Below are 144,179 nucleotides of genomic sequence, written 5' to 3' on the forward strand. Positions count from 1 at the left end.
CCCATGAGACAAAAAGAAAAGCGATCGCACGTAAGATATAACGCAAACTATTGTCAAAACGAAAGATTTTAGAAACCTGCACAGAGAGGATAGCGGATATCTGAATCAAAATTGTGTTTTATTGCGTAATTAGACAACAGATTTTAATCATGCAGCATGTTTATAGTGCTTTTTTCCTTTAATGAATTATCGAAATTGATAAGTAAACATTGTTTTAGAAAATAGAAAAGAATTGTAATAAGAATTGCACACAAGTAGTTTCGGGAAAACAATTTTCGAAACAAAAAGTTACACCACAGACGAGAAAATACGCATCCAAAGGAACATCTTTTATCTCTTAGTTTTCTTTTCTCTTTTCAAATCAAATTTACGCAAAAATAATCAAATTCGGGTTAAATCAAATTCACGCGCATAACCATACAAGGGTTAAATTATATTTAAGAATTTGTTTATGTTTACTATGTCTGCCTACCTAAGCCGTCAGTGTTGCCTCGATTTATAAAATTGGGGGGGGGGGATTTAGAAATTGTTTAACGGTTTTTTCTGAAAGGAATCATGCAATAGATTTCGGCTTTGAGTTCTATTTTGTCTTGTTTGTTTTTGTTAATTGCTAATTTGCTATTTAAGCTGTATGCTGTTCATTTTCGTTGTTTTTACCGGATGTATTCCATCCGGATCCATCAAAAGTTCACAACTTTGAATTGAAAAAGAGAAGCCCCCGAAACACGTGTATTCAGTTATCTGTTTATTTGCGTTAAACAACATTGGATATTCTTTGCTATTTTTCTGCACAAAGGTATTTATTTATTTCTCAAATGAATCGATGTTTTATCTATGTTACTTTTTAAGCGGTATGTGAAAATCTAATTGCCTCCGTTTAGAATTCCGTTTTATGTTCCATAAAAATGGAGAGGAAAAAAAATCTAAAAATTGACGGAAAGATAATCTGAAAATGACTTGAGAAGTCTTGCATTGCGCTATTTGCTTTGATAATTAGGGGTGGCTCGCACTGAACTTTTTGGTGAGGACGGAATTTTCAATTTTCCGAGCGGTAAAACACGATCATGCTCACTCATACCAAAATAACATTTCTAAATCCAACCAAACTTGTTTTTGGGCGGTCTTTTTTTTATTTTTATTTTTATTTTTATTTTTTTGTGCGGTATATGAAAATTTCAATCAGATTGGGGTTTAATTGACGAATTTATTTTTAAAACGAGTTCGATGTAGTATCTTCAAGTGACGACATTGGCAACCCAATTTTAAGTCACTGTTGACCTCCCAAAAACTTCCTTATTCATAAAATTTTGTCCGGCTACTCGGCAAAATTATCATCACTTGGTTTACTTTGATTTGTTTTAAAGATAGGCAGTTCCTAAGTTATTTTGTAAGTTATTGGATTTTCTACGTGAGACTTTTTTTATGCGGTCCCTATCTACCGCACATTTTTTTTTTTCTTAACTGTGTTCCGAAAACAACTTTGGGCACAGGTTTGGGTGTATTAGACATCATAAAAAAAAAAAAGAAAAGAAGTGCAATGTTGCAGTTCTGTCTCCAAATTTGCCGAATCGTCACACATAAGTTGCCGTATAAGGAAGCGTTTTGGGATATCACAGTGACCTCTCATCAAGGCATCCCTGAAGATAATAAAAGTGTATTTCGTCTTTTTTCGGTGATTGTTGAAATCTCTGGCAGAAGCTGAAATGTTTAGTCAAATATTTTTTTTAAAAAAGAAAAAAAAACAGAAGTTTTGAAATGAAAATGTAATTGTAATGTGCATGAGATTGAAAATGGCTTTTTTTTTTCCGTTACATATTCTAGTAACGTAAGACTCGGCTTATTTTTATGCACTTCTGTATTTGCTTCCAAGATTGTTTTCATCGGGAATCGATATCGCAGGTGGGGTTGGGTGAAAAAATAGTAATCGGTGGGGAATTATACTAACTTTTTAGTCGTTATTTTTTTTTATTCAGTCTGCTAGAGGCATATGCTAATCTTGATAAGCAATAAATTATACTTGTTGGTGTCCTATTTCTTCTGCAATATTTGTAGATTTATTGAATGGTAAGAACATAATATATATAATGCGTTTCTTTTTTTTTTTTTCAAATATAAGCAAATAGATGCAGTCAACATGTTACCGACACTTAGCATTTCCTTGGAGTTAAATTGTTAATATGTGACCGGTTTGAAAGCGAACTGTTCTGACATAATTGATCAAGTTCGGGGAAGGGGAGTGAGGATAAGTCACACTTATAATACGAATTTTTTAGGAGAGTACTCAAATCCATCTTTCCAAAGTTTTCATTGCTGATAAATTGCTTAAAAACTTTTCATAAATAGTGATGAATTCTGTGTGACGTTTTCCCAAATTTGTATATCTATTATTAAATTACCTAATTTTGCGCTTTTTGCCTCTTATCTGAAATTATTAGCTTAATCTTCTTCTCAAACTTATGTTTCAATCCTTTTCGTATGTAGTTCAGGGCCGCCGAGACTAATGCATATTTTTAGAGAAAGGTGTATTTGAGTTAATGCGTCAAAAAATGTGTATTACAAGCCAATAAATCCTTTTGAATAACTAAATTAAGTTGTGTGTTCTTAGGTCTGTGTCCGTACATCGGCTGTAAAATCGTCTAGGAAAATTTGAGTTTGTAAACGAAGAAGAAAAGATGCTTTTAGAGTTTAAGCACCAAGCTTTTTGTGATAGCCATTGATGAGTTCTTCAGAATAAGTTTTTTCAGTTACATATTCATATGTAAGTGAGCACAATTGATGTCTGCGACGTAATTACACAATACTTTTCGGTAGTCGTTTCGTTTAACTTACAGGGGTGCCTCGATGTAAAATTTTTAGGAGGGACGAAAATTCTCAAATTGACGAATGAAATTCCAGTTTTACCAAATTTTAAACAATTTTAAGGATGAAAAAAAAAATATCATAGTTGCAATATTATCTCCAAATTTTCCGAAACGTTCGCAAAATTCGCAGAACAAGGAAATTTTTGGGACGACCCCGTGACCTCCCATTGGGGCTCTCCTGCTTTTACATGAAGATGTATGAAATATATTTGTATCTCCAAGAATAACCCTAATGGATCGGATTGAAAGTCAAAGAGATAGATGGAGTCACTAAAACAAATGGCCGAATTTCGACCACATGCAAAACCTACATTCATTCTTATAATAATTATAGTAATTAAAAAAATATATATATTTAAGAATAAGTGCACACATCAGGGTCGCATTGCGTGGAATTGTAGAGATATCCCCCCTTCTTTCAGATCCCTTGGTTTTTAACACATTTTGCCAATTCCAATATGTGTTAAGATAAATAAATACCTTTGTGCTAAACAGTAAAGCAAGAAAAACAACGTCAAAAAGCACTAATTGCAGATTACTACAGACACGTGTTTCGTCATTACAGGGAACTCCTTTTTCAATGCAAAAAGTAATGAGCTTATGGATGAAAAGACATCCGACCACGTGTCTGCAGTAATCTGCAATTTGTGCTTTTTTAGCGTTGTTTTTTCTTTCTTTACTATTCCAATGTGTTAGTTACACAGATAAGGTCTGGTACGACCCTCTCTTAAGATCAAGAGTGGGAAATTTTTCTAGTCGCCAGTGGCACGGAAAAGCAAATTTATTAGTCGCTCTTATTAGTAGTGTTTTCTAGTCACCCCTTCTTGTTTTTGTAAAATCTTAAAAGGTAACTGGAACAGCAAATTAACTTTTAAATTGTTACTAAAGCATAAAACTTATCAGTTAAAATAAAGATTAATGTAACTAATTCATGGCATTGACGTTAATCGATATCGCAGGTGGGGTTGGGTGAAAAAATAGTAACCGGTGGGGAATTATACTAAATTTTTAGTCGTTATTTTTTTTTTATTCAGCCTGCTAGAGGCATATGCTAATCTTGATACCCCCCCCCCATATACACCCAGAAGTTAACTATTGTATCTGCTGTAGGAGCGTACAAATCGATGTAAATTTAGTGATATCCTTTTTTTATTCCCCACTGAAATTTAGAAGAGGTTTAAAATTAACATTCTTAATATGTTCTTAATTTCCATAATTTTCATTCACAAATTATTCGCACGATTTCGAGTTGCAGTGTTGAATTCGTAATGCTCAATGCGTTTATTCTTAAGTCGATTCTCAAAATAGTAGTGATTTAATCACAGAGCAGTTAACATCTCAAAAATAAGTAATATCACTTAGCTTTTCGTGTGTCAGTGCACGTATATTTTATCAGATTACATGTAATTATTTGTTGCGTGGTTCAAGTTATTCATGATGTGCCAACCGTTGTTAGTAATTGCATTCATCTAAGACAGTTTTATGACAGAGCGTAATTAATCGCTGACTGCCTCGCCTACAGAATTGCTTCTTAGCATTACATAAACATTGCTGCTGTCAAGTTCAACGTTGTGCTCTGTTGTGTTGTGATCGTCAGAAGAAATCTGACTTTCCAGAAAAAAATTAAGGTTTACAATAAATCCAACGAAATTTTTAATAATCATAACGATAATAAACAAATCGATTTAATAATAAAAATTAATAAAATTAGATTTTTTAACAGCAATGGTGTTTTTAAAAAGATAACGCTTTTTTAAAACTTTTTTTATTGGTTTTCTTCTTGATTCCGATATTTTTTTCCTCATTAAATATTTTTTTCTCCGCACAATTGAAGCGAAAGGAAGGGGTTGAACTCGGCATTTTGTAAGTTTCGTGGCAAATCAGCATTCCTAGCGTAATTTTGCAATGAATAAGGAAATTATTTATTTTTTTTAAGTTCAACATTTTTAAAAAATGTTTTAACATTTTTTGACTAACCTATGCATTACAAGGGAAACATGAAACGAAATTTATTGTGATTTATGGAAAAATCAATAACAAAATTCTGAAGTTTCAAATTAATTATACATTGACTAGATCAAACTTTTAACAATTAGTTATGAAAACTATTTTTCCAATTTAAAATGAAGTTTAACAACAAATTAATTTTCTGATATTTTAAAGATTGGAAAAATATTTTAAGATGTAATTTGTGCGGTGATTTTTATAGTGAACCCGTGTTTTGCACCAAATATTTTTCAGCTCCTGATTTTCCATTTGAGAAAAATGGTTTATTGCAAAAAAAAAAAAGGTGGGGGGGGGGGGGTGATTTAGTGAAAAAGAAAAAAAAGAAGAAATAGAAGAAAAAAAGAATTTGAAGCTGAATGCTACGAAATCTTGAAACGTAAACGCTCTTTTAGATCAAGATTATATTGTTCACTGATAAAGTTACCTAAAGAACTATACTTTCTTGTAGTAGTATGGAAAAAAAAGGGTATTTGTTGACCAAATTACCTCCCATGTCTCAGTCAATACAAATATAATCAACTGTGATTTATAAGAAAACAGCTATTCCTGCCCACATACCTCACAAAATAAATTTTTGCCTATATACTCCTAAAAATACAATGCAAAGGGCCACGCTTTGAGGCTTAAAAAATGCAGGGTTCAAGAACTCACTCAATAACAAATGCAAGGGTGCATGGAAAAAAACGTAACTATGGCAACAAAGAGCATCTAACAGTGCAGGGGAGTTCCTCAACGAAAGGAACAATGGAAGTTATGAACATCAGCTGGAGAAGGTTTTATCCACTCATAATAAAGGCCAGAGGGGCATTGGAGATCTCTTTTGAAAAGATGCGGAGGATGATGCAATCTATTGTTCGAATAGGGGAGGGAGAAGAAAGATTCTGACACATTTATCTCTTTTTGATGAAATAAAAAAAGAATCTGACTGATTTATCTGGCTGGAAAGTAATGCAGTTGATACATTACTTTTGTGTTTATCTGGAGCTAGGGGTAGCTTAATATGCCCCGAGCCAAATTTTGAGAAAAAATTAGGTTTAAAGGTTTTCATAACTAGTATTGCATACTGTGGCATTGGTTCCTAGCAGCCTTTCTGGAGGTAATATTAATTTTATTCGTTTGATAACTAATTATAATTGCAGAAATTCCTTATAACCAATTGGTAAGGGCAAACTCGAGCAGGTATGGTGTTAAATATGAGTTAACAACGATAAGGTACCATTTGATTTTTTGTTTATGTGCTTACCCCTTGAAAAAAAATTGATGAATTATGCAATATATTGATCGAATGGAGTAAGAGAAGAAAGACACATTTAACTCTTTTTGATAAAATATTTAAAAAATAAATAAATAACCGATGTACTCGTATCTGGCTGAAAAGTTATGCAGTTAATGACTTTCTTTTGTGCTTATCTGGCACTCGGCGCAAAGCTTTCAGAAAAAATTAGGGTCAAAGATTTTCATAACTTGTATTACATACTGTAGAATTGGTCCCTGACTCTCTTGCAATGTTTGCTTTTTTTTTTCTTCTTTTTTGGAAGCACAACCGCTGCTTATAGGCCTTCACTGCCTCAACAACGCGTCGTTCCTGCGACACTTCGCCAGTTGACTCCTTGAACCTATTTCTCATGAAGTCCGAATTAGCTTTCAGGCTTTCACTAAACAGTTGCGCGGATCTTCTGTTAGGCGATTTAATCAGAAAGGATCATCATTGACAAAGAAATAACTTTCAGTGACGCAATTTCTTACCAAGGAGACGCATGTGTCATTTATAAATAATGTGTTTATTATGTCATTCAAAAAGTTTTTAAGTCATTAAAGGTAACTTTGATCTACTATTCCTCTATTTTTGACTGTTCCTCACAACCTTACATATTTGGAACCACATCAGAAAACGGGAACACACTCCTAAAGTATCGTATAGTTACCCATTCTTTTTCCTAATGGGGCAGCCATGAGGTTACCTTTTGCAGACCTAGTGAGATCTCCTGATTTTGTTAACCTTTCTTTAATGTAGCATCACTATCAGCGAATGCAATTAGCACACGAATTTTGATGCACAGTTTCCCCACCAGATGGAGGCCTCTGAGCTCTATTCCATGCGGAACTACTTTATGAATTTAATTTTACTAAGAGCACTCTAAGCCAAACGAGTACATGAGGGATCTTCAACACGCTGCATAATCATACCACATGGACGCTGTCGATTTTCTGCATCTTGATAATCTACCGACTGGATCCAGGCTCGAACCAGCGCCTTTGAGCGCAAGAGACTAGCGTCTAACCACTAAACGATTTTGTCGGCACATTTAATCTGTCTCATTTGTTCTTGTAATTGTCAGCAAGAAACTGAAAAACACTCTCTAAAGAATTGTAGTTACTCAGAAATTAAGAAATAATAATTAAAGCCTATTTAAAACAAATTATTTGTCTGGTTCAAGGTTTATGTTACTTTGAGCCACGTCAAAAATGGGGTGCTAAATAAATTATTTGAATAAAAGTATTTTAACTTTAAAGCAGAAAAATAGGATTTCTCCAATAATTGCGATTTTTAAAGTGAGATCACTTAAAAATCCTATTTTTAAAAAAATTGAAAAGAATTAAATTGCTCCCCTTTAATGTTTAAGAAATATATGCTGATCAAATCCTGTGCTTTCAATTTTTTTAAGCTGTGACTTGAGGGAGAAAAAACAAAGTTTTTTGCTAAGTCAAAAAACATTTCTTGAGAGGGTTTCCCATCTGGCGGGTGACACCTCAACTTAATTTCAGAGTCTATAAAAATTGAAATATGTACTTTATTTCTGAAAAATTTCACCAACAATAAATCTTAAATTTCATCTTTAAAATGTCAACGAAAATACTGCACTGATTGCGGGGGAGAGTTCGAGTGTATGTACATTGGAGCAAATTTTATTCCAGCAAAATGCGGCGATACACAGCTTTTGTACGATTAGCTTTTACTATACCCTTCATTTGTTGGTCAATTTTTAATTTTAATTTTATTGACAGCTTTAGAATAACCTTAATATGAAGATTTTATGATTAACTACAGTTATTGAGTGTTGTAGTTGTAACCAATAAATCATGTACTGATTTTATTTTGTACTTTTTAGTGATAACTAAGCTTTCGAAGATAAAGTCTTTAGATGAAAAAAACATTCATATTTTATCGGATCTTTTGGAAATTCGTTTCCGTACCAACACTTATTTGAATTTACCAAGCACTCTCAGAAGTTTCCCGATTTGCTCAAGCGATATATACAATCCTTTTACTATTTTATAACTGAGATCGAGGGAAAAAAATTATTATTTTATTTGAAAGTGATTACTTAGAAAATGTTTGGCTACAAAACAGTTTGATGTCAGTTGTTATTAGTTAAATAAAATTAAAAATAAGCAAATTAAAGACGGCGTAGGTAGCTGTTACAGAAAGTTCAATAAACAATCAAGGCAGCTGTTTGCCACAATGACAGTTATTTGCTCATTAGTAGGCTTTTATGCATGTAACCAAATTAATTGGTAGTCAGTTTTTTAAAAATTCAAGGAAAGTCAATGAAAGTTAAAGAAAAAAAAGAAACCCGGATTTGGAGTCGGCATGTTTTCAAACGACTCCGACTCCAACTCCTTTACCCCAGAATCAGTCTAACTCTTAGACTCCGACTCCACAGCCCTGGTTGAAACTTCCTGGGGTGCTGGAGAGGGATGTGACACACACGTTGAACCCCCCCCCCCCCCATCCAATCTCTCACGACGATTTCCCGACCAACGTCCGGAGGTACAACCGTCCATGAGTACAACAGCCTCCCCTATTACAGAAATTATGCAACATAAAAAGAGCAGAAACAATTAAAAATGTTTTTACTTCTGTAGTAATTTAAAGAAGGCAAGCTCTTTCGTCATGCATTTTTAGGTCTTACTTTTTTAAGTGCAGCACTTTGATAAAATGTGACAACAAAATTCTCATTACTTGTTAAAAAAAAATGTCTGCAAACATTTTTTTTAAGTTAAAGGAGTATAAAAATACTTATTTTTCTTCCATAGAATTTCATAGAAGTTCAATTTTTTACCATGTATAATGACTTTTTATTTCGTTTAATGCAGTATTTTGATAAAACTTTACCACAAATTCTCATTTCATGTAAAAAATATAAAAACGAATGAAACTTCAGGATTGAAAACGCTGTTCAAAACACGGGGGAGAAAATAAAAAGGTGGTACAGAAACTATGCAACAAACTTCAAAGCAATATGAAAGGCGCCAAAGTATTCTGCAGAAGTATTCGGATTAAGTTGGCCCTGTCCTGTGACGTATGCGGAATGTGGCGGGAAACCTAAAATTGAATCGAACGCCGATCCCCAATTCTTTTTCATTACTGTTCTGCTTGCCAGATATGGGTGGAATGTTCGCCTGCTATTGGATTCGATTAAAAAGAACCCCGGCCGATCTTTATATCAATCTGCTGTTACTTCATGTTGCGCATGGCTTGTCGCAGCTTTCGAAGGAAACTATTTCTTGCGTAAGGATATATTGCGACAGTTTTTTCGAGTTGAAAGATATCTACACAATCTTTTGTTGTATTTTTTTACACTCGGAGTATAATATGCAAGTGCAGTTCCTTTTTTTTTCTGTCGTAGAGATGTTTTTTAATGTAATATTTGAGTTAAGATTTGATGCAACGCTATAAATTACGAATAACGGATACAAATGATTCATATAAAAAACATTGACACGGTAAGAAGAAATTCTCGAAAACTTATGAAAAAGAGAATTATCATCCAGTTGCCAGTGGCTTACAGCAGAATCTTATTTTACTGTAATGAAAAAAATTCAGATAAACAACAAGAACACTCACTGGCTGGCAGCGTTGAATAAACGGATCAAGATGCAAGCCGTAGAAGTTCAAACCGGTTTTTCTCCGTTTATTTCTAATGTAATATATAAACTTTATCCGATATAATTTGCTGCTAAACTTTCTCCGTACTGTGAACATCCTATTTAACATTATTAATTAGCCTAAAGTTTTCGTGCGTTTTTGACAGTGAATTAAAAAATTGTACTAATAAATAAATGCAAAGTTGATTCAAAATTTTTAACACTAACCACACACTCAAGATGTGACAGTATTGCAAGTAAACTGCCCGTCATTAAAATTTATTACAAAAGGGCTTTTTGATTATGCAATCAGCTAGAATTTGAAATATTTTATAATTGTGATCTTTCTTTTTAGAGTAATTTTTGCGTTCAAAAAAAAAGACCCCCCCCCCTCCTCCTAATTCCTCCTAATAAAGTGTTTTGTATTTAGAGTGGGCCGAGTTGATACCCTCTTTTGTTGTTGAAAATATACAATAAAAGAATTAAGAAATATTTTTTTTTAATTTAAAGTTTACGTATTTTGTTTAAATTTTATTTACTGAAGGCTTCACATGGGCTTTCATAATTTTGGGAAGCAAAAAAAATGCTGTTTATTCATAGTTATGCCTGTGCCCATAAATGTTGTCTCTTGGCGAAAAATAATCTTTTTTTTTTTTCCTTGCGTTTTCTCTGCAGACATAGAAGCCGTTATCTTAAAACATAGGAAAAAACATAAAAAAACAATGGTGAGAAGGAAAGATAAACAATGTATAAAATGTGCAACAAAAGACGTTTTTGCAATTTTTTGCAAATTTGTGAATTTTATTTGTTGGTTCATACTTTAAGTAGCTAAAACTTTCTTTGAACTGTAATCGTTTAGAAGCGGTAACATATGCTTCTTTGAGAGAGCTTCGCCTTCTTAGAAGGATCAAAATGTCCTTCCTGTATTTCAGAAAGGGCTACTTCTACCTGTGTCCTCTTTTTGCCACCTAATTAGTCGTACTTTTCATACCTACACAATAAAATTTTAATTTCAGTGTTATTTAAAATTTAAAACGTCTCAAAAATATGGTAAAATTAAGCAAAAACAAATGCATGCGTAGAACCCGACATCTACTGTGAAAAAGAACAAGATTTTACCTCCAGATGGAAAAGCAATGCTTTAAGGTAAATAATAAATAAATTTTAAAAAAGGAAACAAAGTTTGTATTATAAAATTCGCTTCGAAGTATTTTGTAGTATTATATAATAACTGCTGAAATTATACAAGGGGATCATCCCGAGCTGAAGGAACCTACTTTCCTGCATATCAGTTCTGATTTTCTAATATCAGCAAAATCGCTTCCTCATTTGACTAAGGCTTTCAAATTGTAGGAGTTATATTTTAGTTAATTTTAACGATTCCGTAATTCGCAAATAATAAGATAATGAGTAAGAAAGAAAAAAAGAGCAATTTTTTTCGCAGAATAATATTTTCGACGCAAAACTATTCTCTAGGAAAGCAGTCGTGCAGGTCTTCCTGGGGTGAAATAAGCCGAAACAGCAGCTTCCAAAAGTAAAGGGAGTTTTTTTAGAGGTAGAGAGTTTTAGGTTCAAATAAAACACAGTTAAATGTTGTTAATTGTCATGAACGTTGCTTTATTCGAAAGATGATTCTTTGCCATTTTTATTTAAATACTAGCCGCCTTCGGCGACCAGCTGGTTCGCCTTCTTACGCCAGTCACATTTATATGCAAGCAGCCACCTACGGCGGCTGTTTGGTTAACTTGTCATTTACCTTTGTACTTGAAGTTTGCCGCCTTCGGCGGCTGTTTAAACAAATTTGGCTGCAGTATTAATCAATCCATCGCTATCTTTTTTTTGTGCCATTCACATTTTTACGCCAAGATTGCCGCCTTCGGCGGCTATCTACCTTTACGATCAATCTCTAAATTTTCTTTTACATCTCTATATGTTTTAACCTCCCCGCTCATTTCCTAATAAAAACAAAGATCACTCAAAAAACCGCTTTTTTTTTCTTTAAGTAGAACAAACAAAAAAGTTATCTCCAAAACTTCCCGTAGTGTGCAAAAAGTAACAAAGTAAAGTAAGTGACAAAGAAAAAAAATCTCGCTGTTTTTATTGAATTAAATGCGACCAACTATGAAATGTAACGCAATATCGAAACAGCATAACGTCCAGCTTGGGGGGGGGGGGGGCGGGGGAGGAGAGATGGAAAATAAAAAAAATGCATTCCCTAAATTAAACGAAAAAAAAAAAAAGAAGGAAAGAAAAAAAGCTGCCGGAAAAACACGTGGTCATCACGTCATAAAATGTAGAAGTAAGCTATATAGTAAAAAAAAAAAAAAAGATTAACATTGTTTGCGATTAAGATTCCGTCGTAAATATCGAATCGAAATCCAAGTAGTGACGTCAGAGGCATAGAAGATTGAAGAATGCGTTTTTCGACCGATGCGTAGAAAGATATGATGTGTTCAGCATTAAAAAAATTGTAAAAAAAAACTATTGCGTATTTTTAAGAACGTTTTTCTTCTGAAGAGGGCAAAATGTTTTTACTATTACCAACTTAAATTTTAGAAATGAGGCTTTGATACTTCTCGCAGGATGATATTAGAAAAATGTAAAACCCAGGAAAAAATGCAAATTGAAGGTTTTTTCAAAAATTCATAAAAAATACAAAAATTGCTGTATCTTCAAAAATTTTTCATTCATCATATTTAAAATTAAATTTCCAACACTATAGTACAAAAATATTTGTGTGGTGCGATTGGTTCGGGGTCTGTGAGGTAAAAAGTACTAAAAAGTGCAAAAAAACACATAAAACATAAAATAACTTTTTTTCTAATTAAAATATCAAAAATCGAAGCCCGAGGTGCACTTCTTCGGCAGAAACTGTACCTGTATACCAAATTTCATCTTTCTAGGCCTTACCGTTTTCCCGGGAAGCGCGCCACACACATACACACAAACATCTTATTTTATTACTAGCCGCCTGCGGCGACCAGCTGGTCCGCCTTTTTACGCCATTCGCCTTTTTGCGCCAGAGTTGCCGCCTTCGGCGGCTGCTTAGACAATTTAGCGACGGTATTAATCAACGTTTTTCTCTCTTTTCTCAATATTATCATTCGCCTTTTTACACCGATGTTGCCGCCTTCGGCGGCTGCTTAAACAAATTTCGTGGCGGTATCAATCAATCTATATCTATGTATATCATTAGTAGTTTGAATAAAATATTTTCTAGATCTATCTCCAGTTCCGTCGTTTGGAATATTTTTAAAGGAGGGGGTACGACGAATTCTTCATGCAAATTTTGTCGAAAAATAACAAAAAGCACTTCCACTTTTATGTGAAAGCATTGTTTTTTCTAAGTCATGGTGTGTGTGGGGAGGGGGGCACTGACACCCCGTTGAAATTCCTTAAATGACGGACATGCCTCTTTCTTGCTGTCCATCTGCTATATCGAACTCTATATTTGTCTATCTATCAATCTATACGATCTGCGCATATCTACCTCCTGACAGTACAATCTTTTTTTATTTATATAAGTATTAATTCGAAAACAAAAACATTTTTTGTCCACTCAACCTCTATCTATCTCTGTATCTACCTAACCTAACCGCCAATTCGTAACAGAAACGGAGATCATGCAAAAAATCGCGGACTTAATTTATTTAATCAAAATAGCCCTCAAAAATAAAAGCTCTTTGTTCCCCGTAGTGTTCAAAAAGTAGCGCTTGCAAAAAAAAGAAAGGTGAAGAGAAGGCAAACGATTTCAGTTGGATCACGTGATGAGGTAAACTCGGAACTCAGCCGGCAAACGAACAGCGCGCGTTGTGTTTTGCCATTAAAAAAATTGTAAAAAAAAAAACTATTGCGTATTTTTCAAAACTTTTTTCTTCTGAAGAGGGCGGAATGTTTTTACTATTACCAACTAAAATTTTAGAATTGAGGGTTCAATACTTGTCGCAGGATGGGTTTCGAAAGAAACTAAACCCAGAAAAAAATGTAAAATAAAGATTTTTTCAAAAATCAATAAAAAATACAAAAATTGCTCTATCTTCAAAATTTTTTCAATCATCATATTTAAAACTAAATTTCCTACATTATAGTACAAAAAATATTTGTGTGGTGCGATTGGTTCGGGGTCTGTGAGGTAAAAAGTACTAAAAAGTGCAAAAAAAAAAACGCATAAAACATTAAATAACTTTTTTTTTAATAAAAATATCAAAAATCGAAGCCCGAGGTGCACTTTTTCAGCAAAAACGGCACCTGTATACCAAATTTCATCTTTCTAGGCCTTACCGTTTTCCTGGGATGCGCGCCACAAACACACACACACACACACACACACACAAACATCTTATTTTATTATATTTATATAGAAGATATGTATAGATGATTTCTGGCATATGGCCATCTCGGCTGGCTAGGAGAAAGTCCAATTTTCTCACTTTTTGCAGCAATAGAGGCCGTATGTCAGTAATAAAGTGGCGAATGTTCTCTTCCAAGGCATCAATAGGGAAGTTGCAACCTATTAAATGTTCATATTTTGGCTATTGGATATTGTTAATTGACCCTCAAAACTAAAAAATTCACCATCGCTGAATTTTAAAACACCGTGATTGATTTTTATTGAATTTTTAAAAATCCACGCGCAAAAGTGCGCTCTTCTGAAATGTCACGAGTTTACGTCACAGGGCACTAATGGGCAGCCTTCCGCCTAAGATCCCTCCTTGTTTTCGCTCGGGACATTTTGGGCGGGCAAAAATTTGTATTTTTTAGATATTCAATAATCCTTTTGAACACACTATGGAGGCCGGATTCGTTAAAACACAATCTAAATAATCTTCCTCATGTAACATCAATGATGATATTGGAATATTTCCGAGAGGATGAGAGGTTTAATGCTCCAGTTAAATGCGAGGAGATAAGCCTTTTACGTTTCCTCTTCGAAGTCGAATGCACGTCCTTCGGTTTCTCCCCTATCGGAAGAGCGCATGACGTCACTTCCTATGCCATTTGACATCACGAGCACTTGAACTTTAAAAATTAATTTAAAAAAAACTACTTATCGTATCGTAAAAATTTTTTGACCTATGATGTTCATACATGTTACTCTATCATATAAAAATAAAATTGAAAAATCGAAAACTTCCCTATTGTTTGTGGCTTATCGGTGCAGACCAGAGACTCCACATAGCCTCACAAAAAGTAGTCCAGTGGTGTTAAATCGCATGATCTTGCAGGCCAATTCACGGGTCCCTTAGGCAAAATTATTCGTTCACCGAATGTTTCTTTCCATAAATCAATTATGACACGCGCTGTATGGCATGTTTCACCGCCTTGTTGTCTATTCATGATGAAATGGCAAACCGAACTGAACATAAAACAAGTGACAGCTATCAAAGTGACACTCGTATATATAGCCAGGTCTTGAATATCGTAATCGCTTATAAAATCACTTTTGTCTGACTTACTTTGGTTGATTTCAACGCCATACAGATTTAATTCAAAGAAATTTCCGTTGTACACGACCTTTTATCCGTGAAAAGTTATTTGTTTTACTTTACTGCAGTATTAACAGCAGAGAATGTATTAGAAGGTGAAAATAAAGACAGTGGTACTGAAATGTTGATGCAAGAATCAACACCTACTATATACATAGACATTTTTAAAAAATAATATGAGAGAACTAAATTTGTTTTTTCAAAAAATATTAAACTTACAAAACATTGAACAAAAATTAGTAAAACTGCGGCAGCCCAATATTATGTATAATTTTGAGTAAGTTAAGTTGTGCATCAGTACTTCGCCCGAGCATACCTATTTCGAATTAAAACTAAAAAAAAAGAAAAGTATTTATTGATTTCATTTACTTTAATTCATTCAACTTCTTTTACAGTTAAATTTAACTGATAATTTTGAAAGTATTTAATTTTATAGAGAATTATGCTATTTATACACTACACATTGCTAGCGCAGTCGCAAATACCCTCTGGAGCGGATTTTTTGATGAAAAATACATTCTGGAGCGGCTTTTTTGATCACAATTACCCTTGATATACATGCTAATCATGGGAGTCGTTAGAAGTCTTTCCCAAAAAGCTTCAAGAACGCTCGTCACAAACCTGAAATCAACCAGTTTCCCTCTTATTATGATCCACTTAAATGTAGCAAGCAAAAACAGCTTACAAAACCGCATCCACACGTTTAAGCGAAGACTATGGTAATCCCCAACTGAAGTTACAAAGGAAAGAATCTCAACATTCGTAACTTCGGTTTAACAAAATTTTAAGATCTCGAACTTATTTTGCTGGTCCCTTTGGAATTAGTTGAAACGGAAGTTAACTGTAACTGTAGTTTTTTCAGCCTTTAAAAAGATGTTGCCCGAGTATTTGCGAATGGTTCAGATTAGGTAAAAACTACTAGGTTTGCCGACACCTATAGTGATTATGTGCTGGCAAATCTAGCTTCACAAGAAGGATTCAAAATACAGTGTTAGCTTGGCAAGATTGGATCGATTTAGCTTAATTTCAATAGAATTCATGATAATATTTCTTTTTCAATCTCTGTAAAACTGTTTTCCCTGCCTATGCTCTATGTACCGCAGGTATCATACTTCTGAAAACTTTGGGAAATACAATGGTGGATAGAATTATGGAGAGTTGAAAATTGCACAGAAAGTTTTTTTACCGAAACAATTGAAGGAAAAGTACACATAAAATGTTTTATTTATTTATTTATTTATTTTTTAATTCCTAGAAATTATTGCAAGTTGCAGAACAATTGAAAATGCAAAATATGAATATTTTGCCACAATTAATTTTGAAAAAAAAAAAAAAAACGACCCGACTAAACTATAAGGACAATAAATATTTTGGCCTGAAGCACTCCAATAATTAGTAATTTCACTCTTCTGCTTTTGGCTCATTGACCGTCATGCAATTTGACAGTCGTTTCATTACGTTCTTCGAAATTTTTATCTAGTCTTTTTCGATGGGGAACATGCTTTCTCCCTTGTTTTGATATTGAATGCTATTTTTGCATACTTAATGTGCCTGAATACCACATAGATTTTCCATTGGGTTGGTTAAAAAATTAAAATAGATGACGAATTTTATTTATGCGTAAATTTGTAATTATTGCGCTGCTCTTATCACGATTTGTATTGATTTACGTTAATTTAACTAAATGTTAATACGTTTTGCTTATTACTACAAGTTTAGTGGTTTCACTTCAAGTGGAACGTTTCAGCTGATGTAGTGGGGCGAATTGTTTTACTGTTATGGGTATAAGTCATAGTTTTCGGTTCAGAAAGATTGTATGCTGCATATAAACTTACATTAAGAGAGGAAGGAAGGCAGAGGTACTTTCTTTTATTTTTCGTTAACATGTATTTTTAATTTTTTTTTAAAGTTTCTGCTTAGATGGGGCGTGAACTGTCCGACTTACTCTATATTAGCGCGAAACTACTAAATGTTATACTTTCAGACCATTAAAACTCAGCATTCAGCTTTTCGTCAAATTCTCTATGATTTCAAATTTTGGGAAGAACGGTTAAAGTGTTCACTAGCTTACAATAATTACAAGTATTTATTAGTAAGAATTAATAAAGCTTTGTTAAAAGGGCTCCCATTTCATGGATGGCAGGGATTAAGTAGCCTCAAAACGGCAAATCTTGAGAAAAAATTCGGATGTTTGTTTCTTTTGTGTGAATGCAATACCTCTAAGAAAGTAAAAAGTCAATATCAACATTGAAGGTTTTAGTTGGCACTTTTTGCATACAATGTAGAGTATATGTGAGTTCTCATAATTAAATTCACCTAATTCTACCTTTCAATTGACTCTGTCCTCCTTTATCTTATAGCGTAACGTCTTAAGATTTTCAACCTTTAGCTGAAATCTTAACTGCAGTGCCACCTGGTGTCGATTACTTTAGAACTTGCGTTTATATGTTCGGTTGTTATTTTTTACCTAATCGTCAAACATCAGTCAATCTTTTAATCATAGGTATTTTTTGTGTGAAAAAAAACGCATCTTTTACTTTATTTCTTCCTTAGAAAATTGGGTTGATAAATAAGGAATTACTTTGACGCTTTGAACATGCAACATTTTCTACTGAAAGTAAACTAATGTTTTAAAATCAGCGCAAAATTTTGTACCCAAACTTAACATTTAACTTGTTTGCTGTGGTTCTTACGTATAATCGAATTCTAAATTTTCCTATTCACTAGAACAGAATAAAGAGAGAGAATTGAAAATCACTTTTAAAATCTTGCTTCCATTAGTAACAAGCATTTTATTTCTACACAAATTGAAGATGGCAACAGATAAAAATTTGACATCATTGAGACTGAGATTTTTCCAATCGTCTTCATAAAACTTAGCATTTCATATAAAATTGCTTGAAAAAGTTTATAAATCGATTTCTATATAATTTGAAAGCTCCAAATTATGTTCATCATGCATAGAAAAAAAAATCATTTTCCATTGGCACCTTTCTTTTTAAAGTGCGAGAATGTTTTCACTAGCAAATTTTCAGAAGACGCTAATTTTCGCGATTTTTAATTAATATCTTCCGTAAGTAAGTTGAGTAATTGAGGTATAATAATTTTTTTATCAATCTGAAATTACAATGTAATTGAGAAGTAATTCGAGTAATGGGGGGAAGGGAACTTTATGTTACTTTAGTCCTTAGATAGTTGTCATTCCTTCAATATCAAAATATTTCAATTTAAATTAAATAGTATTTTCCCAATTGTAGCAAAATAATATCACACGTTTCATAACAATGCACCAAACAATTTCTCATTTTGCAGTTAAACACATTACGACACCCAAAAAAAACGAGACTTTTCCTATAAAAATTATGTTAATAAATGCTTGCCCGTCAATAATGTATTTAAACATAAACATCAGAAAGGTCACACATTTAAAGTAGCCAATTTTTATCAGATAATTCGAAGCTAATCAGATACGAAAACTCTAGTATCAAAATCAGAAATAATTAGAAAAAATTCACGAAATTTCACTTCAAATAAACGCTATCAATACAATTAAAAATTATTATAAAATGCTTCAGTCTATTTTGCTTTCTTCCATTACATCAAAATTTATTCTTAGACCGTTAGTTAGCATGAATTATTATAATTTCTCACTTTGCTATAAATTGTTTTTAAAACAGATTATTCAGCTGCATTATGCTCATCAACATTTTTAGAAATAGTTTAAGCTGCTATATTTTGCTAAAACAAGAAGTTATGGTGCACTTACAAGCGCACCTTGTAATTTGTTTCTGGAAAAACACATTTTTTTTTTTTTTGAAAATTTCAGGAAATGCCTTTCAAATATTAGACTAATAGAATTGCTATGAATAACCTAACTAATAGAATTGCTATGAATATCAAATAAAACAATGAGTAATAATTTTTATAATGCACGACGACTTGTATAAATATTGAAAAATAAAATAAATAGTTTCTGTTGTATAATGAATAGGTTAAAATACTTACTTAGAATTACTTTTGAAATAATGTAAATATTTTAATTTGTTGAATATATATGTATATGTATATATATATATATATATATATATATATATATATATATATATATATATATATATATATACTGGTGTAAGAAATTAAGAGAATTTTCAAATATGATCAATTATCTCCAGAACTACCGGGCCGATTTTAAGGAAATTTAGTATATACATACATTGAAACAGTGCAAAACAAATAACTCTCCAAGACATAAAATACACACGCATGATCATAAATAACACTCGTAATATATATATGTATATATATATATATATATATATATATATATATATATATATATATATATATGTATGTGTGTGTGTGTGTGTGTGTGTGTGTGTGTGTGTGTGTAATTATTCCTTGTTCTGTATATACGACTGCTTGTTATCACCAGCCACATAATGTTATTTTAAAGTATTATTCCTCAAATGTGTGTTAATTTTGAGTTTGATAAAATCTCATATTTTTTAAATCAAAAACGTGCACTATCGTGACTTCGATAATGAATGATAAGTCCAATGTATCATTACTTTGTCTAAAATTTGATAATGAGTATTAAATAACCATTGAACATTATTAATATATTCATTATATTCAACATTGTGACATTAACAATATTAACACATTCATGAATAACAAACTAAAATCCACTTCCCCTTTGTTTCCTACCACTTAACATTTGATGATCTGCAATAAAATAACTATAAAACTGCGTAAACTTTAGCACATTTATGTAATAACAAACTAAACTAACTAAAATTAATTTCATGTTCCTTTCTGTCCTCTAAAAATTCGTCATCAATTCATACATCTATTCAATAACTATTCACATCAAATTCTATATATTTCAACCGCGTAGTTTTTATAAGTACTGACTAATTAATAATCAATTTCCTGTTTCTTTCTTTCCTTTTAATTAATTGTCATCAATGCATAGATCCGTTCAACAATTATTCTCAAAAAATTCTTTACTTTAATGTCATAGTTTTTACTAGTCATATTTTATCCTTTTTGCGTACTCTTTTTATGACTTAAAATGCATGGATTAATGCATACTCCAATCGATAGTTAATCATCATCAATGCATAAATCCATTCACTAATATAGCGCAGAAAATTCTTAAATACTTATAGTTTTAAGACCCTATTTAATACTTTCTGCGCATTCTTTTCCTGCAAAAAAATACTATCTCAATCCTCACATTATTTCCAGCGAATCGTCTCTTTTAGGAACTAAATTCTCTATACACCATACATGGAACAAAGTATTTGTTAATCGTCATCCATATAATGATTAATCACAGAAAATTCAAATGCTTATCACTTTTAGAAATCAATCAACCGTTTTCGCATAATGCATTCATCAATCGATTGTTAATCGACATCCGTTCATAAATCCATTAAATAATTTAGCACAAAAAATAGTTAAATGTTTATGGTTTTTAAGAATCATACTTAATCCTTTTTGCACATTCTTTTTCTGCCTGGAAATTACAATCGAAATCCTCACATTTTTTACAGCGATTTCTTTCTTTCAGCAAATTAATTCTTCTCTGCTCACCATGCATGAAATAATACGTTCTTCAATCGATTATTAATCGTCATCCATTCATCAATTCATTCAATAATTAATTACAGAAAATACCTAAATGCTTATAGGTTTTAAAAATCATACTTAATCCTTTTTGCACATTCTTTTCCTTCCCGAAAATTACAATCGCAATCCTCACGTCTTTTACAGCGGTTTGTCTCTTTAAGCAAATTAATTCTCTTTTATGCAAAATGCATGGAATATGCTTTTATTAATCGATTGTTAATCGTTATCCATTCGTAAATAAATTCTCTTATTAATCACAGAAAATACTTAAATGCTTATAGTTTTTAAAAATCATGCATAATCCTTTTTGCACATTCTTTTCCTGCCTGGAAATTACAATCGCAATCCTCACATTTTTTTACAACGCAAAATGCATGGAACGATGAATTAAAATCGGTCGTTAATCGTCATCCATTCATAAATAAATTCTCTGATTAATCACAGAAAATACTTAAATGCTTATGGTTTTAAAATCATACTTAATCCTTCTTGTACATTCTTTTTCTGCCCGAAAAATACAATCGCAATCCTTCCATTTTTTACAGCGATTTGTCTCTTTCAACAAATTAATTCTCCCTGGACGCACCATGCATGGAATAATGCATCCCTTCAAATTTATGATCACGTTATCCTCGCCACGGCTGAGCTGACGAGAAATAAGTCTGTCTGCAACTTGTCGCAACCAGCCACAACATGACGTTTAATAAACGATCCTCGCGGGACATTTGACATTACGAGCCCATTCCAAATGAGCTACGATATTGCAGCCACTAAGAAATCGTCTACATCTTCCTATTGTGTCCAGGAGCACCGCGGGCAGGTGTCCCATTGGGCAAAAAGCCTACCTGAGACCACCCAATAGGTGTGCACAGGTACAATGAAGCTTAAATTTATGTTTTCCTAAGGGACATAAATAATTAGGAAAGCATTAGGAATTCGCATTTGGCTTCCAATCACGTGCAAGATGTGGAAGGATGCGAATCACGAAATATGCTGCAATAAAATGGCTTAAAACTGCCTATCTTCTCTGTTTAGAATTACTATGTTTGAAAAACTTGTTGAAAAACTGAACGACTCCTACGCTTAAAAAAATTATTAACGATTTCGTCAAAAAAAAAAAAAAAAGTTGGAATTTATCAGAGCATGACAATAATTTCACGCTATTTGAGCGGAAAAATTAACATGAATAGATGATAACATATTAATTGTTATTATATGTGAAATAGTATAATGTATACTAATATTATAAAGAGAGAGAGAGAGAGAGAGAAATTTGAATGTTAATATGTCATGGGTAATCTCCGGAAGCACTGCATCTATTTGAAAAATTCCTTTGCTATTTGAAAGCTATATAATTACAGGGTGATCTATCTTTCAAAATTTTTTTTTAAATATTGCTTTAAAATCCAGTTCTATGCTTGTACTTAAATAAAATAAAACGAAACTTAAAGTACTTTTTCTTACTTGTTCAACCAATTACATACGCACTAAAATTTTATTTAAAAAATCCTGTTTTAGGAACCACAAAGAACATAATTTATTTAAATAAAATTAAACTTCAGAGCAGTTATTATTATGCTTAAAAATTCAATCCATGCATGTTTTCCAAATTCATTTAAATATTGCAGCTGCTTTCTTTTGTGTTATAATAAAATTAGAAACTTTTAATTGTAATAAAAAATTTAATACTCCAAGTAATGAATAAATACTATAGGTAGAAAATAAGTTGCCTGAAGTGAATTGTTATCATATTAATGTACTTGAATCAGTTCTTGAATTAAGCATATAAGTATTGGAGATTAAAAAAAAAAAAGTTGTCAAGCCAATGCACTTACATTAGTTCCTACTATCAGTTATTTTATATTAAGTTCTTAAATATTATAATTAATATTTAATTGATAAGCGGAAAATAAGTTTAATAAAATAATAGTTTAAAAAACTAAAAAAACACGCTTTCGTAGCAAAGTGAACTAAAAAGTGAAAAATAATCTTTGGATGATAGTAGTTGACCAATCACTTCATTTTAATGTAATACAAAAAAGCGTGGGGTGCTGTCGATTTACATTTTTACTTGGACAACAAATGGAAGAAATTCAAGACAACTCATAAGAAGCCCCCCACGCTTTTTTGTATTACATTAAAATGAAGTGATTGGTCAACTACTATCATCCAAAGATTATTTTTCACTTTTTAGTTCATTTTGCTACGAAAGCGTGTTTTTTTAGTTTTTTAAACTATTATTTTATTTTTCTGTTTTTTAGTCTTATGTTGGAGAATTATCAGGCAAAGTTTTTTTTTTTTTTTTTTTTTGTGCGGTATATGAAAATTTGAATCAGATTGGGATTTAATTGACGAAATTATTTAGAAAACGAGTGCGAGGTAATATCTTGAAGTTAAGACAAGGGCATCCCGATAGGAAGCTACTGTGTGTCATCGATGTATGTTTGAGGAAATCATATTTATATTACTTTTAAAATTTGAGATGCATTTGAATGAAAGTTTTGTTCAACAATGGTCTAACCAGCAATGAATTTCCAATTGAAGGCTCACCTAAATTTTGGCATGAAATTAGTTAAAAACAATTATATTTCGTGTTCTAATTATCTTGGAACATTGAAACAAATTTTGTCTGATGCAGAAAAATTAAAAAATTTTGTAGATATTTTTAAATAATTTTTGCGAGCATTTTTTAATGTATTTTTTAAATTTTTTCCATTTTCACATTGTTGGATTTATGCCAAAATATTGATTAAAATTGGAGGAAACTAACGATTAAAAGAGTTAATTAATTAATTTGATTATAGAATATTGCATTGTCATCGGGTCTGAGGTCGCGTGCCAAATCTCAAAAGAATCCTATCGCAGGAAGTGGGCGAAATTTGAGCTGCAAGATTCCGTTACAAGATACATAGATACATACATACACACATAATACATACATACAGGTGAAGCTAATAAAAGCGTGTTAAAAAAGAATGAGCTCAAATATGTCAGCTGTTGTATTAAGTTCTTACATATTGAAAATGAGTCTTAATAAGCTAAAGGAAAATGAGTTGTAAAAGAAATGCAGTCACATTAGTGCTTTTAATATCAAGCCTGGCATGAAGTTCTTAAACACTTGAAATAAACTACATGCCATATTTGACAAGACATGGAGTTTAATAAATCAATTGTTAAAGAATGACTCATAATAGTATTCTTGATATTATGATACTAAAATTCTTGTAATGCTCCTAAGAAATGTAAAGATAAGAACGGATATTAAAATCAATATCTGGGTAACCAAAATAACATTTAAAAAAAATAAATATTGAGCAGAATGAAAGAAAATCAGTTGACAGTTCAAAATTCAGAACTAGAATTCTAATTACCATTTTTACTTCCTTTTACAAAAAAGGAAGTATTGTATTCGCGAAAAAATTTTCACTCAAAAATCGCCCTTAATTTCCATTTTGCTCACCCCCAAATGAATGTTGAGTTTTTTTTTCGATTCGATCACATGCGGAAAAGTGCCTAAGAATGTATAGACACGCGAAATATCCATTTTGACCATCACCGAGGTAATTACAACGACTTTTCTCGTGACGTCTGTATGTATGTGCGTATGTGTGTATGTGCGTATGTGCGTATGTGCGTATGTATCTCGCATAACTCAAAAATGGTATGTCCTAGAAAGTTGAAATTTGGTACATAGACTCGTAGTGGGGTCTAGTTGTGCACCTCCCCTTTTGGTTGCTTTCGGATGTTCCTAAGGGGGTCTTTTGCACCTTTTTGGGGGGAAATCATTGTTAATTTCGATGTAAACTCAAGTGGCGTTATAATTTGTCGGACACTTGGCGATATATCGCCAGTCTTTTGGTCGCCAAGTTTTGTCGCCAACTTGGCGACAAATTTGGCGGAGTTTTTTTTTTTTTTGGTTTCAATTTGGCCATTGTTGGTGATATTTAGAGAATAAATATTGAATCACATTAAAATAGCGAATAATGGGGAAATGACATTAAATTGGAGTAAAAGGAAGTCATGTGATGCACACATCAGCTCGTTTCGTAGTCATTTTTGTCACGAAACCGGGACAGACATTAATGCAAGAACTTCTCTTATTTGTGTAAACAATAAGACGAGATTAATTCAATCCACCCAATACTATTTCAACTGGATTACAGCATTCCCAATAGATGCCAGTTAATCCTGCAAAAAATGTTCTCGAATTTCCTTTAAATGATATTCCTTTAAAACAAAAGTTGTAAGTAGTGTTGATTAACGTTTCTCTTTTTTTCCCTTCTTTATTATTCAAAAAATAAAAAGAAAAACACGCTCTCACATGAAAATATCTTTTTATTGCAAAATGTTTTAGCATAAATAAGCTTTTTAAAAAAATTAACATTAATTTTGTGTATACAATTCTTAAAGCATATATTTATAAACCTCATTATACTTTGAATTCTCATACAGGCATTGCATTAACTTGATTAATTATTAATTCTTACAAGTTACTAACTTTTTGAAAAACGTTTATAATAAATAATTACTAACTGCATTAATATTGAGTTTCAAAACTTGTTCATTGACTGAAAATAACAGCTATGATTTTAGAATTATTCATCCTGAATAAAACGGTTCTTCAAAAAAATTCTTGTACGGCGTATAAATGCAAACTAAAAATTAAAAATGTGTTTATAAACATGTTTGAACAAGCATTGGCAAGGCATAAAATTTGAACAATTACTGATTCTAAAACAAAGGGTTTGTTTTGCTTTTAAGTGGTTCCTAATGATATAAATGTTCTAACAAAATAAGGGTATTATAATATTCTAAATGATAGTTAAAACCTGTATTCTATCTCAAAAAAGCATTGCTATTTACAAACTGCATAGACTGGGTTTTAGAACTTTTTTACCGACTGAAAATGGCAATTATGATTATGTCCATTCTGAAGAAGCAAAAAATTCCTCTAAAAAGACACTGGTGCATCATATAAATACAAATTAAAAAGTAAAATGTGATTACAAACCCGTTTGAACTACAATTTGAAGATTCATCGGCATTGCATAAATTGCACAATGATTAATTCTAAAAAATAACAAATTTTTCAAAAATTGTTCCTGATGTTATTAATATTCTAACAAAAAAAGGTTTTTTATACTTTTCCAAATAATAATTAAGGCCAGTATTCTTTCCCCAAAATGCATTGCTATCTACAAACTGCATAAAGACTGAGTTTCAAAACTTTTTCTCCGACTGAAAATTGCAGTTATGATTTTACATATACCCATTCTGAATAAGCCAATTCTCCTGCAAAAAGAAACTTATACTAGTGCATTTTATATATATTTACATTTATAATTAAATATGCATTTATAAACATGTTTGAAGGACATGTTTTTGCGGCCTAAAAACAATCATAATGGTTATGAATATCCTCTAAAAAAGATTTTGATAGTTTGGTAGTTTTATAAAGAATAATTCTTAAGTCAGTTTTCCATCTCAAATAAGACATTACTATCTCCTAACAACATTAATCTATGACTCTAATCTCCCACTAAAACTGGCAATTATAACTGCAGAAACATTGATTCTAAATAAGGCAGTTTTCCTCTTACACAATGATGAGCTGTAATTATAGTCTTCCAACAAAAATTACGAAAATGCTCCGTTCAACTTGAACGTCAGCTATAGGTTTATTTACTTCGATGACAAGGCTTTTGCTTGTGAAGACAGGACAAAGAGTTGTGGCGAAAGTGTTTGGAACAATTCCCAATAGTATCAAGAATCGACAGTTGCAAAATTTAAATTTTGTTGTTAAATATTTCGTATAAGAAAGAATGTGAAGCAATTGTCTGCAACAGTAACACTTTTTGCACACCAGCGTTCTTAATTTTCGATTTAAAATGGCAGCAAGTTACGATAGAGCAAGTTACTAAAATGATATCTAAGCTACATCTAACTTTCTTTTATCTTCCTTTTCGAAATTTTTGCTAAGTTTCAAACTACGTTAATGTAATTTCGTGAACTTTTTTTTCACCTATAGTTCGAAGTTTGTTCAGTCTCAAAGCAATACATTATCACGCAAGTACTAAATTTATTTGAAATTATATTTAGAAAATGGAATAAGAGAATATATGAAAAAAAAATATATATATAGCTAGTGATAAGTAAAAGAGAAAAGAAAATATGTATAAGAAAATCGACTATTTGAAGAGTTGAATGATAACAATAAATAGTTATTGAATAATTTGTAATGCAACAAGTGAACAGTGGCATTGTTTTTTTTCCTTATCCTTTATAATGAATAGTTTCACAAGCAAGAATTTCATTTGTGACTTTCGAGGCTAACAATTTTCAATGGGAACTTGGGGTCTGTCAAATATGTTTAAAAATATTCTAAAAAAAGAATATATAACTTTCCGAACTTTCCATAACGTTCCGAACGCTTAGTGTACTACAAGAAAATCATTAATTCACATGAAGTGAAAAACTTTACTTTAGAAAAACTGCGGAATACTCGAGCCGTATTAATCGTTTGGTTAAAAAACAAATTGCGGAACATTCAAGTCGTAAAAATAGCGGAAATATCGAACCATACTAATTGTTCATTAAAAGAAATACTGCGGAAAATTTAAGTGCGCAATAATTGTTCGTTAAAGAGTAAAATTGCTGAATATTTACGCATTAAAAAAAAAAAAAAAAAAACTGTAGAATATTCTAGCCGTATTAAATGTTCGTAAAAAGAAAAACTGCGGAACATGCTGTATTGATTGTTTGTTAAAATAAAAACAGCAAAACATTTAAACCGTATCAATCATTAATTTTACGAAAAATTGCGGAATATTAAGGTCGTATTAATTTTTCGCTAAAAGAAAAATACGGCACATAGAAGCCGCACAAATTATTCGTAAAATATTGTGGCATTTGTTAAATAACTCGGAACACACTGAACCTATTCTCCGTAAGAATTTCTTACTCTACTTAACTGGTGTAACAACGAATGAACGAATTGTGTATTAGCTTGTTGCGATGCATTCTTTTTTGAATCTTTAAATAAACTTTCCAAGGCAGCGTTCCAAAATACAGTTTTACTTTACCGGAAAATGTTTGACGGCGAATTATTATGTTGCAGCATAGCGTTTCTCAATCGGGGACCACTTTGAAAAAAAAAATTTCACAAATCGTTAAAAAAAAAAACCTGAGTATTAAAGAACTCTAAAATAATTTAAGGTAGGTGAATACTCTAATATTTTTTTTCTTCAAATTACACTGCGCCTTTCTTAAACTTTATACGATCATTAAATATGACATAAATAACACATTTTTACTACTTATTTGTTGAAAAACAATTTCTAAATGTTTTTATTAGTAAAACAATCACTCTTTTTAGCAAAAAAAAAGCATTTCCTTATCACTTCTAGTGCATTACTTTTTCAAAATTTAAAAACTTTACGCATCTATTTCTTCGTTACATACCAGAGACATTCCAATTTGAAAATAATTAACTAAAAACAGGTAAAATGGGTGAATGTTTGAAAAGTACCCCCATTAAGAAAAAAAAAAATAAATTTCAAATACAAGCAGTGCACTTGATATCAGTAAATTTCTTCTAGTTTCCCGAATAATTCATCAATTTAAAAAAAAAAATTGCGGATATAGAAAGAAGAATATTGGGGCACTCTAAATTTATCAATTCTCAAAATCGACTTTTTTAAACGTTAGGGTGCTCGGGTGCTCGCCTATACCTTAATTTTTATTTTTACTATGATTTACCTGTAAGAACATTTAAATGTGAAGGTAACCAAACTATCGTTATTCGTAATGCACGTAAGTGAATAAACGTTCTAGAAAAATGGCAGAAAATTGTGAAAAGTAATCAAAAACTTAACGTGAAAATATCGTGTAAAATGATATTACTATTTGGTGTTATTTCGGCTCGCCGGAGCATACCAATACATATTATGAATTCATGGCTATTTCTTTCCCGTCAAGCAATTTCCTTGCACTGAAAAATAATCGTATTATGTCAGAAAAAGCTCACGCAACTTTCAATGCAAATTAGTGCCGCATCATGCTGTACTTAATCAAAATAAAAAAAATTTAATTTTAAATACCATTTAAAAACGGACAATTCCACCGTCACGTGCAGGACAAAAATACGCTTAAATTTCATTAACATTTCGTCATATCTCTTAATATTTAAATGAAACTTGGGTAAGCAATTTTTTTAATCTTTACATTTGATGCAAAGATAATCCTGACACAAATATATTTTTACTAAACAATTCTGGTATTTAAAATAAAAAATTTTTTAAATTCGCCACGTGCGGGACATCCAAAGTCAACCTCCGGTAACTTGCTTAAAAATAAGTTAATATTTTTGCTCTATTAATACAGCAATGACGAAACAAATTGTAGATTTTGAAAGCTATGGTTCTACCGTAAAGGAAATATATCTCATTAGATTAGAAATAATTATTTAAGCCATTGAAAAAAATATATATGTGCCCATTCCATTGAAAATGGTTATTTGTGACGGTTCCTATATTTCATAAAAAAAAGAAATAGTTTTTTAAGAAAGTTTTTGCTTAAGAAATCACACATGCGCTTGTGATTTCTTAAGCAACAAAATTTCGTTCATCATCCTGTTAAATTATGGTTTTTTATGAAATATATGAAGCGTCACGTGAGGGACAGAGTTACCGTTTTCCGTGGAAAGGCCGTGCGAATTAATTTGCACGAATTCTTCAGTAGCACGGGAACTTTTTGTCATTTACAAACTCTACTAATTTTGTTACTACGGTGTGAGTACAGAAAATATCTGCGAATTTTACTTATGACGATAGTTTACGAAGCGCAGAAAAATCATCACACTTAGTGAAAGATCATACATTTATTTAATAACTAACTGAAAATCAATTATTGTTATTATTATTTTGAAAAAAGTTAAAGATACTGTTAAAAAAGTTACAAACAGTGCATAACGATCAATTATGTTATAAGTGGATTTATGTATTGAGTTTCAAATTTTTTCAGTTATTTTGCGAACTACCCGCTCATTTTTCTCATCCACGCTACTCTGTGCCGCAGATAATTGGGAGTAAATGCAAAGTTTTAAAACAAAAATCATGTAGAAAAGTGATAAAATTAAAATACTAGTCAAAACTTAATCTTAAAGAATCCTCCTAATCTTAAAGTTGAATGGAGACATAATAAAATACAAGAAGACATAATTATGTTTTTAATTTATTGAGCCGTTTGAAGGTGGTGAAAATCCCTTTAAAAATTATTAATGTAATATAATAATATTATAATGATGAATGAATATAATGGTGATAACAGATAAAACTTGATCTTTTATCTGTAACAAGTTAGAGCCAAAAAAAAAAAAAAAAAAAGAACAGAATCCTAATATTTTTGAGACAGAAGTTATAGCTCTTCATTAATTAAACTGATTATTGAAACCTTGTCTTTAAACCACTCGCAAAAAATTGCCTTAAATTACTCGCAATAAAATGGATTTGCTCCACTTTCGAAATAAGCTTCTCAATTATTATCTTTCTTTCTCAAGCAATTGCAATATATTTAAATATAGTCTTTTGTTATATAACTAAAAGATTTTGAAACAAAAGTTTTTAAAAATTTTTAGAAAAATTTGCCTATAATTTAGTTTATAAGTTAAAATTCAGCATGAAATCATTGTAAAACAATGGTCCATGCGTTTAAATATATTCTCACGGGAACGCTCTTTAAGCATATCAAAGTAATTTTGAAATAAGAGTTTTATAGATTACAGGAAAAACCTGCCCATAATTTGAAGTTAAGTATTGAGTATATTAGAAGTTTTGACGAATGTTGCATGAAATCATAACCACATTTTTACAGGTACCGCTATATATTCATAACTGTGTGTATTTTTAATTAACAATTAATACCCAGACTCTCAAATCGTGTATGTGTCCCATGATCGTTCGTTATGTAAAAGAAAAGCCAAAATATTTTTGTATGGCGATTTTTTTTTAAATAATTAATTTTGCTACTATTAAAGAAAATGTCCATAATTTAAAGTTTCGGAATTACGTTAATCCATAGGATTATTATAAATATTATTGCTTCAAAAAGAAAAAGAAACAAAAAATTGAAACGTTGAGCGCAAAAGTGATGCTTGTCAATAAATCAAGTTTTTGAGTAATTGAATGCTCTGGCAGAAATGCTGTAAAAAATACAGAACTTATCAAATTTATTTCCCACTGCACGAGCGGATTTATTAAACGCATATTCAACCAGTTTTCACGAAACTATGAACTGAAATGAACCACTTAGTAAAAATACAAATTATGTTTTAAAAAGATTAAAAGGTTGAGTATCACCGTATTTTTTCTACGACTCATTTATTGATGAAATGAACTCAGCATTGTCTCCGTTTGCGCCAGAGAATATTTCTAATTAATAAGGATGTTTTGTAAACAACAGAACAAAAAAATTATTGGAAAAACATACTTACACCATTCTGTCCTGCTGTCTCCTGATATTCAATATCTCTCAGGCTTGGTCAATGTTCTGGAACGTTTTGCCGGATGTTTCTAATGGTCGGCATCTGTTTCAGTCTCCCATGGTGGACATTCATTTCCAGTTCCGCGGCGACCAACGAGCTTCTCAGAAGGGGCTCCCTGCCCCCCACAAACGCCCACCTGTCACTTAAACTAGTTTTTCTTTTCTTCAAAAGGGGCATATCGAGAAAGAGTTCTGTTTGGGGATGGGAGAAAAAACGCCCGACAGGATGCTTTCGATATTCGATACGCTTTTCAACCAATGGGAACGCGACCTGAGGAACCCTGTGGGGTTAGTTGGATAGGGGTCGTTCCTCCATAAAATAACTGCTGGGATATTTTTTCCACGAAAAGTCTAATAAGCATGAAAATAATGTGTTAAAGTGAATTCTGCATGTTTTTGTGAAAGCCGACGTTGAGGTTTTCTAATGTGTTTTTGATTTGCAATTGGATGAAAACTGCACTTATAAAATGCAGAAATATTTTCAGCACAAAAATAATATAACCTATTATTAAACACAAAATGGTCAAAAGGACACTGATGTGATCTGCGTCATCCGTTCCTTGAAAAAAAAAAAAGTAAAAGATTAATTTTAATCCTTTTTCTTTTTAAATTAAATGTAGTCAGAGTGGAATTTAAGGCAGCCGTGATCATTTCAAGATTGTAAATGTTTGACTTTTACTTCTCTAAGTCCTTCGTTTTTTGAAAAACTTAAAATGATGTATGGGTTACTTTTTACCTATTCTGTCCCCTTAGCAGAATCTTCCATGAGGGCATTGAAAATCTAAGATGTTTTTAACACAGAAATAGTTGTTAGTATTGTCAGTTGTAAAAAAAGAAAAAAAAAAAAGATCAAAATGTGTCATATTACCACTGTACCATCAGCTTAAAAAAAAAAAAAAAGAAAAGAAAATTGTTATTAAAGTTATCTCTATCGGTTTCTTCTTAACTTTGAAAAATTACCGAATCCGAACCGGCCGATCAATCAAACTTAGCAAATCCTCAGTCAAAGACTAATTTCTTTTTCAATTTTTTTCTCTCTTAAACAAACTACAAAATAGATAAGCGGACATGTGAGCGATTTCTTTTTTTTTCATTTCTTTATTTTTCAAATAATGTTATAAATTTATCAGAAAAAAATATCCCAACGTTTGATTTTTTTTTGTGTGTCATGGACTTTTTGAAATTAAAAAAAAAAAAAATGTTTTTTTTTTTTAATTTTTTAATTAAAGGTATTAAAAAAAATGTCCTCAGTCGTTCGCATGTGTCCTATGAGGGGGGGGGGCACAAGAACAACCTGCGGCACATATGAACACGATTACAAAATGCAGGGCAAGCATCATACTTCAAGGAAAAACTCTCTAATACGAAACATGTACGTATGTACCAATTACATTGACCAATACTGTGTCAGATTAAAATTGTATACTAAGTGTCTGAGAGAAAATATTTTTTCCCAAATATATCAAATTTTAAAGCTTCGTAGCATGATTTGACACTGAATAGGCGAGAAAAAAACTTTCAGACTACATACTACAAAGAACATTATTTTGATTATGCAAAAGTTAATATTGCTTTCAAAATTAATACAGAGTATAATAATGTATTTTAAAATTACTTCAAACTTCAATTTTTAATTATATAAAAATATTTTATATAATTAATTTTTATCCCTGTTCCCTTTTTATTCCCTGTTAGCATTATTACTATCTTGCATTAAATTGCTGATCAACTACTTAGAAACAAAAAAATAATAAAAATGAATGAATAAATATTCACTATTATTACTAATAATAATATTTAGCAATTAATTTGGCAAACTGATTGCAAAAAAATAATAATTATTAATATTTACACATTTTTTTTTAAACATTCATAATACCCAACACTAATATTGATTCTACGGAGATTTTATGGGAACTGTTCACATGTGCTCCTAGATGTTGTGTTCCCCAACATCTATCTTACAATTAACTTGCAATAATAAAGAATTCTTAATTTAATTTTTAAAAAATCTTTCCACTGTCATAAATGTACTTGAATGTTCATATAATGGTTTGCAATAAATAAGGTTAGCTTATTAGTTGGTTTAAAATATGTTTTGAAGCGAAGAATACAGTGATAAAATTTCATACAGTACCTAATAAAACAGAGATGTCGCCCAGAAACATACACATGGCTCATTGCTCTAAAAGTTTGGCCAAGAACTTTACTGATACTGCAATTACTTGAGAAATTTTCAAGATTTTTTGTTTGAAGTTATCTCAGTAAAACATAACCCCTCGCAAAATAAATGAAAACTTAACAAATTGCAGTTGGGTACTTCTTGCAACAGAATGCTATAAACCTCTCATAAGAAAATCCTGTTATGTCGAGGAACCAAAATTATTAAACAGCGAACAAAATTTCTGCAAATAAATTCGTGCATTACTTAAAATTCTTTAATTGAACGATTTATTTTTCTATTTATACCGCCGTACGTAGAAAGTTTTGTTTACAATTAGTTCTTTGTTCTTTCTGATTAAGTTGGTTTTTTCAATTTGACCAGGCGGCCGCCCAAGGCCCCTTGTAAATTTACTACCATGTGAAGTAATTCAAGCAAATTTAATGCATCGATTTTACGCACTAAATATTAATGATTTATTTCAGAATATATCTTATTTATTGCACTTAAAATTCTTTTAAATTCTGACTTACTGAACTAAATGCAAAATATTACATCTCCTAAGACTTGGAATAATTAAAAATAATCCATAACTTGGAATACCCCAGACCAGTGTTTTCTGTCTCATTCTAATTTCTCTAGAGATAGGTTTTGTCTTTTCTTCAAATTACCTTTAAGTGTCAATGTCAATAGACGGAAAAAACGCATTAGAGAAAATGTTACTGATTATCAAGCTACTGCTATAAGAAATTAAACTAATAAACAATGCTTCATTTAAATAAACTTTCTCTGTTTGCCTCATCTTTAGATATTTCACAAAATTCTGACATACTATATTTGTCGAACGTGAAAAATTACACTATCTTAGACTTGAAATAATTAGAACCAGTGGTTGGAAGTAGCGCGCTACAAGTAGCGACGCTACTGTAGTAGCTACATTTTTTAGTAGTTTGTAGTGTAGCGCAATACTTTTTTAAAAAAGTAGAGTAGCGAGTAGTTCGCTACAAAAAAAAGTAGTTTGTAGCGATTTCTGGAAACTACTTTTGAATCAAGTTTTAAAAAAAACGCATTTTCAAACGAATCTGACTGGTGCAAGTCTTACGCGAGTAAAAGTTGCACCAATCAGATTCGTAAGACTGAAAAATTCGAGCTGACCTCTAACATATAATTTTGACGTCATGTGTTGTATCTGTTTGACGCCATTACTTTGTTTGGCATAGAAACTTTCACATTTTCCCAATATTCGCCTTGAATAGAGCATGGCTTAAAAAGAAAGAAACGATTTTTTTCCCGTTTCCTGCAAACTTTGCTCGTTAAGCAAAAAGCTTTCGGTATTAATGCCATTTGCACATGCAGTCGAACTAATATTTAGTACCCAAGAAAGAAGGTGATATAAGCCCTGCGCTTCCGTTAAGAAAATTTTCGTGTAGCGGGTGAGGAATTCGTGTCAGCTGCAAAAATTGTTCCTCGAGTAAAACTCGCTCTATATAGACATTTCGCGTTAGTCGAATTGCGTTGTATAGACCGGAATCTGAAGGGGGTTGAGCATGCATGGAAAGGCTGACGCAATATTATTTCTGATTATTGTTACAGGCACGATGGTGATTATGAAACCACATGTCGTCGCCCCCCTGGGTGGTCGACAACCCCGGGGGAGGGGGGAAAGCAGTGGGGGAGCCGTTTTCTAAAACACTCATAACTCGCGAACTATTTGAGATAAAACGCTGAAAAAAGTGGCAATCGACGCAACAAAACAAGGGCTTCATAAAAGCTAAATATAATTATGGACCTATCTTTGTTGGTTTCTGAGTAAAATTCCATTTTTCACAAACAAGCAAAATTTTTGAATAAAATGCGCAGAACAAACTTTTTTTCACCAAAATAAATTCCAAATCAAAATTGTTTGATTTTTTTTTCAAAAAATGTCCAAAATATCATTATTCAGTTTGTTAAAATCATTTAAGTACTGTTAACGCGTTGAACAACAAAATGACAGTAGCAAGCTCGAACACGATTTGCATTGTAGTTCAGGATCTGAAGGGGTATTTTGAGCATGCATGGAAGACCTGACGCAAAATTATTTCTGATTAATGTCACAGGCACGATAGTGATTATGAAACCACATGTCTTCGCCCCCCTGGATGGTCGACATCCCCGGGGGAGGGGGGAAAGCAGTGGGGGGAGCCGTTTGCTAAAACACTCATAACTCGCGAACTATTTGAAATAAAACACTGAAAAAAGTGGCAATAGCCGCAACAAAACAAGGGCTTCATAAAAGCTAAATATGACTATGATCATATTTTTGTTAATTTCTGAGTAAAATTCTATTTTTCGCAAACAAGCAAAAAATTTGAATAAAATACGCTTTTTTTTCAAACTATCAAAATTATTTAACTATTTAAGGAACCAATAAAATCTGAAATATCATTATCCAGTTTGTTTAAAATTACTTAAATATTATCAAAGCGTTGAAAAGTGAAATAAAAGCAAGCTCAAAAAGCATTTGAGGCAATTCACAAAAAAAAAAAAAAAAAAAAAAAAAAAAAAAAAAACCAAGTTTGCGGAATGTACCTTGAAGACTCGACCTTGAGACATAAACCAAAGTAAATTTTGTGGCTCTCCTGTTTTAGCGGTTTTATTTCGTAATATTATCAAAACAATGTCCCAGTTAAGCTTTAACGCATTATAGCTGCTTAGTATGGGTCACAATGGGACTTTTTTAAAAATTAAAACATGCAAGTTTGCAAGTACGAAGTAATTACGGAAAGGATAAATGATCAGGATAACCCTTTTGCGGATTTTACACCTGAGTTATGAAACATAGTGAGCGAGGCTATTGCCACAAAAGCAACATCAAAATTTCAGTGGGAAGTTAAAGAAAATGTGAATAGTCTCTTATCCAGAGAAATCCTGCAATGGCAATGTCTTCAACAGCGACTGCAAAACAGCAAAAGAAAACCAAAAAAACATTTAACCTGGGAAACGTTAGCTCAAAAGTGATGTTAGTACATTTAAAAATCATTCCCATACAATAAGCCCAATGCTAGGTTAGGTTCATCAGAATGGTTCACTGAAGCAAAGCGCAAGATCCGATTTCGTGAATTTAATTGAAAATGATACTTCTTGCAGCAAAACTCTGGAAGAAGCACCCTATTTTAAGAACAAAGTTCAAGTTATCGATGGAATGAATGACTCTGGTCCATAATGTCCCAAACACTACTTTCAAATGTAGCAAAGATTTTGCAGGTCTCCAAATAAAAAATAATAAAATTTTCTCTCCAATAGTCAAACTACACGAGTGGACCTTAAACACGATCGGTACATCTCTTTGTCGTTTTCATAACTTGAAAACCAGAAGTTCCGGAAAGTACATTACACAATAATTTCTTGTCATTTCCATCAGAAATAAATATAATATATCAGCTCTTTACCATGCTCCTGCAATTCTTTCCAACATGTGCTAAGAAGTATTGCTCAACTGTACTATTGAATCAATTCCCCTGTTCCTTAGCAGTGCCTTTAGATGTAACCAAGTTTGGGTTTCACTTGAATGAAAATAAAACAATAAAGCCCCACACCTTATGATGCAGCCAGTGTTACCAGAGAGTTTAATTCCACCCTGCGCAGGCAAGAACTGTAAATAATCTTGTAAATGTTTTATTAATAATTCATCTTGCTGTAAATACTGTGTTTTTAAGACTAAAGCAAAAACCCATAAACTACAAAATACTCGGAAGAGAACGATTCAATAGAACAATTACAAGTCAACAAAAAAGAGTATGATCCAGCTTTCAGAATTTCTGATATATTAATGCTTTATGTATGCATATTGATATTCTACAATTATTTTTTAATACGCATTATTTTACTAATTTTATTTAATTAGTTTTATTAGAACTCTAGTGTATAATTTTATATTTATATTCGTTTTCATAAAAGCTCAAGCTTCTCATTTTTTATATTTATTTAGTACATATTATTTCTTGTATCATTGTTCTTTGTTGATTAAATTATAAAAAGCAATATCAGCAAAACAATACCCGCAATATTCTTTTGTGCGAATTGAAAACACAAATTAATAGAAATAAATTAAAATAATATTTGAATTGAAACTACTCTGAGCCTGGTTCCCTAGTTCCTCTCAAATTTAAAGCAGTATATAACAAAATTAAAGCCATAGTTAAATACTTTGCAATTAGAATAAGTTTGTAAACTGAAGAATGAATAGTTCGTTATAAGGATAATAAGGCTATTTTTTTCTCCTTAGCATACTGCCGTTTTATTCAATGCGCTAACTTAGGCAAGTGATTGCATTTTCTATTTCGCTTTTTAACGCTCACGTTGGTAATGATTAAGTAGTTTTAAATAAACTGAATAATGAAATTTCAGGTTTTATTGTTTCCCTAAACGGTTAAATAATTTTAAAAAAGAACTTATCTTTGAAAAAAAAAAAGCTTTTCGTATTTTATTCAAAATTTTTGCATGGCTGCTAAAAAAGGAATTTTAATTAAAAACCAAAAAAGATAAGACCATAAACATAGTTAGGTTTTTCAAGCCCTTATTCTGTTGCAGCTTTTGCCACTTTTTTCAGTGTTTTATTTCAAATAGTTCGCGAGTTATGAGTGTTTTAGCAAACGGATCCCCCCACTGCTTTCCCCCCTCCCCCGGGGATGTCGACCATCCAGGGGGGCGAAGACATGTGATTTCATAATCACTATCGTGCCTGTGACATTAATCAGAAATAATTTTGCGTCAGGTCTTCCATGCATGCTCAAAATACCCCTTCAGATCCTGAACTATAATGCAAATCGTGTTCGAGCTTGCTACTGTCATTTTGTTTTTCAACGCGTTAACAGTACTTAAATGATTTTAACAAACTGAATAATGATATTTTGGACATTATTTGAAAAAAACAAATCAAACAATTTTGATTTGGAATTTATTTTGGTCAAAAAAGTTTGTTTTGCGCATTTTATTCAAAAATTTTGCTTGTTTGTGAAAAATGGAATTTTACTCAGAAACCAACAAAGATAGGTCCATAATTATATTTAGCTTTTATGAAGCCCTTGTTTTGTTGCGTCGATTGCCCCTTTTTTCAGTGTTTTATCTCAAATAGTTCGCGAGTTATGAGTGTTTTAGAAAACGGCTCCCCCACTGCTTTCCCCCCCTCCCCCGGGGTTATCGACCACCCAGGGGGGCGACGACATGTGGTTTCATAATCACCATCGTGCCTGTAACAATAATCAGAAATAATATTGCGTCAGCCTTTCCATGCATGCTCAACCCCCTTCAGATCCTGGACTATGTAGCCCTAGTCCACTGTTGTTAAAAATTGCACATTGAAGTAAAGTAATCATTTTTAGTTATGTTTCATGTTTCGGATAATTAGTAGTACCGATTGGGATATTTTTCATTTTTCTTTATTTTGTCTTTTTTACTGATTGAGTGTTGATATATTAACATATTAAAAGTCAATTATTAAACGTTGTGAGTTTTTGAGGTTATTGGCAAAATAGAAAAATGCTGTTATTTCATTTTATCAGGGGGCGTAAGAAAAGAGATGGTGTCTAGGTCTGGAACCCTAGCTTGAAGCTCAAAAGCAATCAATTCCTATGAAATAACTAATATTATCCTATGAATCCCTAACTATGAAATATAAGTTCCTTTAAAATTAACTCATATAATGAAAATTTAAGTTTTTCTCTTTTGTTGATGCACTTCATCATCTAAATCAATTTTATGTATATGTATGTCTAGTTTATGTAAAATTTAAATTAAATTACGATTGGATTTATCTCAATTTCAAGTAGCCGAGTTGCTCTTGAATGAAATACTATTTACTGTCAGGAAAGGATTAAAAATTTGAAGGTTGAACTCCTTCCACTTTTAAATCCTTTCTTGCACGGAATTTTTGTGCAATTGGTAAAAAATGTTTCGATTGACGAATCGTTTCAGTAAAGGAAGAAAGAATAAATAATTTATAGCAATATTCCATGTTTAAATGAGCCAATATATCAATCTGAAAATTTTGTTAATTTTTTCATTCAATCTCAAACGGTGTGTATGTGTATGTTATTTATTTATTTAATTTTTAAAAAGTAGCGACTACATTTCAAAAGTAGTTTGTAGTTGCTACATTTTGAAAAAAGTAGTTGTAGTTGTAGTTAACTACATTTGTGCTAAAGTAGTTGTAGTTGTAGTTCGCTACAAAAAAAATGTAGTTTTTCCAACCACTGATTAGAACCAATCCATATCAGCGAAAAATTCCGACCTGTATTTTCTGTCACATTCTTAGTTCTCTATAGATAGTTTTTTTTCTGCTTCAAACTATCTTTGAAGTAGCGTCAAAGATCAATAGGTGAAAAAAGTTCATAAGAGACAAAATGTTACTGGTTGCTTCCTCTACATGCGAAGTCAAACCAATAAATAAAAATTCATTCAAACTTACTCTGTTCGCCAACAGCTTTCAATTTTTCACAAAATTCTGACTTACTGAAGTTACTGAACGCGAAAAATCACACCCTCTTAGACTTGGAATAATTAGAACCAATCCATATCATCGAAAAACCCCAACCAGTGTTTTCTATCACATTCTTATTTCTAGATATGTTTTGTCTACATCAAAGATACTTTGAAGTCAACTTAGCGTCAATGTCAATAGACGAAAAAAACTCATTAGAAACAGAACGTTACCAAGTTTCCTCTACGAAGTCAAACCAATAAATAATATAATTCATTCAAGTTAACTTACTCTGTTTGCCTGCAGCTTCAAATTTTTCACAAAATTCTGACTTACTGAATTTACTGAACGCGAAAAATTACACCTTCTCAGACTTGAGGAATAATTAGAACCAATCCATATTATCGAAAACTCCCGACCTTTGTTTTTTGCCTCATTCCAATTTCAGAACGAATTTTATGTCCAGACACTGCGAGCGATTCTTTCGAAAAGTTAAACGGAAGAACTGTTTGCACAACCGCGATAATTTAGAGCAAAGAGGCACATTAAAGATAAAACTTATTCCTTCTACTTTAATTAAAAGCGCTTCTTAATCGACTTAATGAGGTCTAGTTCGCGCTCAGAATCTTCGCGTCCCCTAATGACGCTCGGCTTTAATTACGCAGGGTCGCTTGAAATGTTATTGACGGAAGCAGCCATTCTCTCTCGCTAGCTATCGTTTGCTCAAGGGGTGGCTGAAACTTGTTTTTATTCCTGGAGAGACTTCCTCCCGCACTTATGCTGATTTGCATTCACGGAAAGGTGCACAACAGAAAAGTTTGAGAATCTCCCCCCAACTTTCAGAAGTTTTCACTAATAGCCTTTCTCAAAATCTGCCTTCCAGAAGGAAAAATTCGTAGTTTATTTGAGACTCTGTTAGCATTAGTAAATAAATATTTGCTAATTGTCGAAAAAGTAGTGCAGGCTCTGATAGGCAGCTGCAAAAAAGGGCTGTGCCTTTGTGTCAATAAGAATTTGGTGTAAATTTCTCTTTGTTTGAAGAGTTTTTCACAGTGCATTAATTATTTGGTTCAATATATATTTTTTAGTTTTGAAGTTTGCTTTCTGTATTAAATTTCCAGCACATGCATGCAAATACTTATTTTTACTTCTTGTCAGCTTAATACAGTAATTCTAAATCATAAAAAAGATCCAGACGGTTAAATGATAAGCAAACTTGAATTTTTTTCTTCGGAAAAATTTAAAATCTTTGGTACGTCAGAGAAAAGCTACGTTTATGTGTTGATACTAAATTTGCACTTAATGCAGTTTGTTTCTTAATGTGTTTTGACTGAAATTATTCGGCGTGTATTCACATATTGAATTTGATTTTGAAAAAAAAAAAAATCTTGCCTAAGTTTAGATAATTGTTAGGAACATTGGTTTTTTCAAGCAGATCTTTCGAAGAATGTGATGCTGCATCAGCCTTAGAAGAAGAATTAGTAGATTTTTGCTGAAATTTTCAACACTCCTTTCATATAACTTTATTACTTGTAAATCTTTGTCTTTTACTACATCAAAAAAATATCTGTGATTTTTTTTCCATGATTAAAGAAAAAAATTTAAAATAAACAAATAAGTAAGAAAATAAATTTATTATGCACATTTGAAAGCAAACACAAAACAAATTTGAACATTAATTTTTTTTCGTACTAAGTTAGTGTGAAAAAATCAAATGTTTCGCTATAATTGTAAAGGCTCCAGTAGTCGGCCATTTAAGAGAGCGATTTCTGTTTTTTTGTTAACCTATAAATTTCAACAATCAACACAACAACAAAAACATTGTAAGACTTTAGACTATACCTTTCTGATAATGATTCACTAAATTGTTTCGGAAATAAAACATTTTTATTTTAAAAACTAACCGTTACATATAACTAAAAGTAAAGTAAAATAACTAAAAGTCAATACGAGAAAATGCTCCAGTAGTCGGCCATAGACATCCAGTGTTCGTCCATGTATGAGCCCAGTAGTCGGCAGTTTTATTTTCTTTAATTTTAATGCTAACACAGCATTGTACTTACAAAACTAATTTTTCCAATTATTACGAAACAATGCTGCATTTTTTATGTCGCCTGGGTTTTGGCGGAAAGGAATTTTGAGATCATGAGTAAATCCGCCCCCCCCCCCCACCCTCCTGGCATAAAATGTTTCTGTATTAACTGCGTTTGCTAAAATAAATACTCAATAAAAGAGTTGATAGAATTCATGATCGACAAAGAGTGAATTAATGATCGATATTATTGACTGGTCAATGTTCTTTAGAACGAAACTTCAACATATGGACCATAAAATTAAAATTGTAGTTTTGGAAACAATTTCACCTCAAAAAATACGAGTAAAAATCTGTTCGAAGAGCACAAGATTGGCAATCGTTAGCACATCGAAAACAATTTATCATAAAGAAAGACACTTTTGTTGTGAACGAACTGGAGTAAAGCGAATTGTGTTGGCAGGTCCGTATTTTCGTTTTCGGGGGGGGGGGGGGGTGCATGAATTCAATGCATTTTAAAGGAAATAAGGATCAAGCAAAATACTAGCAAAAATGCAAAATTTAAATTAGGTTTGGAAAGTGGCTTTGGGTCATTTGCTCCCCCCCCCCCTGATTGCTCAAATGACGGGCCTGTATGTGGGTAAATTGAAATTGAGAAATAGGGGACTCCATGAAGATAATCTTACAGCTTACAACAAGAACATTAGTAAACAATGAATGAACTAAAATGAAGGGGGTAGTAATGTAATGCAACTTCGAAATCATGTTATTTTTTTAAAAAATCATCATAATTTTAAACAAGAAATAACTTTTGATTTCCTTGTCAACGCATCATGATTCGATTAAAAAAAAAAAAGATAAATTACCATTTGGTAATGACAAGTTGAGTATTAGAACTTATGTTCTAAACGCGACGACGGACTGAATTTACAACCTGTTTTCAACCCTGTTTTTGAGACTTCTATACTAAAATCAACATTAGAAACAGCAAAATGATAAAACGACTCTTTTTGTCAAAATAATAATAATAATAATAATAAGGCACTAAATTTAAGCATTTTCTTTTGAAGAAATGACCTTAGAAGGGGAATTTTTACTCAAAACAGCTAAATTGCTGCTGTGTCAATACTTTATTTCAATTACTATTTGGTGAACAATAGAAAATCCATATTCAGTACGCAGTCGACTATTGGGTACATCAACCAAACAGTAGACCAAGAACTAGTGGTCAATCTGCCTTGGCCGACTATTCGAAATGCATATGAATTCAGTACCCAGAGGTCGGCCACCCTTCTAAAATAGTCGAGTCAAAGAAGGAGTTTATTTTTTAATTGAAACGTTATGTAATACAATCAATTAAAACATAAATAAAAGCAAATTTACAGCAGAACGAAAAAGACAGGGTACTTAACGTTTAAAGATGAAGTGTCTTCTTAAAAAAAAAAAGAAAAAAAAAAGCAGAATCGCAAACTAGGAGGATGGGCACACCATTTAAAATAAAATGACTCGTTACTACTTAATGAAAAGTACTTACAACTTCACTGTTATTGGATGATAATTGGGGACAGGTAAAGGAACTTGGGAATGCGTCATATCCGATTTTGAGCTGAATATATTCTATTTGTAAGAAGTTTTATGTCCTTGTGGTCGACTACTGGAGACTGATCGACTACTTCACTCTCCGAGGATCCTCTGTTCCTGTCATGCAAAATGACTAAACCAGAAAAAACTGACCGACTACTGGAGCATTTACCCTATATACCTAAAATCCAGAAATTTGCAGCAAATGAAATTTATTCCCTCTCTCCACTTTACAGCTTGCGAGAAGATAGCTAAGAGAGTTACTCGAAGCTGTTGACTAATTAAAACTGAAATAATTGCTTAATTGTTCGTCCTGAAAGGAAAGCCCACAATTCCACCCAGGTCCCTTGTCAGTTCGACAGTTGAAGTGACAAGTAGGAACTTTACGCCCTCCCTGTATAAATACAGTAGGCTCCGCTTAATGTAATCACTTTGGGACTTATACAATAACTGATTGATAACAATAATAGAAAAGAATCCTGGCGACACAAAATATTGATTTTTTTCAAATTCAGAAACATTTATTTTTGCAATTGCGAATTGCAATTACAATTACTCTGTAAAACACGGTTTTAAATTTCAAATCACTAAATTAGTAGAATGGGAATATCCGAATTATATAAAAGAAAATATGCAATTTTTAACTTATAGTAATGGGTGAAATAAAAAATGACTCCCGATCAAAAGTCTTTCAATGACGTTAATGAATTTTTGCACATGCAAACAAAAGGCATCTTAGAGGCAGGGACGGATACAAGGGAGGCGATGGGGGCGATCGCCCCTCCCTTGAGGTACTCTCCACCGGCAATTTTTCGAAAATGAAGTTCAAAATGCAAATTTAGACGAGTTTCATTGATGTTGGGAGAAGGGAAGTTTGGGTTTGGGACCGTATTTCGGAACTGTTTCGGAATTGAAGTCCAAGACCTTTGTGACCAATAATTTTAAATCTGTAAACAAAGAAAAAGTAAGTAACAAAAATCAATCGCCCCTCCCTTGAAACATTTCTGGATCCGTCCGTGCTTAAAGGGAGTCGGTGGTGACTAAGAACGAACTTCCTGTAGTTCCACTCCTAGAAAAAGATAGCATTGCTATTGAAAACTACAAAACGCCACACAGACAGTTTCTTGTCAATGTTTGCCTTTGTATTTGAGGATCAAAAGGGGGGGGGGATTGAAAGTTTATGAATAAGTGATAACAACAAATGAAGACACTGATTACAATATCCGACTTTTTCTGACTTGTGTTCCGGGACTTAGCGATTCTGATATAACATTAAGCGAATGATAACATAAACCGTGATCACATTAAGCGGCGCCTACTGTATACTATTTTGATTCCGAGCAAAAAACATACAGTTAACTCCCGATTATCCGTGGAATAGGAAGGCACTGTAACCGCGGATAACCGAATTCGCGGATGGTTCTCAAAGTAAGTAAGAAACGACACTAGTGTATGTAATAGCTGCAAAAAGATCAATAAATAACTTGCATACATTTAAATTATAGCAAAAAATAATAACAGTGAATAAAAATAAATTATGTAAAATCTAAAAAAAAGGCTGACTCATTATTACAAATGGATTACACACATACGCGACCAAATGGTGCAAACTGTTGAACTGAAACAGATCAAGCTATGTTACACTAAAAGTGCAAAGGAGTGGGGAGGGAAAATTTTTTGAACAATACTGACCCGGACCCTCGATTACGCGCGTAAGTCGTGTAGATCCAAAAATTAGTAAGTAGTGTAGATTTGATGCAGTAAGTAGTGAGTAGTGTAGATTTGATGCAGTAAGTAGTGAGTAGTGTATATTTAAAAATCTGGTTTCAAGTAGTAAGGATTCTGTTACCATGGAAGGTTTGATGGCACTGGAAGGGAAGGGGAAGGAAGAAAAAGGAATGTCTAGAAATAGATTTTGCACTATACTGCCGTGCTAAGCGCAAAAATCGTATCTGCAGCTGAGTTCAAAATGAGAAATTGCCGTTTAACGTTGTGCGGCTCCATGTATTTGATTCAGATGCAACTTTTTTAGATTTTTTAATAAAATATTTGTCATTAACAAACGATCATACAACATTGTATTTTGGTGAAATATGTGACAGAGAATCATCTGGGGACCTTCACTCAATTTTGATGAAAAGTGCAGATACCACTTTTGTGCTTAGCACGGCAGTATACTTAAGTGAAAATGTGTACATTTATCTGCATTTAGCTAATCATCGCCGATTTTCTTTTTCTTTTTTTTTTTGATAAACGGGAGTGTACTGTACTTAAGAAGTACCAGCATAATGAATGTTTGATAGCGGCTGAATTCAAGCAACGTCACCATCACATACGTAGTAGAAAAAATAAAATCACGCAAAACGAAAAAAAAAAATCAGTTTCCAAGTCTTGCTGCTTTTATATTGGTAAATTTGCTTTGCTGTTTTCATTTTTGAATCATTAGAGAAATAAATACATAAATTCTTGTGTTTTTTTTTTTTTTTTTTTTTTTTGTAATTTAATAAAGTATTTGTTGTTATAATTTATTTTGTTTATTTTTTATTAAATAATTTATTTTTTACTGTTTTTGTTCCCAACAATGGATAAGATCAAAAGAAAATGTTTGGCGTAGTATTGTGGTCGATATGAGAATGGGAATCTCGACCCAAGATCCTCCCTTTCATAAATTCTTGTGTGGAACTAATCTTGGAAAATCACTCCAGCTACATTTCTGTGCATAACCTGCAAATACTTAATTAATTACATTTAATCCTGTTATCTCTACCACCTCATACAAGTCATCGATTCAAATCATTAGAGTTGAATTTTTTTGCTCTAAAGTTGACCAGCTCCTCAAATGATACTCATATTTCCCTACGAACAAACCTAATAATTTTTTACAAGTTAAAATGTGTTTTCTGTATCTGAAAAAGAGAAAGAGTAAAGTATGTCATTGATTAGTAACTAACTGCAACTATACAGCTTCAGTTTCACAACTTTTCCTCACAGTGCGCAGAACTGATTCTGCGCTTTATCGCCAAAATTTATTTTAAATTTAAAATGATCAAACGTAAGACTAGGGATTTTTTTTATGAGCAAGCGCTTAAAACGCTTTATTTTTGTCTTGTGTGCTCCAAGCTTTACTGTTGTCTTATTTGGGACCGTTTAATAAAGCTAAAACTCTCGAGCAGATTCAATCCAAACTTGTTTATTACTTGCGTTACAGAACTGATAAGTGTCATCTTTTTTTCTATAAGGTACTAAATAATTTATTTGATTGCTCTGATATTGTTAATTCGATACAACTTGCTGTCCCAAGTAGGACTCTTAGGAGTTGTTCTTTTTTAATTTTTTTTTTACCAGATTGAACTTTGTTAATCTTTATCTTTTTAAATTTTACAAACTTTTTAGCATTCATTGTCGTGATTTAGATATTTTTAACTTGTCGTTTTACAATTTTAAGTCTATAACATGTTTTAAAATTTTAAACGTGTAAATTGATTTAATTGCTATTTTTATATTATTTTTACCACTGTTACTAGATTTTTTTCTGTAGTGTGCAATACTTTTAATAAATAAATAAATGTTTTGTGTTGCAGATTTTAGATTAATGTTCCACACCTTAAAAAAAAAAAAAAAAAAAAAAAAAAAAAAAAAAAAAAAAAACCGACAGGTGGGTGTTATTTTTAAAGTATTACAGCTCTGTGGAAGTTTGGTGCTCAGAACTCAACCACCTTCCATTATTCATTTTTCTGCAAAGCACAATTAATACTTCTTATATCCTCCTTTTCTCTTATCATAGGAACGTTGATAAAAGAATATTGTTTTTTTAGTGCTACCTTGAAATATTGTTCATTAAACTTTACTTCTGTTCGTCCTGTTCTAAATTTTGTTCCTTTGTAATGATGCGAACTGTTCTGATCGGAATTCCGAAATCAAGCAATAAGAAACACACAATTCAAAAAACCTTTCACACCATCGTTGAAAATCAAAGCTCCAGGAACAAATCTTTCCCACATTAAATCTGAAGCAACGTTTTCAGCATTTGTAGCCTAGTTGGCTGAAAGTACAATAACAAGAAAACCGGACGTATAGGCTATAAGCCATGACGCAAACGACACATTGTGTAAAGCCGCGACGCGTGCTGAGTATTCCGTGAGTCACAGTTGGGTGGTCTGATAAAAATAAACTTATGATCCTATCCCCTTCTATGACACAATCTCTCTGATTTATAAGAAAAGCGCTCCAAAGCTTTTTCCCTAGGAAAAACCTTCCAAAATGAGTCTTATGGAATGAAAATGTGAATCGGTTAAAGGGTTTAATAGTAATTAATCCCGTATTTCACAATATTGCAAAATTATAAAACGTGAATTAGAGTAGCAGTTTTACCAGTGCTGTAGTTATAAAACTATCAGATGGTATACTACGAAAGTTTAGAAAATTTGAATTTATTCGCTAAAACTTGAGAGGGAAGTTGTTGGTATTTTGATTTTTCTGAATACCCATCCAGGGTCGCCTCGATGGGAGGTCACACTGATCTGCGAAAAATTTTCCTAATTCGGAAAATTTGGGGAGAAGTAAAATGCATATTTGTGTTTAAACTTTAATAAACTTTTAATAATGAAAAATTTAATAATGAGAATTAAATTAAAAAAAAAATACACACACACACAGGCATTAATGTCCATTAAGTCAGATATTGCTGGGCGATATCTTTTTACGTTTTTATTTTTGAAAAATCATTTAAAGAAAACATAAACCATCATTAAGAAGCAGAAAGTATGCACAATTTTTCTAATCAAAACAAAAAAAGGACCGTACACTCTCTAATACAGTTCTGAGTGTTGACACACCATAAAATAGGAAAAATGCTTTCCACACCAATTCAAAAATTAAATCTATTTACTCAGCTTAGTTTTCAAAGCAACACAAATAAAACTTAACCCTTAAGAGTGATTTTTTAAAAACTTTTTTACGTTGTTAGGCTTTTATACATTGTTTAAACATTCGAAAAAATGTTTAAGAAAATAATAATTTAATTTAACATTTTTAGGTAAAGTGTTTTTAAGGGTTATTTTTCTCTTTTTTGAGAGGGGGGAGCTCTTACTCAAAGGGGGAAATCCAAAGCATTGGAGACGATGCGCCAACGGTCTTGGGGGGATGGGCTAACCTGCATTTTGCTAGTGCAACAAATACTTCAGACTAAAATATCCCAAGGATATTGATTAATAATTTAAAATACACCTAACTGTTCCCCTCACTATCAAATGCACTGTTTCCTCACTGTAGGAAATTTTTATTTTTCATAAAAACACAAAACACAAGAAGTAGGCTAGCATATTCAAGCGTACGAAAAGTACAGTCAGCAAATGCTGAAAAAAATCAATCTATTTTTATTTAAAACTAGCGGTACCCGCACGGCTTTGCCCGTACTAGAAAATTAAAAGGTCATTTGGTTTGCCCGTATATTTACAAACAATGGATGATGAATTTGTCGCCACTTTGTTATGTTAATTTGCTTGTCTATGTGATGCTTGTTCCCTGGTATGACAATTTGGTAATTTAATCGTCCACGTTATGATAATATGCTCGGTAAAATGTTCTTAAAATTGGAATAGAAAAAGAACAAAATCGAATTTTCGAAAAATCGCTTCGAGGTGCTCACCTCTATGCTAAGAACTAATTTTGGGCCGAATTTCATGAAAATCGGCCAAACGGTCTAGGCGCTACGCGTGTAACAGACTTTCAGCTTTATTATTAGTAAAGATTAGGAATAGTGCTGCAACATACAAGTTGAAAATTGATTTAATAGCACCTTCATTGTATGTTTTATTGATTAATATTAGCAAGAGAGAATCAATCTTGCAGAGCTAAAGAGTTATATACAACCTCAGTCTTATAGTTTCATTCCGCCTATAGGCTGACCCTTAAAGAAGTAGCAAACCTATGCCTTCACTTTTGAACTTTGAAAACGCAACTAAAGCCGCCTTCGCGCCGCTTCTTTTGGAATACCTTTCTAACTAATTCATAACTATAAATCTTCGATTATCCGGAAATCTTTTAACTGGGATCTTGTTTAACCTACGACAGTTTACTTGGAGATATTTCGATAATTGGAAATCTGGCGCGGTAGTCTCATTGGCGTTAATAATTTTATTTTGGTAATCCTGCTGATTTATAGTAACCCTATGTAAATAGATGATTCCGTTCTCTTTGTTTAGCTTTGCAACGAAACATACCTCTCGCGCAGGTTCTGGAGTCAAAAATTGACGTGAATGAAGAAAGATCGCCAGATTCCGAATTATCGAAATATCCCCGTTTTCTTCAATAACATTTCATTGTCAAGTATGTAAACATTTTCCTCACATGACACCGGGGTTAGTCATTCCTATTAGATGCACCGAATCGTTGCTGAAATTCTACCTTATCTTTATTTTTTTCCTTTTTCCAAACTCACAGCAACACTTGTGTGTAATATAAATAACTTGTGTAAGTAGGAGGAAAATGAATTTTAAAAAACTCTCATAATTTGTTATCAAGAATAGTAAAATAAAGGAATAAAAGTGAATTTGTCAGCCTATACTTTAAATTAACACTGCTAAGTGATACGTATTATTTTAGTAAAACTTCTCCCATCGTCCAAATATCCTTAAACTCTATCCGAGTTGATCACTTTCGAGATTTTAAAATGCAGTAAAACCTCTCAATAAGAGACACTTAAGGGGCTGGACAACTTATTCTTTAAATAGAGATGTCCCTTCTTCTGAGGTAGGTGAATGGCTACATGCTATGTACTTACCACAGTATAATTTCATAAGAAATGTAAACTAATAGGACTTAAGATTAAGTATTGAAAGAATAAAATTAAGAATTATGCAAACTGTTAAAAAAATATAAGTTAAAATTTTACCAAACACTATGTAGTAACCAAGTTTTGTTTCTGATTTTCATTATTTACAGTTTGAATTTATGTTTTAAATGATTTGTTTGATGTCATGTAATCTACAATGCAAAAACCAGTGTGATTACATTTCAAGTTTTCTATAAAAAGCCTGTCATGGGCGGCATTCTATCTTTCTGGGGTGAGCATGAAGAAATTGATGAAAGAGAAAAGTGTAAATGTAGGCATCAGAAAGAAATTTAAAATACATATTTATTTATTTGCATGTTAATGTAAAACACTTTTATTACTTAATTTTTGGACAAAAAGGGAACCTTGAGTTCCAATAAATTTGATTTTTCTAATGCCATTTATGCATATTTTGTTGTAATTTTTCTCTGTGACTGTCCCTTAAGTAGAGTGTCTCTTAATTAGAGGTAAAATATGGAGGTCCTTATTGAAAGAGACTAAGAGCTGAAAAAGTGTCCTTTAAAGGAGGTACTATACGTATATTGATCCATTCTGCTGAGAGTTCCTATGTGAGAAAAGATATATGTGATTGAAAACTTTTTTTTTCTCCTTTTCCTTTGAATGAGTTTGGAAATTTTCTTATTACGAAAAATAGAAAACGAACCATAGTTAGGGGGAAAGAAAAATCAATGCCTGCGTCAATATAAGGACTATTTTCACCGTTCAATATTTTACAAATTCAAACAACCGTTTCTGTTTTAAGTTAGTTATTTTTGAAGAGATTTAAGTGTTGATATTGAAAACACCTCTTCAAATAAAGATGGATTAGGCAGTTTTTGATAGAATTCTCAATTAGGAAAACTTTTCATTCATTAATCAAAAATCTTTATCCTTTAATACTCCAACACAAGTAAGGAAATGTATTTGAAGAAAAAAAAAGAAAAGAAAAAGGAATGAAAATAGGAGAGTGTGTATGTGTGTAGTTCACATAGCATTTTGAATCATTGCCGCTCTAAATTTTCTTACGCAGATGGATTTTTATCCTCATTAACAATCAAAAATCTTTATTTTTACCCATCACACAGGAAAAAACTAATGAGCAACTAAATAAAATAAAACAAACGAATAAGAAAATATAAACAAGTATTTAAAATCTCTTTAAACGTGACGATTAACTAGGAAAACGTTTTCAGTTTTATTACTATCCATAATCTCAGGAAAAAATATAAAATGAAATAATAGCGGGGAAAACTAGAAAATATATATCCGGATATGTGTACTCTGATCCTAACAAGTAAACAAAGCAGTGATATTTAGTGTAGTTTCCATTGCAAAAGCTCTTTGCATAATTATTTTCCTCCTTAAGTTATTTTCTTTGTTTTTTGAACATCTTACAGTTCACTCGTTGTTTACCGAAAAAGAGTTAAATAATGACCCACGCTACGACGTGACAAATATACTACAAAATTGAATGATATTCAGGGAAATGGTCAAATGGATTACTGCCGTACAGCTTTGCGGGTTAGAGGTTGGATCGACAAAACTAGCATGTTCTACTGAACAACCGATGTTGAGTACAAGGTAGAAGGAACTTTATTTTTACATATTCTTCAGCGGAAAATATTTTGAGCGCCTTTTGAAGATGATGTAAGAAGTGTTGAACAGGATATAAACTGAAACAGCTCGATTACATTTAAAAATAATTTTCTGACCTCAACTTTTAAAGTAATTAAATAAGTAAAGGGAAGTGAACAAATGTGTAATGAACAAAATATAAATCAAATGAAAAATCAATGGAATCGAAGCAGAGGAGGAAAGTTTTAAAAAAAGCAGAATCACAAGTCTAACAATTTTAGGAAAGGTCAAAAAACTATTTCCCTAGTTTAGAAGAAGAAAAAGCAGCAAATGATTTTTTCCCTATCTTAATTAAAAAAACAAGCTTTATCGACAATTTCAGCAAAACTATTAGCAATAACTTAGTTATTTAGCTTGAAATGAACCTTGGGATAATTGCTTTTGATCGCGTATTTAGGATTAAATTTTAGTTTATTGCACTTACAGTGAGTTAAAATCTTCTTGTGAGGTAAAACGGCTATTTCTAGCTGTTAACTACAATAATAAACTAAAATGAGAATTAAAACTACTCTTTCCTACAGCCAGCAAGCTGTAGACACAATACTAATCTCAAGACTTGAAAAAATTACTAAAATCCATGGTCTGTGGCAAAGGGTCCTAGAAGATCTCTGACAGGGAGTAATTCCTCTTTGTTTGAAAATTGGAATAGAATAAACACTCAAAATAGTTACTTTATTGAAGTGATTTCCGATGGGAAAAAAATCCGCATACACAAATTATTTTACGCGGTGTTTTTTTTAACTAACTTAATACCTTAATATTAAGTTCACTTATCAGGTTTTTTGAGGTTGGTTTATAAAATACTGCAAAAAAAGTTAAGCATACCAGTATTGGCCACTTCAAGATTTAATACTCACTAATATTGACCACCAGTGAAGAAAATTTCTAAACTGTGGGTCTAGAATATTAATTACTTCATTCGAAACTCAATGAGCGTATTCTAGTCCAACTCTTCCCAAATCGTCCCATTTTCTAAAAACGCCAGAACTTCAATTTCTTCAATTTTTATCCATTTTTTCCCAAACCTCAAATTTGATCCAGTAGTAGCCACACCAAAATCTGAAAATTTCAGTAGTGGCCATCTGAATTTACATTACTTTATTATTCAAACAAAAATGATGAATGAAATTGATTCAATATGATAGTTACATTAAATACCAATACATTAATCACATTATTAATGGTTCATTTCTTTCTTCAAAGCATATAAGTAACTTTGAAGTGGCCACTAGTGACGTAATGGTCACTACTGGTGTGTTTACCTTATCTATTCTAAGGCTACCGTGGAGCCCCTTCATTAGTGTAAAAAAAAAGTGCTCAACAAACAAGAAATAATATTCCTCTCATGAACAAACAAGAAATAATAAATATTCCTCTCATGACTTTCTTGTTGTGCGTTGAGCAATTTTCTGCACCGATGAAGAGGCTCCTCTGTTTCTGTAAAACAGCAGTAGTATTTTCTTTACAATTTGTGTTGGTACGTTGGCTTTTTCAATTTACTCATGGATTATAAGCATATTGTAAATTATTTTTCTTTCATTCTTTTCTATTTTCCATGAAATTTTCTCATCAGAATCTTAGGAACCATATAGATTTCAACAATCAACTAAAACGGATTGAACAATTTCGATGAATCAATATAAAAAGGGATTAGGAACAGGACTCATACATGTATTTTAATTACGATTTCTGTTCTAAACTTAAAGAATAGAGTATTTTTTCCGTTTATTATATGCAATAATATTAGCGTTAAAAATGTTGAAGTCATTTCAAGTATACTAGGACTCGTCCACAAATGATGTTATTCTTTAAAGGGGAGAGGGGCTCGGGAAATCGTGAGGAGGAGAGAGGGCGTAACAAAAAGTACTCCATAATATATTTTGTTTAAAATAAAATATATTTTTTAAAATAGCAATATATTTATGAAACATAGCGGAACGTTTGACAAGGAAAAAGGGGGGGGGGGGAGGTAAGATGAAGGGTGACACTTTGTAAAAAGTGGGGGATTGAGTAAAATCAGTTTTAAAATAAAGCGATCTCTAGTCGCATTTTGGAACCAAAAACTTTGATTTGACGCCTAGATTTTCAATCCAAGTGCCTAATTTGACACCATAAGTTTTGGAGCACATTGACGCTTTTCTTTCCAGACTCATTGGGATTAGAACCTAGGATTGGTCCGATAAATAAATTTACAAAAATAATTTTCAAGTGCAATCAATTTAGTTCTTAAAAAAGTATTTTCTTTTGTATACTTCACAAATATGCAATCGGCTGTGTGTAGCCTACAGTAGTGTATACCAGCAGCATGTTTAATTTAAAAAAATATTAGGATACATATATTTTATTCATTAAAAATAGCACTTATGCGGTTTCCATTAATACACCTGGAATACTAAGCGCCATCATGACGCATAACTTTCACTTCTTATTTCTAAAACTGGGTCAAATATGCTGAAATAAGTGTGACTTATTTATGGACAGCCTTTATGAAAATTTCGCATCAATGTCTGAATTTAAAGAAGAGACAAAACTCATTGAAGATTAAATACATTTTATTCAAAATTTATACAACACACAGCAGCCTGATTGCACCTTAAATATGGTGTAAAATATAAGGACGATAGATTGAACCCAATTACAGCAATACGTATATCATTACATGGCTTAAGAAATAGATATTTATCTCTACTAAAATTATGCTCAGAATACTGTTGGAATTCATCTCACTTTTCAATGACTGCGTGGTTAAAACACACATTTAAAATACGTATAATTAGACTTCAACACTTAAGTCGAAGGTATTAAGTACAATTACAGCACGACAACTTTGGCAACTTAGGAAGGAGATGGCATCTCTTCCGGCGTGATATCCCTTTTGAATTTGATCGATTTTGAAACATTTGAACCTCTCCGTTTTGTTAATCTCCTGTAAATTTGGCAAATCAAGAACTGAAAGGATGAACACTGCATAGGTCTAATATTTTACATGGGCACAATTCGAGATTTAGAAACACACTTAATATGTAGTTCAGAAGAAAATGAGTGACTTTTTAAAATTTTTTAAAACTTTGAATATGTAGTACAATATGCACAGTAATACAGCACTCTGCTCCATCACTGAATGTTTATTGGTATCATTTTTTCTCATGTAATACTGTGAATATTCTCTATTTACAGTATTTCGCTCTGCAAAGCAATTCTCTCTTTCCTGTAACACTTATGATCCACTTTAGACACGCTCTCGCTTTTGTTGTGTACAGGGTATGGGAAAAGCAAAATACGTTCTGTAATCCGAGTGCTTTATAGTCCGAACTTCCTTGAATAAAATGCCTTGTTCTGAGTAGTTAAATTTTCACTTATAAGGAAAAAGTTTCTTGGTGTTTCAATATATACTTGTACAGGCATAACTACAATTTATGGCAAAGTAATTTGCAACGAAATTTAACTAATATGCTTTTAAACATATACTAGTCAATGCAGTATTGCAAAAACTAATTTAAAAAATGCATTTGGCAATACATAGAAAAATTAATGCATTTTGGACAAAATTATGGCTAATGTGTATTTTAAACGATTAATACATAATTTAATTAATATTAAGTTAAAGTTAATTAAGTTTAAATTTGGTCAAGTTAATTAGTTATTTTCAGGAATTAATACATTCACTCTGCACTTATGGTAGTAAAGGAAATTCTTAACTAAAATGTTTTTAAACACTTACTGCAGTAACAGCAGAATCGCAGTAACACCAACTTTAAAAAAAAAAAAGTTCTATACTTGGCAATGCATTGAAAAAGTAATATCTTTTGGACAAAGCCATGTTCCTTGTGTACGTATTTTAAGGAATAAAAGAATTAATACATTCAACTCTGCACTCATGATAATAAATGAATAATTTAAAAAAGAAAAAAGAAATCTATGAAATAGTTTGTAACGTAAACAGCAAATGATTCTCATATCCAATATGATGACTTAAGATTTGAAAATACTTGCAGTGAAAAAATGCAAATGTTATAATTTAGATGGCATAATTTTTAGTGGAATACAATCATTTTCTTACTTTTACAGCTCTATCCTGGACCGTCTGTACGTTATCATTTCAGAAATAGCGCTAATTGTGTGGAAATTACCAAGCACTTGTACGTTAATTCTTTATCATTTCGTCGAAAAGCAGTTGCCAATATCAGATTCATGTTCTAAGTTTTACAGCGTTGCTCCAGAATGTCTATACAAGTTTTCCGGCACGTCGTCAGTTGTTAACGTCTGGGAAAAGCCTAGAATGTCCAGAATAGATCTGCTAGGGCACTTGGGCTACGTATATAAACTTTTATGCCAAAACTATTTTTTTATGCAATTAAATTGTTTAGACCAATGAAGAGCTCAGCCTTTCAATACAAGGTTATGGTACAAAGCCAACAAACAACATGTTCAAAATCTAACGATGACGTAGTTTTGGTGAACGTATCTTTGAGAAAGATGTGAAAATGCAAGAAACTTTTTCAATAAATTACAATGAAATGCATGTGCGAAGGCGAGGATCAGGTTTCTGACAAAATAAGATTAATCAAATAAAAAAAGTCTCACAGGTGGTATTGACTCTATGTACATCTTTACAAGTTGCAAATTTGTTCCGACAAAATAAGATTCGTTGTCCTTTGATGTTTTATGTAAAACACTAGGAAAAATCCATCCACAAATGAAGCTTAGCAAGCGAATCAACCCACAAAAAATCCTTCTGACGTTTCGAATGAGAAACAAGACAATGATTAAAACGTTCCAGTGTACAGTTTTAAAAACATCTGGGAGAAATCGAACAAATTGTGGAACCGAATCATAAGTTCTCAGAATAAGTTTTACGTCTTGGTGGCATTGATCGGTGTATTTCCAGCCTCCACCGACTTATTTGAATTGGAATTTGACGTGGAATTGGTGTGGTTGATAGGAGTGGTAACTGTCGCTTTGGCGGCCTGGTTCTGACGTTCTTGTTCGTTCAATTCCTTGATCGCTTGGGCCTCTTTTTTGAGTTTCATTCGGCGGTTCTGGAACCATATTTTGATCTGTCGTTCGGTGAGACAGAGCGCATGCGCCATTTCAATCCGACGCCGTCGAGTAAGGTAGTGGTTGGTGTGGAATTCTTTTTCCAATTCCAGTGTTTGGTATCGAGTGTATGTCTGTCGTCCTCTTCTTCTCATACCATTTGCACCTGCAAAAAATATATCATTAGTTTAAACGCATACAGAACATAAATAAACAATAGTAACACTTTTAACATTGAATTATTCCGACTATCACTTGGGAAAACATTTAGTAAGAACATTATTTACTTGCTCTCGTATCAACATATTTAACATTAAATACAAGATATTATGCACTTTATCACAACTAACTTCATGAAATTTGGTGAAAGAGGTTAACTGAGAGTAAGGTCTTGACAAAAAATTGTATTCGGTAAAGGTTTTTTTTATTCTTGCCTTTTTCCCGAAAATTTCGAAAACAAACTTTTCCATCTTTATGCTTTCGCCAAAGATTTCGATTTCGCATACTTCATTTTAGATCCCATTTGACACGTCCGTTGTGAGTTAAATGTTGCACAGATATACAGATTTAAAGAATTGAGGGGATTCTATAAACATGATAGTCTATGCCTCATTGAATCCAAAATGCTTTAAAGTAAACAAGTGTATGGCATTAAAACCAATTAACAATAAATTAAAACAAACGATAAAAGTTCTGAGAAAAAAATGTAAAATAGAAAACTAGGGCTGAAAAATCTAACTCTTGGAATAAGTTATATCGGTTTTCATATATATAACGATTTTATTTTGCTACAATTAATGATGATTAGCTTTGGTCACATTTCATTGTTGTGCACACGCTTTATGTTTAAATTTTTCGATTTTTTTTTTGAGCAATCACAATTTCTAATTGCTTTCATTTGACCGTCCTTGATGCTTCGTTTCTTTTTCCACCCCTCCGTCCTCTTCAGGCGTGGTTTTTCCGGTCCTGAGCACTGTCCCCCGGTAGCCGCTTCTCCTGGTCAGTGGCGTTCATGTCCTACACACATGTACGCTCATACACACTCACACGTGCCTTTACACACACGCCAATGTGCATGCACATAGGTCTACGCACACACACAAGCTTACACATACACATATACAACTATACACACGTAACCGCACAAGAGGAGGGGCAGGCTTGGGGGGACAGGAACCGTTTCTAGAAACAATAACTCCAATGTAGAGTTCTGTTGCAACTCGTGATTGCGAAAAACCTAATTTTAATTCAACATTTCAGAATTCAAATTAATTTTCTTTTTAAACTTATTTTCTTTTACTGTTGATTTTGATTATTGAATCTAAAATATTTAACAGTGTAATTAAGAGCTTGGTAGTACAGCATTAAAATTAATAAGCGCCAATCACAACTTTTTTTAAGCGGAAAAAAATAAATAAAAACAAGTAAACAATATAAAAAAAGAAAATAATAACTTCTACATTACAAGTGAAAGAAAACGAAAACTGAGAAAATCCAAGATTAACTCCTGCCACGCCTTAATTTCGCAAGTATTTTATTACAAGTTTTCAATTCTTTCTTTTTATATTTTGAACGAAATTTCATTTTAGAATAACAATTATACTCACTCAATTTAAAATACTAAAAAGAGTAATTAAGCGCTTGATAGCATGGTTTAAAATTAATTAGCAACAGCCAGTTTCTTTACAAGTTAAGAAGATCTAGAATAAAGATAAAAGCATGCTTGAAAAGTCCAAATCTCTCTTACGAGAGAGAGGGGATAAGGGGGAATAGAAAAGTTAAAACCATACGTTTTTATGTATCGCTGATCCTTCGCCACTTCTCGCCCATTGACGGCAGCCATTGCTTAAAGCCGCCATCGTTCGAAAGCGTTTAAGAAAACGTAATTTTTTACCTCCGCTCGTAAAAAGCGGCAATATCATCGAGGTGCGGGACATTATGTAAGTAGCCAGTTATAGGTTCCCAGCGAAACCTTATGGCCACTTTGAAAGCGATAAAATGGAACAATAACCTGTCAAACGGCCCATAAAGCGAGAACTCGAAGCGCTATAAAATCTTTCACCACTGACAGCCTATTGCAGGATTTTACAATCCGCGATTAACCAGACATCACTTTTTCCGTCGCAGCTGCTTTGCCGATGATCTCCGATCTTTTCGAGAAGTTTTTTGCACTGAAGTGAAGCGATGACAATTTCGAGAAAGTTTATTTATTTATTTTTTTTTCAATTATTCCAACTTTGACGGTGTTTTAAAAATATGTGCTGTATGCATAATAAAAAATATTTATTCTCAAGGTGAACGCTTAACAAAAAAAAAAAAAAAAAAAAAAACTGCGATTTCCCGCATTTCTTATTAATTTAACTGTCAGGAACATTCCAGGTGTTATATAAAAACGCTTGTGTTACAAGATAATTAGTGCTCTCTCTAAAATACGTATAAAATTCATTATATATTCAATACATATTTCAATCATACTGGTGATATAATACGAAGTATAACAAAGAAAACAACTATTCAATTCAAAATTATACTATTCTGCAATAAAAAGGAATAGAGCCATGTAAACAGTAAAGCTTATAAAAAAATTTAAAAAAAACTAAATTCTACGGACAGTGTCACTACAATTGAACTTTACAAATGAGGCAGGGAGAAGCAAAGGGATGTAAGTGGCAAAATTAAAAATTTGGAGATAACCAGTATAAATGGGAGGCGGACCCCTCCTCTGTCTTAGGGCAAGCGATAGTACTAGTTGTCCTGGTAGGTGCTGCTGTGCAGCATGATTTAGAAAAAAATTCAATAAAAACCTACCTAGGACGTTATCTTTATAGTCGTTTTACTCAAAACTTGAAAATGTCCACTTACAGCCCTTTGCTTCTTACTGCCTCAAATGACTTTCAAATTTTCCTTCTGAGATGTTGAGTAGTTGTAGGGGGGCTTATAGCATTTTACGTCGGGTTGGTTACATGCCCTTTTTTTTTAAAGCAATTAATAACACATCATGATATGGCTTACGTAAATTCATGCTACATACATTGAATTGATTTTCTTTTCATTTGACTAAGACCCATCATATTTGTGTAGTGCACGTTTACTAACCTGCAAACTGCATTATTTGTGTCTCAGAAGTACATCGAAACTGGTGCAAGAAAATTAGGCTCTGCAAAAAAAATAGCAGAATAGCTTTTTCTTTTTGCTTTAGCAAACGTATCGCTGTTTTCTTGAACTGGATCTGTTCTTTGTAATCCCTAAACCCATCTTGAATTCAATTATTATTGCAAATGTGAATATAAAAAAAAAAGAAAAGAAAAGAGAAATCGGTGGTATCACTTAGGTAGCTCTAACAGTTCTAAACTAGATTGCTGACCTATTTTCAATGTCCTCGAAGTTTTGAAACCGAATGTTCGTGTTAAAGAAACAGGGCCATTCCACGAAAAAGTCAAATCTTTGTCTCGTACGTGACGGTTCATATATTTCAATAAAAAGTAATAATTGAAAATGGTAACGATATAATTTTTGCTAAAGAAATGACACATAAGTCTATAATTTGTTAAGTAGGAAAAAAAAAGATTCATTAATATTTTAAAGTTATTTTTTAATTAAATATATGAAGTGTCACGTGCGGTACAAATTGCTCGTTTTCCGTGGAATGGTCTAACAGTAAAATTATTTGGGTCATTATTTATTACAATATCGTTACTTGAATAACTTCAGCAGAGAAACGGTGTGATTCTTTTCGATTTTGTTTCAAGTCGCGGAACTACGTTTCATACATTTTTTTTTTCATTATAAATACTACATCTGCATGTTGAAGTTACATAAAAGTTTGATGAAAAATTGGGCTGAATTATTTTGCTGTTGTATTGTTAGTTAAAAGTTGAAGCGTGTAGAAAATTTGGGGACGACTTCATTGAATCAGCATTGTAAGAAATACTGGTGAATTGCAAGGCAGAAATTAGTTCAACATTCTTTAGATAGGCATTACATGTAAAAATTAGTCTATCATTCTTTACATGGTACTTTCTTCGCAATGCAGTATCAAAGAGAAACAGTTTTAACGTACCTGCAAGTTGTGAGTTGAAAAGAACTTAAAAAAAATAAGTTTAATGCTTAAGTGAGATTTTCAAAAATCGAAGAATTAACTTCACTGTAATTTTCTTAATCACGTTCGCTTTCAAAAAAAAAAATGCATCTTCAGTTAGGAATGAAAAGTAAGAGATTGGGACCGTTTCACTTACTTAGTAGGCTTTTTTTACAATTTTAATGGAAGGAAAAGACATAATGAAGAAAATTTTAAGAGTCAACATTAAAATAACTGCGGAATAATAACCGCAAAAAGCAGAAACAATCCAAAATCTTCACAGATTATTTGATCAGAATCAGAATCTTAGGTACTTTTCAATAGATAACCCGTCAATTAGGAGTTAGGTTCATCCATAGTTTTTAGTGCACATAAAATGGCAATAAAACAAAATAGTCTGAAAGCATTTATTTTCGTGAGCCTTTAATTTTCGCGAACCAGTCGTAATCGTGAAAATTAAAGATCCGCGAAATTTGTTTTTAAGGATTTAATCCTATTCTTATAAAATTCACGAAACTTTCAGCTCTAAAAAATCACCGTTTTCTTCATTTTCGCGAAAATTACGGCTCGTGAGAATAAGTGCTTTTACATCAACGTATTTTTCCGTTTCACATTATTTTCACAGACGCTGATCATTTTATTTGAAAACAAAAATTGTTTCAATGTTCAAAATGTTAGTAGAGAGAGATTGAGAGAGAGAGCACATGCATGCAAACTTTTAACGTCGAGGAAACACTTTTAATCATTTGATTTCATTTTTTTAAAGCTCTTGTTAATCTACGTACAAAAAGTTAAACACTCATTTGATTTTTGATGTGCAATATTACTTTAAGTTTTTTTAATGCTTCCATTTTTTTTAAAATAAACTAATTTTCTTATATTTCCAGGAATATTTTGAGACTCAAGACGCAAGCTCCTGCTTAAATTAATTTTCAGAAACCAGATTACATTGCTTTGGACTTTGGAAAACAATAGAAATATTACTTATTGAAAAATCCAAAGCTTTCTCTTAAAGGAAATATTTCGTGCATATTACAACTTGGATTGGTCGTGCTTCAAATGTTTTTTTTTTTTTTAATATTTTTCACCAGTAATCATGAATAAACATTAACTATAATAAATTTTCTCCAGAAATAATGTTGCAACAGCGTAAGTAAAAAAAAAACTTTCAGTTTGTACTACAAGTAGGGAATTACATGTATTTATTAAATATTTTCAATCTTTACGATTGATTTCTTAGTAGCCTTTTTAAGTTCTATTTTTTTTAAAGTTTTGTTTCATAACTTATACTTTCAATGGTTAAGAATAACTTATGGCATTACTATTCATTTTTAACCAAGTTTAATCGCATAGATTACTATATTAAGTTTCCACGCATAATCGAATTACTATTGTGGTTGGAACCGTTGATAGTCATTTCAGCGTTTCCGAAAGCACGAATTTATAACCAAATGATTATTAATTTTTTATTTTAAAACATTTTTTGTTTGTTAGTTTCAGGGAACAACGCTGTAAACATTTGCATCATGTGGAGTTGAAAGACATCATGGAAATGTACTCTGAGTAAGTCAAGGCAAATACTGAACCTTCAAAAAAGTTAAGTATAGAATGATTTTAGTTGTACAAAAATATTTTTCAAATTGTATAGATGTATGGCTATCATCATCATTGACTACACACTTGATTTCATTAAGTTTCCTTTCATTACTCTGCTGAATAATAACTGAGTTAAATTAGTTATTCTCAAGTTTAATGCTATAATTCCGTAGAGAGAAAAAACAATGATGAAAAGTCACATTATTCCCTAATTGAAGAGATGACAATAATCCACAATCACATTTAATATCAAAATTTAAAATTATTGTAGCCAACAGTGATTGGACAAAGAGCTATTGTTGAAAATATAATAATAATACGTAAAATTAAGAGTATTTTTTAAATAAAAATAATTTTGCGGCTTTGTTTCAAACAGTAAAGTAATAACATTAGTTAAATTAATTAGACTGAAGATTTTTTAATTGACTCGTTGTTAGTAAATAAACAGAAAAATATTATTTTGAAATAAAATGATGTTCTTGTCACATCGATGTTTCTCATAAGGCCATTTTCAAAGCTTCTATACAAAATGGTATTCAAAACATTTTGAAGTTTCTACCAGGGCAATATTAAAGTTACTAAATGAAATTATTTATTTAATCCTAAATTGAATTTATTAGTTAAAGATAATTTATTATATGAAAAATATCAGTACTGACTAAAATAAAAATGTGTGAACACACGACTGGAACCATTCCGTGAAAATAACGTTCGAAAGGTTGAGTTGTATTATTTAACCATTGGGTGTGCGTATGCTTTAAACTTAGTGAAAATTTCGATATTTTTGGACGAGGAATAAAGTTTATAATAAACTGCAGTTATTAACTACGAAACAAAACTGACAAATATTAAAAAATGATGTAATGGCAAAATTTTTGCAGTTGTAAGATATTTTTCATACTATTTATTTTATTCACAATTCATTTTGGAAATACTTTCACTATTCATTTAATAAACAAGCCAGTAATACTTCTCACAAACGTTGGGAGAGTTCATTGAAACAGTCTGAGTAATTTGAGCCACTCGTGCCCTTTCCAAGTGAAATAACAAAAAGATAACAGCATTAATAGTAATAAATAATTGGATATAGTGCTTTGATTTTTTCTACTGCGTAAAAATACTCATCGACTTATTTTACAGGCTAAATGATCATTTCAGAGGAGTAAAATATACGAAAAAAAATTGACGACTATAATAATTCTCAATTTCATACTTTTAAAAATGAAAGAGGAGATAGCAAGGAAAGAAAGCAAGTATACTGATCTGATTTTAACACCCTTGAATGGTTAACATTTTGTTTTTAAAATAATAATATTTATAAACGAAAATTTAAATGTAATATTTAAAAAATATCAGGTTTTTTTGTTACTTTCATTTTTTACGATGGTAAAATCATGGAAAATATTGAGCAGGGAAATTATTTTGATCTAAATTTTCAAGGCGTTTGCAAGAGGCGTATAAAACCTCTCTGACAATAATAATAATAATAATAATAATAATAATAATAATAATAATAATAATAATAATATAATAATAATAATAATAATAATAATAATATAATAATAATAATAATAATAATAATAATATAATAATAATAATACGCATATAAATGTCTAGCCCGATAACTAAAAATCTGATGTACACTTAGTGACTTTCTTGTACGCCTATTAAATAATATATATTTTTGATTACCAAAAGGAAATGTGGGTGTCTGTACTCGAGTACTCTCGTTAGCCCATTAATATTTCGTGTACGCATAATTTTATTTTACATTTTATTAGTCCTAAATTTTAGACCTGTAAAGTATGATAAATTATACAGATTGGCACTTTCAAATTTAAATGAATTAGATGTTTTTGCTGATTTTATTTCACATTTAGTTATTCTTAAATTTTAGACCTGTACTAGAGTATGATAAATATAGTACAGATTGGCACTTTCAAACTTAAAAGAATTAGATGTTTCTGTTGGTATCTCAAATCTCAAATTGCAAGAACAAAAACTAAGTGGAACGCGTGTTACAGGAGCAAATAAAAAAAATAATATAAGAGACATTTAAAGAAGAACCTTTAAAATAAATTACACTTCCTTCATTGCTGCAAAGTGATGCAGCAAAGATAGTTTTACAAAGATTTGTAATAGAACTATCGACAATGTTTAACATTGACTCCACGGGATTTTCGCTAATATCGCAAGCAGTTTGCGACAAAAGCATAACTATATATTGCTAAGCGGCTAAACATTTATGACATTATTTCTATTCCACTTGAAATAACGAAAAAGGAAATGCACAATTACGCCCTATCCACCCACAACTACACACCACATGAAATTCTAACCTTCTACGGTTTGCAATTTTTGCGAACACTTATAGACGTCACGACAGTAGTCGAGAATCATGTAGAAAAATTAAATTCATTTCCATTGGTCTGCGAGTATTAAATCCCACTAATACCGGAATACAAATATCGTTGGGAAGTTTTCAATTATTGCTGAAAGCATTTTTTAAATGAGATTATGGAAGTAGAAAAAAAAAAGGGTTAGTGGAGAAAAGTGTCCTCTCCAAAATCGTTAAAGAAAACTAATACTTTCACGCATTCCAAAAGCTAAATGATTTCATGATGAAATTTGACATAAATCGTAAAACTTTTCAAGATTGCTTATAAATGAACACAATTTTTTTTAAACTTACCTCTTGAGAAATCAAAAGCTTTACCACAGTAAAAAATGTCAAAAAAAAAAAAAGTCTTGTGTCAACGTTACTCAATTAAAGTTCTTAAAATCTTCACTTGTTCAAGCAACAAATACTATTTGGAATACAACCAAAATTTAGAAAATACCGTACAATAACGTTTTTGAAAGATGTTGAACGAGTTGAAATAAATTTTCGTCCGTCTTCAATGGAATTGCCCTACAACGATTTTTTCCCGTCATAAATCATCATTATAATATAAAGGAATTAATGAGTCATTCATAGATGGTTAACGAGCACAAATGAATCCTTGGAAAAATAATGAGCCGCTACCGCTAAAAAAGATAAATAATAAGAAGACAAGAGGGTCAAAATGATATGTAGTGTCAAAGACATATTTCAGTCGCACTTAAACCGGAAGTCTCAGAAACTGGTAATGCGTGTTACATACGTAGTTTCAATTGAGGAACATTTTGAGAAAATAATTCTTGTTGCCAAAATTTTAGTCTAAAAACATTTAATGAAAAGAAATTAATTTGCCTGACAGAAATGATATTTTTAGGTTTGCAAATCTATGGAATATTTCTGACCAAAAAAATCAAATTACATATTCTTTTCCCCAACTTAGTTTAAGAAAGCGTATTTTATTTCCACAAATCACTTCATTACATAAGTAAATAATAACAGGGTTTCTTGCCGCAAATATGGTTATTATAAAAAAAAAATGCATAAAATAAATTATAAAGCAAGCATTAAGTTTATAGCATTGCGCATCAAATGCATAAGATTAACACGTAAATTGCGAAAAGTAAACATCGCCCGTCCTTGAATAAGATCCGCTCCTCAAATCATTTAATTAGCTAAATCATACTTTTTTGTAATGCAAATTTTGCTGAAATTTTCAGCGCACAAGATGAACAAACACCTCAAGACAATCGAGGAAACACCGAAACTACTTCCACCACAGTCAATTGCAAATCAACATCAGGCAGTGTTTCCAAATCGATAGATTGCTAGGAAAATTACCACAGTAACCATCATACCACCTTCCAAATTCAGATCGCACCTTAATTGCTTTACTTATTGCATTTTGCATTTTAGAAGGAAAAGAAAGCGCTAGTAATATTCGGAATAATATGGTATAGTAGTATTTCAAGTGCGATTAGTAAGCAAATGAATAGAAAAAAAATACATTTGTGTACAAGAAGATGAGAGCGAGAGAGAGAGAGAGAGAGAGAAATAAACGAGATACAGATTAAGCTTTAAAAACAACGCATGTTTTTTTAATGAGAAATTGTATTCATTCAACACATCAAAGTGTTTTTTTTTTCTTTTAATTCTCTACCCTTAACAATGATTCAGACGGTTTGGGATCAAAACTTCGCGGGACAAAACTCCGCGTCCAAAATTTCCGCTTGGACAAAACATCGGCCGTCAAAACTTCGCCGATCCATAACTTCGCAAGTATAAAACTTCGACTATTCAGAACTTCGCGCATTCACAACAATAAACTTCTGTAAACATTTCATGTGCATTTAGCAAACAAGTAAAAATGTGTCTTTTTTTAGAGGGGGGGAGGTGTTATTGGTTCAAGGATTTTCAAAAACGCATTAGACACACACTATATAAATAAATAATTTTTCACAATGAATTACTTGATTGCAAGTTAATTGTGTAAAATCAAAATGAATTAAAGTATATCAAGTAATTTAAATAATAAATTGATATAAATTGGAAGATTATTTTGTATTTCATTTTATTTTTTTCATCATTTGTTCCTAATCCTATAATCCTATAAAGTATCAAGTTTTTAAAAATTTGTCAGTAAAACTCAAGAGCGATCCATCCCTCCCCCCCCTCAACTTGGTCACTCATAGTTCGCTCTCCTCCCCATTCGAGAGAGAAATTGATAAACCTCCACAGTAGGGTGGATTGAAATTTTTTTTTTTTTTTTTGAAATTTGAAATCCAACCTGTGCAGGAAAGATGTTTTATTATATACAGATTAATGAAAAATAAATTAATAAATAAATAGAAAATGATAACTAAATAAAACCAAAACCAAATAAAAACTATCTTTATCTTTCTTCTCATTTCAACTTTCATGCATGATTTATAGAATTTTTTAAACATTTAATTTACTATTATAATATTTATTTTTTAAATCAAAACAATAAAGTTGAAAAATAATGTGTAATTTAAAGATTTTTTTTCACATTAAACTAAAATAATTTAATTTTAAGAAGTTTTATTTTAGATCTGAAAAGTAATACATGTATGAAGATAAGTTAACCGCATGGGAAGTTTTACACTATTCCCCTCCGGGGATTTTTTTTTTTTTTTTTGAAACTAAAAGTCCAGACGAATTTTTGACCACGCGAAGTTTTGTTCCCGTGAAGTTCTGACCGCGCGAAGTTTTGACCACACGAAGTTTTGTCCACGCGAAGTTTTGACCGGCGAAGTTTCGGCCACGAAGTTTTGACCCATTACCGATTCAGAAGGTTTGCATTCTTTCCCGTTTCGTTTTGGTCTCTTATAACGTTTCTAAGAATGAGGACGCTTGTGTTTGGACATTGTAGAAAATTAAATTTCCATTAATTTTTTTTACATGTACTACCCCGAATTAACAAATGTCAAAGGACTGGAAAAAGTTATCGTTAAATCAAGGATATTGTTAAATTGAGGAGCATAGACATTCAATGCAGTCAAATCCGGACCCGTGAAATGTATCATTTAATCGAGGAAATCTTAAAATTGAATTTTTCTGTAACTAACTACAGACTACATTTCTACACCTTGAAAAACGCTAAGGAGACACATTTTTCAGAAATAAACTTATGAACCTTTTTTTTTTACTTTGCCAGAAAACTAGGAATTGTTTTTGTATTGTAAAGTATGTCAAGCGAATTAAGCTATGTGTAGCAGCAGACTTCCATGTATCCGATTCTCGAATATTCGGAAATTTAAAAATGAAAAATGTAGGAACCTGTCTTTTCCAAGACTCGTATGGAGAGGTAGAGGAGAAAAATTTCCAATAAAAACTGGAAAACATAAAAATTTAAAAAAGGAGGGAGGGAGAGAGAGAAAGAAACAAGAAAAAAAGGAAAATAAATACACTATTGGCATTGCGGCAAAGAGCTAGAGGGCAAGAGCAGGACCCAGTCCATCAACGACTTAACTTTTAAGTAAAAAGCTCTCATTTTGACTGTTTTTAGTCATAATGTTTCACATTAGAGCAGTTTAAAAATTAACAGTTACTTAATATTTTTTTGCATTAATCATTTATTTAATTAATATGGCACCAGCTGTGTTAAGCGAAACTCCGCCGTATCCGGAATTTTTTGCTTCAGCCAATTAGGCCGGATAGCCAAGAGTAGACTATTTCTTATCTTCTCTGCATTAAAACCATACATTTCTATCAATCATTTTCATATCAGTCAAATGTTCACTAATCCTTTTCATATATTTTCACATACTTAGCATTGTTAGTTGTTACTCTTACTATAATGGAATCCCAATTTTAGGTTAATAAATGTTTTACTCTTAAAGATATGAGCTTAAAGGGCGTGAATCTAGTTTCCAGTGCTACATCGTTGTTCGTGTAATTTTATTTATACTAATAATTTTCCACCAACCAATTTCTTTAATCAATAGTTAAGTCAGGGCACATGAAATAGAAAACTTCCGTTTGATCATGATTGGGAAGGAGTTACCACTGTTATCACTGTTCTAGTGTAATAATTTGTAATAAAATTTTGGAGGAAAAAATGATCCCCTACTTATATAAGAATTCTATGATAAATACCATAACTATAACAACATTAGTTACACAATATTTAGAGTTCTCACACTATACCCCACATTTTGTTGAAAAAAAAGAAGGAAAAAAAGATTTTCATCCGAAACCAGAAAAATAAACAGGCTTTCTCTCATGTTCAAAAGTAGGAGATCCGAAAAAGAGCTTATCATCGAAATCAAAGCAGAAGAGTGGACTTTCCTTGATTGCGGAAAAAGGCTTCGTAGCAGCGCCATGACGAATATCACTCTCCAATACATTACCCCCCCCCCTCTCCTCCCAACTTTCAGACAACACTAACCATTAGTTAAAGTTGCAGTGGATGAGACGGCCGAAATATCTCAGGTGAGATACGAGGCGTGTATTATGAGGTCTTATCATTTAATGAAGGTGAGGCGGGAGATAAGAGGCTTGCACCGCTGATGACAATGGCGCGGGCGACCACCAGTCTAGAGGGGAGCAGCGGGAGATAAGAACCGCCTAGTCATTATGGATGCTGGGTACGTGCGCGGGGTCTTCATTGAAGGGGTCGTACACACATTATAAAACGTGGTGTTGTCAATGCTGTCATTGGAGAGAAAAATCGTTGAAATGGGACATAAAATTAAACAGTGAAGCGCAAAATGGTTTCACCATTTTTGAAAACTGTCCATATAATTGGTAGTTACTTTTGATATTTTTTTCCACAATTCTTTCAGTAAAATTTACTGGAAAAGAAATTTGTGGTACAAATATATATATATATTTTAAAATTCGTTCACGCGGATTGTAATAAATTAAAAATGGTGTTAAATGAGTTCACTTTTTTTCATAAAGTGCCCATATTGAAACTACTTAGTGTCACTGTTTAAAGTTTTAAGTTATACAGAACTGCATCGTTTTTCGCCTTCGGAGCTAAGGGAAAGATTGAAATACATTTGGGAAAAATTATTGCATAGCATTTTTTTATGTGAATTACAGTAAAATAAAACGCAGTTATGAACACTCACCAGCGTTATAACTTGTAAACATAGTAATAAGTTTCAGTTGAAGAAGTGAAAACATCATAAGTTACTGTTTAAAATTATATACTTATCCACTGTGACTTTTATCAAAGGAAGTAGGGGAAAAGCAGAAACATATTTAAGCTTAAATTATTGCATAGCATTCCTTCAGTCATTTGGGTTTTAAGGAAAAACATATGTGTTTAATTACGTGTTAAAAATTATTAGCTGTCTCTAATATCAGCGAATGATTTTGACATTTTCCAAAATGTTATTCGAAATAATGATGACGTGATTTTGCGAGAAACATATGCAGCATTTTCAAAAGAATGTATCAATAAAACAGCTGAGATGTACTACGCACTACATTTTTTTTTTTAAATCAATCAGCACTGCCGTTAAAAATTAATTTCAAGTCAGCAAATCTGCACCTTGATTTCATCATATCAAAGGCTCTTCGTGATCCAGAATGCGTTATTTCTTGTTCTTTATAATGTTTATGTTGCACTTTGTTAACTTAAAATCTGGTTTATTCGTTTCGAGAATAGTAAGTTACGACACAACATAATTGATTAACACCAATGTTTTCTTTTCTTTCTTTCTTTCTTTCTTTTTTTTTTGTTATTATTAAAATAAATTTATTTGAATCATTCATTATAGATAATTAACGATTTTGGAACTTTCTTAAAAGTTGTTCGAAATAATGATGAAGTTCGGAACTCTTTGCGAGAAAAAAAATTCAACATTTTCGAAAGAATGTATCAGAATAACAGCTATGACGTACCACAACATATCACACAAATTACCTAAGACCACTACGAATTTTTTTAAAGCGGTCGTTTTCATGCGATTACATGTTAATTTAAAAAACAAAATTCACACTAGAAAATAATACATGTAACTTCATAGGTAAAAATTATGAACAATAATTATTTTATTATACGACATAACTGATTAACACTTTTATTTATTTATTTGACTTATATTTTCTTCATCTTGGTTTATGACACGAATCTACATTTTTAAACTTAAAATTTAAATTATTACCCATACAACTATAAAATAAATATAATTTGTAGTTGCAATAGACATATTTTATAGCAATTATTTTATAGAGCAATAAACATTAGAAATTTTTAAAGTGAATCCTATAAATTTCTATAAAAGGAATACAAATTCTTTTTGAGTACAAAGCTGCTTTTTTAAAAATTTTCACGTAGTTGTCGTTAACAAAACTAATTACCTGCAAACTTTTACTTTTAATTTACTTTAATAAGTGGGAGTAATGCACGTTTAAAGTAAACAAATCAAGTATTATTATACACATAATATTTTGCGCTCACGCGAATGCTAACTGTATAATGTGTAGTTGGCAAACTACTCAAGGCTACAAATTACTATTTTAAAGACATCATTTTTATGCGATTGCATGTTCATATAAAAAACAGTAGCTTCATAAGTGAAAGTAAAAAATGTAGTTTCGTAGGTAAAAAAGAAAAAGAATTATTTGATCATACGACAAAACTGATTACTACCAACTTTTATATTTTGTTATTAAAATAAGTACAAAATCAAGCTTAATATAAATCTTTATTAAATTTACTATTTTTATTTATTTATTTATTTTTATATTTTCGCTTATAGAAATTTTTACTAAAAGGAATATGGGCTGAATGTTTTTTCGACAAATATTTTTTGTATATGATGCGATACTAATTAAAAATAAGACATGCCATACACATATTTTACATTATTTATTCTTTGAAAAATAAGTAAAAAACAGCTCAGTCTAATACGTTTTTTACCTTCTAGAAGCAAATGAAATATGATCCTTGCCAAACCACTTGACCGCGCGATTTCTAATATAAAATATCGACTTGGAAAATATTACGTAAGAATGGGTATGACTCCCCCCCCCCTCCCCCAAGTAAGGATACGTAGAGATTTTTCCGACTCCCCTCTTCTCTGGACTCTTACGTAATTAATGAATGGCCCCTTGCACAGTATGCCTAAAAGCTACTACTACTATTACTATTACACGGTTTCGATACAACACGGTACGTATTTCCCTGATATGTAATTAATTTCAAAACAAATCAAATAAATAAATAGATAAAAAGTCTCGTACAACAGGTTTTGATATAGCACGGTACGAATTAACCGAGTTATACTAGGGATACCTGCACGTTGCGTAAAACTGAGAAACCGCATGAGTTGAATTTGAATGTGTGAATGAATTATTAAAAACTGAAAATAAAATAAGGCCGATTTCTACAAAACCAGTTCAATTCATATCATTTTAACCGTAAACATTTCCCTGATATGTAATTAATTTTAAAATAAATCAAATAAATAAATACATTAAAAAAAGTCTCGTACAACAGGTTTTGATATAGCACGATACGAATTAACCGAGTTATACAAGGGAAACCTGCACATTGCGTAAAAGTGAGAAACCGCATGGATTGGATTTAAATGTGTGAATGAATTACTAAAAAATGAAAATAAAATAAGGCCGATTTCTACAAAACCAGTTCAATTGATATCATTTTAACCGTAAACATTTCCCTGATATGTAATTAATTTTAAAATAAATCAAATAAATAAATACATAAAGTCTCGTACAACAGGTTTTGATATAACACGATACGAATTAACCGAGTTACACAAGGGAAACCTGCACATTGCGTAAAAGTGAGAAACCGCATGGATTGAATTTAAATGTGTGAATGAATTACTAAAAAATGAAAATAAAATAAGGCCGATTTCTACAAAACCAGTTCAATTGATTTCATTTTAACCGTAAACATTTTGACAAAACTACTACTTTTAAAGAGAAAACACAAATGAAATCGTTCATTCAATGTTTTTCAAAAAATAAATTGTGTTTCGTAAAAATACACGAACGATACAAGCGAAACTTTTATCTTTTTTTTTTCTTTTTTTTTACACACTGAACTGTTACTTTATCCGCACGTTTTCTATCACTCCACGCTCTTGTCCTTTCTGCGCGGATCTAGGCATATTCACAATAATGTTCAACATTTTAATGAAGAAAATAAATTATAAACAACGTGAAAACTAAGAAGTAATCGAAATCCGCTTTTTCACTGTTGCCGAAAATATTGAAGAATAGTAGTAATTATAAAGAAAATCTTATATAATTAAAAACTCAGCGCATGTATTTATTTATGTACCAATTTATCTATGTATGTATCTCTGTCGAAGTTACTTCTCCCGAACGATAGTGAACTGACCATCGAACCAGATATCAATAGATTCGTAATTTTCCTGTCTTTATATTTGGCTGTTTAACATAATCCTCCGATAATAATTAGCAGAGATATCAACTAAAAACTATTATTTATGACACCTAGATTTCGACATAAAACCCCTATTTTTATATTGCCCAAAATCCACAAATGAATGCTTGCTTAAGTTCAAACTCGAAATTAATTTCTTAAATTTATTAACGTAACTGACTTTTTAATTACTATTATTTTTCATGTCTTTTGACAACAATTAAGCGGAAGTATTTTAACTCTATAATTTTTCTTCATTGTTCTTAACAACAAATTAAAAACTACTTTAACTATGTCACTTCCGTTACACAAAAATATGCAGATCAGAAGTCCTCACACAGAAAGTTTCATTAAAAAATAATCCTTTTTGAAAAATTAAGTGGAAAGAGGATAGAATGTTTTTTTTTAAGTCTGTTCTGTGTTTTTTTTTTTTTTTTTTTGAGCAAACACGATTGTTGATTGTTCGCACTTGACACTTTTGAATTCCTATGATTTTATTCCCTCCCTCCGCCTCCATCTGCAGCACCACCGTCGACCGGCCTCACGATGCTGCTCCTCTAGCGAAAACCGTCTCCAGGTTGCGTCAATATCCTACACTTACACGCATACATACACGCACACACACAAACACACACGCACATACACCTACAGACGCAAACACATACACACACGCGCGCATACATACAGACATACACACACAAACACATTCACACACACCTACACACAACTACCCACATACATATACCCCCCCCCCCCACACACACAAACACACACGCCTACATACACACACGTACACTCGTGATTGCGAAAAACATAATTTGAATTCAAGATGTCAAAATTCAATTTTTTTTTGAGCAATCACATTGCTTATTGTTCTCACTTGACTGTTTTGAATTAATATGATTTTATTTCCCCCCCCCTCCCCCCGCCTCTCTCTGCAGCACCACCGTCCCGGCTCCTCCCGATGCTGCTCCTCCAGAAAAAACAGTATCCAGGTTGCGCCCATATCCTGAACACACACGCATACATACACACACACACACACAACTACACATACACACACATAACCACACACACCTCTACACACACATGCTTGCACACAGACACAAACACACACACGTACTTATATATACACACACATACCCACATGCCTGCACACAGACACAAATACACACGCCTTCATACACGCATACCCACACACACACATGTCTGCACGCACGCAAAAAAACATGTGATTGCGAAAAACATAATTTGAAATCCAGTGGTCAAAATTCAAATTATTTTTTATTTATTTACTTATTTTTTTAGTGTGTTCTGTTTTTTTTTTTTTTTTTTTTTTGAAATTATTATTATTTTTTCAAGGATGCCGCTGGCTTTTGTAAAAAAAAAAAAAAAAAAAAACTCTTCAAGTAATTAAACGTCTGCAAGATTTCAGAAGAAAAAAATATATGTATTTATCGCGAACAACCGGCTGTACCGATGCTTCCTGAAGAATGCAAGTGCATGGTTTGTGTGACAACCCCCTCTGTTTTAACCATAACCGTCACGCCAAGCCACCATTTAATGGTTCGTAGTTCCCATATATCATACGATGAACCACTACGCATAAAAAGAATAAATAAAAGAAAAAATATTCTTCGACGAAGCGGAACAAAATACACTCGGAGACAAGAACAGTTTTGTTTTAAAAGTCAGAGAAGGAAAAAAGCAAAAAAAAAAAAAAAAAAGCAATTTCATTTTTTCATCTTTTTTTTTTTTTTTTTTGCTTTTGTCCATACTCGGCACTTATCTCACACGACGGCGAATATAAATTAAAAGCGCTGAATTTTTAAAAGCCCACAAGCCTCAGAAATCGATACAAACAATGGTTTTAATAAATAAATGAATAAAGAGAAGAAAAAAGGCGGCTCGGTATCTTCTTGATTTATGAGAGCTCGGAAAATGCAAGAGGGTGATACAGTGTCTCGCTTGCTTTAATTTTTCAGGATTCTCGGAATGCTGGGGTGAAATCTAGCATTGCTTCTAACGCAGAATAATGAGTTTGGACAATTTATTCGAATGCTGGGGTGGTTTGAAAAAACACGAAACCCTGCAATTGTAATTGCATAAAGGAATGCAATTTTGCATTAGCTTTCGAAGAAGAAAGAAGGAAGGCATAAATCTTCAGAACCCCTTTTAAATGCTAAAAGCTGCAAAGTTACTGTTTCAATTGTTCTTTTTTAACTCTGATTTGTTGGTTGCAATTCTAAAAGCTTTTGGAGAAGTAGTGGAACTGCTTGCCAAGAGTTCAAGAAATTTAAGAACGCAAAACAAAGGATAAATTAATTTATTTTGTTACTTTATTTGATTTTTTTTTTTCGAGAAAACCAAATGTAACTTTAAAGGAAAAATCGTACAATGGCAAGAAAATACTTTTGGGTTTCTGCAATGCAGAACAAGTTTAGGCCTACATTGTAAAGAGACTTTCGCTCGAACTATGAAACGTTAAGATATGAAATAATATTATTTCCGCATGTGCAAGAACTCCTGTGAAATGCCTTAAAACACAATAAATTTGTACGTCTTTGCGAAAGATTTGTTTTTCAGTTCGTGCATTTTAATACTGTGTATTAATAACATCAAAAGGTTCAAACCATAGGTTATAACCTAACAAATAAAAGTTATCATTTAGAAGTATTTAAAATAATAGTTAAAAAATAAAGAAAAAAAACTGGAAGCAAATTAATGTGGTGAAAACAAATTATTGTGGGCACAATACGTTTTTAGCAATTTCCACTTATTTATTTATTTATTTATTCAATCGAAAAATTAATACACTGCAACGCGGTACTTATTTTTCAAAACATATTACGTACTGCCTTGCAAGGGCACCCATAAAAGGGAGAAAGTGGGGGCTAACCCCTCCTTACAAATGAGAACTTTCTTGCTTTTAGTGCTTTTTTCTTTGCAACAATGTATAAAAATTTCTTTTCCAGCCATTAATGAATAAGTTATTAAAAATGTCAAATTTTTATATCTCAAATATGTAATAAAATCGGTTTCCATGTGGAAAATATTCTGCTAAACCATGGGGAAAATTTTTGAGCCCCCCTCCCCCCCTTAAAATTTTGCATATGGGCGTCCTTGCTTCCTTGCAACAAGCTCTAAAAATTGTTTTAAGAAAAAATTCGATCGAAAAAATATATATACCCACAGCGGCACAGTTAAAAAATCTGATAACACTTAGCATTGTTAGAGTTTCACTCCAGATATTTGAGTTTACTTCATGTACAATTATTCAGAAATCCTAATTTGGACACTTTTTTTTTGAAAACTAACCAGTTTCCACATAGTAAAATAATTACACGGCAGTTTTCTTAATAATTTATTTTATCACACTCCCCCCCCCCCCCCCACGGCATAACAGCAAGTTTTTAGAATGCTTGCAGAAGCAGGCATTGTTTCAAATGCTTTTTGATGAAATGTGAAAAGATAAGTGATAGGGTATATACCGGGACACGTGTTCACGCGGATTTTTTTTTCAATGAATTTTCTAAATTTTATGTTTTAACTTAGGAATTTTTTGACATTGCGGCTTTATGAAGCAGTTAATAGAGTCAAAATTGGTATATTTAGCTGTTTCTCCGCTTGTGCTTTTAACCGTTAAAAAAATTGTTTTTGAGTCCATGTCAGTTGCGTAAATTTGCCCCGGACACGGGGCACGTTTCGCATATTTATTTTGACACCTAACGCGATTCGGTTAGTGTTTTGAACATAATGTCTTACCATAGTTAAAATAAAGCAAATTTATTACAGACTGAATAGTGTATAAAGTAAAAGCAGAACGGGCATGAAGACAGCACTACATGATTGTAAGCTATAAGATACGAATTTGTAATTTAATTTAAAATTAAATGGCAATTTTCAAAACTAAATAGCCTGAAAATACTAAAAAGCTTTGAGACAGTTCGGAGCGGAAAAAAGCGTCAGGGCCCATTTAGAAGTAAGGCATAGTAAGAACGTGCTTAAAGGTGCTAAGACCTCAACGCGTAAACTAGCCCCGTCACCAAGTTCGGATTTATTTTTAACGTGCAAAAAATGTGATAACGTTTCAGTTCATACAAATACAATTCTCAAAAACGGATAAAATTCTGTTAATTTTTTATATATTTGTTCTTTCTTAACTAAGTATTATTTATTCACAAAAAGTTTCAAAACGCTCAACTCAAAATTACTCGACTTGGTAGAAAACAGATTATTCTCTCTGCATACTAGACAGAAGCTCGACTGATGCTCAAAAACTTGAGAGGATATTTGCAAGGGAGTGGCATCAATCTTTTATGACTGTTGGCTCTCCAGTTATAATGCGTTTTGAAAAAAGGGCACTGCCTAAACGTGACCCGGTCTACCCAGCATACAGTTTCAATCTTGGTTTTTTTACATACTGCCCGAAATCGAAAGCACAGTTTGGAGTCAATTTGATGTATCGTTAGAGAAAAGGTTCAAAACTAGATTGGAGCAAACACGATATCTCGCTAACTGCACGAATTATGTTACTATTAGGTATATTTATGTTAGTAAGCATTATATTTTTTTCTCGCAATAAAAAAAAGTCGAAATTAACTTTTAAAATAAATTTTTAAAAAACCCCGAAATTTGAAAGAATAATTCAATTTTTATTTATTTTTTCTTTTTTATAAACTGTGGTTTGCAAAGCAGTAGAAAGGTGGAAACCTTAAGTTTTATTTTTTAAGTATTTATATCGTTGTGAGTAAATGAATAATAACACAGCTTAACATAGAAACTATACAACAATATAGTAAACATGCAAGAACAACAAAATAGTAGATATGAAATGTCATGTCCTACTGTGATGTAGGAAAATTATTTGACTAACTAACTGAATTAATTACATTCTAAAACGGTCCCAGTTCCTTGTAACAACGCTAGTCACATTATATAATGTACTTCCTACTCCAAATAGGACTTTTTTATACTGACTAATTGGATTTGTTTCATTCTAACAATGTCAAATTGGGTAAATAACGCCAATAAGATCATAGGAAAAAATAGCAAAAAATGACTCGAGACAGTCAAGAAAAAAATAACATCTATTCTGGATAAGAAAACTACCTCTTGACAAACCATATTGGATTAATTACATTCTAAAAATCGTAATTTGAATTAATAACGTAGCAGTAAAATAGTAGAAAGACAAATATTATCAACTCCAGATAAGAAAATTACTTTTTGGCAACCCAGTTAGATTAATTACATTCTAACAATCTTCATTCGGATTAAAAACACCTGTTAAATCACAGGGAAAGCTAGCAAAAAATCTAAGACTTAAAAATAAATAAATAAATAAATAAAAGCAATAAAAAAACTAATAAAATCAGTGGAAAACCCAACACTCTATTTTTGAGAAAGGAATCTCAGTTAAATCAAAAACAACAAAAATAATAACAATTAACAGTAGTAATCGGTCACAATCGCCCACGTTCTAGAAATATTTATAATCGGCCAATTTTCATTAATCAATCAGTGGATTTTTTTAAAATTAAAATTACTTAAGGCATACCCATAACAAGAAATTGTGCTTAATGAGTTCACAAACAAGAAATAAATGTAATTTTTGAAACAAAAAGTAACGTCGGTCGAAATTTATAATAGTAATAATAATAATAGAAATATAGAATTAAAAATGTTTAAACTATTTATTTTTAAAAATGCTTACTGGATTAATGCATATATATACGTTTTTTTTTTTTTTTTTTTTAATTGGAGGTTATAAGATGATTACTTATATCTGTGTCTGACAGTTTCTATTCTAAACCCAAACGTGTGAAGGAATACTCGGATTCGAGCATTTTCTTTCTGTCATTTAGTTACTGTATCCAGTGTTTATGCATGCAATTACAACATAAATTATATAATTTTGTTTTAAAATCACTACCTTTTTTATTAATTAAAACTTAATATTGGTTAATATGTTTTTATTTTCTTGAAGAATATTTATTTTTTTTTTTTAATTTAACTTTTCTATTGCATATTTATCAGCACATCTATCATAGATAAAATGTTGCACGTAGATACATTTAACCACACCTTACCTTTAGCTTCCTGATTTCAGATTATCATACATTTTTGGTAAAGATAGAAGGATTGCATAAAATGATGGTTACTAATAATATAGAAGTCGAAGCCAAGTTAAAAGTGCATACAGATTTTACTAACGAAAAAACTTTGTTTTCAGTCTCCTAACTAAATATTTGAACTTTCATATCAAGTTATAATTAACAACAGAATATAATTTTATTAACAATAACAAAAAAATGGAAAAAAAAGAAAATTAAGCCATCGCTCACAGCAAGAAAAAAACTATCAAACGCGATCTGAAGAACTGAAATTGTAATTACAAAAAAAAATTATATTTAATTAGCAGCCAATTAATCGTCATCGGCCGATTATCTTTTGAAAATAAATTGCCAATGAGTTATCGGTCAGTTTGCTTATTTTGATTCTAAGAATAGTAATACATATATGTATAAAACGAAAATTTGCTGCTTCTTAAAACTTCTAAGATTACCAATATTATGTTGTTTATAAAAGAAAAAAAAATCCACTAATTTTGTTTTGGTTCATTCCATAAATATGTCCAAACTACGTAATAAATAGAGCAACAATTAGCGCAAAAATATCCTATGTTTTGTGAACCTTGCTTTTTTTTTTCTCAAATTCCAGATTTAAAAAAATGTAGTGCGGTCACATATTTTCACAGTTGAAATTCTCATCTGGGGAATGGGGTAGCAAACTTTGACGATGAACATTTTACTTCCATATTGAGGAAGAAAATAACTAATATTGAAAGGGCAGCGTGTTAATGCAATGTATACGTGTAAATTTAATCGACAGTATTTTTCCCCAGGATGTTTTATTTTTTTTAACAATGTTCTAACTGTGTTATTTTATTTTTCAGCTTTGACGTATATCGCAAGAACGTGAAAAGTAAGTATAGTATGTGATTTTTTTCCGTTTTGTAGCACAATATGAGTCATACCACATTTAGTCTGTTAAAATTTTTTATAGATTTGATTACGCATTTCATTTCGGGTAACCAAATATCTGATGAAATATTTCGTAAAGATTACACAAGCAAAAAGAATCAGCAATATTTTAAATATAATTTGAAACACATTATTGGCCTAGTGAATGAAAAGTTCCGAAATGCAAGTAGTTGTTCATTTTTTCCTTTTCAAATTCCATCCTAACATTTACAAAAAATAATACAAAGGATCTTCACGTTACACGAGATATCATTTTTGTCTAAATGTGACTAGAACAAGATTTAATTAGGCAATTAGAAATACTATTTACAAGAAAAAAAATATTTGCAGAAATCTTAATAGAAATAATTTGTTTTCATTTCTTGAACTATCTTCACAGTTAAACTAAATTTGCCTAAAGAACACTTATTCCATTATTTTTGAGATATATCAGCTTTTGCATTTAATATTTTTTCCTAACCGCATAGAACAACTAATTCACGCAACCCGAATTATCAATTTGGTTTAAATACTTTTCACTCCTTACTAAACACATATCTAAATATTTAGCACCAAATGAAAAAGTATAATTTTTAATGTACGTAGTTTAGATTGAATCTCGCTTTACAACGAACTTTATAAATTATACGAATTTATTTTAAAAATATCTGCATAAATTTTCTATTAAGATCAAAGCTAAAAATCCACCTAATCAAACGTATAAAAGCATGGAAGTGAACAAAACCAACTTCAAAGTTTTCTGGTTGAATTTAGAAATCATTTTAAAGTCCTAAAGCAAAAACTTGCATGCCTTGAAAACGTGCTCATATCTGAACAATACAACAGTATTTTTCAGAACTATCATACCTGCACTAAAAATTTTATGTTTTAATAAAGAAAAATTTAAAAATAAAACAAAAAGTAAGTAAGTTCAGCAAAGTTACAATTTTCTTAATAATTTCAGAAATGTAAAATCATGCAATCAAAGAATTTTTTTTTAAAGCTGAAATTTTAATAATGAAAAATGCCAGAAACTTGCATTATATTAATCTTCTTCCAATATTCGGTGAAAAAGCTGAGCAGGAAAAAAATCTTGACACTCAATAGATTTTTATTTTAAACCATCTATAAGAATTAAAATCTGCGGCTCAATAAAAAAAGCCAAAGAATTGAAAATAATAATAATAAAATATGCATACACTTAAATATTTCCTTTGACTACTTTTGGATCGCTAACTAAGAAGCATACCTCGACTCAGAACTAAAAAGACAAATAACACTTTTTAATTCTTAAAATTTACTATTTTTTTCGAATCCAAGCGTTGTGATAAGGAAATAAAACTATCTTCTAGCACAAAATAGCCTTTTTTAAGCACTTTTATTATAGGGGAACATAAGGCAAATGAAATAGCGGGGCAAAGTGAAATCGTGAAATATTTACTCTGTTTTTATCTCCACCTATCTTCTTTATTTTAACTATGTAATATCATATGTTGTCTATTTTTTGTCAGGAACTAAAATACCGCCTAAAGTTAAAGCATTTGATAATGCAGGCAATTTTAAAAAATTGATGCTCATATTGTAATATTTTGTTGTAAGTCAAAAGTATTATTTTTGTTACAATAAAATGATAAATTTCTTTCTATTAACATTTTAAATATTAAATGAGCCCTCCTAATATTCAATGCAGTATTAAGTAATATTAAGCTAAATAAATTGTACAATTAGTCAAGTACATACGGGGCAAAATGAAATAGTTTGTTTCATTTACTCACTCAATCCTTTAATATAAATCACTTGCATTTTCATTTATTAATTAATTCATTTACATTCCTTCATTTAGCAATTTACTCATTTATTCATTCATTCATTTATTTTCTTATTCATTTATTCTTTTACCCGTCCATTTATTTTTCTTCGTTTAATAACTGATTTATTCATTTACTTATTTATTCATTCATTCACTTATTTTCTTATTCATTTACTCTTTTACTCACTCATTTATTTTTTCTTCATTTATCAATTGATTTATTCATTTAATTATTCGTTTATATTGTTTCATTATCTTTCAATTTATTCATTCAACATTTAATTTAATGATTCTTTTGATCAAAAATATGTTTTGAAATCAAACAGAAAATATTTCGTTAGAAAATATTTAATATTTCACTTTGCCCCTTGAAAAAAAAAGGGGGAATTTTTTTTTTGAAGACTGAAATTTACTGCCAAAAATAAAAAATACTGTTTCAACGCAAGTTTTTTTTATAAAATACAATGTTATTTCTTTATGTACTACAATTTTCAAAACAAATTTCCAATTTGTTAATTTTGAAAAACTCAGTTATCTTAACAATTTCATTTTGCCTCACGTTTCCCAACTTGGTATGTTCGTCATGGAAATTCTGAGGTCTGCTTAGGCTTAAGCAATCAGCAACTAGAACACTTAGAGAGGTCGGGATTTCCCTAAATGATTTGTTTAATCTTAAGGAACAACTTAACTCTAAAAAAATAAATTATAAAATAAAATTATTAATGTCGGAAAATAAAATTATTTACATTTGGTAGGCAATTAAAAACGTTTCATGAAAACTTCTTGTCATGATTTTATTGGCTTTCTCCCATTTGGCCGAATACTGGACATTCGACACAATCTTGGCCGAATGTTCGGTATTCGGCCAAATTATTGGGGAGCATGCCAATAAGATCATGACAAGAAGTTTGCGTGTAAAGTTTTTAATTGCTAACCAAATGTAAAGATTTTTTTGAGCCGCACATTTTTTCGTTTGTGGTGTCATTTTCTTGGAATCATTGGTAACTACAGAAATACTTATATCGTCCTTTCTGCCCCAGAAAAGTTATTTCGTCCTTTTGAGTGCATTATGAAAAATGCTTAATACTTTTTTTAAAAAATTCTGTTATTTGTATTATTAAACTTAACCATTTTATTTACGTGTCTATAATTCGTTCGCACTTTTTCTTTTCATTAAAAGAAGGAGAAGGAAAGCTCTGAAATTTACCCCATTACTAGAAATTAAATCTTTTGATTAGGGTAGGACGTAATTTGTTGGAAGACTTATTCCAAATAGCAACACATTGAACTAAAACAAAATTCCAACTAAATCTTCACTTCTTAATTGAAATAAACACCAGGAGCAAACTATAAATTGATAACTCCAGCGTTATTTGACCCAAAATTACAATTAAAACTGCATATACAATTTTTGGAGTTTCATGAAATTCTTCATCACAAGGGGCTACTTTTGACGCATACTCGAAAATACTGCAAATACGCAGTTTTTATCCTAAATTTATGCCCAACAGTGTGAACTAAACAGGAAGGCCAAATAACATGACTACAGTTTTATTTGTTTACGGTTTGTTATAATTTGAAGTTTTAATTTAGTAGTGCTAATTTAAAATAATAATGATAAAATAATAATCTTAATTTCGCATTCCTACCAAAAAAACAAAATTACGGACAAAATACGATAAAAATCTAAATTGAAGTAAGCAATTAAACAGAACCGACAAAAAAGTGGTTTGCAGAATATATAGGACTAAATATAAATTCAGAACCTAGCAATGAGGGACAACCATTTCAACTCATTAAAACAACTCGATGAGTAGACAGCAAAACGTAATTGGAAGCATTTTCATAAGTAACTTCAAGCATTTTTAGTCAATAAAAACCAAGTAAAAAAAACATTGTTCGACATCAACATGACAAAGTTAAACACCATTAGCACCTAGCTTTTTTTTTTTTTTGCCAAAACGTTCAACTCAGACATACTTAACAAAAAAAATCAAATATCTAAAAAGCTACGCAGCGCTTTTAACTTCCGACTGCTGCGACAATGAAGGTGTTAAAAAGTTTCTTCGGATAAAAGAAAAATATAGATTACAATTTAAATCACAAACAATAACAGCTTCAATATGAAAACTTAGCAAAAAATTACAACTGTGCGTAGAATTATGATCATCAAATTATTACTTTTCTATATTGAATATATAAAGTTAAGCAGTGGAGACAAAAACTGGGAAAACAATCATGGCCGTTAAACTAGAATCTTTAGTTGTAAAATGCAACTAACGACTGTTTATATTTTATCTCAGAACATTGTAAAATGTTGCTGAGTGTGAAAACATTTAGCAATTAATATTAAGCAAACATTTTCTTCAAAAATAAATAAATACGCATGTAAATGAACTAAAATGAAAAAAATGAAAATAGCTGGACCAATTCAAGCATGAAATAAAAAGTTAAAACGGCATAATGTTGGAACTTTAAGTACTATGAGGGCTATAAACTTAATTCGAACAGTTATTATTCATTATTATTAATTCACTGAAAATCGATACATATACACCAACCCACTGTGGCCACTCACTAAAGTAATTTGATAAGTTGCCAACGAAAAGTAATTTGGAAGGATTTTTTAAAAGTACCTAACTTTGCATTGTAAAATTTCGCTGAGTAAAAAAGTTAACAATTAATTTAAGCAAACATTTCCTTGAAAAATAAATAAATAGACATGAAAATAAACTTAAAACTAGAGTAGCTGAAACGATACAAGCACAAAATAAATTAAGCATCGAAAGTGTGAACTGTTGTCAACTTTTAGTACTATAAGGCCCAGCAGCAAAATTCCTTTCATCAGTCTGCGACTCAAATTGAAATTCTCAAAAATAGTCTTTAAGATAAATCGACAGAGCTTCGATAAATAGTAAAATCTAGATGAGCACCGAAAAATGTTTCAAAATAAGAGACTTAACTTAAAAAATACAAGTACATGCTACCTGAGGATTATATCACAGAAAATACGGTACAAATCTTCGCTCGATGAAATTTTAGATTACTTTCTCTCGAAAAATTTTAGATTTTTTTTTCGCCACTAACAGAGAAATAGTCTGCCGACTTTCTCAAGAATCAGCGACATACGTCGCTGAGACGCATTATACTTAATTTGAACAGTTGATAACTACTGAAATTCAGTATGCAATAAATTGAAAGTAAGCGCGTTGCAGGAAATGGAGCAATCAAAACATAAAAACGAATAGAACATCGAAACTAAAATGTTGGAACTATACACCCAAAAGCGCTATGGATTTTATTTGAAAAATTATTACTCACTGAAAATCAGTATACGATAAACTGAATTGAAACAAATTAAAGTAACTGGAGTAATCCTAAAATGAAATGAATAAAGTATCGAAATGGTATAATGTCGGAACTTTAAATACTATAAGCGCTACATAGCCATTTTTTTTTTAAATTATAATTCACTGAATATCAGTACGGTATACTGAACTGAAGAAACAAATTAAAGTAACTGGAACAATCCAAACATGAACTAAATGAAGTATCAAAATGGTATAATATCGAAACTTTCAGTACTATAAGCGCTATAAACTTAATTTGTACAATTATCACATTGAAATTCAATATACGCACCAACCCACTGTGGCCATTGCAGATACACCTGGCGGGCATCAGACAGGTCGAAAGGTTGATTCTGAATAGGACCGTTCATGTCTTGCATCAAATTGGAAGAAAAACACAAAGCACTTTTATGGTCCTCTACAATAGGAAACGCTTATAACTCAAGACTTCTCTAAAATTAACATTGACTCCTCCAGGACATATTTTTAGTTGCTTCCCAAAGGATTGCCAAAAGCCCCACCTACTCAGAGATACCAAACATTGTCATTAGGGGCTACCAGGAATGAAGGGGGATGCCGTCCTGCTTCGTGATAGGTTTGACCATCATAAAACTGTCGCTGTCCCTATTACAGGACCATCTTTACTTTCACATTCCTCTGACGTCAGCACATACTGATAGTACGTCCACCAGTGTCCAAGGAGGGATTACAACGGGAGGGGGGGGGATTTATTGATGATCATCACTTTCCTCTTTTAACTAACCTTTCGACCCCCCTTTTATGACATCCAAGGCAACTTGTTGATTCCATATCGAACACGTTAGGCATTCTTGGCTACTGTGTTACATCCTTCTGTTGGTTCCCAGGGATTATTTTCATATTTGTGCTCTGTATTGATAAATGATATAAATGACCAAGTTGACAAAGGATTATGGAAAATATTTTATATTGAATCTTCTAAAGAATTCGAAAACATCGTGGGGAGGTAAGATTTTTTCTTCTGAAAGATGTTTAGAAAAAATTGTATCTTATTGTCGATCCGAAGATTATTTTTAGCAATGCATATTCTGAAAAATTTTGCCCATGTGAACACAAAGTATGAAATAACGTAGTAATTGGAGATATTTTTAACGCCTGTACAGGCGTATTTGAAGCTTAGAAAATCGGAAATACGGCCCAAAAACTTAGTCATGGGTATTTTCAAATTTTGTATTTTAAATAAAATTATCATATGGGAAAATGGAGGAAAAAAAATGGATTTAAAAAATATTACTTTTTTTGACAGTAATGCGTCAAAACTTTTAAATTTTTAAAATCAAAATAATAAGCATTTCTTCTTTCCCAACCATCGTACATTACATCTTTTACAGACGCTATTACGATGTTTACCGTCTTCCTACAGAAAAACAAATCATAGCAATATATCTGGTAATTTTATAGGAAACGAAGGGAGTAGGCGAAACGAAGGGATGTCTATATATAATTTTAATAAAATCTCTATAGTTATGATTTGAAAATTAGCCAGAAACATGACACGGAGTAGATTTTTATAATTACCGTCACTTTAAACTTCAATATAACTAAATGTCTGTATCTTTAAAACGTACGTGTCAAGTAACTTTTTATTTAAAAAAACCTAGAATGATGATTTAAAACTCCAAATAAAGAAAGTTTTTAAATGTGTGCATTATTGTTAGATGTTTTGGACTGTAAAACTATGTTAAAACATGTTTTCCACTAAGTTAAACTTACTTATTAATTAATATGGGAGTGAAAAAATTTTAGAAAAATGTATGAAATGTTTATATTTGAACAGCGAATCGTTGATTAACTTTTCTGAAAATATAAGCAACTATTGATATATATGATTGAATCCCCCCCCCCTTCAACCTAATGAAACATAATGTGACAAAAATAAGCTAATACATTTTTCCCCCATATATGATGTTACATAACAACATATAAACAACAGTAAAATTGAATATAACACAGATTTTGCGTCAAAACTTTTGAATATTACCTCTAAATTAATTATTTCTTAAATTCATAAACAATATTTAAGTTAAAGAACAGCAAATATTTAAAACAATTGCCACATATTATAACGCAAATTTAGATACATTTTGCAGTTATTTTACTGCAGTGTTAAATTTAATTTTTCCAAAATAAAACTTTTTTTTTTTGAAGTAAGCCACTTTGAAACTTAAATAAATATTTTATCGGAGCATAATATTTAGGTTAGTAAAACTACACTACTAAATGATTATCTTGGTCGTATATATTGTTTTCTATTGTTTAGTTATTTATAAATTTACTGTATTTTACTATTCAACTTATTTACATCTATTACAATCCTTTTGAATATATTCTCGCGTATCCCTGTTAGATGCAGAAATATTTCTGAACACTAATAACCAAATTTCAAAAGCTTGCTTTCTGAATTCGTTCTGAATTTTATTTTAAACCACATCTGGTTTTAACCACATCTGGTTTAAAGTAGAGTATTTAAGCTTTCAGTAAAATGTTAGAACTCAGAAATGTGTTTTAAAAAAATATTACCTTTTTAAGCATTTTTAGCATAGAAAGGTACGATAATTTTATTCAGCTTTGAACACGCAACACCGAATATTTTTCCTTTGAGCTTCTGAAATGTTAAGTTTCCATACACGAAAACTAATAATTAATTCTGTCAAAATAATGATAGCATTTTTGCATATCATGAGTTTTTGTTCTCTGCTGTTTTTTATTGATACAAAGGGAAAAAATGATTGCAATATACAAAAATTAAACAAAAATGTTTATAAAGAATATTTTTAGTTCAATTGTTCCATTAATAATCCAGCATCATTTACCTTACTGTTAATAGAATTCTATGTTGTTCAGCATTTCAAGTATTCTATCTTCTGGTTTACTTTTATGCATTTTTAGCATAATAAGTAAATTTTATCCGACTTTGATTAAGCACCTAATATTTTTACTTTGAACTTCTGAAAAATTAAGTTTTTATACACGAATGCAAATATTAATTTATTCAGAATATTAATTGCTTTTTCATAATTTGTTATGCTTCCCTTTACGTATCTTTCGTTTTAGTTCTCTGCTATTTTTGAATTTGTACAAGTGAAAAAAAAAGTGATAGCAATATACAAAAAGTAAGCAAAAAGTTTTTTAAAGAACATTCTTAGTCAAATTGTTTCGTTAATACTTCAGCAATCTATGTTCTAATTTAATCTAAATTAAAAAAAGAAAAACCGCGCAGAAAAATTTTGCAGAAAAATTTTGCGTAGTGAAAATCGATGTTACTGCATAGTAAAATTAAGCTTGAATTTTTATTCATTTTTGTCCTCATTAAAAAGAAAAATATATGAAGTCAATTTAAATTGGAGATGTATTATTCTATTTTCTACTCATAATCCAGCATCTCTCGTCGTAGTCAACCCATACTTTCAACGTGTCATTTTCTGATTTTTTTTTCGTCGATGTAGGAAGAAGAAAGCTTTGCACAAACTCAACAAAATTATAATTAATATTACTCATATTTGTCACATTATTTTAAGTAGAAATCAGATATGCTTTTGATTTTCACTAAAAATGCCTCAGTTATTTTAATTAATTTGAATATTAGTTCTAAAGCATGAAACTTCATGCCCATCAAATTATATTCCATTAATCTTCCAAAATACTTCATCTCTTTACCATAAATAAATATTATTTATGTTTGCAACACTAGTTTTTCACTATTCGAAATTTTACTACACTATTTTTTTAGGTTACAAGTTGCACAATTATTTAACCGTTATTGCAAATGAAAATTCAAAAAAATAAATAAATAAATAAATAAAAATAATAATAAGTTTACTTTTTATGAACTTTTAAATTGTGTTAAAAGGCAACAGATTTCTTTTAACGTCATTAATTTGGCTGTAATAATGTTAACTACCCATAATAATTATTATCCCTTTACCGAAATACTAAAAAAAAATAAAGAACTATTTTTTTAAAAATCTTTTTTCCTCCTTTTTGTTATATCTTTAAATATTTCTAAGGGGAAAATTTTTTAATATTTTTTTTGTCCAATTCTGCAACCCATAATATTGTGTGTGTGTGTTTTTTTTTTTTTTTTTAACAATCCCCGACAAAATGGTGAATGTTTTTAGTAAGCTAAAAAACTAAATTGAAAATATTTTTATGACAAATGTTATAGAAACATTTTATTAAATAGATTTTTCACGCTGATATATTGCATTAAGTATTGTTCGGTAATTTTATTTAATATCTACAGTGTAAAACAGTAACTTAGAACACTCATTGGTTAAAATTTGTGAATTTGATTTGTGAATTTGTCATTCATACACATTTGTCAAAATATATTTAGTGCTGCGTATTAGCTTGCATAAATGAGCATTATAAGCCCCTAATATCCGCGCATGAGTTCATTTAAAAAAATGAATAGATGCAATTTAATTTATTCTTGATTGTGCTTGTGGTTCCTATTTAAAGTAAGTTAGTGGCAAAACGATATATATTTATAAGACAGAAATTGGTACTATAAAGGTCATTTAATCTATTAACTACTGTAGCCGTTATCAATAAACTTCGAAGATACTATTTTTTTTTAACGGTATCTCTGTCTCTCTCGGCATGAAGTTAGGATAATTAAATTTTTCCGATCATTTTCTTGAAGAAATGCTTTTTACTATAGTATTTCAAAGTAACTATCCGTTTAAAGTCTTTAAAGTGACCTGATAGTTACTAGCATTGCACTTGTTGCTACATTTTTACTTATGATCATGAGACATTGCATTGTTTTGTCATTAAATAAGCAATGCAGTCAAGTGACTGTGGTGCAATAACTGCGTTTGAAAAAAAAAAAAAGAAGGAAAAAAGAAGGAAAAAAGAAAGAAAAATAAATAAAAAATAATAATGATAGAATAAATAAACAAACACTAAACACTAAGAAAATAATCCTAACACCAAAAAATGAATCCTGAAAAAAGCCATAACAATAAGACTGTCAAGTATTAAATTATGAACTCATGTTCCTTCAGAAAACTTGTGTTTTATAAATAGAAAACGTTTTCAAAATTCGAATTGAATTGTCAGTTTAAACCTACAAGAAACTTATGAAGAGAACTAACTGTATGACATCTAATTTCGAATGCATAATTTTCAGTGAGAAGAAAAAAAATACTAAAAATATGCTTTTTACAGCTATAGTTAAGTTATGGATTCAAATATTATACTCACGTGTCAAATCGTGGCACTAAATGCAAATGTCTTAAAAGACAAAAAAAAAAAAAGAAAAGCATCTTACCTAAAATGTTACTGCTCACTTTTAACAAACAGTTAATGCACTTTTACGCATTAGTAATTTTCAACTGTTGGAAAACTTATCATAGTTTAATAACAAAAAAATGATTATATTTTAGTGTCCTAAAATGCTTAATTTTTATTACTTTGAAGTATTTTTTTTTATAATTTTTGGAACATGTATTTCATTTTGTAAGTAAATTTCTGCAAAGCAGCTTTGGCTTTGTCGACGTATAAATGAAATAGTTTCAAATTAAGCTATTAGTTCAAATTCCATACTATCATATTAAAACGGTCAGTATTAACAGCAGTAAAAACAATTTAAACCCAACGATCTATTACAACAATACTTAAATGCAAAAACTTAAAGATAAGTAATCTATTAATTTTTTAGAATTATGTGAATTTTGCTTTATGTAATTATTTGAATTTTTTCAAATTGTTTCAAGAATTAGAGTATTCTCATTTTCAATCATTTCTTATACTGTAAAATTGAATTATTAGTTTTAAACCAAAACTAGAAAACATATTAATCCAGCTAAAAAAAATGCTTCATTTCAATCAAGAGTAGACATTGTGCTATGTTTCCTAGGGCGGTTCTAGTTACTCCGCATAAACATCAAATCCATCCAATAGAGGCTCATCGTTACGATCTTTTTGTTCCCAATAGCCAATAAAGTATCAGTAAATAGAGCAGTTCTAGAAAGCCTCTGTGATTCAAATATGTTTCGTGTGTACATATTCTTGGTTACATTTCTATGCAAAATATGAAATGAAAACACTAAAAAATTATTTTTCACTCACATGTAATTATATGCGTTTGTGGTATTAGAAAACGATAAAATTCATACTAGACAAGCGAATATTTTGTAATATTTCGCTATATTTTTCAATCTTTAGATACAAATTTCAGCTATCGATTTAATGACATTACGTGAAAGCTTTATTCGAATTCCAAGTTTCAAAACTAATAGGGAAATAAAATATACTATGTAGTTTTTTGTTTTTTTTTTTGGAAAAAAAAATGCGTTTACTTTCTGTTTCGTCACTTAAGAAAGTATGCTAAAATATCGATCAGAAACATGCTCTTTAACATTTACCGCTTCAGTGATTAGAATAATGAAAAAAATTAATGACTATGTTGTATTAAAACATAATTTAAACATTCGAAAATGTGTTCAATGATACGTAACACTAAGTAATGCGTAAACAAATGCTTGTGCAACTGAATTGTTTAATTAACATTCCGAAGATTTAATCATAAAAGAATATTCACATGTACCAGTTTTAAAAAAAAAAAAAGCTGAGATATGAAGCAGATAATAAAAAAATGAATAATAATATAAAAAAGTAATATTAAAAAAAATACATATTTTTTATAATATAAATAATATAAATAATATAAATAAAGACAAAGATTAAAATGTAGACTTAATAATGACACTTAATCGTCTAGATATTGTTTTTGTTTGTTTAATAATGCTTATTACTATTATTACTATTTTAATTCATTTTAAAGCTTTAAATAACAGTACATAAGCAATTCCGTTTTTCAATGATTATAAAACTGAGTCAATAAATCACAAAGTTTTAGTTTGAAAATTTATAGTACCATACAGAAGGGGTTCCTAAACTTTTCTGATTCGCGGCACCCGTCGAAAAATTGGAATTTTTTTTTTTGAAGCACCCTAACGCATTTCTACCTTACATACATACTGAAATCATGGACACTTCGCAGCACCCCTCACCTTTCACTTAAGAACTCTGACCGTACAGTACAAGATCATATCACAAGCAGAAGTCATGAACACTCCGCGGCACCCCTCGCCTTTCACTTAAGGATTCTAGCCATACAGTATAGGATCATATCACTAGCAGAAGACTTCAAATATTCGGCATAATAGCTTACAAGGAATTTTTATTGACGTTTCCATAGTATTTACCAGCCATTCATTTTCACTTCTATCCTTAGTTTATTTCAATGGTTTTATGCTTTTATATGTGTTTCTGTATTATACCAAAATTGCTCCAGCGAGTGCTTGGTCGCTCATGAACTATTCTGTTCCCCCCAATCACCACATCCGGTTAAATCCTCACCAGTGTTGGTACGGTGGCGATTGGTGGGGTTTAAATAATAAGTAAATGAATAAAATACAATATATGACATTTTGAAGGACAATGTAATGACAAAAAACTAATTATTATAACAAAATAGTAATACGTAATAATAATAATGCGGTTACATCCGAAATGCAACGCAAAAAAATCTATATTTTACGCAAGGCATCCTGTTCTATGCTACTAACTAATGCCTAGGCTTACCAAAGCAGAACTAAGCACTACTGTAAAAGATGTTATGCGCAATAACTGTCACCGCATACAAAAAAACGAAGAATGAAAAACGCCTGTGCGTAGATAAGGTTTTCCGGAGGTGTTTATTTTGGTTCGCCTCAAAAGCACGATGTGTAAACATACGTAAGAAAGCGACGAGTGCTTGACGGGTTGAGAAAAAATAGGGTTATGGAAAGATTAACGGCCAAAGGTTTCAATGCTTGATCTAAAACACATGTATTATCAGATGAGTTCAACATCTTAATAGCATTTATTTGATTGATGGGCAATGAACTTAACTTCAAGAGGTTAAGTTATGGTTAGTTAGAAAGTGGCTAATAAAACTGATTAAGGTGGAGATATGTTGCTGGTAATCGATGATCCATCAAAAATGAGCTTGTTCGAATTCTTTCAAATTTTCATGGATTAATTCCGAGCAGTTAACCTTTATCGGATAGGTTATTGTTGTTAAAGTGACTGATAAAAATGATTGTGATGATAATGCTGTGTAAAGATAATAATAAATCACCGAATATTTGTGTAGTTGTGTTGCTACTGTCAAAGAACTAAAGTCTTCGGAAAAATCCAAGACAGAAGCAGTATAATTATTTTTTAAAAAAAATTTCAGAGGATAAGTTGTAGTTGTAAAAGTGACTGATGCACTTTACTTGACGACAATGCATTTTACTGACATTCTTTGATTTATTATTCATCGGCTTGCTTCAATATTTTTCTTCAAAGTTTAAGCATTAGTTTTAATTACCTCCCGCCCCTAAGCCTGAAAACAGAAATGAGGCCTGAATTATGTAATAATAATAATAAAAATAATAGATCCTAAAATGACTTATTTGTCTACTCAAGTTGCAACTGACAAAAATCGAAATCTGTAAGACAGAAGCAGTTATCAGTAAAGTTATTTCGAAATAATTATTGTAATGATAATGTTTTTACTGATATTCTATAATGGTCATTCACCAGCTTGTTCTAACATTTTTTTCCCCAAAGTTCGTACCCTAATTTTAGTTCACCAGTTTTGGTCAGTAGATCCATTAAAAAGCGAGTTTGGGCCACTATTCTTTGAACTAAAAATAAAAAAACTTGAATTCCTTTTTAATGACAAGTATCTTTGTCTCTTCTCGCCATTCATAAAATTTTCAAAGATGTATTTTATGTACTTTTGAATGTGTTCATTACCTCTGAAAGCTACCGGTATTACGTCCAAGAAACATTTTTGAGCACGAGACGACCTTTAAACATGAAGAAAATGCATATTGTTTATTTAAGCAATCTGAATTGTTTTTGAGGAAATATTTTTGAGCACATTTCCTTGAAGCAACGAAGCCTGTAATAGGGAAGTAGAAAGCACATTTCAATACGCAAATGAGACAGTTGCGGTCTGGATCATTCGTTATGTTTTGTTGCCTCAATAAATATTAAATAACAGGAATTTAACAATACAATTGATTTTTCCTTCGTGCAAAGACGCTCGTGTTAAAAATACATTTCAGTCAGTTAAACAAAGCTCTTTTATGTATTTTCTAAAACTTCATTGAAATTTACACACACGTATGTTTGTTTACAGTTTTTTGAAGCGAAATCCTTACAGTTATAGTGTTTATAATAAACGTACTTGCATCAATATAATTTTCTTCTCATATTTACTTTCACTTTATTGTTCTTGTTAGCCTTATTTTTACTTATTCATACCTAAATCTTCTTCTCGCACTAATAAATTAAATCAAAAAAAAAAAAGTTAGTTTTGTTGCGAAAAAGCACTAACTCAACTCTTTAATTGTTTTCTTATTTGTTAAGGATCAATTGTCAAATTTACTTGCACATGTGTTTGTTTACTCCAGTAAAACCTCATTACAGCGAACACGTAACGCGACGTCATAACAGCGAATACGCAACGGATACATATGCGAATACAATGAACGTCCATATCAGAGAAAAAAAAATGTTAAGTTACATTTCAATTGCTATAACATTACTTGAATTCAATTACAACGCAATTTCCGTTACAACAAATTAAATTTGAGGTTCCTTGAATTTCTCGTCATGGGATTTGACTGTTCGGTAGTTCTTTGAAGCGAAATTCTCACAGTTCTACTGTTAAGAATCTTACTTGGATCATTATCATTATTGTATTATTTTTATTTGCCTTTCATTGTTTCTGCTTACTATTTTAGTCCTTATTCATGATGAAGTTATACTTCTGTCCTCACATTGATATATTAAACTAAAAGAAAATTTGTCTTGGTAGTTTAATAGCTAAAATGCATTTAAAAGCGAATTTATAGAGAGAAAAAAAGCACTTGCATGCAACTGTTCATTCACTATTATTTTCCTGAACTTTGTTCCTTCAGTTTTATACCAAAATCACAGTAAAAAAATATGGCAGCAACATTCCATTCCATTCCGATGGCTAGTGTAATATAGGCAATTAATTATGTTTCTCTCAGTGCATAAAAATTTCTTTCGTAATTTCGCCCTGAAACAAACATTTTTCCTAAATGTCATGCGTATTTTTCTATTACTTTACTATACATGTCCGGATTCACTAGAAATAAACATTCATGTTTTACGGGAAGTTAAACTATCTGGTAACTTCATAGAAATAGCTGAAAATAAAATAAAAGGGGTTTTTAAATATACAGTTCATTCGCGATAACTCGAATATTATCATAACGCGAAGTTTTTATCAAGTCCCGATTCCTTTGTCGTTGATTCCATGCTAATTATTCTTGATATCTCGAATTTAACTTCTTTTAACTCGAAGTTTTTTCAAAGATGACCCAAAATTTATTTCGAAAGAGCAAAAAAAAAAAAAAGAAACAAACAAACAAACAAACAAATGACTATGAGAGAAAAATTGATTCACCTTCACTTGCAATTTCTGCACAATAGACCTCTAAAACAAGAAGCCAACTGTTGAGTAAAAGTGCGATAAAGGAGTAACATGTGGGGGAAATAAGTTAGCTTGTCTTCTTTTGATGTACTGTATTTACACTTAGACATGTTGCTGGACTACGAATCTGCTTTTAAGCTGTAAAGTAAAATGATTGTAACTATTCAAAGGCTGATCTAGGTTAAGATGCGTTCCCCTTCATTCAATAGTTCTATCACTTGCTGATAAGTTCCTGAAAGACAGAGTGAGTTGACTTTACTATTAAAGATGTCTAAGCAAATACTCTGTCAATGATATTTAAAGAAAAAACGAAACTTCTAAAGCGGTAGAATCCATGAATTTGAAACGAATGAAGATGAGCACCTTCGTATAGTAGAATCAGCTAGCTCTATTCAAGAGGCTTCAGCAGTATCGAAATCAAGATCCTGCTTTTGATTTTTTTCCTCTCAATGTTTTTGATTACTACTATGCACATACTGTGCTTTCTTGAACTTTTAAGTTCTGCAATTTTGTCTGTTAATTAATGTCTGCATATGTGCACATTAATTAAAATATTCGATGGTTTTTTATTATTAAAATGTCAAAAACCCAAACTAGCGGTAGGTCGAACTTCCGATAAGTCAAAGTTATCGCGAATTGACTGTGTATGGGAAGCACCGTTTATACGTTTCTCTTTTATACGTTTTAATCAATTATACGTTATTTAAATTGCTCCCTGCAGAATCTAAACGTATTAGGTATACCTGTTATATAGTTTTTCATAAATACGCTTTTTTCACACAGTCCTTTCAAAAACGTATAAACGGGGCTTGAGTATATATAAATGCAAAAAAGAAGAACGTTTCACGTTTCAGCTACATATCTATTCGTTTTTAAAGAACAGATTTTAAACAATGCTAGAAATTGTAGTTGAATTTTAAATCTTATTTTAAATGAATACAACATTTTTCAATATCCTTAAATAGGCTCTTTTAGGAGTATTAACATACACACGAACGCAAATACTTAGCACAATATCAGAAAACTAATAAATTTAAAATGAAAATGCGTTCAAAAAATTTTTTTTCGGTTTTGAAAGTTTTTGATATTGACTCCTTTAAAAAGATATAATGGTATCCATATTTCAATCTTTACTTTTGAAAATAAAATAAAATATATTGTAAGTAACAGGACAGTTAGAATAAAAAAAAAACAATAAAAAAAAATCATGCAAGTCTTTCTTAATATGACTAAAAACTAAAAACCCAAGTTTTAAAAACGAAGTCCAGAGAGTTTAATGCATTCTCATTTAGGAAAATAACTCTTCATAATGCAGTATATGCCGAATGATATTTTTCAGTATTTCCGAAAAATATCGTCCCAAAGAAGCAATTCAACGTCTTTTTGCCGCATTTATATGATTCAGGACATAACGCTTTTTAACGGCATCACTGCCAAATGCATCATTAAACCTGCTTCTCACGTATTCTCGTCTGAGACAAGACTGCTTTAGCATGCGGAGGCACTTTTCCGTCTATTGCAATTCTGACAGGTGCCCCAGAGCCTTTTAGAAGCTCGTTTATTGGGGTCTATCATGTTCGGGAGGGAGGACAGACAAGACCACCCCCCATCTTGGATTAAAGCAACGCTTGTGTGGCACTGGATGTCAAAGAACAGCGTTCTTGTCTTCTTGAGCTTGTCGGAAAGATTATTTTCTGCACCTAATGGATCATTTTCTTGTGGGGGAAATACATATTCCCAGATGGGGACAGGGAGATTACACAGAGAAGGAAAAAGTGCGTTTTATTTTTAGATAGGATTAGTGACTGATACGTGATTTTGCCTTGTAATCCTTGAAGTTATTATCTAAGAGCGAGGAAATTCAATCAACGCTTTGGATGAAATATTTCGAGGTAAGTAGAAGGAAAGAAAGAGCTAAAAAACTGATCTTTAATAACACTGGAGTTGCTAATTTGAATGAGAAAATTCCCATAAGAAATTATGTACCTATACGCTGAGAACTTTAGCAAAATACTGAATTTGTTTGTGATTTGCTTTTTGCTTACCGGTAGTTCGATAGGAGCACTGTTTCTACAAATATATCTTATTTTAGTTACCTTAAGGAGTTACAGACCATAACTATAAAATCCTGATACAAATTTAGTTCTTTTACTTTCGAATTTCACAAAATATGGAAAGGTAGTTGTGAATTTCGATTTTCTGCCCAGTATTTCATGAAATTACTAGCTATTTAGTTTTACGCACTGCTTTAGTTGGATTTACCCCCAGTCTCGCCGACATTTCAAATGTCCTCATCCTTATATCAAAAGGTAAGACTGAAACTGAAAAACAGAAGGGAAGGAAATTTTGTGTCGACGAAACTGGGGGGAAACCTTCAGTTGGAAAGGTACACCATTTCAAACGACAATGCAACCTAAATTGGAAATTATACTCGCTATTTAATTTTGCGTAATATTATAGTTCGATAGGAACGCCATTATAAAAGACAATGCACCCAGCAATTATAACTATCCATGACGTGAGTGTTACCTTAAACCAGTGACAGGGACTAGTTCAAGTTCAAAACTCAGAATGTTATGTACTAGTTCAAACAATTTTTAAATGTAAGGAAACAATCCAATTCCGGTAAAAATCCAACCTACATATTCTAATCAACAGGCTAGATGAGCTAGATTACTGTGATTAAATTGTTTTCGTTGTTCATCACAGTATACATATGAGGCTTAAAAAACATTTTGATGGAATATTATTAGACAACTTGCATAGCAAAGTTGAACTTACACCTGTGAAACTGAATCAAAATTTCTCCCTGGAAATATTTTATTACCACATGCGATCCCATTTTCATTTATGAATTTCACTTCTTTCTTGCTGTTCTTTTTCATTTTTTCAGAATCGATTTTTTCTTTTTATTTACACTTTGAAATTCAAATTAAGTTCACATGCAGAAGTTATAATTATTCTTAGACGCTAAATGTAATATATATATATATATATATATATATATATATATATATATATATATATATATATATATATATATATATATACATACATACAGTTGGCTCTCTGTTTAACGACGCTATATTTAACGACTTTCTCTATTTAAGGACGCTTTCTACTGAAGGACGACTTTTTCTGATCCCTTGAAAGTCGTTAAACAGAGAGCCCTTTTTTTTTTTTGCTGACAAACATTCATCTATTATCATCTGAATCCTAAGAAAACGGTCAAGAAAGGAAATAAAAAAAAAACCTCCTCTGTAGCGTTAGATAGACACTTAAAACGCCAGATTTTTAGTTGAAGGAAATTTTCAACACTAAGCGACTTAAATTTCAAATCTGTTATTATTGCAGAAAATTAGGCATTCAAGACAGACTCCAAGTGAATACGTGCTTCTGTTAAATTAAAACCAGGGATATTTTTTTTTCTAACAAAGGAAGTGTGAAAACCTACTCTTCAGTGCTTTTGCTAACTCCGTAAAATGTTCAAATTTTCATACAATTGTAGTTGCTGAGCTCCCCTGCAAATTATTTCCTGATCCATGGCTTATATACTTATTTGGGGCCTGTCGCAATGAATTATTGGGGGTCCTTTTATCTATCACAGGTAAAATATTCATCACGTGCATTTCTTAAGCCTTTCATGGCCCTTATACTTGTGAGGACCCCTCTCAAATGTGATATTGGAAATTCACCACTGTCCCTGATTTACTTTGTGCTCTTTAAATTTATTTCAATGAATTTAAAATTGAAAAAATTATAAATAGAAGTAACAGCACCCCCACCCCACTCTTATTTACCTTTCTAAAGTTGAAGCAATAATTATAACATAGGCTTTCCAAAACATATAATTGCTCATACATCCCTAAAGGGAAAAAGTTTGCATGCTTATAGTAAACACATTCTAAAATCTAAAATTTGGTAGCTTTTAGAAACGACGACATGTACAGCAGGAGTTACTAAAATGCCAAAGATTTATGCATTACATTATATCCAATAAACGATATGAAACAAAATATTTGCTTTACTACTGAATAGATATGGAACGAACTAAGTTTCTAATAAGCGAAATGAAAGCTCACGTAAAATTTTCAGACTAAGACAGTGACGGCAATTTTTTAAAACGAAATAAATACATTAATTCAATGTTTACTTAGCATAATAGCGACAAACAAATACAAAATCTGAGCATGAGACTTCGTTAACAAAAAAAAAGAAAAAAATTTATCAAAGCAAGACGGAGGAAAAAAAAAAAAGCTTTTCTCCAAGACCCAAACGGTAACTACTGCCATCACTTTAGAACACTTATTATACATCAACAAGATATCAGAATGTAAATAGTTTGGTTTATGCTCATATAAATTGAAGGGTCCCACTTCTGACAAGTAAAGTACATTCGCGAAATCATAACGGCCATACTAAGAGTCCATTAAGTTCCCCTTGCGATAGAAGCAGAAATGTTTACAACCCCATTACATTAAACGCTACGCTGGCTCCATCCACATAATATCGCTTAACGTTGCAGTGAAATATGAGGCTAACTTTGATCTAACTACACCAACCCATTGAAAGAAGCGAAGAATGGGCAAGCAATAAAGATGTATTATCTGGAAAGAGGTATTTTATTCCACTGGATCGTTACGTAGACTAGTAGCCATGTTGACAAGCTTAAGATTTGAAGGAAAACCACTGAACTATGGCTTATCTTGCAGCCCTGGTTCTTTCTGTATCGTATTACATCGACCAAACGGCTTAAGCGCACTCAAAGAGTACTTGCAAGTGTTGTGGTTCCTGCTGATTGTCGAATGGTGAGGTGTTAAACCACTGACGAAAAACTGACAGTTTATCAAATCTATAAAGTTGATAGCAAAAGTGCATGAAATCATTTGTAAAACAACAGTGGTCATATTATAGACAAGTTCACTGAGCGAAAAAGTTAAACAAAATAATGATAATAATTTTTTGAAATAAAACTTTGCTTGAAGTTTAAAAAAAAAAGACGACTCCAAGAGCTTCTTTTTTTTTTTTTTTTTTGACTCACATATCGCGATAAAATATATGAAGTTTAATATTTCTTGATCTTATTCTCGGAATCTTAAAGAACGGTTCAATTAAACTTAAAGACTTCACCTAGAATTAAATTGATTGGAAAACTAACTTTATGGTAAAAATCGTTGTTCTTAAGATTACTGAATGTACCCTTTCCCAGATGAATGAAAACAACTCTACTTTAGAGGAAACATTTTTAACTCGGTAAAGTTTATTCTTACCCTGTAAGGCGCGTCAGTACTCTTCACTGAAAATTGAAATCTTAAAAATAACAGCTTATTGTCACTCCTCTATAAAAGTGTCAAGCAGTATTTTTACACCTCGGAAAAAACTTGGGACATATCTCTGGTTGTTATATTTTTTTTAACTTATCGCACAAAAGTGAACATTTTATTTAAAATAAGTTTGCTTATTCAGCTGTCATGCTCTTTGCATGACATGAAAAAATACTTTTCTCTACTAATTTGGATTAAAATATTGTAAATAATAATACTCCTCCAACACTGATAAAAAATAAATAAATAAACAAAACATTCGAAGGAAGAAAGAAAATCGAAAAAAGAAAGCTATAAAAACAAATCAACGGTGTAACTGAAATAAAAGAAAAAGAAAAGAAAAAAAAAATCGGAGAGAGGCCCAAATTACATAAGCTTTCAAATTTCCATCAATTTTACGACATTCTGCGCCGCGCGCCCCCGGGAGTAGCAGCACTGATGTCCGCCAACTGCCAATGAAACAAGCTGGAATTGACGCATAAAAGCGGCCTTTAAGCGCACCCTTCAAGAGGCCCTATTCAAGGGAGGGAGATTTTTATGGCTCATACTGGGAAAAGGGTATCCCGAAAATAGTTGTCAATCCTGGGCACCTCCTTACAACACTTAACTTGCAATAAAGACATGTTTACAGGAGGACTCTTAAAAGACTACGCCAAGAATTTACTAGTGTCATAAAACCTCGCCAAAGTACCCATAAATGGCATTTAACAGGTCATTACGGCTAAAGACTGTATTACCTGTGATTTTGAAGGATAAACCGCTTAATATCGAATAAAATCTGTCTGGTCACTATAGCATCTTAAGGAGCAGTAAATGTTATCGTTTCTTTGTAAACAGATTAAATTAAGCTCCGAGATTTGGAGGGGGAAAACAATTATTTTGAAGTGGCTACTGTTGCGACAGAAGTTGAATTAATAATTGTTGTAATAATTTTAAGAGTTCTTGACCTACAAAAACAATAATGATAAAAACAGAGATATTTTTAACGCTCCTAAAATTGTATTTCACGTGTTAAAAATCGCAAATAGCTTATCAATTTAATCAAGCTTATTTCCATGCTTTGTATTTTGAATAAAATTTTAGCATCGTGGGGAAAGAGGAGGAACGAATTAAAAATATTGCATTTTAATGCTTTTTATTTTGCTAAATTCAAAATGTCAAACATCCTAAGGGTTAGAAATATAAACAATGCATATCTCTTTCTTTCTTACTATCTTCCATTCCTGAAAAGTTTTTTTTAATGGAATTTTTAACTGTAATTGTATTTACTCATTCTGTCCTCCAAAATTCTAAAATGAATTTCACTCCTTTAAAATATGTCAAGGAGTAGATTTTCACGCCTTCAAGAAAAAAAAGAAAAAAGAAAAGAAAACTTTAGTTACCTTTATCTGGATAAAAGTAATTTTTAATGCACATAACAACTGATTCTTTTACAGTTGTGGTGAACTCGTACTTTTTTTTTTTTTTTTGAAAAACTGAATAAATATCCTTCAACTTGTGTGAACTACGGAAGAGAAAAAAGTTACTTAGTGATCTTTAACAAAATGACGTGAATTTAAAAGGTTTAATTAGCATCTATTTTTTAATCTTCATTTTATTTTTGAATGTTTCAATCAAAGGGCTGAAACATTCAAATTTTTATGTTATAAAATTGTGCAGAGAGTTATTTTAAGTTCATTAAAGACCTACAAGTGAAAGAAATTTTCTTTGATTCTAGACTTGAATATAAAACTTTACTCAGCAGCAGATGTAAAAAAAAATAATAAAAAAAGAAGGTGTTTAAAATTATTTGAGTAAAGTATAACTAACTTCATACATACATAATTGTTACGTTGTTTTCACAATAAACTGCTTGAAATTATTGCAAATCTGTTGAACTGTGTATTTATTTATGTATTTATTCTGCACCTGTAAGACTCTGAAGAAATCTGGTTTTTCAACAAAAACATTTTCAACACCAAATTGATGTATTGAGACTTATCTTTGAACTATGTTTAATATTAAAAATGCTAATCTTTTCGTTGTGATTTCCGAGATTGTGACTCATTTAAATATCATTAAAGAATGGTCAAGTTGAAAAGGTTATTTTTTGTTTTGTTCATGAATATAATTGATGCATAATTGTTCCAAATTATGTTTTACAGTTAAAACACGAGTAAATGGATGAAAATTTCAAAAACGTTTTAACATTAATTCTACACTTAGTTTTATACCACATTTCTTTTATAAGAATTTATAACAATTATTTTGTATGCCAAATATGCAAGTACCATTATAGCAGTCAACTTCGTTAATTAGGAGTTTTTCTCAGATAAAAAGTCAAAATTCTATTTTAAAGCTGATTCGAGAGACAATGTAGAAATATTATTAGTTTAAACGAATTTATGTTATACATCTTTCAAAGTACTCTAGTTAAAATCCAAGCTGTTTGAAAGATGTACAATGAAACCCGTGTAAGTTGACCACTTGCGGTGCACTACTTTAGTGGTCAACTTAAACAGGTGGTCAACTTACAAAGGTTGATTTATATGATAAGGACTAATTCCGTGCCTAAAAAAAGCGGTCAACTTAGACAGGTGGTCAACTTCACAGGTTTTACTCTACCTACAACATAAATCTGTATATTTCAGTAATTTTTTTAACAAATGTCTATCAATATTTTTTAAATATGAACAGAAAAAATGCATAATATTCACTTTTTCAAATTCTTAAGAATTTTCCTTTTTAAAGTCTATTTAACAAGCACAACTGTTTTTGCACAAGAGCTCTTTTCTGAAGAAATCTAAATTTAAATCTAATTTTAGCATAAATTACTGATGCATTGACTATTATTTTATCCATTAGCTGGATTGAAAATTATAAGAAGTAAATATCCTTTTGATTACTGTTGTAGATACAATTTGCATAATGTTTTGAAGCTTGTAAGTTTGTTTTAATATGTTTTCAACCGTTTGCATTAAAAAAAAAAAAAATAGTGCAACAATACCTGCTTTTAAAGATATGCCTAGTATTGAATATTTGTGCCACATATTAAATCTCATTCAATAAAAATGAAAATAAATTGCAATTTGACTTTTTTTCTAACATAGTTCAAGAATTAAAAATCCCCTCCCCCTCCAAGCTTTAGCAAAATATGCACATGATGTTCTTAGTTGCTTGAAATGTAACTAAATTCAGAATATAATGTAAATCGCATTAAAAAAAAATTCTTTCAGAAATGTATTTTTCTGAAACTTGTTAGAAGTAAAAAAAATGATATCTAATGATATTACAACACATTGATTACTAAGAATACATAATAAACAATTTTTTTTTAATGAAAGCAGCTTAGCATTATTCTTAATTTAAAAAAATATATTAGGTATGCTATTAATTTATGTTCAGTAATTTTTACCTTACATGCTTTAATTCTTTAATACTCATCTACCTGTTCAATCTAAACTTTCAAAAAAAAAATTTTAATGTTTAAATATGACCGTGTTACTATCTTAAGTTGTACTTAAGAGAATAACACGATCTTATACTTAACACGAATACTTCTTAAAGTCATAAATAAGTATTATAAACGAAAAAAAAAATTTTTTTTTTCTGTTTATGTTTAGAGCTTCAAATCAAATGGACAACCAAATGTCAATTCTTTTTTTTTTAATTTAACGTTGAGCAACTGGGAGGGGGGGGGGGGGCAGAAGAACATGTGAGTTCTCTAAAGGTCCAATGTATATTTTTGTCTTTGAAATTAGGAAGGAAGGACTTGGACTTATTTTCAACAATGATTATATAAAATTAGATCTTAATCAATTTCACAGTTTGCAGTACAGTTAAATATTTAAAATTATTCTTTTTCATATTTTCTAAATATTTCAAAACGAAATTTTAATACGATCTATTTTCAAAATTAAAATTGAAACTTCATACTCTGATTGTACAAAAGAAAAAAGAAAAAAAAGGAAGCTAAACTTTAGGATATCATCTGCTAAGAAACCTAAATCTGATAAGAAACCCTAGAGGTAATTTTATGTGCAACTCAGAACACTGATTATTTTTCAGAGATACAAGAAGTAGTAGTCTCAGTCACAAGATAAAAAATGCATTATGAAAAATTGTATTTGATGTTAAATTTTGTTCTTTTATTAGTACTTGAATGCTAATTCTGACACACCACACAAACTATAATGATGCAACAGAAGCTGATTCTCATTGCTTAAAAAAAAACTTGTGTCAAGACTGGACACAACTGAAGCATGTTATTGCGCCTCACGAAAGTCAATTACAGCTGAAGAACATAAACATGAGAATATTTAATTATGAGTAATAAATATTAAAATTATACCGATATAATGATCATTAAAACAATCAATATTATTAATGATGTTATTAAACCTATCGCCAATCATTCATTATATTTTGATTTGATTTGTTTTTGGTAGAAAAAGAGGTTTTCAAATTTATTTTATTTGTATTCATAATAAAAACCAAATATAACATGAAAAAGCAACACCATTTGCTTTTGTAACCATTTCTAGATTAGTCATATAAATCTTAGTGATGTTTGTTTGGACATTTAACAATCTAACTGTGGCAAGGTCATTTGTAAACAACAGCAGAGCACTCAGCAAAAAACCATGTATTTAACTCTGGCAGTGTTAAGAATCATGGTGACACATTTTGGAAAAAAAAAAATGTAAAGTTAAAAAAAGATCTAATCAAATTAGATAATCATTTCGTTTAAACCATTGGATTCTTTCACTGTTGCATAACTCCCAAGGATTGCATAGATGGGAATATGTGTATGATACAATCACCAGGGTAATAAATATGTCAGATCAGATTGATCAGTTTTGCCTTTCAGAAACACATTTTAATAATGCATAAACTGCATTTAATGTCAAAAGAAAAAAAGATTGTATTGCAAGGTATTTTTATTTGTTTATTAGTGAATCATCATGTAATGTTTTTTTCTTTCTATTCTTTCACGAACGGAGTTCCTTCTCTCCCTTATTAACAATTCCTTCCTCACCATTTGTCCTAGTAATAAATTTTAATAATGAGATTCAATATTTGTCAAACAATATTTAGAAAAATGTGTGTAAAATGAAGTGCTAAAACTTCAGAGAATAATTACACATGTGACAGCCAACTGCAGATGAAGATCTTTCAAAGTAGTTAGTAAAACAAATGTGTTGCCAAAAGGCATTTGCCCCCCCCCCCCACGCAATATTTTCCTTTTAGGATTATAGAAAGGAACTTAACCATATTCCATACAAAAAAAATTGTTCTAGCTATATGCCGCTGTGTAAAACTGTTTGTTTACAATCTATAAACATGTGCAATAGATATCCAAGAATAAAAATATTTTTTAAATGGGTGCAAAAATCCCTTTTTAAATGAGTGCTAAAATGTGTTTCTTAAAGAATGAGACTATACACACCAGCGATGGCCATCCTAAAAATATTTGTTTACAATCAATACACATGCAATAGCCATCGAAGGATAAAAAGGTTTTAAAAATGGGTACTAAAAAGCCTTTTTAAATGAGTACTAAAATGTGTTTCTTAAAGAATGAAAGGGGGCATTGGGAGCCTACCCGATTTGTTTTTCAAAGACAATAGAAACGAACTTAAACTATCCATAGCTATCTTCAAAATTTTATCCTATCCAATCTAAAATATTATTCTGGCTACCCCACGGTCTAAAAATGTTTGTTTACAATCTAAACACTTGTGCAAATAGCCATCGAAGGGGGAAAAAATTAAATGGGTGCTAAAATGTCTTTCAAATGATGCTAAATTGTGTTCCTTAAAGAATAAGACTATAACACATGTGATGAATATCCTAAAAATGTTTGTCTACACATGTGTAATAGTCAACGAAGGATGATGAGATTTCATAAATGGATGCTAAAATGTCTTTTTAAATGAGTACTAAAATGTGTTTCTTAAAGAATGAGAGGGGGCTACCCGATTTTTTGTAAACACAATAGAAACGAACTTTAACCATAGCTCTCTTCAAACTTTTACCATATCCCATCTTAAATATTTTCCTTGCCTTCTAAAAATGTTTGTTTACAATGTATACACATGTGCAAATAGCCATCGGAGGAAAAAAAGCTTTTGAAAAATGGATGCTTAGTGCCTTTTCAAATGAGGGATAAAATGTGTTTTTCAATGAATGAGACCATTCACACCTGCGATGGTCATCCTAAAAATCTTTGTTTACACTCTATTGCAGATTTTAAACATGGGTGCTAAAATGCCTTTCAAATGAGTGCTAAAATGTGTTTCTTTAACAAGGAGACTATACACACCTGCGATGGCCATCCATGGATAAAAGGCATTGGCCGGCGTTTGGGCCACCGCCGGCGAGTTTTGACAACACTGCTGCCAGGCGTCAGTGACACGAGGGGCGGCCGAATTTTCGGTGGCATAACTTCTCATCTGCTCGCTGGTCGCCCTATTCATGACACCAGACCAGTTGACCATATCTTTGACAGTTTGGCTGAAGCCGTTCGTGGCCTCTTTGGCCAGGCACTCGGCCTTGAAGAGGCCCGCGTCGGCCCCGGAAGGAGCGTACACCTTGCAGGAGGGCCCGTTAGAGACGGGGGCCCCGTTAGCGTCCGCGTAAGGGGCCCCTTCGTGGGCATTGCGGGGCGCGTAAGGCGGCACCAACAAACTCTGCGGAAGTCGGTACGACTGAGTCGGCTCTGCGCCGGCGGTGGACCCGTTGTAAAAGCCGCTCTGTTCAAAGTACGAGTTCATTGCCGAGTGAGGAAGATAAACACACACACAACAGTCGTAAAACTCACAAATAACAATCTCTGCGGCAATCACCAGCGTCTGTAGCACCCACTGCTACGACACCCTTGCATGCGCGGGGGGAAATTTTCCACGGGGGTTCGAAGAGAGAGAGGAATATTTTTTAGGAACGTGTTGGATTAAATTTGGCCATGGCTGCTAGCCGGGAAGAGACATAGCTGGTTGGGCTTAAACCCCGGAAGGTCGCTTCCCAACCAATCAGAAGGCACCGAACTCTTTTCTCTGTATTGTTGTATCCTGCCGCCATTCAAGAGCATTGGAACTACGCACACCCGCGGCGTCTACTTACGCGACGCTTCGAATCTTGGGCTTCTTTTCTCCCCTTCTCTCATTCCCGGAGTCTTTTTCTCTCTCCCTCTTCTTTTTCTTTTTTCGCTTTTTCTATTTTCTTTTTGCAGCGGGGTGAAAAATAAAAGCAATCCAAAGGCTATTGTTCTGTCTACATCTCCCTGCTCCGTGGATGCGCGTATTTTTATTTTCATCTAGAATCGTGGAAGTTCTGGAGGCCCCAAAATATTTCTCATACGCTCAAATCTTTTAGCCGTTAAATCAATATTTCTAACGGTAATGGTACAGGAACGGTTTCTTTCTCCCCCCCCCCATCAGTGTTATTACGTAAATAGGCACTAGATTAATCTTTTAAACGCAAAGGAAAATCTATATTTCACATTTTGTGCAATTGGCTGCCATCACTTTCTTGTTTAATAAGAAACGAAGTGTTTTGTGCTAAAAGATTTGGACGTAAGCTGTATCTAAAGAGGCTATATGTAGCTGTATCTAATGCTAATGTATCGAAAGAGCAATGTGACACTCTTTTGTTTGAAGACTCCCCTCAGTCAATATGACAAAGAAACTTGCTTTACAGATGATTTACACACTTATTATCAGTGATAGTTAATTTCTGACGGTAATGGTACAAGGATGTTTTTTTTTTTTCCCGTCAGTGTTATTACATAAATAGCCGCTAGATTAATCTTTTAAACGCAAAGCAAAAATTTATATTTTGTGAATTGACCGCTATTATTTTTTTGTTTAACCAGAAACGAAGTGCTTTATGCTAAAAGACTTTTATGTTAAGTTATATATCTAAAGAGCAATGTGACAATCTTTTGTCTGGAGACTCCCCTGTCAATATGACAAAGAAACTTACTCTACAGATGACTCACACACTTATTATCAGTGGTATTTATTTTCTAACATAATGGTTTTTTTTCTTCATTTGGGTTATGACTCAAATTGCCACTAGATTAATCTTTCAAAAGAAAGGGAAAATCTATATTGCATATTTTGTTTGATGAGAAACGAAAAGACTTACATGTATGTAAGTTGTATCCAAAGAGCAATATCTTGTGGACAAAATATAAAATATAGATTTCCCTTTGTGTTTAAAAGATTAATCTAGTACCTATTTACATCATAACACGAATGAAAAAAAAGAAACCAACCATGTACCATTACCGTTAGAAATTAACTACCTCTGATAAGTGTGTGAATCATCTGTAAAGTAAGTTTCTGTGTCATATTGAGTGAGGGTAGTCTCCAAACAAAAGAGTGTCCTTAAGATTTAAAACTTACATCTATATAAGTCTTTTAACATAAGGCACTTCGTTTCTTATTAAAAAAAAAAAAAAATGGCGGCCAAAAAAAACTGCACAAAATATAAAATATAGATTTTCTTTTGCTTGCACCCAAAGAGCAATGTTTTGTTTGAAGACGCCTCTCATTCAGTATGACAAAGAAACATACTTTACAGATTCACACCTATGCTATCAGTGGTCGAAAATAATATTTTGGGGGCAATTCATAGATTTTTTTAGAGGCACGTACATTTCTACTGATTTTTTGTGAATATTTTATACTACATCACTTCGTTTCAGATTACGCATTTTTCTTGATTTTTTTATGAATATTTCATTTGCAAATCCTCCCGCTAAAGACATTCATTTATTCTGAATTTTCATAAATATTTCAGCATCAGATCGTACCTAAATTTGTTTTAAATTTATAACAGCAAAAAAAAAAAAAAAAAAAAAAAAAAAAAAAAAAAAAACGTTCATTAATATACAAAATAATTCTCTTTGTTATGCAAAAGGATTTTTCATGGGAGGATCTAATATATCATCAGGAAATAATAAACAAAAGCATTGGGAAAATTTAAAAAAAAAAAAGAAAATAAGTCAAAAGAGACAATTATGCATTTAGGAAATTAAAATACAAAACTTATTCTTCACATTAGTTAAATCACTTGTTTTCTAGAAGTTATAACAATTACGCTTGATCTATTACGAGGGAAATACAGAAAATAAAATTATGAAGATGATTTGATTTTGTTAGAACTGATTATTTTAATCTTTCCTTATTATGATAAAATATTTGACAAGTATGGGAGCATCAAATTTTTCAGTTACTGCAAGAGTTTAAAAGGATAAAATTAAACACAGGAATCAATTTACTATCGATCTCCTGTTTTATTCATTTATTTCTTGTTATTACAGACTTAACTTACCATGAAGATGTATTTACTTTTCTTACTACTAGATTCTTAAGCGAAACCTTGGAGTACTTTTAAATTTTCTATGTAAGTTCAATGACATTTCCCCAAGGACTTTTGCGAATTCCAATGAATCGTCGCCTATAAACATGAAGTCAGAAGATTTGCACAATGCTGATACTTATTCCTAATCAACTGAACTTAATCAAAAATCAGATTTTAAACAGGTATCTTCAATTTGGTAAACTTGAATCAGAAGTTTAAATGCACAAGCAACTAAATTTAGAATTAATGGACTAAGTATGCTAGTTGTCTTAAAAATGCGCGATTTGGTAAGAATACTAAATTTTTGCACTAACTGTTATCCGATCCCCTTCCCCAGTTCAACTTCAAAATAACCCCGAAAATTCTTTTTATTCACTGGTATATACCGGCAGGGGTGGATACAGACTACTATTTAAGGGGGGTCCCGCTAAGGAATGAACTCCCCCCCCCCCTTCCTGAACGAATTTACAGTTTTGGGCACGAAAATTTTCTGAAACTGCTTAGGTGTTAATAAAAATTGGAAAACTACTGAATGGGGACGGATACTATTGTCGGCCGTTTAAGGGGGGGGGGGATCATGACCCTCCCCTTGTATCCTCCCCTGATACAGGATGTATACAAATTCGTTGTTTTTAGATTTTTAATTGTTGCTGAGATATGACATCTTAGCCTTAGACATGAAATGCAGATGCATGGACCAAGTCTAAAGGAACTGCGAGTAAATTTATTTTTTGAAACTCGCTTACGGAAAAGTTTGCTGAACACGGTTTTCTCCCCAGCTTCAAAAGCAGAATGACGTGATTACATCGCAAGAACACATAAAGACATATTTCTTTCCAGTCATATAAATCATCGAAAAAAAAAATCAGCTTAGACACAATCAATAAATCTCTTCACAACACCGAAAATATGAATGAGTAACATAAAGCAATTCATTTGATTCCGCCGAAGATCGATATTTGAATAGCCCACTTTTCTATTCGTGTTCGAACTTTTGTGCTCTCCACTGGGTTAAAGGGGCAACCCCTCTTCTTGAGCGCTCGTTCTCAGGACCTCTGTGCTCCCCAAAATCCCCTCCAACCAAAAGGGCCCCAGCTGCTACCTGCTGGGCAAGAGCCCCCCCCCCCCTCTCCTCCGTTGCGGGGCACCCATTCATCCGACCGCATTTCCATCAACCAATTGGTTAAAGCTCCTGGCGTGATTTACACCCAACGTTCCCACCCATGCTAGTTGCGAACCCAAGCTAGCAGTCCTTCCCCTCTCAGAAAATCTACCCCCCCCCCCAGCGGATGTTTCATCAAAAGGCTCCAGGAACGCAACAGCTGAGGATGACAGATTACTGCAGCAGCTCAAAGTGGAAAACATGAAGGCAATGAAAGATGATTGCAAGGCTGGTCTGGATTAATTCTTCAGCAGTCATCCTGCCATCTGATGTTTACTTGGTGGAATTGCAAGGGATGCATCTTTAAATGAAGTTCCAGACATGATGCTTGCCTAAACTCAATACTGTTGAATCGATTTTTGGATGAAAGTTTTATTTCTTAATTGTCAAAAGTTTTCTTAACATTACCACGAATATACCTCACAGGGGGGGAGGGGGGCTGCCATTGGACAATCTGTGATCTTAACACAAACATTGTATGCATGATTTATTTTCAGTTTTTTTCTTTCAAAGCATTACGTCAAAGAAGTTAAGTGTGTATACAAAAATAATGAATTTATCAGCAAATTTCTGAAATTTTCATATTTTATAGATAAGTGAGTTCTTATTCTGGCGTTGCACGGTCTACGAATAAAAGTTGTATCAAGTGACGCATGTTCAACAATCAGGGTAAAATAAAAGAAAAACAAGGGTAACATTTCCCGTCATCGTATGGAATATAGAGCGATTTCATGACTCAAAATTGAAATTTAGACCTCTTAAGACTGATTTAAAATTTCAAAAATTCAGTAATTGTTATTAATTGGCGTAAACAGTCAGCTTCATGATTTTTCTGGCAAAACCCACCTGGAGGATTCTTCCTTCACATAGGGTGGCGAAAAAAACACTATATGAATTCATGAGCATCAAAGGACTTCTATCCCAAATTTGACAAAGATTGGACGAAAACTGAATTTGCATAAGGAAAGCCCCCTGCATGGGGGAAATTTTCGTCCTCTCACCCCATAAAGCAGCAAAAATCACCCAATAACAATTCCTGAGCATCAAAGAACCTCTGACCAAATTTGGCAAAGATCCAACGATAGCTGGATTTGTATAAGGAAAAAACCAATATGGGGAGTTTTTCTCCCATAGGGAGACGAAAACTGCTCAGCGTGAATTTATAAGCATCAATGGACCTTTGTGTCAAATTTGGCAAAAATCCGACCAAAAACTGGATTTGTATAAGGAACACTCACACACAATTCATTTGCTCTATATTCTGCGTTACATCCTCATATATACGAGTATAGTTGCCACTTCACTGATCGAGTAACGCTTCTGACGTCACCAACAATTAAACTCGCGCCATAGCATGATAATTTGATAATATTTTTTGATAATATTTTACAATCAAGGAAATGCTTTATTTCGACAAGGCTGAACTAGATCCGGTAACTTAACTGTTATACTGGTAAGTCTGTGTCATTTCAGGGGAATAAAGAAACGAAAAAATGGTCAACAATGAACGGGAGTTTAGGATTAACCCACTGCAGTTAGGGTTAAAATTTCAACCATCAGAATATTACCAAATAGGCAATTGTTTCATTCGAATGTAGAAGCATTTTTCAACCGTCATTCCTTGACGAACGATTTTCTAGTTGATACATTCTACAGATGCAATCAATGACTTCAATGCTAATTGTGCATGTGTTTTATCTACAATTTCGTGACTTTAAAGATATTTATAAAATTCAGTAGAATTTTTTACTGCTTTAATGGTAATCACTCAACATAAACACTACAACGCACTATAGAGACATTACTACTTTTTGAATATGCGTCTTCTCTATAGACCAGTTTCCCAAACTGTGGTCCGCGAACCCCCGAGAGTCCGCAGTGCTATTCAGCTAAAACTTTAAATATAATTGAGATAGAAGATGAGTAACGATTTTTTAATTCAAAAATAAAATACATTTATGAGGAATAAAAAAGTTCTTGGTTAAGTACATGCAGAACGCAGTAACACCCCCCCCCCCTCTGAACCCTCGGAAGTAAACACATTACACATTAATTAATTTTGTGCACATGACGTAGTTCTTATTGTCACAAAATTATATTAAGTAAAATTCAAACATTGAGGCACATTTTTAGTTTCCGAGGACTGCCGACAGAAAGAGAGCAAAGGGTTGTGGCTCCCTGTAATTGAGGCAAACTTAAGCAGGTAGCATTGTGAAGGTTACGCATATCCTAATCACATCATTACGACGCTGGCAGGGTAGGTTTGCCCGAACCATAGTTAATAATTAAAATCCTAATACGCCATAAAAATACAACTCATAGGAAAAATTAACACACTTACTAGGCTAAGAGTGTGTTTTGTTCACTAACTTCAAAAGTTCATTTTTATTAGTAAACTTGTAGAAATTTGGTAATAATATTTTTATTCCTAATTGAATTTCAAATGGAATTTTGCTTCCACAACTCGAAATAATAATGTAAAAAATGAATAATCTTCTTTTACTATAAGAACAAGTTTTCTTGCATTTTATAGAGGTTTTGACGAGCGAAATATAGAATATTTCTGGAATCTAGAGGAATTTAAAAAATCAAGTACAGAATTTCAACGAATTCTGCCGTTATTCTAACAAAATTAATCAAGATCTGTCAAAACTTTATGCAATCCTTCAGGATTAATTTTTAATAAAAGTATTCCGGGAGTTTTTAGTCTACAGAACTTATTTTCAAATACAAATAGTCTGAATTTAAGTCTAGTATTTAAAAAGTCACATACAATTGGAAAGAAGTACAGTAGAAGAATTCCCATGCAAATTTAGCCCTAATTATCTTCACAGACAAGTTGCCTCCGTTTCGTAGTACACTGTAATAATTTTGCTACACGTTGCACGGAAAAATGGCACCTTGCTTTGTTACAAAGAATGGTGCTTAGCTATACTATATTTTGCTCACTATTTGGGCATATAACATCAAAATATAGAAAAGTTAAGCTCTACTCTTTATAGCCAACAAATTAACATCATCAAAGCTGGCAGTAAAGAGTACCACCCCCATCATTTCGAGCTGACCTTAATTATATAGATAGTAATAATTGCACATAGACACCCCCTCCCCCCACATACACAGGTACGCAGTTTCTACATCCACCCTATTTGTCAAAATTACGGTACGATTAAATTTATGAGCTATTCATGGGAAAATTCACTTTTCAATTAACAGGGAAGTAACATTAGAGAGTTCCTTTTAATGGACGAAATTCAAGTTTCATTATTGTATTAAGCAATAAAAAGATAACATTTAACACTAATGGTGCTCACTGTCACAGACCACCCTGATAGTCCTCTACAGCGAACCCAGTTTCAGTATGTTATCTAAAAAATTATTCTACAACTATCTGCTGCACGAGGAGCAACATTCCAAGTCGCTCAGACTCCAAACTAACCACATACAAGAAAAAAAAGGGGGGGGGGACACAAAATTACACTGCACTGGTTTTTCAGCAACGCCTTTCCGTCTCAATTTAAGTTTTCTATCCCATAACAAATGGCGAGACACTTAGTCAAACGCGATGTTGGCCTTTGTTAGAGTTTGCCCGCAAGACTCTTTTGGAAGCATGGTTTCGAAACCACCGTCGTGTAAAATCAGCAAAGGGGAGTGTCACCTTTTCCCTTGACTTCCTCAAGGTTTGTAAGCGCCTCACCTATCCGCCGCCCATGAAAGAAAACCTTGTTTAGTTTTCCCAAAATCTGCATGAGAGACCTAGACTGTTACCTTCTGAGACCAACTCTTTCTAACCAAAATTTCGAATAATCTTTAAAGCAAACGTCTAACAGATACACGATGTATGTTCCAATGCAATAAATATGCTGCTATACTTTATACCTTCGAAAATATGCCTGTAGTTATAATTCAATTTTCCTAAAACCTAAATAAAAGAACTTGACTGTGACGTCATTGAGACCAATTTTTCTCATCTAAACTTCTAATAATTTTTGAAGAAAATCTATGCTTAAGTACACATTCGAAGAATTGTACCGAACGTAATATATTACTGTTTCTTATGACTTTGAAAACATGCCAAGGGTTACAATACAGTTTTTCCAAAACCTGCATAAGGGACCTCGACTGTAACCTTCTGAGACCAACTCTTTCTCATAAAAATTTCAAAAATAATATTTAAAGTAAACGTCTATAACAGACAAAGAATTTCGGTCCCAATGCAATAAATATGCTGCTTCATTTTAAACCTTCGAAAATATGCCTGTAGTTATAGTTCAACTTTCCTGAAACCTGAATAAGGGACCTTGATTGTAACGTCATTGAGACTAACTTTTTTCCTACCTCAATTCATAACTACTTTGAAGAAATTCTACGATTAAACACATCAGTGATTTGTACCGAATGTAATAATGTTGCTATTTCTTATGACTGAAAACATGGCTGGAGTTACTATACATTTTTTCCCAAATCTGTATAAAAGACCTCGAATGTAACCTTCCGAGACCAACTCTTCATCAAAATTTCTAACCATCTATAAAGCAAACTCCTAACCAGACATACGATTTTTGTCTCAATAATAATATTTGCTGCTGCTCTTTATAACTTCGAAAACATGCCTGTAGTGTAGTAGATCAATTTTCCTAAAGCCTGAAGAAGGAACCTTGACTGTAACGTCATTGAGATCAACTTTTTCTCATCTAAATTTCTAAATCTACGCTTGAGTACCTACACATCAAAATATTTGTACCGAATGCAATAAACATGTTGCTATTTCTGATGACTTAAAAGACGTGCCTTCAGTTACAGTAGTTTTTCCAAAACCTGCATAAGGGACCTCGACTGTATCATCCCTAAGAGAGAGAGAGAGAGAGAGAGAGAGAAGACCAACATTTTCTCATTAAAATCTCCAATAATCATTAAAGTAAAATCTACGCCAATAAAAGGTACAAAATTTGTACCCTAATGTTATAAAAAAATTGCCACTTCTTATGACTAATGAAATTGATATGTTGATCTTCTTTATAACTCTGAAAACATTTCTGTAGAAATTTGTCCCATGCAATGCGGAAACTGGGTTTTCGCTTTCAATATGCAAAATTATGTACATTTGCTCCCAACATTGTATTCGTTCTCTTATTCTCAATGCTTTTCCTTCATTAAAATTTTTATGTCATTTGCACCAAAAAGAAAAATAAACAAGTAACAAAATATCATACACAATTAGTTTTTACATACAGTAGAGTGTCGATTATCCGGACACCAATGGACCGAATGTTTATATAACGAATCTGTCAAGGAACACACGAGGTTTTTTTTTTTTTTTTTTTTTCGCCTCTTCGGAAAAAAAAAATGAATGTAGACCATGATATGCATTTCTTCCTGGGCGTATACTTATGTTAAAAAATTTTAAAAGTTCTGTTAAGCTTAAAAAAAAAAAAAAACGCCTAAACATACCATACCAACTTGAAACCTGGAAACATCGTGATGGAAAGTGGTGGAAAAAAGATTGCCGTACAGCTGTCTATTAAAGCTGTCCTATTATCCGGACATATTATTAATCGGATCTGCCTCTATACCGCCTGGTCTGAATCAGTAGCGTAAGTAGGGGCTGGCACTTTTTAAGAGTTTTTTTTTATCATAGAATTTGAAAAATACTTTTAAAAAATTTAAAAAAAAAAACCTCGCAAGAAAAAGAGCTAGAGGGGTTACATAATATATACATAAACGCATACATAACATCTACTGAGAAGGAACATTGGGCATTATTGAAAACAATTCTAAAAAAAGAAAATAAGAAAAAAATTACAATGCTGCCTCCTATTTGTCGAATCAATGAATTAAAATATTCTTTAAAAAAAAAATTTTTTTTTTTTGTTGTTAGAGGTTACAATGACCTCCGGTGGTTTTCCATGTGGGTGACCTGGGGAGGGGGGCGCGATTTCTTTAGTTCGCCAGGGGTGCTAGACCCCATAGTTATGCTACTAGTCTGAACAGTCGGTGCTCTACTTTGTTTGCAATCATCTCTTTAAAATGTTTCATTTCCAAAATAAATATGTAACAACAACCTCATTGTTGTAATGCTGTTTTCAGCTTGAAAAGCACCACCACTGGACAAACCTGCTTTGTACTTATTCTGGAAAAGATTTCCATTATAACCTCATCAAAAGATTTGCATTTTCTTCAAGCATTAATGAGATGATATCAAAACAATAAGTAAAGATGATCCAACCTTTTCCCCCCACAAAGAAGAAACAAAGCAAAATCTTTTAATCTTACGAAACATTATATTTCATCCTCGCCAGAAGGCTTGACATGTCCTTCTTTTGTAGTCAGCCGACACTGTTCAAGAACAATGGGCAACACACAGAAGTGCGAAGTAATATTTTGAATGAATTGCTCGAGTTGATTATTCTTGATATCATATTCATAGGAGCAGTAAATACAAAATATAGTTTTTGTCTTCCTTTATAAAACTTGTTTCCTCTTCTCTTTTTTTTCCCTCCGAAGACTAAAAGGTGGGTTGTGAAATATAGATATCATAAATAAATAAGCCTAGACGCTTACTCAGTCGTGCAAACTTCTCTTATAACCATTTTATGAAATATATATATAAAAAAACGGGGTATTTAATTGCCTTTTTTTCTTTTATGTTCTATTTCATGACTTTTTTTTAAAATAAATAAAAAGAAGTTCCGTTCAGAATTAAACAAGCCTACTTTTATGCGTACCGACATCGACATTCTAGCATCAGATCAATATTCTCTTAATAAACTAAGACTGCAAGAAATTATGTCAAAGATATCTTTTTAACATTTAATGTAGATTTCTAAAAACAAAACATGCCTATCTGAATTGATGAAACAGATACGTAAAAAACAAATAAATGAACAAATCCAGTAGTAGCATCTTTTAAACAATGCAGCTAATATATATTTTTTCCACAAAAAAAAATCTTCACTCGTTTTCAGAAAAAAAAAGAAAGAAAGAAAGAAAGGGGAAAAAAAAGAAAACAATAATATTTTTTTAAAAAACGCACATTGAAACAGATAAAAAAAAACAGCTGTTTTTTTTTTTTTTTTTTGAGGGGGGAAAACATAAGGTGCCTCGGATTTTGTTTTCCCCTCGTTGCCAAAAAATAAAAATAAATAAATAAATAAACATACTTTAGAAAATAAATAAATAAACAATAAAAAGTCTTCTTAAATAATTAATTTTAGCTAAAAATAAAATCGTCTGCACATCTCTTTCTTTCTCTTAAAAATAAAGCGCTCCGAATTTCTATTATTTCCCGATGCCAAAAATGAAAATAACTAAATTAAATCTTTAGAAATGGACGTAAAAACCATTATCTTAACAATAATTATGCCACAGTAAAAACCAGAGCATAGGGATTGGAGTCGGACTGATTTTGGGATAAAAGAGTCAGAATCGGGGGGGGGGGGGAATTAAAAAAGTATCATTTTGTACCCAAAAAGGATTACATTGTTTCCAAAATAGAGAACTCAGAAACCTTAGTTCCTAAAAGGAGTGACAATACTCTAAAGGGGAGTGTGCCGGCTTTCATTTCAAGGGTTGAGGACGATTAAATTTCCTTTCAAAAGATCGTTAAACGATAGCAAAAGGAAAAAGAAAGAAAGAAAAGAAAAGGAAAAAAAATCAGTAAAAAAAAAAAAAACCTAACGTATATCACGGCAATCACAGGAAGAACGATTTGAATTTGAATTTCTATTTTAAAAAAAATTTAAGCAAAAAATCTAAAAACAAGACTTTTGTTCCTGAAAACGTTGGTAAATATCTATCACGAAGACGAGACTTGGTTTTAAAATTGTGAAGAAAAACATTTTTTCAAATTTGTGACACCAGCAAATAGCTAATAGATGGAAAAATACATTCTCCATCTGAAATGAATTCAAAAATTATCATCCTTTTCCAATGAAAAAGGGCTCTTAGTACTCCTCAAATACATTAATAAACTCATAGTTTTGCATTGAAAATGGGGTTCCTTGTAAACTTTAATAGAGTGATTATCAAGTTCATCTTTTTTACATTGAGAAAGGGGTTCCTTGTTCCACCGAAATGCATTCATAGCCTCTCGTCTTCAGGGTTACTAGACGTCCCGGATTTCAAGGGACAGTCCCGTATTTTGAATAATTGTCCCGCGTCCCGGGGAACTTCTATACGGGACGCCCACTGTCCCGTATTCTAGCTCATAACAATGTTTTACAGAACAAGACATTATTTTAAGGGGAAAAAATAAAGTAAAACAAAAAATGTGAAATAGTGATCTATAATCATGTGGCACCAAACGCAAAAATCATCTTCCTTTTGATTTGGTTTGTATGTTTTCGTTTTGACGGCAGACTATGAGGAACCAAATAGTTGCTTCTTCGCTCATTGACTGATGTTGGAAATATATCTCTGCGCATGTGTCGTTAATCGCAATGAAAACGGTGGGGGGGGGGGGGGGAGAGAAAGGTTTTCAGCGTCAAAAAATTCTTTTTATTTACAAATTTGTTTTAAGAAAATGGCTTGGTTAAATTTATTAAAACCCTCTGTGCATTATTATGTATCGTTTTAAGAATATTCTATAAATATTTGATCAAAAAATATCCACAGACTAGCCGGTGACAGGGCTTTTCCCAGAGCACCTTTGGAGAAAGATGATTTGCAGTGTTTAATGTATCTCAGCTGACATTCATCTGAAATCAAATTCTATTTGAATTTAGTCAAAGTATTAATTAATCCCCCCCCCCTACGTTCTCAGATCTTTTTTGTTTCGCTTTAAAATTTTTGGTGGCCATTTGAAATTGAATGAGTTATTTTTTACGAAAAATTCTGCTATTTTGTTAGTAAAAGAAGCATTTAAAAAAAAAAAAAAAACTCAAACTCAAAGTAGGGAGGAGATTTTTTTTTTTTTTGCAGAATGTGTATACAAAATTGATCGGTCAATTGGTTTTAAAATGGGAGTGAACACCGACTTTAAAAAAGTGGTTTTGAGAAAAAGGTGTTTAAAATTTTAGAAGCTAAAAGGCATCAATTCTAGCTCCATAGAAGACAGTCCCTCTAGCAGCTTCGATTTCCTGAGCCTTTTCTTCTTTAATTATTTATTTATATTATATTTAACTAACCACAAGCAAGCAGCACTGGCATTCTGAGCGTCATCCGCAGCTTTCAGAACAGCTGCATTCTTCGGTAGCTGTCGGAGCTACAGTTTGAAGGAACGGAGACTGAATACTTGATAACTTTGAGAAGTTTGCTCGAAACGACTTGAAATTTTGGGAATATATTTTTGAAATGCTTAATTAGAAGACGAAATAAAAAAGGAAATTTCACTTTTTTAATATTGCAAAACCCTGCCCCCCCCCCCCCCCCCCCCCCCCCCCCAATGCTTTGTTACGATTGAATTTTTCAGATTAATCATGACTAGACGCCTCAACCCCCCCTCCCCTGTTTTTATTCCTAGAAGCCTGTCCCGTATTTACTGTTTTTAATTCTGGCAACCCTGCTCGTCTTATTGCATTTAAAGAAGAGTTCCTTGTGACCCCATATCACGTAAGCTCACATCGTTTTGCATTGAAAAAGTGGTTCTTTATAGACTTGAGTAGATCATCAAGTTCATCATTTTTGGACTTGTTAACCAGAACAGATCACCAAGTTTACAATTTTTGGATTGAAAAAGAGGTTTCTTGTAACCCCAAAATCCTTTCATAACCTCCCATCCTTTTTCATTAAAAGAAGGATTCCTTATGACACCATTACTCATGTCGGGATTTTTTTTTTTTTTTTTTTGCAAGTTTTAGCGCTTGTAACGTCGTTGTTTCGGTGTTTGAGGTACAAAAGTGTTTGCTAATTTTTCATCTTCGATTTGCCTGTTCAGAGTTTTCAGTAATTTGTTTAATTCATTCCCAACTGTGGGAGACAAGCACCCTTGAAAGTTCCCCAGGCAGGTAATGCTCTCCATTTCTAAAAGACGACCCCAAATTGCTCTCCTTTGAAAAAAACCTAGAGAACTCAGGTAAATGAGCAGAAAGTGACCTCCCCTTAAGCCAGGGCTAACGCAGAACTACATGCAATATTCAAGACAGTCCGGGCAATATAGCAGACAAACCGGACTGTCTGGTATATTGCATGTCAGGCAACTGATTCCTTTTTATTTTGAGAAGCAAGGAGCATAGTTCGCAGCTTTCGTCATCTGACCCAGCAAAAAGACGAAACCAAAGAAAGAAGAAGAGAAACTCCACTAATGAAATAAATTTCAGCATTTTGGGTTCAAAAAAAAATATATATATATATAACAATGATAATAATAACAATAATAAACATAACAAAGCTAGTTAGTTTGATCCATATAGTTGGATCAAATAAATTTAGGCATTCTATCTAAAAAAAAAAAAAAAAAACAATTGAGCATCTTTAGTTTTGAAGAAATGCCAGCAATTACAGCTCATGTATTACTACTCAATATCAATCACGCAGAATCAAATAAAGATTCCAAAGTGTCATGATTTACGTTGAGAAGAGGGAAAAAAACCATTATGGAACTTTAATCTCTCGGTTAATTTATGTTGATATATTTGTGACTGAACTAATGATTTACTGTGAAAATGGCGTCGCAGAAGGAACGATTACATCGCTGAAAGATATGAAGAGAGAGAGCAAGAAAAAAAAAATTGGGAGTGAGAGAAATAGTTCGCTTTGTTTCTGAGAGTGTTCAACATTATTTCTTCCAGAGATAAAGTGGAATCTTTTGAAAAGTGAATAAAGAAAAATAAACTGACGCATTATCGAATTTACTGGCATTAGAATTTGCAATAATTCGGTAACCGGTGCTTTCATCATAATGATTGCAAATGATATGAGTGATTTATGGTTTTAATACGCAGTGATCGTTTATTTTTTCAACTTTTTGCGAAAAGCCTTCCTGTTATATTTTTCAACACTTCATTATTTTCGATTTCTTATCATTTGATGCAGTATATCCGCTCTAATTATTTTTAATTCAGAATAAATAAGTTTATTACTTTAATTTATTGAAAAACAACGCTTCGTCAAAAATTTATTTTATGATTCTTGTTTCAGCAACTCATTGAAGATTTGTGACTGAAGGCAGCAAATTTATCTTCCACTATCAACATAATGCTTGATAGCAACGAAGTTGGGCACAGATGACAAAAAGAAGTGCGATTATTAAAGTTTTAAAAATATAAACAACCCCATGAGAGAAGTTAACATTTTCAAAAAGTTGCAGATATGTAGTTTGGACTTGAAAGGTTTCAGTGAAAAAAGAAGTGACCTTATATAGATATTCGACAAAAGCAATTGACGAGTCGGATCCTTCATTTTAGCTGGATAACGGAATTTGTGTTGGAGTTGAACTGATTTTAGGGAAAAGGAATCGTCAAAGCTTTAAATTTCCACGAGTCAGAGTCAGAGGTGGATTGTGTCGTACAAGATGGCGCCAACCTTTGATCAAATGCCACCGATTACACCACATGCAAATTTTGAATGCAAAAGATAGCTATCAAGAACAGATTAAACTGTTAAAAAATTGCAGATGAACTCTATACAAAATTGCTCTTTATTTAAAGAAAAACATTTATTCTTACTCAGTGGCGTACCTAGCAGGGGGGACACCAGGGGTGGTAATTTGTGGTGTAACCACTGCCTCCCCCCCCAAAAAAAAAAACGCAAACTAATAATAATAATAACATTTTATGTTTAGATGAAAACATGAAATTCACACAATTTTCAGGAAATTTTAAGTGGGATAATGTGCAAAAGACGAATAAGAACTATGAACGCTTTTTATATAACTTGTCCACTTGCCCTTGATTGTCAAGGGGGTCCGATGGTTTTCCCCAGGAAAATTTTCAAATGTGCAGTCTAAAAAATGCATTGTAACTTCATATTTTTCAAAAACTTGCAGTTCCACTTTGTGCCTCCCCCCCCCCCAGACGGTTGACACCCTCCCCCCCCCCGTAGCGAAGCCACTCTTCTTACTATTAAAATTTTCATTTTTTTTAATTCTCACAAAATTTTATTTTATTTTACTTTCTGATCCAATTTCCAAACGTAGAACTAACAATTTCGCAACATAACAGCTGAAATAAACACACAATGCTGCAGTTGACTGAACTTGTTCAGTCAGTTTCAGTAGTTCGCTTCACTCCATGGGACAAAAGACTCAAAGAGTTACCTTGTGTGTGAGTCTTTCCCATAAACAACCTCACCCGCAACTTTTGTCCACTCCAATCGATTCAACAACAGAATTCGGTCGATGTTAGAGGAAGAAAATGTTCATCACATTTTTCAAAAGCATATTGAGAGCAGCAATGGTAGGAGGCCCCTTCAATCGCCCATGAAGGAAGGTCATAATCGAGCGGTCAAAGCTTGCGGGATTGAAGTGGTTTACGAGCCCACTCGTGTTAATTGCCTGTTTCCATGATTGAATAGGCACGTGTTTGGAACTGAATTTATATATCTTTATCACTAAACAGACCGGGATGTTAGTTTGGCAGGAAAGGAAATTTGAAATACATTGCAAAGGATTTGGTTGTGCACTGCTGTTCAAACATTGAATCGTGTAAAAATTTTTAAATTTTTATTTTTCACTACCAATAAAAAATGCAATACTAATTACTAAACAAAGGCTATACAGTGAAATTCCGTTACAACGAATACCAATACAATGAATTTTCCGTTTCAATGAAATAAGTTTTCAGACCCGATTCAATTTCCAATACATTGCTGGAATTCCATTACAACAAATTCCCGGTACAACGAATAAAATTTGCGGTCCCTTGAAATTTGTTGTAACGGAATCCCTTTATTTACCCTTTCTATTGCGTAAGAAGAAATGACATATACTTCATTCAAAATAATTATGTGTAAAAAATAATTTGATATTGGGTAGAGTCGGAGCAGTAAAGGAACCCTAAGGCACAGTTTCACATATTTAAAGAAATCCACAACATAGTTAAAAACAAGTAGTACATGGAAAAAAAAAAAACAATTTTATTGATCTGTGTGACGAAAAAGAAAAAAACTGTTCAGTTCTGATATAGGTATTTTCATTTTTTTTGGGGGGGGGGGGGAGGAGATGAAAAGTGGTGCAACCGCGCACAGACCCCGAAGTGGTTTTTTGAGGGGGAAAAGTAGGAAATAAGGAATCAAAAATTAAAAAAGTAGGAAAAGTAGGAAAAAAATCGCTTAAAAAAGTAGGAAAAAATAGGAAGAGATAGGACTACACACACGTCAAGGCGACTGACAATCATTAGTATGGAAAATAAACTAGTGGAAACAAAGATAGTAATTACAAAAATATGAAAATAAAATCGAAACAAAGAAACACCTTTCACCAATACAGTAATAAAATTTTTAAGTGTGAAAGAATAAAATGCAATATAGCGATCGCAAAAAAATAAATAAGTAAATAAATAATAATAATAATAAAACTTCTATTTTGGTTCAATAAAACCATTTTTGTTTCAGATTTGTTTTGTCAAAAACGAAAACATTCCTTCAAGAGCATCCATTTATCATTTAAAAATACTATCACTTTCAGCTCCTGTTATCATAAACTATGATACAAAAGCAAAGCAAATATTAAATTAGTTTTAGTCAAAAATAATCAGCAGTTGACATGCATTCCTGCATAATCAGAGGCAGATGTTTGAATTTGAAAAAAAAAAAAAAAAAAAGGGAAAACGACTGAAAATACAGAACTAAAATAAATATGTTCTTAAATATGGGGCATAAAATTTATAACAAAATAATTAAACTAAATAAATAACGAAATAAGTCAACTAAAGAGTTTGTACTATGTTATGTATTTTTAGCATTCAACATACATTTTTATTTCAGGCACGTCATTTATGGGGGTCAATTTCTCCCCTCCCTGGCTTTGGAAAATTAATGCTTAGCTATACATGTTTGTGCGGTTTTTTTTTTTTTTTTTTTTGTTTGCAGATAAAATTTGCATTCAGTATACATCCTTCGCTAGCCACCTCCGGGGGGGGGGGGTTCGGGGGAGGGAATCAAAGTGATGAGTCAGTTCTAATTTTAATCAAGCAATAAAAACGAATATTGTTTTAATGGTTTGATGATTTTTACCTCCTTCTTGTTCCAAAATTTTTTGGCACGAAAATAAAAGGAAACATCCATGCATGGTAAACATAACATTTTTATCAAAGACAAAGATCAGTTACTAAGGTTTCTATGTACATAAAAGGGAAGGCAAATAGTTTATCTCAATCCTCACCATACAACAAAAATATTCATTCGGAAATTGTTCACGAAGTTGAGAGTGAGGGGGGGGAAGCACTTGGCATCAAATGCCTGCATATATCTCTTTCTCCCCCCTCCCTTTGATCAGGCGCAATAAGTACAATAACTTACAGTAGATACGCCGCATCGGTATAATTGCCGCACCCCAAAAAGAGTTAAGAGTCTGTCAAAAAATTTTAAATGCTCAGAAATTTCGCATTGCCAGAAACACAGCACATAAAAATGATGAGAAACTCCTTGATATTGGTGATATATCAGAGTAGAAAATACCCATTAAAAAGAAAAAAAATACGTATTAATTTGTAGCTCTATCCCCCAACTTTTAAAAATGAGAAGAAATAAAAACAAAATATTGCATTTAAACTGATTTCCGATTTTTTTCTCCAAAAATTGGGAACGTTTTGCCCATCCAGGTTTTGCCGCTTTTTTTTTTTTTTTTTTTTTTGCAAATACACTCTTTGCAAGGAAAGAAAATGAAATTTTATAAATTTTATAATCATGTTTACGATTTAGAATGAACAATAACCATATTTATGTACGAAAAAAGTTTCCGCGATTATTTTTGAAGTGGTCCGTTTTTGCGAATTTCTGTTAGATGTCGCTTTTATGTTGTACTAACATCAATAAAATATGTACAGTATACAAGTTTTTCAGTTTTTGTTTCCTTATGTACTTTTAAGGTTTTACATTGCCTTTCTGTTTAAATAAAGTTCCATTTCACTTGTAATCATACAAAAAATTGGCGAATAGGAAATTCGGTTTTTCCCGCATTTTTTGAACAGTCGGCCGTTTACTTTAATTAAAGCTTCTAATTGATGGGTAAATAATATATAATTGCATCAGAATGTGCCAGTATCTATTTTTTTTAGTTTCGTTAATACAGTAGGACTGAAGTCAGGGCGATAAAAAGAAAAGTCGATCATAAACGCTGCAACGGCAAAAAAAAAGTCACTTACGAAAATTTAACTTTTAAACACACAAACGCAGCGGCGTTCCTTCCAGAAATTACTATAGTCTAGTGTCTAGTCATTCAATGAAAAGCTAAGGATCCGATTGTTTCTTTTACTTTTCAAAATCAAAACATGCAGAAAATTATCGGCGCGGCATTGTAAAAATAAGAATCAATGCACAATTAGAAGTGCTATACTAAAGAAAGAAAAAGTAGGAAAAAAAAAAAGGAAAAAGTAGGAAAATAAGGAGAGAGCTCTAAAAAGTAGGAAAAAGTAGGAAAAATAGGAACTCTTCGGGGTCTGCGCGCAGTTATTGAACACATCCAACAAGTGGACACAGACAACTTTTTTTTGTCTGTTCCACTTTTGAATAGAAAAAACAGAAGTTGCTGTGCCAATTCAATTAGGAAAAAACCTATTTTTTCAAAAACAATTTCGAACGGTTCACTGGGCTGCGTTCATTCACTGGGCTCTAATCTTTCTAATGTATTCAGGAATCGTATTTAAGGTCAGTCTTATACTGGTAGTAAAAATACTCAGTGGGTATACTTCAAAAACACATAAATAGATGATTCTGCCAGTTCCACTATTATTTCAGCAAGGAGCTGGGTAGTTTCTTGTGCAAATATGTTGCAACGTCTTTTAACTTTCTACTGTCGCAAAAACGTTTAAAGTGAGAACAAAATTTTTAATAATCAGTTAATAGATTTTTTTTTTTTTTTTTTTTTTTGGCTAGCTCTACGCGTTTTTATTTTATTTTCTTTATGGTCTTTTTTCTTTACCATAGGCGACACAAAAATGCATATGAATAATGTTTTTATTTACAATTCTGTGATAGACAAAGGGACTCTCAAAAATTCATTGTGACTGACCCCCAAATCTGTAAATCCACCACTGAACATAATCGTAAAAACCTGTAGTGAGGACTGAGAAGCGACGATTATTACAATTATCGCAAGGGTGTAAACTCAGTTTAAGTGAAGTATGTTGGAAAGGTGCTCAAAAGCTCCTCACCTCAATCATCCTCTATCTGCAGATGCCTCCCTACATATTCCAGTGGAATGCACAAGATGCATTTTTTTTTAACAAAGATTATTTTCCATTGCATGAAAATTTTCAATAGTTTTAAAATCTCAAACTAATGTTTTAGCTCTCTTGGTATTAGGAAGCCCCAAAATACTTAGGCTGTTCAAAAACTAATTTAGCGGAATAAAACGAATATAAAGTATTTTTCCAGGTAGTATATTTATCCAACTCGTCAAGTTTCAAATTTTCATGAATATGAGATAGTAGCTAATTTAAATAGGAGTTGATGTTGGTGGGAAATTACTGCTTAGTCGCCACGATTTTAATTAAAATCAAGTAAACTTGCATGCATTGTGCCGTATACAGACGTTATCACGTGGGTCTCGATACAGATTCCACATGTCTCTGTTTCTTTAATATAGTAGCACATTTGTTCTTCTCGGTCAATAAAATTAAATACAGTTCGTATTGATTGTGCTTTTTGTTATGTGCTATATTTCTAAGCTACATTGAAACTTGAAGTGGGGAGTTGCTATGTCTTAACTATTAGGTATTTTGAGAGCCGATGCGCACAGATACATTTCCCTTGATGCAGGGGCGGCAAATAGGGAGGGCAAGAGGGGGCGGTCGCACCCCCGAATTTTTGAGCAGAATGATAAAAAATGGTTAAATTCAATTTTTGTAAATCGCACATCAATGTTCATTTTAAAACAATCTCTCTCGTTCTCAATAATATTTGATGAAACTCGACACATTTCCTGGCACATGCAAGTGTTTTCCGTTACTTAAAAGATAATTTAGGAATTCATGAAGCATTTTCTGGCCTTTTCAGTACAGAAAAAAACTGACGAAGGACGACGGTGAGTTTTAACTAAAGAAGTAATTTTTCTATATAGGCTAACTACTTCATTTTGTATGTCCAGTGTAACGATCTGGCCAGGATCTATAAATTTTAGGCCCCTGCAACAAAATCCGTAGGGCTTCTCCCAGAGGTCAGCAGTGTATTTGCAACGTTAATAAGCCTGAGTGCCTGTTCCCCCCCCCTTTTTTTTCCAATTTCTTGGGCCGTTGGACCCTTTAAGGACGAGCCCTCCTTCCCCCGTCACTGAGGGATCTACAGGAACGCAGATCCGGGCCTGAAACTGGAACGACGCTTTCTACAGTATCAGAAGCCCGTGCAATCAAGTGGTATGCATGATTTTCAAAAGAAAATTGCATGGTACTTTGCATTGATTGTTACGCTTATATGGTCTTCCATAGTTTCAATAGTTAAAACTATAAAACATTTCTCAATAATTTCAAAGCAGTGATTTGACGCCTGGCAGAATTATTGCAAAACGATTCTTTAAATGATGAGAAAGCTAGTGCCATTTAGCATGAATGGCTTCGTTTAATTTGTTTATATTGTGGAAAGTTTTTGAACAGTATTTTACTCTATCAAGACATCTTCAATCCGTTACCTTTATTTTTAGACTATTCAAGTTTCAGTTCAGTTTACAGTTGAAACTGTTAATGGTTTTAGCTTGGATGTTTATTTCAACCAAGTGTGCAACTTTCCAAAAAAAAAAAAAAAAAAATACACAATTTAGAATATGTGACAGAAATCCACATCATATGATGAAAAGTTAAACAATGATTCAATTTTTTGTATGAAATAATGGATTTAGTTTTTAATGAAATTAACCCAAGATTTGATGATGAATATTTTTCTGTATTGTTGACTTTATATTATTTGGATTGGATGTTGAAAATGAAAAATAAAATATTTCAATGAGGCAAGAAGCATTGTTTTGTTGATAGAAACTAGATTATTCAATGAGGGCAAATGAAGCTATTCACAATTTTTAAAGTTGCCTGGGTGATTTTAAAGAGCAAGATCTGAAAAGTGTATTTTCGTGCATAACTTTGTTACCTCAATTATTTTTTAACTATACCAACCAGTTCAGTTAGTCAAGAAAGATCATTTTTACGTCTCAGGAGGTTCGAGAATTATTTTCGAGGCACAATGGGTCAATTTTTTAAAAATGTTTTAAATTTAAATCTTTAGCCGTACTGGCAAAAGGCCCTGGGCATTGATGGATTAGTGCATGATTTCCTGTTCTTCTGAATTCCGAAAAGCATGCAATAAAAATTCACTAAAATGTAAAAACTGTAGTATCAAGGAGTTTAATATAAAATGAGTTAAAATTTTGTCATAAATTTTAATTCATTTTAGAATAAGTTATCAAGTTTTCAAACATTATTTTTTGTTTATATTAGTCCCGTTTTATGACTACCTCTTGATAGCCAGTGTGTGTTTTGTACCATACTGAGATAACTTATATTTAGGAAATTCGACCCCCCAAATGAAATGCTGAAATGCCGCCCCTGCCTTGATGTCTCAGCGATCAAGACAAAACATCGTTGACAGTACTACCGAAGAGTAATATTGTCGTCTTAAAAACAGCAAAGAAAGAAAAATAATTCCTTAAATTTTGTGGAGCGAAATTAAGAACTCCAAAACCACTTTTAAACGTAGTTCTATCTTTACGCGAAATTAAGTGCTTCAGTTTTTGCCTTGATGGCTTAAAAGGGAGTGATGCAGTTCGACCGCCCAGCGCTGTCTCCAGATTTCTCTATAGCTAGGTGAACCATAGCCGTTATCATTATAAACAAATCTACTTTTGTTCTTTGTTGAAAATTTCAAATAATTTTGTAGACATTGCTTCATACAAAACTCTCTAAACTTCGTAAACAATGTCTAACGAACGTATCTCAATAGATTTTATGGAAGTTGTAAAAGATTTATATGGACCTTACAAAAGATCTCTATGAACATTACAAAGAGCCTGCAGAGATCGTACAGAGCATTCAATACAGCTTACAAAATACAGCTTTGAACCCCATAAAAGTCGTTTTAACCGACGCATAAACGACTAACGGTCGTCCATGTAACTTACAGCCAAGGACGGATACCAGAGAGGGACGATGGGGGCGATCGCCCCTTCCTAGAGGGACGCTGCACGGGCAATTTTCAAAGCTTGAAGTTCTAAAACGGCCATCTTTGACGACGTTTAAGGAAAGAAATGGTTTTTAAATCTCTCTCCCGGAAACTTTTCGGAATTGAAATTTTAAAAAGGCAATTTCAGATTTAAGAGGCCTTCCGTTGGGCATTTTGAAAAATTAGAGTCTTAAATACGCGATTGTAGACATCTCAGGTGGTGTTATAGGGAAAGGAATGGGTTCAATGCGTTTCCTCCGGTAATTTTTCCAAACTAAGGTCAAAAAAAAAAAAAAAAAAAGAGAAAAAAAGCGCAACTTTAGACGACTTTCGATTATGATAGGGGGAAGCGGTTTCGAAATATTCCACGGAATTACTACGAAATTGAAGTTCTAAAACGCAATTTCACCCCAATGGAAAAAGAAAAGAATAGGTTCGGGGACTTGTTCGGATAAATCTATATATTTAAGTGGTATTAGATAAAAATGATTTAGCAACCCCCTCCCCCCCCCAGCCCTCCTAATGTATATGCAAATCAGATACGTAGTAAGAGGTAAGTTAAAAATCAACCGCCTCCTTCTTGAACAATTTCTGGATCCGTCCTTGCTTAAAGAGAAATATTTTCGGACCTTGCAAACTTTTTTTATGACTTTTACAAAACCTCTAAAGAGTTCAGTGAATCTTGTGTAAATTGCATGAACCTAATCAGTTAGCGCTGCAATCACTCTCATTAAAGTTTTTAAATAATTAATTTCCGTTCCTGAAGGAAAATTTTTTTTGGGACATAAGATAATCATCAATTAAAAAGAATTACATATAGCTGTCATAGATTTTGTAATGTGTCAATAAATACATCATTAAAATAAGTTCAATAAATACATTAGCACTAATTAACCAAATAAATTATCAATAGAAAGTCCTTAATTAAATTACTAAAAACACGGTAATTTATGTAATTACTTTTTCATATGAAAAATAAAAAAAGGGCAAATTAGTTGGGGCAGACCGATAATCTTCTTTCACTTCCAGAATATTTTGTTTTTAAGCTTCTCGTACATTTTTCACAAAAGTCAATCATGTGACTTGTTTCCTTTTATGATTTTGATCAGTAATTTTTACAATTTTATTTGAAGATCATATTTTACAATTAAAAATAAATGTATTTACGCTGCATCGAAAGAATATCCGCGTTACAGGATGTTTCGAAAAAAAAAACATTTTCTGAAAATTCGAAATTTTAAGCTGATAAAAAGGTGCCCCAACAGTCCACATAAGCCACAAATTTTTATATTCAAATCAAATAGCATTTAGGTCTGCAGTACAAGACCTAAAATTCATAATTTTCCACAAAAAATTCATTATTTTTCTTTTAATTGGGAAGTATATATTTTTTTTCTTCTCAAGTTTACTGATGAGAACTATAAAGATGAATGTTATTCTTAAAAAAGTTTTGCATTAATGCAATATTTAGGTCTCCCGTTTAGCACTCAAAAATGAGGATTTTTCAACGATAAATTTTTCATCATGAACAAATTACACTGTGCGGCAAAAAAAAAAAAAAAAAACTGTTAAAAATGCTTCTGACATTTCGTCGGCTGACTCTTACGTAAAAATTAAAAAAAAAAAAAAAAAAAAAACTATCATGTGAATATCGCACGTTGCATACGAATTGAATCGCAGGTCTTCATTCACAAAGACATTCTTCTGGCAGATTCTTATGTAAAAAGATCCTTTGTTTCCAAATACGACCACTTTTCCCCTCATCACGCCCCCTTTTTTAAACCTCCCCCCCCCCCCGTCTCTGATTCAGAGCCATATTTTTTAATTTCGGGGGGGGGGGGGAATAGCGTTATAATAACCGTAAACATTGTTCTGAATGACTAGAGACGAGCAGGCTGAACATCTTGTGCATATGTAGCAAAAAAGAAAACTTGCCCCCCCCCCAAACACACTGTGCAGCAAAAAATCTCTCAAATGCTTCTGAGACAATTCCGGCTGATTTTTCTGCAAATTGACCTCCTGAATCCGAACATGATCTCCGTTATCCCCCTACACGTACCGATTTTTGTAGAAAAGTTCCCCCGCCCCTTTTTTTAAAAAAAAATTCTTTAATTTAGATCTATTATTTTCCTTTGGGGAGAAAAGAGGATTATATTAACCGCTAACATTGTTTTGGAGGGCTCAAAGAAAGGCTCAAAGTTCAAAATCATGAACACTAATAACAAAAAGGGGGACTTGGGGGCTAAAAACTAAACTTTAACTAAAAAGGGGGGATGGTGGAGGGGAAGGTGGTCGTATTTGGAAACGAGTGGTCTTTTTACATAAGAATCAACCATAAATGTCTTTTTGAATGAATACCTGCGATTCAACTCGTATGCAACGTGCGTCATTCACAAGATCGTGTTTTTTTTTTTTAATTTTTTTCTACATCACGAAAATTTTTTTGTACATGGGAGTCTTAGAAGCGAGTCTTATACTCTCATTCTGCACCAAAAATTTTTTAAGAATAAAAAGATCGTTTTTCGTGATTTTTCTAATATTTTGGGGGGTATACTAATTTTTCTAATATTTTGGGGGGTATACCCACCCCTCTTTTTGCTATCGGTGTCCATGATCTTGAACTTTGAACCTCTCTTGCCCGCCAAAACTATGTTAGAAGTTAACATAAATAACATAAAGCTCCTTTAACCTCAAAAAAAAAAAAAAAAAAAAAAAAAGCTCTCAAACTAAGGAAAAGTGAAAAAAACCCTGGGGGGGGGCTTTAAAAAATTGGTACGTATAGGGGGAAAACGGAGGTCGTATTCGGATTCAGGGGGTCGTTTTACATAAGAATCAATCGATGAGATGTCAGAAGCATTTTGAAGGGTTTTTCTTTTTTTTTTTGCCGCACAGTGTTATTTGCACGGCGCGGCATGTAAAATGCTTCTGTCACTATTCCTACTCAGTGGCACACACAGGAATTTTGCAAGCAGGGGAGGGTCCAAGATCGAAAGTCTCATTCTCATATCTTACCCTAACACGACGTCTGACTTAATTTTATCGATTCCTGAGAACGAAATACAGTAAAAAATAAACTATTAAATAATACTTTGCTCATAATGAAGAAATGAATTCAAGTTTATAGAATCTCATTTTAATTTGCAATTACAAAACTATAAAAACGTGGTTATTACAGTGCATTCATTTATAATCACCATTCTGCTTCTTACAAGCAATTCGTTATAGCAAAAGTGCACAATATTTTTAAAAAATCTTTTAACATGAGGATTTTATTTCTTCCCTTATTAGAACTGAAATTACTGTTACCTTTGTTTTGAATTATTCTACGTACAAAATACATAGAAAAGTATTAAATCGAGAGGGGGGGGGGGGATTAAGACCTATGGGAGGGGTCTGGACCCTTCCTTGTATGCGCCACTATTCCTACTGATTCTAATGTGAACTGACCTCCTTAATCCAAATACGAATGCCATTTCAGCACATCAACCATTACTTTTGGGGAAATAGCGACCTCCCCCCCCCTCATTTTCACTTTTCGACAAAATCACAGCTATTATTTTTGATTTACATATTAAAGAACCCTAAATTAACCGTTAACATTCTTCTGAATGGCTAGAGAGGGGAAAAGTTCATAAACTTAAACGTTTGTTAACAAGGAGGGAGAATTTGGGAGCTCCGCCAAAATTATTTAAAATAACATCCAAAATAATCTTTTTAAAAGCTCCCCCCCCCCCTAATTTTTCGATGACTCGAGTATCGGTCTCTCTTATGTAACCATGTATTCAAAAATATGTTCACTTTGTAAAAAATTGGAAAAAAAAATCTTGGAAGCGTCGCACGTTGCGTACGAATCGCATCGTTTCTTATACTTTTCCAATCGTCCCTAGAAATCCAACAAACTCAAATATGTGATTTAATCTATCTATCTTGATATAGTTTGCACATCGACTACACAATTTCTCTGCAAGCGAAATTTTTCAACTAAAAAGAGAGTTTAATTCTAACTGAAAGTCTACGTTGTCTTCTCAGAGTCTTACAATATGCAAATGACAATCCAAAACTCGCTGTTGCAAAACAATATCCATCGTTAATTTCCCAAGGCCAACATTTATAAGAACTTTCCCTTGCGTCGACTTGTTTCATTTCAATAAATTAGTTCTCCTTTCCTCCCCTTCTCTCTCTCCCTCCCTTTCTTGAATAACTTACCTGATTCCGGATCCTGGTACAACTTAAAACATCGGTCACAAGTCAACGCAGACAAATAATGAGTTTTTCTCCAGAAAAAGGAGTGCTAAAAGAAAAACCAAGCGAATAAAAGAAAAAGCAAAGGAAGAAAGTGAAAGGAGGAAGAAGAAGAAAAAAAAGAGGGGGGGGGGAGCTTTAACGCGATTAGAAAAATGCAGCAGTGGAAAAAGCTACACCAAATAAATCTCCACTTTGCCCCAAGAATAAAATACGGGTTTGCCTGGGATCTTTTCGTAGCGGCACCACAAAGACAGGGGAGGAGCGCACCCCTCTTTACAAAACTGGTGTTTTGGTCCAATTTACGAAGTTTTTCGTGATAGGAGCTCTTGCCGTCGTTTTTTTTTTCCCCTTGGCGCAGCGTCGGGGGGCTGGTGGCTAATTGATTATAGGGACCCCATAGGTCTTGTCTTATGGGTGAGACTCGTGTTTCGCGTACGTGGTATGAATTCGAATTGAATTTCAGGTGGGATAATAAGAGGAAAATGAAAAGATTTGCCTTTGAGTTGATTTCAGACTGAAGGAAACATGTAACAGCAAGAATTGAGAGAAAATATTGCAGACACATATTTTAAGGTCGCAATCCTTTTATAGGACAAGATAATTTGTTTATAAAAAAATGCTTATACGTCTGATTTTTTGTCCCATTTCTTTTCTTTTTTGAAGTAAGGCCCTTTGTAACCTTTTCTGTTAGTTCTTTTATAAATTTCGCAAAACACTAGAGAACAAACAGTTCATTAGCCGTCTCTTCATAGTTCCGTAATTTCAGCAAGCTTCTACTTATAAAACTGTCAACTTGTTCGAAGTACAAAAACAAAGTCACATAAAGATGCTAATTATTATTCCTTTTATACAGTTCATACCTTTTTTAAATCTTCCTTTGCTGTCGTAATATTTGTTTGTGCTAAATTTGTTTTCCTTTGAAAAGCGGTTGTATGCGTTCGAATTTGAATACTGATAAAATATTATATTTCGTTGAATTTAACAGGGTCACTTTGTTAATGATTGCTTCCTACTTAGAAAACTTGTTGGACTTAAATGGCAAAATTAAAGTTCGCCACCGGAAGCATGGTGACTAAACGAAAGAAAAATGACAATTATAGGGGCGCGACGATGGAAGGTCACATGACCTTCCAAAATTTTCTCGATCGGCAAATTTGTTTGACCATTCGGCAAAATTTGGAGTTCTATTCGGCAAAATTATTATCGTTCGACAAAATTTGGAGTTCTATTCGGTAAAATTCGGAGTTCCATTTGGCAAATTGAGAATTTCCCTGTTTCCCAAAAATTTAACTTCAGGGATCTCCTGATTAAAAATCATTTGTCAGTCGCCACTGAATCGTCGTCTCAAAAATAAACCTTCGACCTTAAAGTGTACAAAAGGCATAAGCAATTGGGCAAATCTTTGCTACCAAAATCAAGAGGCAGCCTTTATGAACTAATTCAATAATAATGTATTGCTTCCGTAATTAATGTATTTAGGATCAATTTTCTGTGGGAAAGTATGGGAGCAAAATTTGCAGAAATGAGGTTTTGAGATTATTTGAAGAAGCGTGCTTTAGATTCCTAACAATAACAATGGGGATTGCTAACAACGAATTATATTGTTAGCACTACAAGTTAAATGCAAGGGGCCAATTTTTCAAAAAAAAAAAAAAAAGTAGCTACTAAATGAAACTGGTCACTGGTGTCTGAAGAAATTCTCCAGTTTCTGAGCTCTTGTTTATCATTCTACGTAGAATTTTACTGTGCTAAGAATTATGCCCTTTTAGTACACTAAGCTCATATAATACCAAGTTTGAAATGGACAGCTATGAATCACTTTTATTTTATAATACATATTGAGTTTGTGATACGCGGGAGCAAAATAGCCATTTTATTGACGCTGCGAGAAGCAAAGGGATGTTAGAGGACTTTTTGAGTATAAACCATGTTTAAAGTTCATATCCTTAGCAAGCTTTCATTGAAAAGTTTTGCAAAATCGTGGTGTATAGCAGCACCTAAAAGGATTAAAATTTGAAGATTGTTGGACAAAGTGAAATAGCTGAGATAACTTACGTTTTTCAAAATGAACAAAGTGGAAATTTATTTTAAAGACCACAGTACATAGAGAAAGAACCATGTTTTACATACACTGGGGCACCCTCCCCCCCCCCCCCCGCACCCGCCCAATACCACGAGGATTCCATCTTAAAAATAAAAAATAACCGTGAAAAATCATCCCACCCTAAATACTTTAATTGCAGTCTGCATCACGACTTCCCTCCTCTGCTGGTTACCGCTGTTTAAATTAAAACTTGCATTGAAATACCTCATACTTTAGGCAGTAAATTTGAACTCTCAAAAAAAGTAGAAAAATGTTACTATTTTTTTGCGTAGCAAAGTAAAAAATAAATTCATCAAATGAATTACAATGCAGTTGAAATATGAATATATAATGAAACAATAAACTAATAAATAAATTTATTTATTTATTATTCTAGGAGAAAAAAATATGTAAATAAAATAGTTAAATAGTAAATGACTAAGAAAATAAGTGGACGAATGAATAAACATAAGGGCATTACTAAATGAAGGAATGTGAATGAATTAATGAATGAACAGGGGAGGGTGGCCCAAAGCGGGTACGCCTTCGTATGCCCCCTTCCCCTATGGCGTGTAAGCGGTAATGCATACATATGTCATGTTTACATGAACACCACCGAGTTTTAATCAATCCTAACGAAGCAGTAGCGAAGCGGCATGGCGCAACCAAGCTTTAAAAAAAAAAAGTTACATTTCTAAACAAAAATATTATTTTTTGTAACTTGTGTTTAGTCGAATACAAGCTTATTTTTTATTGTCAATAATAATATGCTATTCTGACACCATCCACCTGCAAACTACGATAGTCATTTCGTTTGTTTCTTTTTTAAATTTAAGGTTATAATTATTGAAATAAAAAACATGCCTTCTGGCAAAGTGGGTCGGGCAAAGAGGGTATAGGATTTAATCATATATTTATTTTTAATTTCTTGACTCGTATGCTGACTTAGATTTTCTTTTTCAGTAGGATAAGTACAACTTTAAAAAGTTATTTTTTAGGATGGTAATTAATTAGTTTATTAATTTAATCAGTTATTTCTTTATGTTTTATAAACAAATGTGCTGGCTTTAAATTAGATCAGTACAACTGCTTTCTATATATATTTTTATAATGGCAGGTAACTACTCAACTATTTTAATCATTTATAATCTCATATTTGATTGGCAAATGTACCAAATCACAATTATTAGATAAGCTTACCCGCTTTGGGCTCCTAGAGCAAAGCGGGTTTTTAAAATACTTGTAAAGTTTGAGAATAAATAAATATTGGGTTGGAGAAATAATACAAAAGTCACTTTTTATTTTGAAGTTCAAAAACCCTGTTAGGAAATAAAACCGAAATTGTTGCGATAAAAATCCAAAAACTATAATTTTCGAGCGTTCTTCGAAAACCCACCCGCTTTGGGCCACCCTCCCCTATGTAAGATAGTTAATAAATGAATGAATAAGTAAACGAAATGAACTATTTTAGTTCACCCCGCGTGCGTTTGGCAAATTTCATTAAACATTTAAAATCAAATCGTGCCCAATAATAACAAAACAATACTGCACTAGACATCAGTGTATCGCAACTAATACTTAAAATGTTAATTGCAAAAACATTGTCTTTTTTTAAAAACAACAAAAATTGTTTTTGCTAAACCACAAAATAATACAATACGAGTATCATCTTCTAAAAATGAATTAAAATATTATTTTTCCCCTGATATTTGGAGTTACTCATTTTTTGACCGGACTTAGCTATATGTTTAAGAATTTTTTAAAAGTATTGTTGGATAGTTGGAGCGGTAAACTGAGAATATTTTACCATCTCTTTTTCTCGCTATTTCACCTTGTTCCACATTCCCCAACTATCTGTTGCCACAAAAAGAGGTGAGCTTTTCCTGCCTTTTGTACTACATGGTTTCAAATTTTTAACTTTAGAACTTGCATTTTAAAAATATTTTTTTTTAAATAAAAGAAATCCTGAAACGAGAAGAACGGGTTGAAATCTTTTAAATATTAGAAGTAAAACGTTAGGTTTTTGTCGAAATCGATGGGGTGAAATGTTTGCCTCAAAATTACAAAACTGACGCGATACCAGCAGTTTTTGAAAAAGCATTGGGTTCATTCACATATACAGTCGACTCTCGGTCGCGCTACAACGCGATTCGACTAATGCGAAATGGCTATAACGCGAGTTTTCCACGAGTACCGATTTTTAGAAATACCGCAGAAAACAGATCAACACTTCTCTCCTTTCACTCTGGCAAAGAGAAGATTTATAACAATCTGGTCGAACAGCATAAATCATCATCTTCATTTTATTGTTATAAATGTAATTCCTATATCTACTAAAAAAGTGCTGCATTTTTTTTAGTAGATATAGTTTATTTTTATTACAAACTGTACGTATCGTACTGCTTTATTTTATGTCTCTCTCTCACACTAATCATTGATTTTGTACATCAGAACAATATTTTACGCAGACTAATAAAGTTTTTTTGAATAAATATTCAGTTCTTTAAACAAAAAAAAAAAAAAAAAAATGTAATAGTTAGGAAATGGCTTGAAACAGTTTGAGGGGCGTTTACAAACATTTATTAAAAAATCGTTCATTAACCTTTTTCAAACTACCTTTTTTAGAAAGATTGCCCTTTTGCTTCATTACTATGCCAATAAAATCATTGCGTTTTCTCATAATATGTCACTTTTCATTAGTTTTTAGGAATTAATTTCAAGGCCGAATTCATTTGAAAAGAAAAATTTCCTTTTTGGCAAAACCACTGTATATCGAAAAGTGATAAATAATGGGGTTGGGACATCCCCAGAAAGTTAAGCATAGTAAATTTAATTTTTAATCTTAATTATATGTGTGAATGTAACTTGAATAAATATAAATTATATACAAGAAATTTCTTTTACTGAAGATCGACGATGCGACTTGTAGTCAACATACGATGCTTTAACATCGTGATAATTTTTTCTGACTTTTTGCTTACGAGTGAAGCACTTTGGTCCAATACTTTGGTTTTACACCGAAATATAAATGAAAACGAAAAAAAAATCATTTTTTTTTTTTTGATGATTTTGTGAGCATTTTAGGGAGGAATGAATGAATGAATCTCCCTCCTAGCTACAACTGCAGGTATATAAACTAATGTATTAGGAGCAGGGGCGTGCACGGGGGAGGGGGGGTAAGGGGCACCTGTTGGCCCAGGCCTGAGTCTGAAGGGGGCGCGATATTTTTAAAATGAGGTGTGAATTATATGTAGGACGTAGGGGTAAACAATATGGAGCAGGCCCATAAAAGTCATTTGTGACGGGCCCCAAAATTTATGTGCACGCCCCTGGTAAGGAGAAGCAATAACATTAAAACCAAGGCCTCTGTAAGAGAATTTTTCCTTCCAAACCTCTTTCACTGCGCTACTGCCACGTGGTAAGGTAAAACCACCAAGCTGACACTGCACTCGTAGATGACATTTATAAAAAAGATTTAAAAAAATACAGACACATTTACAAATCAACAAATACTTCACGTAATACAAAATAAAAGCGAAACACAGACGCCAAAAAAAAAAAAAAAAAAATCATAATAATAAACTGAAAGTATTGCAAACTGAAACACCATTTTAAAATTTTGTAATTGTTGCACAATTGTTAATTTCGATTTTTAATGCATTTTTTTCTTGTGAGTATCAACAAGTAGTGCAGTGCCAATTACTGCACTAGTTGTGGTTTTACCTGGTTACAGATTCAGTCCAAAATGAGTGGGGATATTTATGGCCCACATGGTTCACTAATTGACGACGTTTGAAAAATACTAGATTTTTGGATTCAGACCCTATCTGTATTAGCAGTATTGATTTGATTAACAAAAAAAAAAAAAAAAAAAAAACATATTACACTATTTTCAAATTATAATCACGCATTTCAGCCATTCATATTATTATCCAATTTCCAGCAACTAGTGAGAAGTTCATAGACGAAGTTGAAGAATTGTTCCTCTCTCACTTTCGAGGTGTTCACTTCAGTCTCCGTTTTTTTCTCCCCTAACTTCCATGGAGTCCCAGTGTTGTAATCTGAGCGTCACATCCGGTCAAAGAGGTCGTAGGGTCATCTCGCAAGGTCTCTTCATGGGGCAAGTTCCCTTTTTTATGCATTTCTTTTCCAAATATGGTAAATGAAATTTTAATCTCACGAACAGAAGTTTAGAACTAAGAAATCAACCAGGAAATTGATATTAATGTCACAAACAGAAAGCATTACTTAAAAATCAAAATGAAATTTAAGTGTCAGGAAAACGTGGGGGACATAAATATAGAGACTAGTTGTTAAAAAAAAATGACTGGGAAGAAGAAAAATAAGAGAAACTTATTACGGGTCAGGTCAAAGGAGTCCCCACCCCCAAGAACAATGGTGCAACCCCCTACTCTAAACACTACAAAAACACCAAAAGAACAAGAGCTCCCTAAAAAAGAAAAATCACTGCATTTCAATGACACAGAGTGCCTCATGATACCCCTTTCCTCCCTGGGTGAGTCAGGTTGAGGATCTTGACCTGGGCCTGCTTCAAAGTCGAAATGAAGATTTTTTTTTCAAACAGCAATAAAAGAATTTTTTACTGTTTTTTTTACTGACTTCTACCGTTGAATAATTGCTTTCGGACAAATATGTATTGCCAATAAGTCATATTATTTTTAAATATTGGGATTAGTATTCTTTTGAAAACAGCTATGCTCTAAAATTTATTCTCAACCATCATCATATCATCATCACTTTAGTTAAATGCTGTCAAATCTCGATAGCTAAAAGCTTATAACTCGACTATTCCTTTATCTCAAAGTTTTCATCGGGTCCCAAACTTTTGAGGCTGTTGTGGAAACTTCCCGTAATTCGAACTACCAGTAACTCGAACGCTTCAGTCGGTCCCTCGGGACTTCGTGTTATTGAGAGTTTACTGAATTTGTGTGAATCCCCTTCTCCCCACCCCCACCCCCAATGAAAAAAAAAGGCAATAGAGAGAGACCGTTGTCAAATCTTTGTTTCTAATGCGTAGCAGAACATCTTTCTTTACATCCTGCATCAATATCCATGTCTCAAACCCTTTAGGATTTGATTGTGTTTTTCTTACATTTTATAGGTAATTTTTAAGTTTACTATTTTTCTTTTTTTCCAAGCATTATTTGGTTCTGATTTCTAATAAAGTTTACAACTAATCTAAGACTTGCAGACTATTTTTTTGGTTTTTCAATTGCGTGCGTTAAAGACTGCTGAGAAAAGTTCTGCAATGGGATTAGTATGGCGAAAAATAAGGTTTTGTTTCGTTTTGAAGATTTGATATTTGCGAAAAAGAATTTTTCAGACAAATTAAAGTTTTCTCTTTTTTTCAATAACCAAGTGCTGCAGTAAAGTTTTGGAATCCCCCTCCCTCCCCCGATATACTACGTTTTAACATTTGTTTACTTTCTAATTCTGAAAGCTACAATTTTGCTTAAATTTCAGTCGATAATATCTGACATTTTATGCATTTTAATAAAAATATATTATGAAAAGAACACTTATTAATTTTTTTCACTACCCTAGCACCAGTTTCAGAACTTTTTCCAACAGCCCGTGATGCAAATTGAAAACCGAAGCAAAAAATGAACTAAAAAAGAAAGTGGAACATTTTAAAATTCAGTTGTGATATAATAAATGAAAGAATAATAATAAAAACAATAAACTATCTGTGCAGTGAGAAATATGCGCAGTTGAAGTGTTTGATAAAACATACCGTTAAAAATTGCTTTGTTAAAAAAAAGAAAAAAAAAACCCTTTGTATTAAAGCAGGCAGAATGAAAATTAAAAACATATTCTAATGCTACTCATATAAATACTTTTAAGAAATTCTTAAGTTAGATATGATTTGAACACACGAAGGAAAATCATTTATAATTAATATAAGTAAAATAACAATATGAAGAATATTCAATCCGAAAGAAATCAACAAGGAACAAAAAAGAAAAGGACAAAAGAAAGAAATAACAAAAAACAAATAAATTAAACTGTAGAGTAGACCGGGGCACGTTTACGCGGATTTTTTTTCAATGAGTTTTCTAAATTTCATGTTTTAAGTTAGGAAATATTAGTCATTGCGGTTTTATGATACAGTTAATGGAGCAAAAATTGCTATATTTAGTTGTTGCTCAGTATGTGTTTTTAACCGTTAAAAAATTTTTTTTTGAGTCCACGTCGGTTGCGTAAACTTGCTCTGGACACGGGGCACGTTTATTTTGACGCCTAACGTGGTTATGTTAGTGTTTTGAACATAATATCTCACAATTAATAAAATAAAGCAAATTTATTACAGACTGAATAGTGTAAGCTATAAGATACGAATTTGTAACTCAATTCAAAATTAAATGGTGATTTTCAAAACTATAAATAGCCTGGAAATACTAAAAAGTTTTGAGACAGTTTAGAGCAAAAAAACGTCAGGGCAC

The 144,179-nt window shown here is 32.1% G+C and overlaps 1 protein-coding gene across 1 annotated transcript; it reads right to left on the minus strand.

The window, feature by feature from the left end:
* Nucleotides 1-54,631: 54,631 nt before the first annotated feature.
* LOC129221873 (homeotic protein ultrabithorax-like) lies at nt 54,632-108,393 on the minus strand. The gene is made up of 2 exons (XM_054856240.1): nt 107,943-108,393; nt 54,632-57,300 (listed from the first exon to the last, which is right to left on the minus strand). The coding sequence occupies exons 1-2, from the start codon at nt 108,391-108,393 to the stop codon at nt 56,951-56,953; spliced, it is 801 nt and encodes a 266-aa protein (XP_054712215.1). The 3' UTR covers nt 54,632-56,950.
* Between the last annotated feature and the right edge of the window lie 35,786 nt (nt 108,394-144,179).

Source organism: Uloborus diversus, chromosome 5, assembly GCF_026930045.1.
Source record: "Uloborus diversus isolate 005 chromosome 5, Udiv.v.3.1, whole genome shotgun sequence".
Taxonomy (NCBI): Eukaryota; Metazoa; Arthropoda; class Arachnida; order Araneae; family Uloboridae; genus Uloborus; species Uloborus diversus.

What these genes read in the sequence shown, in the direction of transcription:
- LOC129221873 (XM_054856240.1), bottom strand. Translation starts at nt 108,393, where the DNA reads ATGAACTCGTACTTTGAACAGAGCGGCTTTTACAACGGGTCCACCGCC. An exon ending in TCCATGGATGGCCATCGCAG is followed by an intron (nt 57,301 to 107,942) that starts GTGTGTATAGTC and finishes TATTTTTTGCAG; the next exon opens with GTGCAAATGGTATGAGAAGA.